Source organism: Schistocerca piceifrons, chromosome 4, assembly GCF_021461385.2.
Source record: "Schistocerca piceifrons isolate TAMUIC-IGC-003096 chromosome 4, iqSchPice1.1, whole genome shotgun sequence".
Classification (NCBI taxonomy): Eukaryota; Metazoa; Arthropoda; class Insecta; order Orthoptera; family Acrididae; genus Schistocerca; species Schistocerca piceifrons.
This window is the reverse complement of record NC_060141.1, coordinates 550,106,123-550,250,301: the sequence shown is the minus strand read 5'-3', so window position 1 is coordinate 550,250,301 and position 144,179 is coordinate 550,106,123. Positions and strand designations below refer to the sequence as shown.

The window sequence follows — 144,179 nt, the reverse complement described above, 5'->3', positions numbered from 1 at the left end:
CTCGCGGCCTTCTTTACTTGTGTTCGAAGATCATCTTGCACTTTTCTTTTTTCAAATGTTCAAATGTGTGTGAATTCCTAAGGTACCAAGCTGCTGAGGTCATCGGTCCCTAGACTTAAACACTACCTAAACTAACGTAAACCAACTTACTCTAAGAACAACACTTACACCCATGCCCGAGGGAGGACTCAAACCTTCGGCGGGAGGGGCAGCGCAATCCGTACATGGCGCCTTAAACCACGCGGTCACTCCGCGCGGCATTTGTGTTCCTAATCGATAATTTGGCATTTAGCTACAATAAAAATACACAAGTTATTGCATGCACGAAAGAAAGTAATTATGCTGAAGTTACGCACGTGAGTTATTAAGTGCATCTTTCCTTTCCCTTAAGTTTGTAAGTAGGCTGTTTAGGTTTTTATGTTGGTAGCGACACGTAGCGCTCTGTATGAAAATCACTGACTGTGCTGTGTGTAGTCTGTGGCTGGTTTCTATTGTTGGAATATTTGCTATTGTAGTGTTGGGCAGTTGGATGTGAACAGCGCGTAGCGTTGTGCAGTTGGAGGTGAGCCGCCAGCAGTGGTGGATGTGGGGAGAGAGATGGCAGAATTTTGAGAGCGGACGATCTGGACGTGTGTCCATCAGAAAGAGTAAATTTGTAATACTGAATATCATGAACTGAACATTATTAAGGAAAATACATTGTTTGTTCTCTATCAAAATCTTTCATTTGCTAACTATGCGTATCAGTAGTTAGTGCCTTCCGTAAGAATCTTTTATTTAGCTGGCAGTATTGGCGCTCGCTCTATTGCAGTAGTTCGAGTAACGAAGACTTTTGTGAGGTAAGTGATTCATGAAAGGTATAGGTTATTGTTAGTCAGGGCCATTCTTTTGTAGGGATTATTGAAAGTCAGACTGCGTTGCGCTAAAAATATTGTGTGTCAGTTTAGTGTTGATCAGAATAAGTAAAGAGAGAAATGTCTGAGTACGTTCAGTTTTGCTCAGCTGTTTGAAAATCAAATAACGTAGAGGTTCTCCAGCACTGTCATTTATAAAGTGTTTTCTAAGGGGACGTTACAAGTTCTTCATTCAGATCGGCGCAAATAACTGAAACTCAACGGACTGCAATTGACATATGCGTGTTGTATGAACAGTTCACGCAAAATCAGAATGGTTAAGCTCCTCTGTGGTATTCTTCCCAAGTTGTAAACGTACTTTTCTTCGGGCAGGGATCACAGTTATACAAACTTTCGGAAATGATATTACGTCCCCTAGCGACTGTAATCACAAGTGGAGTGAGGGAAAAATGACTCCACATGCTTTTGTAACAGCCCTGATCGCCTTACCCTGATTATGCAGCTCTTATACCATATGTACGTCGGTGGCAGTGGAATCGTTCTGCTTTCAGTTACAAAAGCGGGTCTCTAAACTTTCACAATAACGTTTCGGGATCAGAATGTCTTCCTCCCTCCAGGAATTGCCATATTCCAATTTGAGTTCCAGGAGCATTTCAGAATTCCACTCATGTTGATAGAACCTACCTGTTACAAATCTAGCAGAACAAATCTGAATCGCTTCGATCCTTCCTTTAATCCGATCTGGTAGAGATCTAAAACACTCAAGCGGTATTCAAAAATGGGTATCACAGATGCTCAGTACACGATCTCGTCTAAAAATGAGCTACACTTTCATAGAATTGTCCCAGTAAACCGAAGTCGACCTTCCCTACAATTGTTCTTACATGCTCGTTTCTCTACATATCGCTTAGCAACGTTATGCCTAGATATGGTACTTAATAGACGTGACTGTTTGAAGTAGCTGACCACAGATACCGTATAAATTCTGTCCAAGTTATCATGTACCCTCCTACAACCAATCAACAACGACACTCTTCTGAACGTTGCAGCATTGTCAGTAAATAGTCGTAGATTGCTGCTCACACCATTCGCCAGATCGTTTATGTACGAGGTCTGTTGGAAAAATTCCGGAATATTACTAATTTCGCGCCAATGGCGTGTTGGGGCGAAGTACGGTTGTCATCCTCGTACACGCCTGTGTTTAATGTATAGCTGCCGGAGTTTCATTGTTGGATGTCTGTTCATTATTTGTTCAGTGCTTTATTGAGTAGAACGTGGTATCGCACACTTTGTGAATTTCGAGATGGTAGAGTTGGAAGGCCGGCCGCTGTGGCCGAGCCGTTCTATGCGCTTCAGTCCGGAACAGTGCTGCTGCTACGGTTGCAGGTTAGAATGCTGCCTCGGCCATGGATGTGTGTGATGTCCTTAGGTTAGTTAGGTGTAAGTAGTTCTACGTTCTAGGGGACTGATGACCTCAAAAGTTAAGTCCCATAGTGCTCAGAGCCATTGGAACCATTTGTAGAAGATATCTCTTGCTCTTCATCCAATGTTCGCAAGATACCGTACGAGAAGGGAGCACGATGAGTTTCCCACGAGCTATGCTTTCTGTATCCGTGCTGGTATGTGGACAGAAGTATAGAAGTTTTTCTGTCTCAAGGATATGCATTATATTTGAATGCTCGATAAGCATTAAGGATATAAGTCGGCAATATTGCGAGTTAGTTCTTTTATCCGTCTTACCTGCGTTCCCTTTTCACAGTCGTTGGACTAGACCTACAGCTTCGCGACAAATGCAGGTTAGGCAACGACCTAATGTCAAAGTAAAGCCGCACTGGGGTTCCATCCGGATCTTGGGATTGTTTGTTTTCAGCTCTCAGTAGCTACTCAATACCAGGGATCATATTTTTATGTCGTTCGTATGGCAGTTTCTCGGGTGGTCAAACCATTATACTCATATACATGTGCGGTTCCGGAAAAGAAGAGAATCGAAGTGTTTGAGAACTGGTGCGGGGATGCTGATAATTTGTCGCACTGATGAGTAATGAGTAGGTTCTTTGCAGAATAGGTGAAGAAAGGAACATTTGGGAAACGTTGACAAGAAGAAGATAGGGACCAAACTCAAGTGGCAGACTCTGAAAGAGAGGCGCTCTGCATCGCGTTGTAGCTTGCTCTCCAGGTTTCGAGAGGGTGCGTTTCTGGATGAGGTATCGAATATATTGCTTCCCCTACTTATACCTCCTGAGGAGATCACGAATGCAAAATTAGAGAGATTCGAACGCGCACTGAGGCTTTCAGACAGTCGTTCTTCCCGCGAACCACACCGTTGGGTGGCTTGCGGAGTATAAATGTAGATGTAGATGTAGGATGGTAGGCATGAGGGAATAACCTTCATGGTACTACAGGGAGCTGTAGAGGATAAAAATTGTAAGGAAAAAAAAAAAAAAGAAATTGGAGTATATCCAATAAATAATTTGAGGAGATAGTGTGCAAGTGCTACTCTACAATAAAGGTGTTGTGACAAGAGAGGAATTCGAGGTAGGCCGTATCAAACTAGACACAAAGCTAATGATTTCAAAAAATAATAAAAAATTCTGTTCTCCCCCGTGAATAATGTTGTGGGCGTGAAATTTAAAATTTCAGCTTGTATTTTGCTGTCGTCTATTTCCACACAAAACAGGTCGACTAGAGACTGAACAAAAAGCCTTCAGACCGCTTAGCTATTCTTGAGTACGGTCATAATTTTCTCAGGGTCTGGGCAACACCTTTCTGCAACGTATGGCAATGGAATTAGTTCTATAATTCGCGCGTCAATCTCTTTTTTTATGAAAACATGAATTTCTAATTACTTTTGCCATGCGACGTTCCTGCGTTGTTTTTTGGACCGAGAATGCAAGAATATCTGTTCTGTCAGTATTTTCTGAATTTTGTTGTTAAAACATGATGGACATTTTCCGTCCTTAATTAACTTACTCGGCGCATACTTCTCCAGAACGCAGTTTACGATCGGTTTAAATATTGTTCGTAATTTCTCTACGTTCATTGTATCTACATTACAAGGTGGCTAAAACAATCATCCGGTCATTCGGGCCCATTTGTAGGGCGACCATCTGACAGCTTCCAAGGGCAACAAAAATTTCATTTTCAGTATTTAATACAGTTTGTAGCAGTATTTAATACATTTTGTAGGCCTCTGACTTCCTTGTCACACATTCCACACTACACACACATACATTAAAGTCACAGACACTCAGCAGATACACCTGAAGCGTGACACTCACTCACTACGGTGAGAGTTGTGAGAGTTGTCATTGCTTGTTGGGTGAGAAAAGCCTTTCTGATTAGGAAGCTGAAGCGATCCTTTGGGGTCTAGCAGCCACTAGTGCCGTAGAACTATTTTTCCCATACAGTAGTCCAAACAGTTTCATTTTTCAGAGCTGTTCTCGGTTTTCTGAATTTGCATTACGAAAACATATCACTCAGAGTTCGCTCAGTTTAAAACTTCAACATGCTGTCATTATCTACTCGTTAAGAGGTATAATCTTACGTTAAATTCTTAACACAGTAGGTCAAGCATTAAAGTTAGAAACTGTTTGTACGGCTTGACGCAGAGTAACTCATTCATCCAGTACTTTAGAATGAGATGACTTACCTGCATCTAAGAAACATTATACGTAATTTGAAACCTTTTTTAAAAAATTTTTCGCTGACGCTGTCAGCAAAATGATTAATGAAAAAAGTTTATCTTTATCTACATTTCGTCGTTCGAGCAGTAAAACTTCAGCATCAGACATTACATTTTAATTTATTACTTCTTTGCTATTAACTCTAATTGCAACACAGCTTACAGACAGTATCCACATAGACCATTGAATGAAACTGCAAGAATATATCGTTGTACGACACATAGTTGCCGGCCGCTGTGACCGAGTAGTTCTAGGCGCTTCAGTCCGGTACCGCGCTGCTTCTATGGTCGCAGGTTCGAGTCCTGCCTCGGACATGGATGTGTGTGATGACCTTAGGTCAGCTAGGTTTAAGTAGTTCTAAGTCTAGGGGACTGATGACCTCAGATGTTAAGTCCCATAGTGCTCAGAGACATTTTTGACACACAGTTTGTGGCTGTGGTGGTCTAGCGGATAGAGCACTAGGCCGTCCTCGAGGAACCGGTTGGGTCGCAGGTAGGAGCGGGGATTTTCCTTCGTTCCAAGTCCACTGAGTCTGCAACCAGGTGGGTGCCGAGGATGTTTCCGAGGGCTAAAAGGCGACAGTGGCGATGGCCCCGCCACCTTCCGCTCCTCGTGCCACGGTGAAGAAAGGGCGCTCTTTACCGGCACTCAGGCCGGTAGCTCGGTTGCAGGTTTCCATCACAGACTTTACCTTCACGATACAAAGTTCAGGAGCCATGGTGTCATAGGAATTGAGAGACTTTAAAAAGTAGCTTTTCTTCAGACGGATGCCAATTACTCGTCCATGGGAGCTCGATTCTTTAAACAATCTGGCGTGGCTGGTTACAGGTTGGAAATAAATGATTTAGGTGAATTTTCTAAGTAGGATGTTAACGACAACGTATCTGCTGTTTCAACATAAAATCTCATCCTTCTTACTAAAGTTAGTAACCATCGTGGCTATGATGACATTGTGAACGCTAATCCTTATCTAGGTTCTGGTAAAGTCAGACCGGTTTCTGCCTATGAGATGTAAAATATTTCCATTAATTGTTGGTTGTTGAACTAGCTGCTCAAGACAGTTTTTGGAGAAGTGTTCAGAACTACATCGCAGGACTATATGTCCGTACCACCTACAGTGAATCCACAGGGCTCCCGGTCTAGTCTCCGTAGGATAAAGTCGCCTCCATCTAACATTGCATGATCGGGGTACCTCCGCGCTACTGAGCGTAGATTTTTTTTGAGTGACTCTGCAAGTGTTACATTGGAATAGAGATGCCAATAGAAACATCCGATGATTAATTTTATTTCACTTAGGCTGGTTATCGAGTCCAGATAACTTCACTGTCAAACTCAATACAAATAACTGCGTATTGACAGGTGACCGTTCATCACAAATATACTCCACTCTGTCAATCAAGTAGCTGCTGCCTCTGTCCATTGCATCCCTGCCCTATCAAGGGGAATCCTACCACAACGCTGATCTAGAAATTTGCAGCAGAAACGGTCCAGGAATAGCGGACACTCTGGTGGAGACTCTTGACTCGGCTCCAAACCGCGGAATCACACTCAGTTCTTGACATGATACTGCAAATCGTAAGCTCTGCTGACAATCCCCGATAAAGACCATCAGCCTTCCCACTTCTGCCCATTGCCTGTGTAAACTTGGGACGGTCTCAGAACCCAAGCGACACACGTCATTGGTGCCAACATGAGTCACAATTTGCAGATGACTCCACCCTGCACCTTGCACATTCCGGATGAGTCTCCCCAGCACACATACCGAGCGGTTATTGGACTTCTGGCGCTGTACGCAAGTTGCCTAAGAGGCTCCATAACAGCCCTAAAATTGCGTCTCTCGATAACCGCCAAATCTCTCTCTCCTTGCGCTTTTTCGTACCATGCCGAAGAAGCGGTCACTTGTCCAATCGTGGGGTGAATGACTGAGACCAGACAGCCAGTCCCACATTCAATTTCAGCTTCGAGCGACGCCAAAGCGTTACATCCTGCATATTATTCTGTTGAGTGTGATCCTACACGTATCGGGTATGCCGAAAGGTGCCTCGGCAGCTGAGCTCCTGGGCGAAACAAGCAACGATTGAGGTGCCCCCTGCGAAACGCCAGTTTCCCCACCGCTACTTCACCCCGAGGCTGCAGCGTGCAACCATGTCTACCTGTTGCTGCTGGCCCAGGCGGTAGTTTAGCGTTTCGTAAACACGTAGCTAGTACGCTTGCGGATTCTCTCTTCTTTAGATTAGTCTCAAGGTCAATTCCCATCACTTTAACCTGTTCTGGTTAATAGTTGGTCTTTGATCATGAAATGACGATCATCTCATCGTTGGATGCATTGATTATTTGACTGCATGGTCCATATGAAAGAGCTACGGGTTGCAGACAGCTAGAGCGTAGGTGAAAGTTTCATCCGCCGATGTTTCATTTCCTGAGATTCGTCACAAAAAATCGCACAAGCAGCTCGTTCTTAAAAGACCTTAAATGTACCATTATACCAAAATATAATTTTATAAACGGAAGCCACCAAATGCGACTCGTGAACAATACACAGATTTAAGCTAATGCGGAATTTAGTGGATATGTTTTTGTCTACTAATCGCAGCACGAAGTGTGTTTTATTTTCTAACGACCCTACGTCATTTCACATGATTAATGGGAGAATTCAATACGCCAACGTCAAAGGTCCCAGTCCCTGTTCGGCACACAAGTATAACCTGCCAGGAAGTTTCAAATCAATGCACACTCCTCTTTAGAGCCAAAATTCATTTGGAGTTTAATTCGCACTGCGTGATTCGTATTTATTCTAAAGTTATGTGCAGTATACTACATAGTAGTTCATGATGTAGTGCCAAAATAATTGTAACTGAGCTTTTGTTGATGAAGTCACATTTACTACTTCGGCAACTAACAACAAATCCATCACCTTGTATCTTTGAGTTTCACTACAAGGTGGTCCTTCACCATAAAAGTCCCTACAAAAAAATAGTGGACATGATATTGAAGGAAACAAACACTGTCAGTATTGTAGCGCCAGAAACATACCAACGTGACATCACTTGTCCTGCACTGTGATTAGCTGATACTTGTAAATCGAGCAAACGTCTTACCAAATTAAACATATCTGAAATTTAACTTCTATGTCTGGTAGTTTCCCTATTTAAACTTGGGAGCTACGAAAATATGCTGCTTTAATGTGACGTCCTTCAAACCCAGGAACGCTGCTGGCCAAAAGTGTAATAAGAATGTTTATGCAGACATATAAAGTAGCACTTAACCGGAGGAAAATGATATTCGCCACTTCATTAAAACAGTGACAAAAATCTGACTTAATCTGAGTATAGTTGTCTCTCTTTCATAGGTTCCATTCCTATCCACCTGCTACTGCGACATACTCTATTATCTCGCCTTCTCAGAGCCGCCCCTGACGAACAACACATAAATTTCGTCCAGCAATAACCACCTAGAAAGACAACTTCTTGTCTTATTATTCAGTGGAAGTGGATTTAACTCCCCCCCCCCCCCCCTTTCACAGTATCCCCTTATGCACTACAATAAGTGCCTTGTTTTCATTTTCTACAGTATCCCGGACACAACATAACAGTTATGGAAACCGTTGGACGCCTATTCGTAGTACACATTAAGCTCAAGCTGACACAGCAGTCAGACTCAAATCAAGCCACCAAATCAACTCGGTTCTGAGTTAAGTTGTGATACAGTGAAAGTGTGGGACGCAAATGTAACACGGATATCTGGGAAGTACCCTCTGTTTCCACGTGCATGGGTGTAGTGGGTGGACAGCGACAGTCACTGCACTGGAACATGTTGTAGGTCAGTGCGCTTAGAACTGCGCTAGCGAGTAAGCCGAACTCCTTCTGAAATGAGATAAAATCAATGCATTGACGAGCCCTGCTGTGTCGGGGCCACGAGAACACAATAGCCACCGTCTACATTCTCACACAGGCTGCCGCTGAACCAAAAACAGAACCTTGACACGCACTGCCTGCTAATGGACATCACTATAACACTCCATTCCACATTCTTACATTCTCGGGAAGCGTTTGACACGGTACCCCACTGCAGACTGTATCAATGTAGGTTCTCAGATATGTGAGTGGAACGAAAATTCTTAATAGACCCCAGTACGTTGAACTCGACGGCAAGGGTTCGTCAAGGACAAGGCTGTCGTCAGGAGTGCCCTGGGAATTAGGATAGGACCACTCTTATTCTCTGTTTACACAAATGATTTGACGGACAGGGTGAGCAGCAATCTGCCGCTGTTTGCAAATGATGCCGTGGTGTATGGTAAGGTGTCGTCGTTGACTGGCTATAGGATGATACAGGATTACTTAGAGAATATTTCTAGTTGGTGAGATGAATGGCAGCTTGCCATAAATGTAGAAAAATATAGATTAACTCAGGTGAATAGGAGAATCACTCCGTAAGGTGATATTAAATGGAACGAGCACTTAAATACGGTAATAGTGTAAGCGAATGGTCGACTTCGGTTTATTGGGAGAATTTTAGGAAAGTGTGGTTCATCTGTAAATGAGACCGCGGATATAAGTGACTCATTCTTGATTATTGCTAAAGTGTTTGGGATCCGTATCATCAAAGGAAGACGTAGAAGTAATTTAGAGGCGGTCTGGCAGATTTATTACCGTCAGGTTCCGTCAACACTTGAGTATTACGGAGGTGTTCATCTTCATATTTTCACCACGCAGTAATTGATCCATTAAATTTCGAGTGTGCAGCCACATAACTTCCACTGTTTCAAATATGCTTTTCGGCCATCGTCAGAGTGAGCCGAAAGTGAATGAGTGTCTGACTCAATCTGAAGATGGCCGAACGATATACGGCCGAAATGTTAGAAGTAGTGGAATTTATGCGTCCGAAAGCCCGAAGTTTAATGAGGTTTACGAAGATTCTTTGCGAATTCAAATGGAAATCCAAGGATGGAAAACGATGTTCTTTCTGCTGAACATTTCTGAGAGCCGGTATATGAAACTGACTGCAGAACGATTCTACTGCCGCCAATCCACGTTTCGTCTAAGGGCCAATAAGATAAGAGACAATAGGGCTCGTACGGAGGTATATAGACAGTCCTTTTTCTCTCGCTCTGTTTGCGAGCAGAACAGGAAAGAAAATGACCAGCGATGGTCCAACGCAAAGCATTACTTCCCATACACTATTATAAAATTAAGACCACTCTGAGGATAGCGGTAACTGTGCTTTAGTTCCGAGTACTAGCATTCAATACGACAACGGCACCTGTCTTACCTGGCGGCAGTAGGCACTGGATAAACTTTCTAATTATTGTAGATACTAATCTGAATACTGTGACTGTTTAAATTGCGAATCTTGCAATTTTTTTAGACTAATCGCGTCGGACTATTTTTCGTATTTCTCAAGTTCTTCAGTGGTAAGGATCCTTAAATGATTCCCTATAATAAGTACATTCACACTATCAGTCCTATTCATTTCACAGTTACATTACCCTAGAATGCATTCCGCATAAGTACGACCACAATGATAAGCTGAACCTTTAACATGAAATACTTCTGAATATCTATTCTACCGCCAGTGCTGAAGTGAAGTCTAAGCAAGATCTATGGCAGAAGTAGGGTTCATAAAACAGACATTACGTCTTTTATAATTTCTAATAGTCAGCGATTAGAACGAACGTAAGTACAGCGATGTTTGAACTTCGCGTGCAATCGCATCTGCCCGCATCTCGTGGTCGTGCGGTAGCGTTCTCGCTTCCAACGCCCGGGTTCCCGGGTTCGATTCCCGGCGGGATCAGGGATTTTCTCTGCCTCGTGATGGCTGGGTGTTGTGTGATGTCCTTAGGTTAGTTAGGTTTAAGTAGTTCTAAGTTCTAGGGGACTGATGACCATAGATGTTAAGTCCCATAGTGCTAAGAGCCAACCAAATGCATCTGGACTCTGGATCGGTCATCAGTCAGTGTTGTGGAAATCGCTAAAAAAATTAATAGAAATACAGTGATTTATTACAAAGGCACCTTCCTCCAGGCGGAGGGTTGCTAGTAATAGTAGAAAGGAGCTTTCACCTTTCAAAGTGTCCATAACTACACAATGAAAGAGTTGACACCGTTTATTAGTTTATCGATGTGGGTTGTCATGGAAAGACACCATAAGACAGGGACCACAGAATAGTGTCATGAGTTGTTAACTAGTTTAAAGCACAACAAAGAATTGCTGCTATCAGCGAATGCAGGTTTATCTGAACAAGTTCCGAGACAAGGGAACTGTGCGGAAAGGACATTTGGAGTTGCGTTCCTCGTGGAAGGCCATTTTGCATACTGGCACATAAAGTCGAACATATGTAATGGGGGAAATTACTGGATGTGGGGAGTAGCTGCGGGCAAGTAGTGTGATCTAATGAGTCACATGGTTGCCTCTTTTTATATAATGCAAGGCAACCACAGCACCGACTTCCCAATGACACGTTTAAAGCGCTACATGAGGAGGGTATAGTTCAAGACTGAGCTGGTTCTGTGATGTTTTGGAAGTGGTTCTCTTACGATGACGTGGACTGACTCACTTAGGTTACCGTGTACATGAACCACGAAGTTTATTTCAACATTCTCGGTAACCAAGTGGTCCCCTTCTTCTACATCTTCATAATGAGTTTACTGTGGACATTCCGATCTTCGAAAATAACAACAGACATGTTCGCAAGGATGCACACGGAAGTTCCTCGTTTAATGAAGAATCAGGCAACACACGATCTTAGCCCATAGAACATATCTAGGACTATGTGGAGTAGCGAATGGAACTTAAAAGCAAACATCCTCACAAATTGGTAACTCTAATGAATTTAATCGTCAATGAGAGGCTTTAACTCCAAACAACATAACTCACGAATTTTGTATTCTGTCTTCGTCACTGAACTGAGGCGGTTTTTTTAGGCTAGGTGCAGTGTTCCATCACATTAGTATGATTTTCCAAGGTAACTAATTTTTTGTCTAGTGTGCTTATTGTTTTCATTTCAATCTTTGTGTGTGATGGATGACTTGTTCCGTAGCTTCTTCTCTACAGCTCCAGTTGGCGGGAAGCCTTAGCATTGAATGGTTGTGTTGTTACAGTGTAAAGTATGGAATCCTGCGCAGACGGTCGGTCAATGCGATGTAAGCACCGTGCAGTCATTGAATTTTTGATACCAGAAGGTGTCACCCCAAAGGAGATCCATCAGAGAACGAAATCAGTTTATGGTGATTGTGTTGATGTGAGTACTGTGCGTCTCTGGGCGAGTACGTTTAAAGATGTTGAGGCGGGAACATCTGACCTGCGTGGCAAACAAAGAGTTGGACGTCCTATAAAAGCAACCACCGAGTTTCACAAGCAAAATGTTGGCGGATTGATTCAGGATGACTGTCGTGTCACTCAGAGAAATTGCAAGCACAATCAGCATTTCACAAGAATGTGTGGGTCACATTATCGCTTTGGTTGGCTATCGGAAGATCTGTGCATGATGGGTACCGCGGATGCTGACTCCTGAAATAAAAGCACACAGACTTGAAGTTTGCGTTACGGGAATGAAGGTGATGCCTTTCTCCACTCATTCATTCTCTGATAAATCTCCTTTGGGGTAACACCTTCTGGTGTCAAGAATTCAACGACTGCACGTTGCTTAAATCGCACTTACCGACCGTCTGCGCAGGGTTCCATACTTAACACTGTAACAACACGACTGTTCAATGCTAAGGCTTCCCGCCAACTGGAGCTGTAGAGAAAAGGCTACGGAACAAGCCAGTACCTGCCGCATACCAATGCTGCCAACTGTTGAAGAGTTACGAAGGGGGAGGCATTACTTTTCAGTCAGTCCTCGTAATTAATTCTGTAAAGTATTTTCTAAAGTACAACCAGAATCGATTTGGTGGTGAGTAATGGGACACTACTGGTTCCAGTGCACTATGCGTTGTTTCCACATTTCTATCAAAAATGTCGTTCCTCTCGGCCTCCCCCTCCAATTACCCACTCACACAAAGGTGTTTGACAATTGAGTGACTTGAAAATGGCAGAAAATGAATGGGGCGTTATCCTATTTGTTGAAGATGAGATGGTTAGTATGCTGGTGTAAGCTGTCGTCAGAACACCAGGCGGCAAAGATGAAGCACTAAGATCGATTAGTAGGCATTGGATCAAGCGCGACTGTCACAAGAGAGGACAGAGGCACATCCATAAGCAATACGCCGCCAACGCCCTCTGGACAGCACGTATTTAGGCCGCCGCCACTGGCCAGAGGGCCTCACTCAATCATCCAGTATGGCGTCTGTCAGTTTATCCAGAGAGCGGATTTAGATCCTCACAGGCTATGACAGTACATAGTGAACAGTTTAGTAAGTATAGCAGGACTAATTTACCTCTGCCAGAATTGTACTTTACTAGCAGTGAGAAACTAAAGTTGGTAATAGCAAGATTACCGATATTGACATTACATCAGTCTGCAAGCGGACTATTGCTGATGAGCTTGTACCACAGAACATGGACTGTATTCAAGTTAAGCAAATGTTTCCAGTTCATGTAATTAAAGAACCGTATTAATCCACGTGTGCATTTGTACTGTAGAAGAGGATGCTGGCCACCCATCACAACGTCCTCTCCCTTGCTTCCTTGCAGTAAAAGACTCTACAGTGGCGAACGAGGATAATTCAGTGATGAGGATATTAATTGGCCGAAGATTTTGATGGCTTCTCTTGTGTTTTAGCTTTGCTCGTGTTCAAATGTTCTATTCGCTAATTTGTTGTCGCGTTCTTGCATGTATTCCAGGACGAGAGCCGCAGAACTAGTCAAATTCCTCTTTTCAGAGGCTTTGCTTGTTTTTTTGATGTAACATATTTGTGCAAACCATGAATTCCTTGCCTCCTTCCCCCCCTCCCCCCTCCCTGCCACCGCCCCTCAGCCGCAGACGGCCAATGTGATGGATTTAACACAAGTTTTTCAGTTTCAGAACCAACAAATCGCTACCTTACTGACGACCGTCCAACAACTACTGGCAGTACAAGCTGTGTCGATCGCACAACTACAACCGACGAAACAACCAGGCCAACAAATGATGCCGACCATTACACCAACGTTCCAGCAGTTTAAAAAAACAGAGGAGGAACTGACTGAATACCTGACTCAGTTCCGAGCACACTGTCAAGTTCATCGAGTTCAAGGTACTGTAAAGTACAATACTTCCTTTCCATTGCGGGGTCCGCAGTGTTCAGGTTAATACAAAAACTATTCCCAACCGCGTCTCCTGACAAACTCGCCTATGGCAAAGCATTAACTCAATACTAGTCTAAGTAGCTGCAGTTAGATATCAATTCTTTCACTTGCAGAAAAAGCTGGAACAGATGTACCTCCAGTGGTACACAAAAGTAATGGGAATGACTAGGAAGTATAAATTTAGGTGTAGTTGTGCCAACTTTTATAGTGATTTAATGATATGTGATAGAATAATATTCAGGCCGGCCGATGTGGCCAAGCGGTTGTAGGCGTTTCAGTCTGGAACCGCTACGGTCGCAGGTTCGAATCCTGCCTCGGGCATGGATGTGTGTGATGTCCTTAGGTTAGTTAGGTTTAAGTAGTTGTAAGGTCTAGAGGACTGATGACCTAGAACTTAAGTGCCATAGTGCTCAGAGCCATTTGAACCATTTTTTGAACTTTCAGTTGGACACATGTGTCTCAGTAACTTTGCTTAATCGTGCCATGTACGAACAGTTAGGCTCACCATGCCTTTCTAAATCTAGCAAGCGCCTCAATGCTTACAACGGACGGGAAATTCCAGTGCTTGGACACCGCAGTTTGCCTGCCACTTACAAATCTCACACTAGGACAGTGAATTTTACTGTGCTGAAATCAAGTGACATTGAGAACATATTCGATTTAAGTGCCTTTGATTTTTTTGGACTTAGCATCTAAGATAATGTAATTTCAGTGTCTGCTTTTGCCGCGTGGAGTGGCCTCGCAGTTACAGGCGCCACGTCACGGACTGCGCGGCCCCTCTCGCTGGAGGTTCGAGTCCTCCCTCCGGCATGGGTGTCTGTGTTGCTCTTAGCATTAGTTAGTTTAAGTAGTGTGTAAGTCTAGGGACCGATGACCTAAGCAGTTTGGTCCCTTAAGAACTCATATACATTTTTGTCTGCTCTTGAACCAAAAGACAGTGTAGTTAGCTTGCTTTAAGAATTCCGTGAACTATTTTCAGAAGGAATGGGAAAAGCTAATAACTTTGTAGCGCATGTTACATCGAAATACAATACACAGCCTAATATTTTTCTGGCCCACCCCATTCCAATTGCTTTAAGAGTAGCCGGTGTGAAAGAATTGGAAGATAATGGCGTAATTGCTCCCATTCAAGCTAGTCAATGGACAAGTCCTATCGTTTTGTTGCCTAAGCGTTCTGGTCGCATTCGTCATGTAACAAGTGCTCCGTTTCACTTCTAGTCCAATGGAGAAGCAGAACCCTTCGTGTGCGCTTTGAAACAATCAGATGGCCTAGTTTAGCATGACCCACACACGGGAAAAGGCGTTGCATCTCTTTCTCGCCTCCTATCGTTCCCACCCAATCGACGGACCATCACCGCTGCTACATTTGCTACACCCACTGCAGCATCTAGCGCCGGCAATGGTCCGCCACTATCGCTTTGCCGCGCGATATTGTTCTCTTCAAGGTTTATGCCAACCGTGGGCGCTGGGAAACAGGCGAGATACAGGAAGGCACTGGCACATTTATGTAACTAATAGCAAGTCCCGATGGTTTGCAGCGCCGTCACCGGAATCAAATTCGCATTTGTAATTTGCCCTTTGGTTCTGCTGCTTTTCCCCCCCAGATGTACAGGCGCGATGGATTGTGCGGCCTTCGCGGTACCCGCTGGTGCCACCAGAACACCCCAGAAAGAGCGGATGGACGATGCGCCCTCGCCATCCCCGCTCGCCGACCCTATGGACGTGGACCTTTCGTCGCCGTCGCCGTCGCTGTCATCGCCCCAGGACACGAATTCAGGCCTGGATTTCTGCACCGACAGCAGTTTTTCGGAGGAAGTTCCTGTTGTCTCACAAACCAAATGGCGGCTCATCTCTATGTCCATCATCCTGCCTGAATAGTGTTCGTGTCTGGACAGTCTGGTGGGCAGCGGAAGTGTTTAAACTCAGAAGAGTGTTCCTGGGGACACTCTGTAGTAATTCTGGTTGTGTGGGGTATCGAATTGTCCTGCTGGAATTGTCGGTATGTACAATGGACACGAATGGATGCAGGTGACTAGACGGGACGCTTGCGTACGTGTTACCTGTCATAATCGTATCTAGACGTATCAGGGGTCCCACATCACTGCAACTGCATGTGCCCCACACCATTGCAGAGCCTTCACAATCTTGAACAGTCCCTTGCTGATATCCAGGGTCCATTGATTTATGTGGTTGTCTCTATACCCATACACGTCCATCCGCTCGATACAATTTGAAACGAGACTCGTCTGACCAGGCAACATGTTTCCAGTCATCAACAGTCCAATGTCGGTGTCGACAGGCCCAGGCGAGGCATAAAGGTTTGTGTTGTGAAGTCATTAAGGGTTCACGAGTGGACCTTCACCTCCGAAATCCCATATCGATGATGTTTCGTTGAATAGTTCGCACGCTGACACTTGTTGATGGCCCAGCATTGAAATCTGCAGCAATTTTTGGAGGAGTTTCACTTCTGTTACGTTGACTGAGTCTCTTCAGGTTCATAGGTCCCGTTCTTGCAGAATCTTTTTCCGGCCACTGAGATGTCGGAGATTTGATGTTTTAGCGAATTACTGATATTCATGGTACACTCTTGAAATGGTTGTGAGTGAAAATTCCCACTTCATTACTACCTCGGAGATACTGTGTCCCGTCGCTCGTGCGCCGATTATAACACCACGTTGAAACTGACTTAAATCGTGATAACCTGTAGCAGCAGTAGCTAATAACTGCGGCAGACACTTGTGTTATAAGGGTGTTGCCGATGGCAGCGCCGTATTCCGCCTGTTTACATATTTCTGTATTTAAATATTCATGCCTATACCAGTTTCTTTGGCGCTTAAGTGTATATTGCATCCTTGTGTGTTAAAGTGATGCAACCGGCAAAACCCTGTCAATATCCACCGCCTTTGATGACTGATAAAATTCTCCCATTACAGAATGAGTGATGTGTGGAGTTCTAGACTACTGATCCATGTTCAGACTAAGAATAAAATTTTAAAAGAAGATTTCTGTAGGATAGCGTTTCCTTACAAAAATCACAGTAAGGCACCTGATATTGTTATTTGCAGATCATTGCCAACTGACAGTGTTTATTTGTTTATAGAAGGAGTTCTACTGTCACTTCTGTATTTAGCTTTTGACTTTTTCCTGCGGCTAGACTTATGAGTACACCCAGGAAATTAAAAATGTTAGCCCTCACCATCTCTGCAGCCAACATATACACACTGGCCTGTCTGGTTTCAACTTGTGCACCCCCACCCCACCACTCTGCACCGACAAGGTTGAGGAAGTTCTATCTTAAGCACTGGTTTCAAATTGGTTGCTCTCCACCACTCCAGACTTACATGGGCGATCATGAATGGTGGACAGCAATTGGAGTTAGGATTGCCTGCATGTGTGTATAAACCTATCAGTTCACCTAGTCATCAATGCAATGTTCCTGTTCATAAGTACGTTTTATCTGACCTGTTGCAGATCGAGTATGTGGAAAGCACTGATAGGGAGAAGGGACAAGACGATAGGACATTTCTTAAGACATGAGGGAATGACTTCCGTGGTACTAGATGGAGCTGTAGAGGGCAAAAACTGTAGAGGAGGAAGACAAAGACTGGAATAAATCCAGCAAATAATTGAAGACGTAGGTTACAAGTGCATCAAACCAGTCAGACGACTGATGACAAAAAAATGATCGAAACACATCAATGAATCAATGATGAATGGAATAGCGCCAGACCTCAAGTTTGCTATCTTAGCTGAACTAGAGAGTGTACAACAACATAGAAATGTTCAGTTCAATCAAATAGAGTGGAGGCACTTGTCTGAAAATCTGTCATAAATCGAAACTCAATTCACCACAGAATACAGGCCACACAAGAAGTGCACATTAACGTGCTATCCAACAGAGATGTCAACACCAGCAGCAGCAGTAGTCAAATTACTTTCTTCATAGCAACAGGGTTTTGTTGTACCACTGAAACTACATTACCATGAGATAACACATAGTGTGGTATCATGTATCGATACCACCTCATAGGTGTTGTTACATTGGCAATGTAATTGCAAGCTGCCGTTTCATGCTCACAGTGGTCGTGCAGGATCTGGCGTACCCAATGAAGTATGTATGCTGAGACCACACCTCCAGTAGCTGTGCCTTTTGAGCCCTTTGCAGCCTCAATACAGGACAGCCGGTGGCAGCCATCCAGCCCACTTGTGCCTGGGGCCACTATGCTACGACACCTTTGTTTGTCCATAAGACAGCTAGTTACGTCCTAGGTGCTAGTGATGAGCTGTACTCTATTTGTTGGTGAATTATTTGCAATGTTTCGTTAAGTAAGTCGTCTGTTTGTTGTGTTAACTTGGTCGCTAGTCATTTCTGCTCCTGTCCAGTTTTCCTACAACACCACCCTGTAGCTCCCCTTTCCTTACCATCATGTATGGAGTCATACAGAATACATAGTATATGTTTAAAAAAATCGAAGTGTTTCAGACACAAAAGTGTATATGATGCAGTGTCTTTCACCATAGAGAGAATAGACCACTTAATCTAGATTGTAAAAACTGTACAATAATGTGGTGGAATGTGTAATATGACAAAGTTTGTGTGCATGTTGAATAGGATGATTACATAGCTACATGTGAATGTGATTATCTGTATACAGAATTTAATGAGTACAAAAACAATTATTTGAGAATATTGCCATATACGAAATTGTTGTGATCGAAGAACATTAATCATGTATTAATAAGTTTTGTATATATGAGAGTTGTAAAAAACCTAAAATTTTTTTAACATTTCAATAGATATTTAATTTCCAATAATGCTTATGACTACATTTCCATGCATTACCTTATTACCTTTATACATGAGATGCAGCTCCACATAATAATAATTATTATCGCTATTTGGTATGCACTACTGGTGTAAGGTTGTCTGGGAGTGGAAGGACGGGGTCAAGTAAGGATTGAACATCATTCATATAATTTTATAAACATTTCTCAGCAATATATATTTATCCATTGGGCCAACAGGACCACGACAAATTAAGACAGAACTGCTGAATCAGATAAAGTTATTTAAGAACAATTACTGCTAATCGATCAACAGTGTTATCAATTATTTCACTGAGATCAAATAACTAAATGTCACTCATGGGAACATGAAGCACGAAAATTTAAGTTTACAACAAATGGCTAAGGCAACCACCCCCACTTACACCTGATAGTAAAGAAGTTCAGCAGCCAACGGAGATTCAGCTTCAAATAACGCCACAAGGCAGAAATAGTAAGTACTAAACCATCTCACGAGATGGAAAACATAGGCAGAAGGAAGACGAAAAGGGTTGGCTGGTGAATCTGGTCTATGTAAACACAAGCTCGTCTTAGAGGTACAAGTATAAGAAGTATTAGAAGCATACGCATAACAATATTTGCCCCAGTGAGGTGCATATGTTTGCAGGCAAGTTGTATCAGTAGTGTCAATATGTGAACCATGTGTACTGTATTTGTTTTTACCATCATAGAACACTTCAGTTACAACAGTAGTGCTACATGCATTTTTTATGTTCGGTATCTTCCATATTTGTATAAATAATAGACAACTTTCATTTTTGGAATTGAAATTTTTCGTTTGAATCAATGATCTGTAGTCCTACTTACCTCTTACAAAAAGCAACATGTTTTTTAACGCGAAGTGTTACTCTACATGCCAAAACATCTACCTGTGGAGGAAATTGCAGCACACAGCCGCATCACATTGCTATTTATAGTTAATGCTATTTTGTATTCCCCTGCAACATTTAAATTTCTCCATACACTGCGTTTAAAGTAATTTGTAGGCGTTGATTTCACATCTGCAGTGGCTTCCTCCTTTTCCAGTAGCAGTTTATATTCCTCCACTGCAGCAATTATTTTTGTCATATAATTGAGTTTTCATTTTTTCAACATTGTTCTATTCCATTTCCACCTTTGTTTTGCTCACTCAGAACATAATCATATCTTTTTTTTTTTACTTTTGTTTTTTATTTGGATCATCAGTCTACTGACTGGTTTGATGCGGCCCGCCACGAATTCCTTTCCTGTGCTAACCTCTCTTCATCTCAGAGTAGCACTTGCAACCTACGTCCTCAATTATTTGCTTGACGTATTCCAATCTCTGTCTTCCCCTACAGTTTTTGCCCTCTACAGCTCCCTCTAGTACCATGGAAGTCATTCCCTCATGTCGTAGCAGATGTCCTATCATCCTGTCCCTTCTCCTTATCATTGTTTTCCACATATTCCTTTCCTCTCCGATTCTGCGTAGAACCTCCTCATTCCTTACCTTATCAGTCCACTTAATTTTCAACATTCGTTTATAGCACCACATCTCAAATGCTTCGATTCTCTTCTGTTCTGGTTTTCCCACAGTCTATGTTTCACTACCATACAATGCTGTACTCCAGACATACATCCTCAAAAATTTCTTCCTCAAATTAAGGCCGGTATTTGATATTAGTAGACGTCTCTTGGCCAGAAATGACTTTTTTGCCATAGCGAGTCTGCTTTTGATGTCCTCCTTGCTCCGTCCGTCATTGGTTATTTTACTGCCTAGGTAGCAGAATTCCTTAACTTCATTGACTTCGTGACCATCAACCCTGATGTTAAGTTTCTCGCTGTTCTCATTTCTACTACTTCTCATTACCTTCGTCTTTCTCCGAATTACTCTCAAACCATACTGTGTACTCATTAGACTGTTCATTCAATTCAGCAGATCATTTAGCTCTTCTTCACTTTCACTCACGATAGCAATGTCATCAGCGAATCGTATCATTGATATCCTTTCACCTTGTATTTTAATTCCACTCCTGAACCTTTCTTTTATTTCCATCATTGTTTCCTCGATGTACGAATTGAAGAGTAGGGGCGAAAGGCTACAGCCTTGTCTTACACCCTTCTTAATACGAGCACTTCGTTCTTGATCGTCCACTCTTATTATTCCCTCTTGGTTGTTGTACATATTGTGTATGACCCGTCTCTACCTATAGCTTACCCCTACTTTTTTCAGAATCTCGAACAGCTTGCACCATTTTATATTGTCGAACGCTTTTTCCAGGTTGACAAATCCTATGAAAGTGTCTTAATTTTTCTTTAGCCTTGCTTCCATTATTAGCCGTAACGTCAGAATTGCCTCTCTCGTCCCTTTACTTTTCCTAAAGCCAAACTGATCGTCACCTAGCGCATTCTCAATTTTCTTTTCCATTCTTCTGTGCAATTCTTGTAAGCAGCTTCGATGCATTAGCTGTTAAGCTGATTGTGCGATAATTCTCGCACTTGTTAGCTCTTGCCGTCTTCAGAATTGTGTGGATGATGCTTTTCCGAAAGTCAGATGGTATATCGCGAGACTCATATATTCTACACACCAACGTGAATAGTCGTTTTGTTGCCACTTCCCCCAATGATTTTAGAAATTCTGATGGAATGTTATCGATCCCTTCTGCCTTATTTGACCGTAAGTCCTCCAAAGCTCTTTTAAATTCCGATTCTAATACTGGATCCCCTATCTCTTCTAAATCGAGTCCTGTTTCTTCTTCTATCACATCAGACAAATCTTCACCCTCATAGAGGCTTTAAATGTATTCTTTCCACCTATCTGCTCTCTCCTCTGCATTTAACAGTGGAATTCCCGTTGCACTCTTAGTGTTACCACCGTTGCTTTTAATGTCAACAAAGGTTGTTTTGACTTTCCTGTATGCTGAGTCTGTCCTTCCGACAATCATTTCTTTTTCGATGTCTTCACATTTTTCCTGCAGCCATTTCGTCGTAGCTTCCCTGCACTTCCTATTTATTTCATTCCTCAGCGACTTGTATTTCTGTATTCCTGATTTTCGCGGAACATGTTTGTACTTCCTCCTTTCATCAATAAACTGAAGTATTTCTTCTGTTACCCATGGTTTCTTCGCAGCTACCTTCTTTATACCTATGTTTCCCTTTCCAACTTCTGTGATGGCCCTTTTTAGAGATGTCCATTCCTCTTCAACTGTACTGTCTATTGCGCTATTCCTTATTGCTGTATCTATAGCGCTAGAGAACTTCAAACGTATCTCGTCATTCCTTAGTACTTCCGTATCCCACTTCTTTGCGTATTGATTCTTCCTGACTAATGTCATGAACTTCAGCCTGCTCTTCATCACTACTATAATGTGATCTGAGTCTATATCTGCTCCTGCGTACTCCTTACAATCCAGTATCTGATTTCGGAATCTCTGTCTGACCATGATGTAATCTAATTGAAATCTTCCCGTATCTCCCGGCCTTTTCCAAGTATACATCCTCCTCTTGTGATTCTTGAACATGGTATTCGCTATTACTAGCTGAAACTTGTTACAGATCTCAATTAGTCTTTCTCCTCTTTCATTCCTTGTCCCAAGCCCATATTCTTCTGTAACCTTTTCTTCTACTCCTTCCCCTACAACTGCATTCCAGTCGCCCATGACTATTAGATTTTAGTCCCCCTTTACATACTGCATTACCCTTTCAATATCCTCATACACTTTCTCTATCTGTTCATCTTCAGCTTGCAACGTCGGCATGTATACCTGTACTATCGTTGTCGATGTTGGTCTGCTGTCGATTCTGATTAGAACAACCCGGTCACTGAACTGTTCGCAGTAACACACCCTCTGCCCTACCTTCCTATTTATAGTGAATCCTACACCTGTTATACCATTTTCTGCTGCTGTTGATATTACCCGATACTCATCTGACCAGAAATCCTTGTCTTCCTTCCACTTCACTTCACTGACCCTTACTATATCTAGATTGAGCCTTTGCATTTCCCTTTTCAGATTTTCTAGTTTCCCTACCGCGTTCAAGCTTCTGACATTCCACGCCCCGACTCGTAGAACGTTATCCTTTCGTTGATTATTCAATCTTTTTCTCATGGTAACCTCCCCCTTGGCAGTCCCCTCCCGGAGATCCGAATGGGGGACTATTCCGGAATCTTTTGCCAATGGAGAGATCATCATGACACTTCTTCAATTACAGGCCACATGTCCTGTGGATACACGTTACGTGTCTTTAATGCAGTGGTTTCCATTGCCTTCTGCATCCTCATGTCGTTGATCATTGCTGATTCTTCCGCCTTTAGGGGCAATTTCCCACCCCTAGGACAAGAGAGTGCCCTGAACCTCTATCTGCTCCTCCGCCCTCTTTGACAAGGCCGTTGGCAGAATGAGGCTGACTTCTTATGCCGGAAGTCTTCGGCCGCCAGTGCTCATTATTTATCAAAATTTGGGCAGTGGCTGGGATCGAACCTGGGACCGAAGACGTTTTGATTATGAATCAAAGACGCTACCCCTACAGCACGGGTTTTACTTCTAGTGTGATTTAAAAGTTTATAAAGATGTGAAGCCATTGAATTTTAGCCAGTAAGGTAATTGCAAAGGCTTCTACAAAAGAGCAGCCTCATTACTGCCACAATGCCAACTGGTTAAGTGATAATGACATTGCTGTCGAAAACTATTCTCCTCAACTGTGGCACTCCTGAGGTCACCCAGTGTGTGAGGTGGTTTCCTGTGACGACACAATGCAAGTTGCAAAATTCATTCCAAGTGTGCTGAATTGGTTTCTTACTAGATGAAGATGTTCATGAGATTGATAAGGTGTGTTCGTTGTTTCATCATCTTGACAGACGAATCTACCAGTGGAATGAAGGCTGTATGCTGAAAAATACTACATACAGCACAAAGTACCCATGACAGTGATTCCAGGCATTCATCCATACACGATACCAGCCCAGAGCATCACACGTCCACTTCCCTGCTCTATTCATTACAGTGTACTCCTGTACACTGTTTAACGACGATCATCAGTATTCGACAAATAATGCTGCACTCGTTAGTGAAGAGAACCTAACACTAGTGAGCCATCCAGGTGTTCCTTTGTCCAACAACTTTGCGAACCATTTTGCTGTGGGGGGAGGGAGTTAAATACTGTTGTTTGCATTTTGAATATAGACGCCAAACTGATTGTGTAGAGACAGTTGAATACTGTCTCAGTCAACACAGTCCACTCAGTTCTTCTTTTCGAGGTACCCAAAGGCCATAAACTGTAAGTGGGCGTCATCATCAGATGTTGTTCAATGCAGGTAACAACAGTGAGGCACATGTCCGATATTTTGTGTTTCATGACAGCAGGTGAATGTTTGAAAGATGTGTCTGCAGCCACTACCACAGCTGCACCAAATATGCTAGTATGTCTTCCTCCGTGATAAAAATTCCAGCTCACACTTCAGCTCATTGCCATTCCCAGTGTGGCACAATGGCTAGCGCATCTGTCTAGTACGCAGGATACGTGCGTTCGAATCCCAGTGCTGGTACAAATCTTAATTTATTGTTTCAGCCTACATCATTACCACAGATTAAAAAATCAAATGTGTGTGAAATCTTAAGGGACTTAACTACTAAGGTCATCAGTCCCTAATCTTACACACTACTTAACCTAAATTATCCTAAGGACAAACACACACACACATGCTCGAGGGAGGACTCGAACCTCCGCCGGGACCAGCCGCCCCTACGCCCAAGGTATGGGCAGGATTAACCCCATTTCACTCATTGCTACGATGCTATTTCGATACTGCAAAGTCTTGGCAATACTGCTGCGAATTCAGAAGGGGAACAGCAATGGGCTGGAGTGTGAGTTGGAATTTATGTCGGGGCTGGAGATGTACTAAGTTATTCTGTGCAACTATGGTAGTCCCAGTGACAATGTGGCAGCAGGGCTAGCGAATTTGCCTGTTATGCTACAGTCCGACTTTCACAGCTATGCAGTACAAAATGTGCTGCTTTTTCTCTGCCTAAGGAGTGCACGTGCTCGCCGTTGTTTACTTTTAGAGGCTTTTACTTATGTGTCACTTATGAATACAAGAGCCACGGTCAACAGTTTTCTAAAAACCATACCATGATTCACCTTTTGTTATGATTACATCGAACCAAAGCCTCTGGAAGTGGAGTGCTTCCTATGTGATGAAGGTAAGATCCCGGCTTTAGACTTCCGTTTTGTAAGCAGCATGCTGTACTTCAAAGTAGTCAGTGACACAGCATGTAAACGAATTCTTTCTGACACCAAACATGGATTACCTTTTGCCACGCTGACAGTAATGTCAGCATAGTCATTGTCGAACAGCCTGGCTTCTGCATGTTCAACATATGAGCCCTTGAACTACGATTCGAGCTCCCAGCAGAAGACACTGTCGCGGCTTTTCACCCCTATGGTACTGTACATGATCATACCGTCAAATGCAAGCCACAGTTCCAGACATAACCCATTCTTAACGGTGTACAACAAATCACCATCAGTCTCTTTACAACGTGCCATCTTATTTACCAATCAGCAGGTGCCGCACAGTCATTATATACAGTGGCAACCCAAGACCGGTTCCAGATGCAGGTCTGAGGATCTTCAGCGGCACATCAGCCAATAGCAGACCACTGTTGTGGCGCCTCCAACTTTGATGACAGTTTTACTGAACAGTTATGTATCAGCACTCTCTTCCCCACCCACTGACCATCTTCAGCCAGAACACATACCCTTCGAGCTGCCACAGATAACGTCAGGGTCGACACATTACCTTACAACCTGATGCGAATTCAGGGACACTACCAACAGCAATGACTGGCAATCCCCTCCGAGCCGATGTTATGGAGGCCACATCGCTCATCATCCCTGTATGGCCTTCATCCTAGGCTGCCAAGACTTGCTCCCATCTTCCAACACAGAGGGATGGACGTCTAAATAATGTTCAGCTGAACGGCGCAAGAAGAGGCATTGTATGCTCGCAGAACACGACTATTAGCTCAACTTACCTGATGTTTCTAAGGCTGTCTGACTCGATGAGGCTACAGAGAAGCTGCAAGACGACCGATGACAATATCTTCACACTGGATCTGTTGCGTTGGCACCTACTCCTCTGGCTAGCGAAAGGAATGGCGATCACTTCATATCGTCAGCATTTATATGTCAGGCTACACCTGCAGGCACTATAGAGTACGCCTCTGCTGTGACCATTATATTCTTGGGACTAATTTTAATTGTGTCCAGCATCCTAAGATTCAAATGCCTCACTACAAAACCTGTTAAGAACTGTGCCTTATCGTCCACTATCTGTTGCTCAGTGACACTTGATGTTCAGCATGGGAATGTACCTGGACATGCTTACCAAACAGGTCACTCCACGAGACAATAAATTTCCTGAAGTGTTGACGATGGACAATGCTATACTGCCACCTTTGTCAAGGGAATTATGGAATTATTATACCTATCCACAAACTGATGCTAGAAGCAACAGCAACATGCTACAGCCTCACAATTCAATTTAACGTATGTTATAAGATTTTTGCACATCTCCTGGTGATGCATTGCTGTAAGACATTCTCTTGCGCACCATCCCCAGAACAGGTGTCCCAGTCAATACATAAATTGCCACAGGGGAATGTCGTGATGTAATTACACTGGCAGCAGCATGCAGACTCTGTCACAGTGGTTGCCATTGATTTAGCAGTGCATTTGACAAGATATAGCATCATGTTCTATTCTCCGTCATTGGCCAAATGAGTTACTACCACCCTTCTTTGCCATCAACCGGCGCCTATACAGCAGCACAAAATCACTGATTCAGGCCAATGGTTATTATGGTTGGTCCAGTCACCATACGCCTCTCTGTAAGGCAAGGTTGCTCTCTTTCAACACTACTATGTGCCCTTACCCTGCATCTGCTCATCAGGAACCTGATAACCCAACTTTCTGGTCTCACGTCACAACCGCACTTTTTTTTTTTGTGATGCAGATGGGCTCCTGCTCTCAGTTCACACATGGACCAAAGGACACATGGTACTTGGATTAATCTCAGTGTCTGGAACTTCAGTTGGGAGTACCATGTATGTGGCTAAATCCTCAGAGATGCCCACTGGTCACGCCCTCTCACATGACAACTTAGCACCCCTCCTGAGTATACAGAACCTTTGATGCATTGCGATCATTTTCACATCTATGGTGCATCGAGATGCTGCCATCAATTTTGGTGTACCCACATGGCAGTGCGACCAAGACACCTTCACCAACTCGATTTGTCATATGCTGAATACCTCAATCAACATGTGGCATCAAGATGGTCCACATCACACAAGTGCTCCAACTCCCATCAACTATTGGACACAGCCTACAGGCCATGTTCAGATACTACCTTACGGCCAGTATGTTCTTTAAGGTCCGTTGCATAGTGCCAACGCTCCCCCCATGAATGTTGGGGATTTGGCTTCGCTATTCGACTCTGAGCAGCGTCTTTGCGCATGGATATCATGCCCAAACAGTGGATCAAAGACGCCTCCCTTACACACAGCTCATAGACATTTTTACGCCCATGTCTATATTTCCACTGGAGCCTGTAGGCCACATAAAACCCCATCTGGCACACATTTCTGAACTTATCGTAGACTTCAGTTACAAAGTCCATACTCAACATGCATCTACCTTGAACCAACGGTAAAAGAGCATACTGGCCATAAGAAAGTATCTGAACATGGCCTGGAGGCTGTGTGCAATAGTTCATAGCGCCTTGTTTCATACAGAAATTCAGATCAAAGCCTTCATGCAATCAGATTGTCAGACGCTCTGGTTTTATAATTTTCCATCTCATGGACAATGATGTCCACCACTTGGATCCATTAGACTTTTATCCATTCTAAGGACACTCATTTCCCCACCACCAAAATTCATGCTGTTGTATGGATCAAGACACTGCTAACCACTTACTCATATAGTCACGCCTTGACTTCTGGCAGTAGTTACAAACCACCCACTGTGAAATTAAGCAAGCTACTGCACCTTCTTCGCTAATTACCTCAGCTGGATGGTGCCACATGTGGTCAGCAATACCACCCCCTTGCTGCCATTTGAGACAGCCTGTGCTACATTTCTCTATTGTACCACACAGTGGGGGTAGATGCATGGACACGCATGTTTAATATCAGGCCAAGCCAGGCATTCCCCCAAGTCTACTGTACCCCTCCTTGGTTTCCCCGCTCGTATGCACTTCTGCCCAATAGTGGTGCCAGGGACAATGTGGTCCAGTCTCACATGTTGACCCTTGCCCACTCTGCCCCCACAACCTATCCACCAAGCAGGAGGTTGCTTGCAAGTCTTACCACATCTGTGCCCCTTCTCCCCTCTTTGTCTACAATCTCACACCTTTTAGCTTGATTTTACTTTTCTTTGTTTCCAGATGATTATTGTCCACACACATCATTAGTAAAGAGTATTATGTGCATTGTTCCTGAAAGTTAGAGAACTTCCTTTTGAGGGGTAAAGGTCCCACGTAATAAACATATTAAAAATGGCTAGGAAACACAAAAATGTAAGCAAGAGTCCCAGGTTCGAATACTGGTACTGGCACAAATTTTAATTCGTTGCGACAGCTTACATCATTATTGTAGATATTTTGGCAGATTACACTATATGATCAAAAGTATCTGACCACCTATTAGTGGACATCAATATGGGCTATCTCAAACCTTTACCGTAACGACTACTGGAACTCTGCTGGGGATCATTGAAAGTGTCTGAATGTCCATGGAGGAATGGCAGTCCGTTCCTCTTCATGAGATACTGATATTTGACACTGGGGTCTGGAGCGAAGTCGACGTTGTAACTCATCTGAAACGTGTTTCATTGTATTCGGGTCAGGATTCTTGGCGTACCAGTCAATTTCAGATATGTCACTGTCCACATACCACATACCACTGCCTCGCTGGTTATCCTTCGTGAGAGGGTGAGCTGTCACACTGTTACAGTCATCGTCTCCTAACACTTTCTTGACTCTACACAGTAAGCAATGCCGCAAAGTTTGTTCATGTCTTTTTGTATTTAGCGTTTTTCTAAGCGCAATAAGGCTACCATATGCTAACCATGAAAAACACCCGCACACTGTAACATCATCTCCTCTGCACTCCAGTGTTGGCATTACTAATGATAACAGATAACGTTCTACAGGGATTCACGAAATCTAAACCCTTCCATCGCAATGGCACAGGTTATAGTGTGAGTTACCATTCCAAATCATTTGTCTCCATTCATCCTCGGTCCGGCAGCGTCACACTGGACACTGCCTCAGGAGACACTTAGTCGCTTAGCATTGTATACAGGAGTATGTGTAACACAAGGAGCTCATCGAACGTTGTAACTCACACCTTTTAACATGCAACACACAGCCACTGTGCTAGCTGGACTTTAGAACTCAAGAGTTATTCCTTCTGCCTATTTGATGGGATTTATTACAATTGCTCTCTACAATGCCAAATGGTCCCATCTATCAGTACATAAGGTCTGTCTGGTCTTGATTTAGCTGTCGTTATTCCTTCACGTTTTCACTCCACAGTCACATCAGCAAGACTTGACTTGGGCAGATTTAGAAGGTTTGAAACGTCTCTGACCAATTTGTTACTCAGATCACGTTCAATGACTAGAGCACATTCGAAGTCACTGAGTTTTTCTGACTGACCCATTCTGTTGTTACTGCTTCTCTAATGATAATATTTTTTTAGCATGTTTAAATCCTCTCCCCTTATGGAAGAGGAGCAGGCTATTCCAGACCAAGTTATTTGCTATTTACGAGCAAATGAGTTATACATAACAGTATAGCAAAGCCGGTATGAGCACAGTTTTAATTTATCGAATTCCCCGAGTTGTTAATGTGGCATCGTCACACTTTCGATATCAAATTAACTGATTAAATTGATTAATTAGTAACCCCTCCTTCTCCCACATGGAAAAATGGCGGGAAATTCAAAATCGGTGGAAAATTCAAAGTATCCTGGAAAATTCGAATTATCGTGAGAAACACATATGGTAATTAAATTTCATTGCAAAGGGCATAATGATGCAGTCTATGACAATCAAGGTTGACTACTGGAACAGTCAAATTTCTTACTCCTATTGGTAGGAAATCCTAAAATTGTTGGGGAATTCAAAAATCGATAGAAAAATTCAAATTTTTTCCTGTGGTTGTGAAGCATGATAGTTGGGGAGGGATAGTTGCCAATGATCGAATGCAAGGGAGTAACTATAGCCAATCTCATCAATAACTGCCGGATCTAGAGAGGATATTTTCGCTGTTAGTCTAGCACTAGAGAATTGCTCCAGCTAGGGAAGGATGGGTAATAATAATACGACAGCGAACTATCACTGAAGCGCAGGGGAGTAGCCATCCGCAATCTGCAGGTGAATAGCTGCTGAAAGGAACATAAGAATGGGAAACAATATTACACTGTCCTAGTGATGATATAAACCCATCCTCCTTCTCACGGCTAGCAGCAACGTTGGGAAATGAAACACATTTATATCTACTTACGAGTCACAAGTCGTGTCCTAGCCAACAGAAACGTGGGAAATAAATTGTACGATATTTTTATGAGTGTAGTGCTCAATACCTTACTTGAAAAAGGTATCTGAAGAAACAAAACTCGCCAGTCACCTGCCATCTAGTCCAGTGCCATCTGCGGGGTGTATTGTGCACCTGAAGCCAACCGAGTAGAGCCTTTCTTTGTACCTGCCCAGTCGTGACATGCTAAGCCATGGCTTCCACTTGGCCGAGTCCTCATGGGCATGTCTGCCGCAGACTACTGACCGGCGTCGCTAACTCCTAGCAGATTGCAAGACAAACAGGTGCAGTTTGGATGTAGAGCTATAACTGCAATTTCACCCATGACATAGACTCCCTAGTTTAAAAAAATACAGTTTGCTTAATCCGAGACAGGGATGTTGTTGACCATACACCTCGAATTTCTCACGTGAAATTTAGATTCCTCCTATTTATTAGTGTTATTTTCGAAGGCAGAAGAAATGAGCATACTCACGTTTTCACATCGCTAAAGTATCGTTACTTGTTGATTCTTAATGTGAAAGTCCTGTATGGCATGTATGGCATATGTTACTTTTCCTCTAAAGCATTTTCTCACGTGCTAAGAAAATCCGGTCTTATCAGCTTTATATCTGTTGTGTCTTGCATCGGAGGGCTAGGGTATCAAACTCATTTTTAACTCTTGACGAAGACCTAAGAGCATGGTCTACCTCTGTCTCAGGACACTTTCGAACTCTCTTAACGTTGTCAAACGTCTCATCACCTACGAAGTCACTTAAAGCAGCCAAATAACAGCACAAAGGAGTTATAAATGTCAGCGTAACATTACATTTCACTTCGTACATTCGCTAACACATATGACTTCATTACGATGGCTATCTCTCCTTATGTAGGTGTAAGATTGAAATTTCATTATAGAGCGCCCTCTCAACGAAAAAAACGCCTGATTACCACTTCAACTCTTGAATCATGTATACGGCACTCTCGCCCTCGCTTCCAACCGCCCTGTGGCACAAAACTGATTGATTAATTAATTAAATTTATCATGATAGTCCCTTTGCATGCTGAGTAATTTTTTCCTGCAGTCAGATTATACTCCCGAGATAACCGTTACAGACCCTTCAAAAATGGTTCAACTGGCTCTGAGCACTATGGGACTTAACATCTGAGGTCATCAGTCCCCTAGAACTTACAACTACTTAAACCTAACCAACCTAAGGACATCACACACATCCATGCCCGAGGCAGGATTCGAACCTGCGACCGTAGCGGTCGCACGGTTCCACACTGAAGCACCTAGAACCGCTCGGCCACACCAGCCGGCTACAGACCCTTCTATGACGTCTCTGTTGGCTTCCCACAGGCAAGGTAGTCATGTCCTCCGTTACCAAAACAGGTGGTAACCATCATCAGATTGCTGAAGACATCCAAGGCTAATTATGTTCTGTCAATTGACCTGTCACTTAGCATTCTCGTACAGTGCTCCCGAACGAATCGTGCTGAGGCCTGTTGGTCTACGGGGGCCCTCCAATCAGCACAGGATTTTGACGGTTTAATGCGTCAGTTGGACAGAAATTGGCACGATATCATTTAGGGATACATACGACATCTCTATCAATCAATACTGAGGCGAATAATTGTTTGCATAAGGGCCAGGATGGATCAACACATTATTTTGTGGAGCTTTTTCTTTTGAATAAATCATTCACTTTTTTTTAGATTCTAATCATTTGTTTGTCTATCTAAACATGTATATCACATCCAATGGATAATTCTTTTGTGATCCGTCTTTTTTTTGTATGATACACATTTACAGGATGAACAACAGTTAGTTTAGGTAGTTCATAGGGATTAGGTAGCATCTGGTGTGAAGTATAACTTAAACTAGATACAAGGGATGTGTTAGTAAGGAAAAGTAAAACAATAACAAAAGAGTAAAGCAATGGAACGTGTTAAAACAATAGGAAAAAGTGAAATAAATAAAATAGAAATATTGATAAAATATCGTTTTATGGTGAGCAGTTTGGTTTAATTACTTGGGTCGGTTTTTAAGTAATGAATGAGAATAAAGTGAGGTAAGGATGTGGCTACCGTCGAAGGGTACAAGCTACAGATGAAATTTTAGCTTGTAATATTTCGTATAGACTGCTTCGTGGAATGTTGTGTTAAGGTTTGGTAAAATGTTGTCTGTTGGCCAATGGCTCTGTTGTCTGGCCTTGTTTCTGCAGTGCGTGTGTGTGTGTGTGTGTGTGTGTGTGTGTGTGTGTGTGTATGTGTGTGTGTGTGTGTGTGTGTGTGTGTGAGAGAGAGAGAGAGAGAGAGAGAGAGAGAGAGAATGTCTGGCGCCTACGTGGGATGTGGTGGGGTGGGGTAGGTGGGGTGGGATGGAGTGGGAGCACTATTGGTCACATCCATTGTGGGCGCAATATCGGGAAATACTTTGGAAGTGCCAGGAACGTTTTGGCCGTCTGTTTTCCTTACTCTAGATGTCAAAATGTCTTCCACGTCTGGTCATTTGGTTACAATGTTTCTTCCGCAATTGGCGTGTACTTTTCTTAGTCTTGTCTGTAGTGGTTCAATGTCAGTGACGTCGCAGACGTCATTGCTGGGTGTAATGTTGGGAGATTAGCTAAGCTATGAAGGTGTCTTCAATGTCACAGAGTGATGTACTTCTGGCAAGTGAGAGACTGTTTGTGTACTCTTAGGACAGTGTATCTTTGACATGTTGTATTGTATGTTCTGTGACTACGAAATAAGGTGTTGTTAGACTGCTGATCGCTGCTCTAAGAGTTTGGTGCCGAAACCCGGGAGAAAATTTCCACGATTGCCGTTGTGAACCACGAATTCTGGACGCACGTCACGCGGCAATACTACGAGGGGGCTTACTGCAGCGATTTATCACACCACACAACAAGCTCTTCGACGACAACCGTCTGCATACATGGACGACTTTGTTATCTCAGTAGAAGGTGATAATTTGGTGATAACTATATACTATGAACTTGTAACCCTAATCAAATTGATCAGTCTCCCCTTATCAAAACTGGCTACCAACTGTGAACGACTCGAAACTATCTGGAGGACAGAAGGGCGATAACTCCACACCCAGACTCAAGTTTTAGGCGTAGACTGGAACACCGCAGGTGACTACTTCTGTATCGATCCTAGCGAAATCATCAGAAGGTCGTCAGAAGAGCCAGCCACCAAACGACTCCTTTTACAACGTACAGCTAAATTCTATGACCCACTCGGACTGTTTCCCTTGTTTCTCTTGTTGGGAAATTGCTGTTCCAGGACACATGGTGCCGAGGAAATGGCTGGGATGAACTTATACCCTGGGACTTAGGGGCACGATGGCGCACGTGGATATCTAGCTTACCTTCATTGTCACACATACGTGTCCCTAGATGGATAGCTACAGCTCACGGAAGAGACTCTCAGCTGCACGTATTCTGTGATGCCTCCGAAAAGGCATATGGAGCAGCTTTGTACATTCGTACTGTCTTAGATGAGGACGTCGTTTAGCCTGTAGCAAGAACAGACTTGCTCCTATTAAGAAGGTGACATTGCCTCGACTCGAACTTTTTGCGGTAGTAGAAGTTGGACTGATACGTCTAGGAGGTCAACTGCAGTACACTAGCCTAAATAGGGAACAAAAACATCCTGTATTCCTTGACCACTTCACACAACTGGTTATTCGAGAGAAACACATCCGCCTCCATCACTTTGGTGTTCGTTCTGTACTATCCGAACTGCGAACCGAATTTTAGATCCTTAGAGCTCGTCAGGCCATCAAAAGAATCCTACACTCATGCCTCGCATGAAAGATCTTGAAGAATCCACGAGGGCAACAGATTGAAGCACCGCTGCCACCTGAACGAGTTTCCCCTGCCAAACCATTTGCTGTAACCGGAATAGACTTTGCTGGCCCACTATTCATCAAAGTGGGGAAGGAAACGCACAAGTCATATATCACTCTTTTCACATGTGCTACCACACGAGCTGTAGACCTCGAACTCTGTACAGACTTGTCAACGGCAAGTTTCTTATGGCACTTCAGCGATTCGCCGGAAGACGCGGACTACCCACACGTTATATACAGATAACGCGAAAACATTCCACGCCACGAATATGGAACTAGCCCAACTTTGGAAGGTATCAACCACCACAAAAACTTATCAGTTCCTCGCCCACCACGGTATTACTTGAAAATTCATTGTCTCCCGGGCGGCTTGCTAGGGAGGATGGTGGGATAGAATGGTGGGCACTATAAAGCGTTGCCTACGGAAGGTATTGGGAGTCGCAAAGCTCACTGAGCAACAACTGAACACCACCTTGATCAGTATTGAAGCCGCTGTGAACTCCAGGCCCATCACACCAGGACATGATTCTGATGCACTCACATCTTCCCATTTTCTGACGGGAGAAAACTTACGACTATTCCGACGGGACCAGAGCCTTCAGCGAACAGGAATTTAACAAAGGAATTCCGACTGAGGCAGCAACTCTGTGACAGTTTTTGGGACCGTTGGATTAAAGAATACCTATTGGAGCTCCGGAACTACCATGAAGTTAAATTCCCATCGGGACGAGTCATCCCCTTTCGCCCTGGCGACATCGTGCTGATACAAGAGGACCTTCGTCCGCGACATATGTGGAAGAAGGCCAGGATAGGAAAGGTACTACCAGAAAGAGACGGCAGGGTAAGGACGATAATACTATAGATAGCAGAAGGTCACACCATTAGTCGTCCTGTGCGGCTGGCCGTACCTTTGGAGGTCGACCTGTGGGGGAGGATGTCACAGAGTGATGTACTTCTGGCAAGTGAGAAACTGTTTGTTTACTTTTAGGACAGTGTATCTTTGACATGTTGTATTGTATGTTCTATGACTATGAAATAGAGTGTTTTTAGACTGCTAATCGCGGCTCTACTGCGATTCACGACATCGTTCTGTTATGTATAGTCTTTCTGCATTGGGCTTTGTCAGTTCTGCTGGGGTTTTGTAACTTTGGATGACTGTCGGCAACCCTGCAGGCGCAGAAGCTTCCATGTATTTGTTTTGCTAACTTTTGTCTTTTTCCAGTCTTGTCTGAAAGGCAAGTGATTGTGTGTCTGACAGTTCATATGTTTGTCTAGGAATACGTCTAGATACCTAGCAGGGTTGGTGTTATGAAATGGTTCAAATGGCTCTGAGCACTATGGGACTTAACATCTGAGGTCGTCAGTCCCCTAGAACTACTTAAACCTAACTAACCTAAGGACATCACACACATCCATGCCCAAGGCAGAATTCGAACCTGCGACAGTAGCGGTAGCGCGGTTCCACACTGAAGCGCCTAGAACCACTCGGCCACATCGGCCGGCAGTTGGTGTTAGAGGCGTGATCCGTACAGTGAACTGTAAATTTATTTTTTCTTTTCCTCGTCAGGTGTTGGTGTTGGAAGAGTATTGCCTGATTTTTTTCTTTTTTCTCCTTTTTTTGGGGGGAAAGGCGCGGGGGGGGGGGGGGGGTTCGGTCTATACCCCCATTTGATTATCCATTCCTCTAATTTTATAGGTAACATGCTGTCTTTCTTTGTATGGTCGTCGTGTTTGTAGCAGTGCACCAATGTTTAATGTTATCTGCATATTGTGCAACTGTCTCGTCAGTGCCGTCCGCCGTGGCCGAGCTGTTCTAGGCGCTACAGTCTGGAACTGCGTGACCACTACGGTCGCAGTTTCGAATACTGCCTCGGGGATAGATGTGTCTGATATCATTAGGTTTATTTGGGTTTAAGTAACTAAGCCCAAAGATGTAATTCAGCCACTGGCCATCTAAACTGTCTTGGCCTTGTATTTTTGTTTGTATTTTTCGCCACCTAAAATACGTAGAAAAATAATGTTTGTGGAAATTTAAAAGGCAAATGTTTTTTAAGGTCCTCGTCTAAAGCGTGAATGATGTATCGCAAATTTTAGGAATAACTGTATAGTACTGCGTTTTAAAAAAGCCAGTGGTATTCTGTACTAATTGTGGCCGTTTGTCGTTCAACTAAAACGGCGTTCTTAAAATAACAGTTACAATTGCACTTACGAAACTTGATCCAGGTGAAATCGACAGCAAGTGACCTTACTTATTGTAAAGGAACCTTGATACTCTAATGGATGGGTGTTCGAAGTCAGTTACCACTGTTTTTGGGTTAAAAGATCTTTGCCTCTTCCTGCATTCATCTTGAACACGCTTTATAATTTTCAAACGTCTTTTCTTCTTTTTATCCATCATAAGGCTGAACAATAACAACATGTAAGAACCTCCATAGTAACTGTGGATCGTGAATAACCGTAGAAAGTGTTTCTCTGAATACTGAAAAATGACAGCCATCAATAAAGATCCCTGCTGACGTAGATATTGTAGATTGGAGTCTGTTGAAAAAAATAACAGTACAATTTTCCTTATTATTGTTGGGATCAAAGGCTTCGCCTTTTGTAGTTGTCACCTCCATCAGCGATAAGACAACACTAATTACCATCGGGGATTTCGGCAGTTTCGGCATGCTCTCCAAACGAGCACGAGTAGTACTGTTGCGAATGTACGATATTTTACATCCTCCGTCGCTAACTACACTCCTGGAAATTGAAATAAGAACACCGTGAATTCATTGTCCCAGGAAGGGGAAACTTTATTGACACATTCCTGGGGTCAGATACATCACATGATCACACTGACAGAACCACAGGCACATAGACACAGGCAACAGAGCGTGCACAATGTCGGCACTAGTACAGTGTATATCCACCTTTCGCAGCAATGCAGGCTGCTATTCTCCCATGGAGACGATCGTAGAGATGCTGGATGTAGTCCTGTGGAACGGCTTGCCATGCCATTTCCACCTGGCGCCTCAGTTGGACCAGCGTTCGTGCTGGACGTGCAGACCGCGTGAGACGACGCTTCATCCAGTCCCAAACATGCTCAATGGGGGACAGATCCGGAGATCTTGCTGGCCAGGGTAGTTGACTTACACCTTCTAGAGCACGTTGGGTGGCACGGGATACATGCGGACGTGCATTGTCCTGTTGGAACAGCAAGTTCCCTTGCCGGTCTAGGAATGGTAGAACGATGGGTTCGATGACGGTTTGGATGTACCGTGCACTATTCAGTGTCCCCTTGACGATCACCAGTGGTGTGCGGCCAGTGTAGGAGATCGCTCCCCACACCATGATGCCGGGTGTTGGCCCTGTGTGCCTCGGTCGTATGCAGTCCTGATTGTGGCGCTCACCTGCACGGCGCCAAACACGCATACGACCATCATTGGCACCAAGGCAGAAGCGACTCTCATCGCTGAAGACGACACGTCTCCATTCGTCCCTCCATTCACGCATGTCGCGACACCACTGGAGGCGGGCTGCACGATGTTGGGGCGTGAGCGGAAAACGGCCTAACGGTGTGCGGGATCGTAGCCCAGCTTCATGGAGACGGTTGCGAATGGTCCTCGCCGATACCCCAGGAGCAACAGTGTCCCTAATTTTCTGGGAAGTGGCGGTGCGGTCCCCTACGGCACTGCGTAGGATCCTACGGTCTTGGCGTGCATCCGTGAGTCGCTGCGGTCCGGTCCCAGGTCGACGGGCACGTGCACCTTCCGCCGACCACTGGCGACAACATCGATGTACTGTGGAGACCTCACGCCCCACGTGTTGAGCAATTCGGCGGTACGTCCGCCCGGCCTCCCGCATGCCCACTATACGCCCTCGCTCAAAGTCCTTCAACTGCACATACGGTTCACGTCCACGCTGTCGCGGCATGCTACCAGTGTTAAAGACTGCGATGGAGCTCCGTATGCCACGGCAAACTGGCTGACACTGACGGCGGCGGTGCACAAATGCTGCGCAGCTAGCGCCATTCGACGGCCAACACCGCGGTTCCTGGCGTGTCCGCTGTGCTGTGCGTGTGATCATTGGTTGTACAGCCCTCTCGCAGTGTCCGGAGCAAGTATGGTGGGTCTGACACACCGGTGTCAATGTGTTCTTTTTTCCATTTCCAGGAGTATAGTTTACGGTTGTCGATTTGTCACCTGCTTCTTTGCATATAAGCTTTGAGATCTCTCATCCGAAGCTTCACTATTTGTTTTAACAGAATTCAGCAACGTTCTCCTGTTTAATACATGTTTCGGAGCTTATGTGAGGTCATGAGTGCCTTACAAACGCGAAAATAAGTTTTCGCCGCCTACTGTAAATAATTGTGATGTCCTTAGGTTAGTTAGGTTTAACTAGTTCTAAGTTCTAGGGGACTAATGACCTCAGCAGTTTAGTCCCATAGTGCTCAGAGCCATTTGAAACATTTTTCAGTTTCTAGGTTTGAATTTATAACCATCGCAGGTTAAATATTACCTCAGTCACTAAAAATAGGATGCAAATCTTGCTTTTCGCTTCCATGACTAACTTGAACTACACAATGCAACACTATATGATTCTGCACAAATGTTAGAGATTTGCTGTCGTTCACGGCACTGACAAGCTCGGTGATGGCCTGGGACACCATTCCCGTGGACACATCTCTAGGGTCGGGTCGTCCTGCTACCTGCGTATAAAGTTGCCGAATTTGAGTGTGGGATTAACTCACCCTTTCACTCTACCCTTCCTCTGGTCATTAAACGTTTCCGATTTCGTGTCTGCTCCATTTGGTGAGCGAATGCGTCTGAACCCAGCTTGACTCATGGGGAGGAGTCTGTTGTTCTCTGCAAAGTGTTTGAGTCAATCAGTTACGATTCTGTCGAAGGTCGTTCCTACTACGTCTAACAGACAAATGGTCTGTATGGTCGGGGGTATGTTCCTGGTTTGTCCGACTTTATTGTCAGCAGCGTCTTACTTACCTTCCAGTTCGTTGGTATGGTTTCGTGGGCGATGCAGAAGCTGAAAAGTATAGAGAGGATGGGGATGATGTGTCTTGGGGCTCTTTGGACGTGTAGTCCTCTACTGCGCGTGTGCTCAGATGCGCGTGAAATATTATGGGACTTAACGCTAAGGTCATCAGTCCCTAAGCTTACACACTACTTAAGCTAAATTATTCTAAGGACAAACACACACACCCATGCCCGAGGGAGGACTCGAACCTCCGCCGGGACCAGCCGTACAGTCCAGGACTGCAGTGCCTGAGACGGCTCGGCTAATCCCGTGCGGCTTCTCTACTGCCATTTCGTTTTAGAATGGTATGTCGTCGTGGGTGGATAGCATCACTGATTTCGGTATGTGATTTCATTAATCAGAATGTGCTCGTCTTAAATCTCCGCTGCTGTCATTGTCAGCATAATTGTTAACCCTCTGAGTATCAGTAGCTTCTCTGAAACCACTATTTAATTTCTTTTTAAGTCCCAGTGCCTCCAGCAACAATCGATGCTATTGAAAGAGACAGATATTTAGTGATAAGGTACTTCTACGAATGTAGTGCACTGTAGCAATCACTTAAAGCGCTCAAAGTAATAGTCGGCGAGGAGACTGTGCTACGTGATTGTAGGAGACTATGACTATATGTTTTTATAATAGTAATCATATTGAGGAGATAATTGACAGTGAAAGGAAGTACATCTAAACCCATTGTAACGTAAATTTGAGTCAATACTACTGCTGTTATGAGTGGTTTCGACATGAAACCACTATAACAGTTTATATATTTGATATATATATTTATTAAATTTTAGGCCCATATTTGCTTTTAATTTAACTATGGTTCGTTTTAAGCATCATGAGTTCATGGAAGTTTCGAGATTTGGGATCTTGTCTAGGAAAAACGAGAAATTGTTTTAAAATATGTCTCATGAAATGACAGGTGGTTCAAAACTGTATGTCCCAGTGGTTCCAAAGAGAAACCACGACTTTAAAACAACTGATTGTTTACTTCTTGTCATTTTTTTCTTGTATTCGTTGCCTACCATGACAATAAAGATTAATTCTTCCAAAGTGAAATCACCTCTTTAAAATAATTGTTTAGTTTTTGCCAGTCTCTTCTTGTATTCGTTAATATGATGGTGGAAGTCAATTATATATATTGTTGGGACTCAAAGGGTTAACTGATGCTCTAAATTACGTTTGAGGATTTGGCTGGAAAGATTGTGTTGCAGGAATGAGAATATTTCCTGCACAATACTCCTTGCCACTTTTTATACTGAGGAGCCCATCTCAAGTGAAAGTATTCGTCAACTCCGAATTACACATAAAAGTGTCCTTATACTTCTGATCAGACATCGTATATTAATGGCGTCTGACGTGAAAATGAGATACCCGACGAAGTATGTACTTGCCGACAATTTCTGAAGAGTGTTCATGGTCTGAGATAAAACCCAGCAAAAATTATGGAGCTTTTGTGACTGTGGACTGGTAGGAGATGTTGATAATGTCACACTCCAAGGAATCACAATTGATTCAAAAAATGGCTCCAAGCACTATGGGACTCAACTTCTGAGGTCATCAGTCCCCTAGAACTTAGAACTACTTAAACCTAACTAACCTAAGGACATCACACACAACCATGCCGAGGCAGGATTCCAACCTGCGACCGTAGCAGCAGTGCAGTTCCGGACAGAAGACTAGAAGTGCTCGGTCACAGCAGCCGGCGAATCACAATTGACAATAAGCTGATGTGGACCACACACACACTGTGCATGCGTATTCTAAGCTCCACAGGAAGCTCAGATGTGTATGTGTGATAACTCAAATGTGTAAAAACAAATCAGTACTTAATCACAATATATTATACACTGTTGCACAGCCGCATCACATTTGGATTTCTGCTGTGGAGACTCTCTACTCCAAGTAAAAACCTATTGCTCCTACAAAAGTAAGCTATGAGAATATCTTCCATCACTGTAGACCCATTTTCAAGTAGTTGAAAATAATGACAGTATTTACCCAGTATGCTTTCAACTCTCGGTTGTCTACATAAAAGGAAAGCAAGGATCCTTCTGCAAGAGGCAAGAGATTCACAACACACGAAATAAGAACGAAATTGATATTTCAAGCTGTCGCCTAAGTAGCACGCTGGACAGTTTTCCCACATCAGCCCTGAAACCAACCACCACCAGATGTTCGAACATTGTCTCTGATGATGAACTCTTCTCGGGTTATCAGCCGAGTTGTGGCGTCGTCTCGTCGCAACGTTTCAATGAGTTTCGTACCCATCATCTTCTGGCGAAGAGCGGTTCTAGGAGCTACTGTCTGGAACTGCGCGACCACTCCGGTCGCAGGTTCGAATCCTGCCTCGGGCATGGATGTGTGTGATGTTCTTAGGTTAGTTAATTTTAAGTCGTTCTAAGTTCTAGGGGACTGATGACCTCAGAAGTTAAGTCCCGTAGTGCTCAGAGCCATTTGAACCATTTTTTGAGGCCGGCCGGAATGGTCGTGCGGTTCTAGGCGCTACAGTCCGGAACCGAGCGACCGCTACGGTCGCAGGTTCGAATCCTGCCTCGGGCATGGATGTGTGTGATGTCCTTAGGTTAGTTAGGTTTAAGTAGTTCTAAGTTCTAGGCGACTGATGACCTCAGAAGTTAGGTCGCATCGGAATTGAAAAACAACTGCTATCACTTAGTAGCGGAAAAGCATCCGGACCAGACGAGATACCCTTAAGATTCTACAGTGATTATGCTAAAGAACTTGCCCCCTTTCTATCAGCAATTTATCGTAGATCGCTGGAAGAACGTAAAGTACCTAGCGACTGGAAGAAAGCGCAGGTCGTTCCCATTTTCAAGAAGGGTCATAAATCAGATGCGAATAATTATAGGCCTATTTCGCTTACGTCAATCTGTTGTAGAATAATGGAACATGTTTTGTGTTCTCGTATTATGACGTTCTTAGATAATACAAATCTCCTTCATCATAACCAACATGGATTCCGCAAACAGAGATCATGTGAAAGTCAGCTCGCCCTATTTGCCCAAGAAATTCACAGTGCCGTAGACACTGGCGAGCAGATTGATGCCGTATTCCTGGACTTCAGGAAGGCATTTGATACGGTTCCGCACTTACCACGTTTAGTGAAAAAAATACGAGCTTACGGAATATCGGACCAGGTTTGTGATTGGATTCAGGATTTCCTAGAAGAAAGAACACAACATGTCATTCTTAACGGTTCAAAATCTGCAGATGTAGAGGTAATTTCGGGAGTACCGCAGGGAAGCGTGATAGGACCTTTATTGTTTACAATATACATAAATGACTTAGTTGACAACATCGGTAGCTCCGTGAGGCTATTTGCAGATGACACGGTTGTCTACAAGAAAGTAGCAACATCAGAAGACTCGTACGTACTCCAGGACCTGCAGAGGATTAATGCATGGTGCGACAGCTGGCAGCTTTCCCTAAACGTAGATAAATGTAATATAATGCGCATACATAGGGGCAGAAATCCATTCCAGTACGATTATGCCATAGGTGGTAAATCATTGGAAGCGGTAACGACCGTAAAATACTTAGGAGTTACTATCCGGAGCGATCTGAAGTGGAATGATCACATAAAACAAATAGTGGGAAAAGCAGGCGCCAGGTTGAGATTCATAGGAAGAATTCTAAGAAAATGTGACTCATCGACGAAAGAAGTAGCTTACAAAACGCTTGTTCGTCCGATTCTTGAGTATTGCTCATCAGTATGGGACCCTTACCAGGTTGGATTAATAGAAGAGATAGACATGATCCAGCGAAAAGCAGCGCGATTCGTCATGGGGACATTTAGTCAGCGCGAGAGCGTTACGGAGATGCTGAACAAGCTCCAGTGGCGGATACTTCAAGAAAGGCGTTACGCAATACGGAGAGGTTTATTATCGAAATTACGAGAGAGCACATTCCGGGAAGAGATGGGCAACATATTACTACCGCCCACATATATCTCGCGTAATGATCACAACGAAAAGATCCGAGAAATTAGAGCAAATACGGAGACTTACAAGCAGTCGTTCTTCCCACGCACAATTCGTGAATGGAACAGGGAAGGGGGGATCAGATAGTGGTACAATAAGTACCCTCCGCCACACACCGTAAGGTGGCTCGCGGAGTATAGATGTAGATGTACATGTAGATAGTGCTCAGAGCCATTTGAACCATTTTTTTAACTAGTCTGATAACCCGAGAAGAATTTATCAGTGGAATACACCGATAAAGACTGGAATCGATATTGTCTCTGATGACTTTAACAGGTAAACCGACACGTCTACCGAGCGAGGTGGCGCAGTGGTTAGCACACTGGACTCGCGTTTGGGGGGACGACGGTTCAAACCCGCGTCCGGCCATCCTGATTTAGGTTTTTCGTGATTTCCCTAGATCACTCCAGGCAAATGCCGGGATGGTTCCTTTGAAAGGGCACAGCCGATTTCTCTCCCTCTCCTTCCCTGATCCGAGCTTGTGCTTCGCCTCTAATGACCTCGTTGTCGACGAGACGTTTACCATTAATCTCCTTCTCCTCTCCTCCACTGACACGTGTGCTCAAGCAATAGCCACTGCATTGTGTAAATGCATTCTTCTCTACAAGTGGAACCCTAGACCGGTCAACAAGATACCATCACATGTGAAGCCACAAGCTGGAAACATTTAAGAGCTGCAAATTGTTTTTTATAACCATTGTTTGTAACATCAGTGTTGTATAATGCTTCTTGTTAATTGCCTTAGTTTTAGTGATTATTTTAATATATAATCGAAAGATGTGACGCAGCCTGACCAGAAATCAGACAGTAAATGATGTTGACTTCGTAATAGTAATATGTTCTAATATGTCTGTAATTCCCTTTTTTCCTTAATTCATAATGGGTGCTAAATTAAACAGACACCACATATGTATAATTAAGGCGAAGACAACCAATGATCTCTTCAGTACAGATGCACACCAGGCTCGGACTCTTACGGGAATCGGCGAAATGCCGCGAGTGACGAGGGGCTCTTCATTCGTAGTGTGTGGATAAGCTGAGAGTTTGGGTCTGACGGGGGGCATGCTAGGGTAGCCTGTGCAGATGCGATGACCACTGTGTTCGGGTGGCTTAGTGGTTATAGACGAGAAGCCGAGATAGACATCGGTCACCCTTAGTTAATTTCGAGAAGACGACACAGTCTTACACCAACGTCTGGAGAACGAGTCGATAGATGGCTCTCTTGCTCTATCGAACGTCGGGTCGTGAGCAGGTGTCGCCCCCGACACGAATTTCATTTCATTGCTACAGGAGCATGTTTGTTTTGTATTTGTACTATCCGTGATGTCTTCATGTCTTTTTCATTTGGACGTTTTCAGTTTTATTCATTTCCTTACTTAATTAATTTTCTAATTAGCCACTATTTGTCAACATTTGGACATTGTAGACACTATTTATGCGGTAGTACAACAAAATGTAGGTCATCAAAGGTTGTAAGCCTGACGTTGAAAAAAATAAAAATAAAAAGGTAAAAATAAATAAAAAAGAGGAGTTTTTTGAAGTCTCAGTCTGAGCATCAAACCACCTTCACCCAATTTTTTCCTATTTTAATACATTAAAATTTTTTTAAAAAAAGTGGTCAGAGCATCTGCCTAGTAAACAGGAGACCCGGTTTCGAATCTCGGTCCAGCACAAATTTTGAACTTTTCTCATTGATTTAAATCAATGCCCACTCGCAGCCAATGTCTAATTCCTTTGTTCTTGATGTCTGTCTAGCTACGACTAGTGAATGACAAAGGATTGCTAATAAAGGTATTATTTTCTGTAGAAAAGATGGTTTCCCAAGTATGAAAATTCAGAATTTATTCCCATGTCAAGTAAAGTAATGTAGCAGGTTCACTCCACCGCTCAGAACGATCCGCAAATTTCCCTGGTATTTAAGGTAAACGCTCTCTGTTCATATGGAGAAAGTGCAATGGTCTTCAGCAATATGTCGACAGTCGGCCAGATGTGCAGCAGCAGTAGGGTTGCTCAGGTGTTTCCGGCCTCTGGAGGGGGGTATAGCACCAGTTGGAGCGGCACGTCCGCCTTGTCCAGCGGCAGGTGGGGCAGGACCTGCTGGCGGAAGGCCAGCCCCACGGTGAAGGGCTGGGGCCTCGAGTAGCCCGCCTCAGGCCGGAGCCTGCCCAGGTACACGTCGTAGTAGCCGCCGCCGCGACCCAGCCGCCCTCCGTCGGCGGTGAAGGCGCGCCCGGGCACCACGATCAGGTCCAGGCCTCCTGCACAGCCACACACACGGCAACCCAGCTCAGTTACAGTCACTCGGGCACATTGGGACACTCAGTCCTTCCGGTCTATGTTGTTTTCTCAACTTATGGCCAATACGACTTGCAAAAAGCGTTCGACGATGTAATATGGCGCAAGATGTTCGACAGTCTGAGAAAAACAGGGGTAAATTATAGGGGAAGACTAGTAATATACGAGAACCAAGAGGAAACAATAAGAGTGTGAGGCCAATAACAAAGCGCTCGCATCAAAAAGCATGTGAGACAGGAATGTAGTCTTCCGCCCCGACTTTTCACTCTGCACATCGAAGAACCAAGGTTCAAGATGAAACGCCCCCTTAGAAAAATTTATGAATTACTGTGCTAATACACTTCTTACGTTACTTGGTTTTCAAATAGCTGAGCAGAACTGACGTACTGCGACATTTCTCTCTTTACTTATTCTGATCAACACTAAACTGACACACAATATTTTTAGCGCAACGCAATCTGACTTTCAAAAAAAAATGGTTCAAATGGCTCTGAGCACTATGCGACTCAACTTCTGAGGTCATCAGTCGCCTAGAACTTAGAACTAATTAAACCTAACTAACCTAAGGACATCACACACATCCATGCCCGAGGCAGGATTCGAACCTGCGACCGTAGCGGTCACGCGGTTCCAGACTGAAGCGCCTTTAACCGCACGGCCACACCGGCCGGCAATCTGACTTTCAATAATCCCTACAAAAGAATGGCCCTGACTAACAATAACCTATACCTCTCATGAATCACTTACCTCACAAAAATCTTCGTTACTCTAACTACTGCAATACATCGAGCGCCAATACTGCCAGCTAAATAAAAGATTCTAGCTACTGAAGGCACTACTACTGATAGGCATAGTTAGCAAATGAAAGATTTTGATAGAGAACAAACAATGTATTTTCCTTAATAATGTTCAGTTCATGATATTCAGTATTACAAATTTACTCTTTCTGATGGACACACGTCCAGATCGTCCGCTCTCAAAATTCTGCCATCTCTCTCCCCACATCCACCACTGCTGGCGGCTCACCTCTAACTGGGCAACGCTACGCGCTTTTCACATCCAACTGCCCAACACTACAATGGCAAATATTCCAACAATGCAAACCAGCCACAGACTGCACACAGTACAGTCAGTGATTTTCACGCAGAGCGCTATGTGGCGTCACAGACATAAAAACCTAAACAGCCTACTTACAAAGAGCGGGAATAAACTTCAAGGCATAAGGACAGCAGTGATAAGATTCGATTCTCTGTGAAAACGAAGAAGAATTACAGGATCTATTGATAGGAGTGATCGGCCTGATGAGCAGAGAATATGGATTAAGATCAAGTCGCAGAAAGACGAAAGAAATGAGAGTTAAGCAAAAATGAGAATTGTTGGATAATTATCGTAATTGGAGATCACGAAGTATATAAAGTCAAGCAATTCTCCTACCTATGCAGTAACATAACTCACGATGGACGGAGCAAGGAGCACATAAAAAGCATATCAGCACTGGCAAAAACGGGACTCCTGATCAAAAGAAGTCTACTAGCATCACACATTTCCGAGAATGTACGTTTGAAGCACGGCATTATGTGGTAAAGAAACATGGGCTATGGGAAAACCGGAACACTAGAAAAGTAGGTGCACTTATTAGGTAAGGAATGAGGTTCTGCCGAGAATTGGCGAGGAAAGGAAAATGATCGTATTTCATAGCTCAAGCAATACTGACCATATTCAGCCCAGTTGTCAGACGTGTGATTATTGCCAAATGTTTCGGGGCAACGTTACCCCATTTCCAAGTGCTTTGTTTTTAAGCTGTGAAAAGGCATAATGGCATAAAAAAATTTTTAGCACTTGAAAATGGGATAAGAATGTCGTGAAACATGTTGTGGCAATAATCACACGGTTGACAACTGGACTGAATATTCTCAATATTGCATGTATAACAGTTGTATGGTGGCTTCACATCAGTTAGCATGGCACTGACGGCTGGTAGCCCCCACCCGCGAAGTTCGGCCGCCTATCTGCAAATCTTCTTAGCTGTTGCCACATTGGGTGACTTCGTGTTGATGATGATGAAACACAACGCCCAGTCCCCGAGGTCGGAAGTCCTGGCCGGCAGCATCAAAACAGTCAGGAGAATTACGACAGAAAGAAAGAAAAAAAACAGTTGAACAATTCTCGTTGAAATCAAAACGTTTTTATTTCTTTAATTACGTGACAATGTATCAGTGTAAAAAGGCTTGCAAAATAAAAGTTTCATTTGCCAAATTCACGGTTGATATATATTCTGATTACTAGTTTCAGCAAAGTTATATTGCCATTTTGAGATCATTTGATGCATAAATTTTAAAGGCTCTACCTGTGGCACATTGCCATCTGGCCATTGAGAACATGGAGGTAGCCTCACAGAAAAGACACTCCCATGACAAACTAAGTACTACTAAAATAAAATCTATAATTGTATTAGCAAGTCACAGAGCTGTCAAATTCATTAGATAGAGCACATCCACTACTGTCAAGTGTGTGTGAGTGTGTGTGTGCGCGCGCGCGCGCGTGTGTGTGTGTGTGTGTGTGTGTGTGTGTGTGTGTGTGTGTGTGTGTGTGTTTGGGTTTGTGTGTGGATAATTGGCTCCGTACTGGCAGTACGGAATCACCCGCTGATACACATACGGTTTTTATTTCAGTGTACTTGGTGTTGCCTGGAAGTGTCTTCTCTGTGATGTTTTGAGTGTCTAGGTGGCAATGTCCCGTACGTGGCGGCTTTATAATTCCCGTATCCGATGATCTGAAGATGGCAAATATAACTTTGCTGAAACTAGTAATCAGTATGCATCATCTGCTATCTGGGCAATAAAATTTATGTTCTGGAAGCTTTGTACGTTTTTATTTATTTTGTCTTGATGAATCTTCTGCAATAATATGCCAGATTGAGATGCAGGACAGTTATTTTGTGTGCTACACTTTTGGTTAATATAGGTGCAACGTGAAAATCAGGCAGAAACATAGCGCTGATGCAAATGACTTTTTTTACACTGGTACATGGTGCTTGCCGCTTTGATCAGTTCGGGTGCAAGACGGTACAAGTGGCACAGATGTAACTGTATTAACGGTTTTAATTCTGGTACATGATGCACAATAATTAGGCGCCAACCAGACCAACAGGAGTTGAAGACGAAAAGCTGTCATAGACAGAGAATTGTACCGACGATTTTTTGTTTTGTTGTATGAGGCACAGTAATGCAAGTACTAGCTCGATCTGAGTTATATTTATGGTTATATGGCTCTTTTAAGCTATAGTATTGTGCATGTCCCCTTCAAGCGGATAAACTGGATTGCTGTGATCTCCTAGGTTTGTTTGTTTCGATTTGTTTATCATCTACAGAAATTCACCCAAGTTTATGGGGATTTGTAATGGAATTAAGCCTTGTTTTGAAAATGGTTGATGTAAAGCACGTCGCAAAAGTGCTACCATACTGAGATACCTGCAGAGTCAATGGAGCGTAATGGCCGTCTTTTGATGTGGTATGGAGCTTGTTCATTAGTCCACAAATGTAACAAAGTTCTCAGGGACTAATCAAGGTAGATGTAGACTTAAAATTCACACACACACACACACACACACACACACACACACACACACACACACACACAGACACGCAAAAATGAAGCTCTCAAAAATATGTGGACAGTTTCAAAAAAGAACGAATAATAATGAAGAGGTCCATGACACTAAAAGCACATAAAATATCGTTCATCAACAGTACGAGTGGGAACTTCAGGGATGTCTTCCCATAACGGAGCGATCCTTCCTATCAGGACGATATATCAGGTACGGAGTTGGCACTTGGCCACAGACCGATACACGCAGGTGGATGGTTGTCCCACAGGGGAGCGTCTACCATGTTACCCATAAAACGCTCAGTGGCCTTAGTCAGCACCCCTGTCTGATGCTGTCCCTTCGTGAACGATTCTACAGTCTTTTGTTCGTCTATTGGTCTCGAGAGGACTGGTCGAAAACTGCGACTGACGTTAAGAAACTCTAATTATCGGCTAAAACTACAGGCTTCAATTCGACCCTAGATTAATGCGTGTGTCTCAGATTCAGTCGTGTGTGTAGTCGTTAATCGACCCGGTCTACCACTGGGGGACATCACTTTTACTTTTAAAGAGTTAGTAAGGTTTTGAGCTTCATCTTCGATGAAGAACTCAACAGATTGGCACACATGGAGCATCTGAAAGGAAGAGACTTAAATGATCTGAATATCAATATCTATGGCAGGGCACGTACTGAGTGGCATTCCTGTATTCCTGATGTACACTTAGAGGAGCTTCTTTCTCAGATTGTAAATCTGAGACTTTTCCACGATGTATTACAAACATGTGGAGAGGTCTCAGCGAAAGTGTCGTCCTGACCTTACCATGGAAGAACACGTAATTACTCGTTTACTAACATTTGCAATCACGCATTAATTCAGGAGCCAAAATTACGAATCAAATAATCGCGGTGAAGGGCCGATTGGACGAACATTTCAAAAGGTAGAAAACTGTTACGCAAATTTCTATTAAAATAATTTTTCTCTGTATCAGGACCTGCCACTGTGTTAGCTGTGTATGTGACATCAGATGATGGGGGAAAATCAATCGAGGTCGCAATCTGCTTTGTCGATATGAGCTCTCGAAAACAATTACGCTGTTATCCCTAAGAGGTAACATACAGTTTAACAAAGTCTAAAGATGGCGTGAATCGTTAAAAAATGGAGCCCTTGCGCTCAGACTGGAGACGCAGTCACGTTATAGTGGAGATGTATTTTATTTTATTTTTTTTATTTTTTATTTATTTATTTATTTTTTTTTTTTTTTTTACATGGAGTCGCCCTCCTGGTAACAGAGCAGAATGACCAGCCTAAGGACTAGGGAGTCAGCGAAAAAGCTGCGGAAACGGTGAGCGTTTCCGCAACCCCCCCCCCCCCCTTTCCGACTATAAATTTGGCTACAGAAACCAATATTTCTCCGGAATAGGCACTTCACAATGTCTCCTTCGAGGCAATCAAACCATCGAGACCTGCTCTTGCAGCTCATAATTAGCAGACTCTTGATGGAGCCCATTCAGCTGCAGCTATGGGACTGTGCAGTAGCTGCCACCACCTTTAATTAAAATGTACTAGCCTCCATTGCCTTGGAGCCAGTCATGTGTAGAACTACGTCGGTAGGATTCCGGTCACGCTGCGAAGACATGCATGCATCTACTGCACTCGCTTGTGTTTTACACGTAAATGCAGCTTTCTCTGTGGACTGACCGATGCTAGTGGGTAGGTTTTGCCCCCAATGTCAGCCTTTGTACTCAAATCACCCACTGTCAGCAAAAATTGAGCCACTTTTTGTTCAGATGGTTTCCAACTTTTTACTAATTAGGTCTCTCTAGGAGCTGGACGAATATTACTTCTTGTTTCATCATTTTTCTCTTAAAATTTGTGATTCACATGGATCACTGACTACCTCACTTCGTGTTATGATTGATACGGTCAATATTATTTCACTGACCTACTGCTTTTCTGTCATGTGTTTCCAGGCTTCCGCCTGTCCCGTGTTCTGTATCATCATATGGCTGAAACAGCTGCTGCAGTTTTGACTTGCGATGCTGCCACGGTTCAACGGTTCAGGAGGCAGGAGATTTTCAAGTAAAACCGTTTTATCTGTTGATAGGGAACTGGTAACAGAATTATAGAAGCAAGATTACGCAAGGAGACTGTGGTGTGTGAAGAACAGTTTGGGTTCATGCCTGGAAGAGGAACGACTGATGCAATACATGCTTTAAGGCGGATAGTGGACAGACACTGGGAGCTACAGGCCGATCTACATATGGCTTTCATTGATTTGGAGAAAGCATATGACAGAGTCCCAAGGGACGAAATATGGAGAAGCATGAGAGAGCAGTGCGTGCCAGAGAAGCATGTGAGGTTAGTGAAGGAAATGTACAGAGGAGCAATGACACAGGTGAGAAGTAGTGTGGGCATGACAGAGGAGTTTCCAGTAAAAGTAGGGTTACATCAAGGGTCTGCACTTAGTCCTTACCTCTTTGACCTGATTATGGATGTGCTGGTGAAAGATGTGAAGAAGGAAGCGCCGTGGAATATGATGTTTGCGGATGATGTGGTTCTTTGTGAGCAGAGCATCGACAGACTTGAGGAAAAGCTGGAGGATTGGAGGAAGGCACTAGAAGAACGACGGATGAAAATTAGTAGGACAAAGTCAGATTATTTAGCACTGAAGGATGTGCAGATGAGGTCTTGCAAGATCCAGGATGATGAGCTGAAATCGGTCTGCAAATTTAAATACCTGGGGTCGTACATACAGAGGGACGGAGGACTGGAAACCGAGATACAACACCGAATAAATGGCGGTTGGAACAAGTGGAGGAAAATAAGTGGAGTGTTGTGTGACAAGAAGGTGAGTATTGGGTTGAAAAGGAAAGTGTACAAGGCGGTGGTAAGGCCTGCTATGATATACGGGGCAGAGACATGGCCAGTCACAGTAGCCCAGGAAAGGAAGATGGAAGTGGCGGAAATGAGGATGCTGAGGTGGATGTATGGGGTAACAAGGAAGGACAGAATTAGAAATGAATTTTTTAGAGGAGCTGTGAAAGTGGGACCCATGGGGAAAAACATACAAGAGAGCAGACTAAGGTGGTACGGACACTTACTGAGAAAAGGGGAAGAGTATATCGGAAACAGAGTTGAAGATATAAAGATTGAAGGAGCGAGAAGGAAAGGAAGACCGAAGATGAGGTGGAAGGATAAGATATCCGGGGACCTGAGGGAGAAAGGATGGAAGAAGGAAGAGGCAATGGATAGAGTATTACGGAGGAGAAGGATCCAGAAGAGCAACGCCGACCCTACGTGACGTGGGACAAGGCGACGATAAAGAAGAAGAAGAAGAAGAAAAAGAAGAAGAAGAGGGAACTGGTAACAGATAGGACAACAATTTTAATCGGTTCTTCTTATTTACTTCGAATGAGACTCCATCGCACAAACGTTTGATCGTTTTCGATAACAATCCACTTCTAACAGCCGTGTACCGTAAGTCTCTAGAGGAGCGGAAGGTTCCAAATGATTGGAAAAGAGCGCAGGTAGTCCCAGTCTACAAGAAGGGTCGTCGAGCAGAAGCGCAAAACTATAGACCTATATCTCTGACGTCGATCTGTTGTAGAATTTTAGAACATATTTTTTGCTCGCGTATCATGTCGTTTCTGGAAACCCAGAATCTACTCTGTAGGAATCAACATGGATTCCGGAAACAGCGATCGTGTATGACCCAACTCGCTTTATTTGTTCATGAGACCCAGAAAATATTAGATACAGGGTCCCAGGTAGATGCCATTTTCCTTGACTTCCGGAAGGCGTTCGATACAGTTCCGCACTGTCGCCTGATAAACAAAGTAAGAGCCTACGGAATATCAGACCAGCTGTGTGGCTGGATTGAAGAGTTTTTAGCAAACAGAACACAGCATGTTGTTCTCAATGGAGAGACGTCTACAGACGTTAAGGTATCCTCTAGCGTGCCACAGGGGAGTGTTATGGGACCATTGCTTTTCACAATATATATAAATGACCTAGTAGACAGTGTCGGAAGATCCATGCGGCTTTTCGCGGGTGATGCTGTAGTATACAGAGAAGTTGCAGCATTAGAAAATTGCAGCGAAATGCACTGGTAGCAGTTACTTCTGTAAAATATCTGGGAGTATGCGTGCGGAACGATTTGAAGTGGAATGATCATATAAAATTAATTGTTGGTAAGGCGGGTACCAGGTTGAGATTCATTGGGAGAGTCCTTAGAAAATGTGGTCCATCAACAAAGGACGTGGCTTGCAAAACACTCGTTCGACCTATACTTGAGTATTGCTCATCAGTGTGGGATCCGTACCAGGTCGGGTTGATGGAGGAGATAGAGACGATCCAAAGAAGAGTGGCGCGTTTTGTCACAGGGTTATTTGGTAAGTGTGATAGCGTTACGGAGATGTTTAGCAAACTCAAGTGGCAGACTCTGCAAGAGAGGCGCTCTGCATCTCGGTGTAGCTTGCTGTCCGGGTTTCGAGAGGGTGCGTTTCTGGATGAGGTATCGAATATATTGCTTCCCCCCACTTATACCTTTCGAGGAATCACGAATGTAAAATTAGAGAGATTCAAGCGCGCACAGAGGCTTTCGGGCAGTCTTTCTTCCCGCGAACCATACGCGACTGGAACAGAAAGGGGTGGTAATGACAGTGGCATGTAAAGTGCCCTCCGCCACACAACGTTGGGTGGTTTGCGGAGTATAAATGTAGATGTAGATGTAGACAGCCACAAGCTGATGCCAGTATAACTCTTTTAGTGCCGAAGTCCTTCTTTTCCAGTGCTAAATTAATTCTGATATCTTCTGTACTTCGGCTATCCTGTGTAATCTTACTCCCTCTGCTTGCTTCTTCCACTACTACATCGTTTCCAATTTTTATTTCAAGCAAGTCATTACTCTCCTCTCTTCTACTTAACACCTTCGTTATTGCCTTTTTATCCTTAAGCCGTAACGTGTGCCAACTATGCTGTCCAATCCTTTAAACAGTTCCTCTTGGCCGTCCTTACGCCCACGCAGATAACCAACTTTGCGTTTCACCCTGTATCATTAGGATAACTGGGTAACAACTTGTAGGTGGCTATCTGGTTTCAGGATATTAACGGCCCCTCAGAAACCCCCACAGTGTGCGCGCTTCACTCTGGAAACGGGAGAACGCCTTGCTGTCCAGGTGCGACCTGCCAGCCTCGGTGTTTCCGAGTGGCGTGTTTCGCCAGCCATCATTCAGCTGCCACGCCACGCGTTATCTCCCGGCGTGAGTGCTGCCGGCAGGTAGCAGGTGGTGGACCCCTCTGATGGATGGGCCGTGCGTCGCAGCAGGCCGCTGCAACCGCGCGCTGGCTGCCTCTGTTCCGCTCTCTTATCTGCACGCGGCTCCAGTCGCTAAGCGCCCTCGTTACGCAAGCCTTAAGCGCTCGAGTTTGCCCGGCTATACGCATAACAGCTCCGTCTACTTTCGCGCAAAACGGCGCAACCAGGTTTTCTTTCCCCTTAGAAAATTACGGCCACTTCTTCGAAAGAGGTCGCAATACCGCGGTACTGCACGGCTGCGCTGCAATGGAATATCTCGCCAGATTTCTGATGACGGAAAACATTCAAGCCTTGTGACGTCTGACTTAAAACTCGATCTTTCCTTTAACAGTCGAGTGCCAAGATCGATGTGTCTTATATAGTTGCTAGCCGTCCTGTACAGGAATTTGTGACAGTTAAGCTGAGCGACACTTGTGCGGAGATGGAATGTGTTGATAGTTCTGCGGTGACCAAGACATTTCAGATAGCTTTTATTTTCTTACTTTCCACTGGCAGTGTCCCTGCAACCAACATACTGTACGTCTGTCGATCCATTAAGGACGCGGGACAGTGACTGGTCAAATACACACATAAAAAATGTTTTGCATCACCACGGTTTCCAAAACTCCTGAAGAAGACGTTGACTATGGATATTGTATCACAGACGCAGTCCCTTTGACTGTTCAGAGATGTCACTAAACCCGCTCAAAGATGTAAACAACCATGCATGAGCAGCGCCTATTAGACGGAGGGGGTCCGAAAGCTGATCAGTTCCAGTCATTCCACCAGGAAGGAGGTACACAGTTCGTTTGTCTGCAGTTCAACCATGCCTAGACGGTCTATACCGTGGTTCGATCGCGTCGGCATTTTTACTTAGTGCCAGGAAGGGCTCTCAAAAAGTGAAGCGTCCAGGTGCCTCGGAGTGAACCAAAGCGATGTTGTTCGGACATGGAGGAGATACAGAGCGACAAGAACTGTTTATGACTGCTTCGCTCAGGCCGTCCAAGGGCTACTGCTGCAGTGGATGAACGCTGCCTCCGGATTATGGCTTGGAAGAACGCTGACAGCAACGCCGCTATGTTGAATAATGCTTTTTGTGTAGCCACAAGACGTCGTGTTACGACTCAAACTATGCGCAATAGGCTGCAATATGCGCAATTTCACTCCGCAACGCGGTAGAGATGGGACCAACAACATGCCGAATGGACTGCGCAGGATTGGCATCACGTTCTCTTCACCGGTGAGTTTCGCATATGCTTTCAACCAGACAATCGTCGGAAACAAGTTTGGAGGCAACCCAGTCAGGCTGAACGCCTTGGACACACTGTTCAGCGGGTGCAGCAAGGTGGAGGTTCCCTGCTGTTTCGGGGTGGCATTATGTGGGGCCGACGTACGCCGCTGGGGTCATAGAAGGCGCCGTAACGGCTGTACGATACGTGAATGCCATCCTCCGACCGATAGTGCAAAGATATCTGCAGCATGTTGACGAAGCTTTCGTCGTCATGGGCGACAATTCTTGTCCCCGTTGTGCACACCTTGTGAATGATTTCCTTCAGGATAACGACATCTCTCGACTAGATTTGCCAGCATGTTCGCAGATATGATACGCTATGGAACATGCCCACAGGCGCCGACTCCATGGGGCCTGAGGGGGCCAAAGCCCCTTCAAAAATTCGTTTTTTTTTTGGAGGGGGGCCGGGGACGAAGCACCCCCAATAATTTAAGAAAATTATTACTTATATTATGCATTGTAAAATCAAAAAATTATGTTGGAATTTTTTATTTCCTTTGTTTTACCATAGTTACCTTTCAAAATAAATTCAGTAATAAGTTAGAACAAATGATTATAACGTTAGTAAGTAGGTTAACTGAAAACGAGTGGCGTGAATCATGATAGTGTTACAGTGCTGTGCTCACACTTAGAATTTCTCCCGGTCCACGAACCTTTGGGTAAAGTCTGGCGCCGGCTGGCCAGCGCTGCGGCCGCGGCGACATCAAAAGGACTGGAGCATAAGCGCCTGAAACCCTCCGCCTCGCGTCGCCTTGACGCTTCGAGACATTACGATGCCAAGGCTATATAAAGCCCACTCTGGTGTCGCAGTCATTCAGTGGGGATAGTTTCGTTCAGCGCATGCTGCTGAGGTGTTTAGTGTTCCGTCTTTAGTGTCTAGTGGACTATTTGATATTACTATATTTTAATCGTTTACTTTAGTCTCTTAGTGTATTGTGAATTAAGTTTCCAATGGATAGATTTATTACCAAAAGGCGCGCTTGGAAGGTGATGATACTGCATGTCAACCTCCAACAATTATTGTGTCAATTGCTTCGTCGTTTTCAGGCGAGAACCATTCACAGCCGAAACCTGGACAATCCAGCAAGAGAAGCTTGTTTCAGAAATCTTGGTTGATAAAATATGGCTAAAATATGAAGCATCTACCGAAAAAGTTTTTTGCAAAACCTGCGAAGAGGCGGATGCTAAAAGTCTATTACAATTTTCTTCAAAAGAAGAAGATGCATTTACTTCTGTACGGTTTTCTAACTGGGAAAAGGCTTTGGAAAAATTCCGTCTTCATGAAAATACCTTTACACATAAGGAAGGTGTTCTGAAACTAAATTCTATCACTAACCGAAGAGTGGCCTCCCAATTGAATGAACAGTTGGATAGTGATATGAAGAAAGGCCGTTTAGTTCTTGAGACAATTTTTAGTACCGTTCAATTTCTATGCCGACAAGGACTAGCAATTAGAGGGCACGAGGATATAAACTAAAATGTTTTTCAATTGTTGGAACTCCGAACGAATGACATACCCGAGTTTAAAGATTGGTTAGGGCGTTCGGGGTATAAGTGGACGTCCCACGATATTCAAAACGAGATCATTGATCTACTAGGAAAGTCTGTGTTGAGAAAGGTATTGGCTTCAATCAAGAAGACTGAACATTTTTCTGTTATGGTTGACGAAACAAGTGAATCTTTGATTCAAGAACAAGTGTCATTTTGTATTCGCACTGTCGATGATTCCTTAATCATTAACGAAGACTTTATTGGCTTATACGAGACACCCTACACTGAATCACAAACTCTGTTTAGTATTTTAGAAGACGTTTTTGCTCGTCTTGATTTGTCAATGTATAACTTAAGAGGACAGTGCTATGATGGTGCCTCGAATATGAGAGGTAAGTTCAAAGGATATACAACCAAAAGCACGTTATGTGCACTGCACTGCCCACAGTTTAGATTTGGCGTTTGTAGACACTCTCCGCCATTTTACGTGTATGAGGGGTATTATGGCTATAGCCAAGGACTTAATAAACACCGTAAGGGAATCCAACAAAAGGATGGGACTTTTCAGAATCATACGCTGTGAGAGCGCCAACGACCAAGCTGGTCTACGACCCCTTTGCCCGACTCGATGGATTATGTGACTTCTAGTATCTTGAGAATGTTGAAAATCTTTGAAGAAGTTCTAGAGTTTTTTAAACATTTTCTGCAGAGGACAAAACAAATGTGCAGGCCACCTTGAGACAATGTTACAATTCAAGACTTACTTCTTTTTGCATCTTTATTGCCCTGTAAAGAACCCAGTAGAGGATGTCAATGAAAAATTCAATGCCCTCATCTAAGTGTTGCTGATCTGGAAAAATTGTATGAGGGCTTGATTTGTATATCAAATGGATGGCGTGATAGTTCTGAACACTTTTGGGAATTGTGTTTAAAAGAAAACACTTCGCAAGTTGATATTCCTTCGCTTCCTCGGAATCGAAGTATTCCACAGAAGCATGAAAACAACGAAGCCGGCTCACCGCACACTTTCAAAACCCTGAAGGAGTACTACAAAGCTATTTACATTGAAGTTGTGAAACGGTGCAATCTTGCATTACTGAGCGGTTTGCTTCGACTGGACTCACACATGTCACTGCAGTTGAGCAAGAGTGCTTGCTTTTAGTAAACAGTAATTTGGAAAAATCAACTGAGTTTTTCAAAAATGACCTATACATTGAGAGAATGCGCTTACGCTTGAATATGTTAGCCGATATCGCTAACAAAAAACAACTGGTCTTAAAAAACATGCGTGGTGTAAGAAAGCACATTACACAAGGGCCTGCAGTTGGAGAAACGTTATGTAAAGTACTGAAGTGCATTAAGCTTCAATCTGGACCAACAGTACCTTGATTAACTTGTGGATAGTATGCCACGACGAATACACGTATGCATCAATGCAATAGGACGTGCTACTGGGTATTAGAGATACCAGTGTGTACAGCAGTCTGGACGACCACCTCTGTAGGTCTCGCTGTATGGTGGTACAAATGCAATGTGTGGTTTTCATGAGCAATAAAAAGGGCGGAAATGATGTCTATTCCATTTTTCGCTTTGTGATAGATGGCGCTGTAATAGTCACAAACGTGTAAGTACGTGGTATCACGTAATATTCCGCCAGTGCTGACGGTATCTGCTTCGTGATACATTACCCGTGTTAAAATGGACCGTTTACCAATTGCGGAAGAGGTCGATATCGAGCTGATGTATGGCTATTGTGATCAAAATGCCCAACCGGGGTATTCTATGTATGTTGCTCGGTATCTTGGAAGACATCATCCAAGTGTCCGGACCGTTCCCCGGATAATTACGTAATTTAAAGAAACAGGAAGTGTTCAGCCACATGTGACACGTCAACCACGACCTGCAAAAAATGATGATGCCCAAGTAGGTGTTTTAGCTGATGTCGCGGCTAATCCGCACATCAGTAGCAGACAAATTGCGAGAGAATCGGGAATCTCAAAAACGTCGGTGTTGAGAATGCTACATCAACATCGACTGCACCCGTACCATATTTGTATGCACCAGGAATTGCATGGCGATGACTTTGAACGTCGTGTCCAGTTTTGCCACTAGGCACAAGAGAAATTACGGGACGATCACGGATTTTTTTGCACGCGTTCTATTTAGCGACGAAGCGTCACTTACCAAAAGCGGTAACGTAAGCCGGCATAATATGCACTATTGGGCAACGGAAAATCCACGATGACTGCGACAAGAGGAACATCAGCGACCTTGGCGGGTTAATGTATGGTGCGGCATTATGGGAGGAGGATAATTGGCCCCCATTTTATCGATGGCAATCTAAATGGTGCAATGTATGCTCATTTCCTACTTAATGTTTTACTGATGTTATCACAAGATGTTTCACTGCATGAAAGAATGGCGATGTGCTTCCAACATGATGGATTCCGTCACATAGCTCGCGTGCGGTTGAAGCGGTATTGAATAGGATATTTCATGACAGGTGGATTGGTCGTCGAAGCACCATACCTTGGCCCGCACGTTCAGCGGATCTGACGTCCCCGGATTTGTTTCTGTGGGGAAAGTTGAATGATATTTGCTATCGTGATCCACCGACAACGCCTGACAATATGCGTCAGCGCATTGTCAATGCATGTGCGAACATTACTGAAGGCGAACTACTCGCTGTTGAGAGGAATGTCGTTACACGTATTGCCAAATACATTGAGGTTGACGGACATCATTTTGAGCATTTATTGCATTAATGTGGTATTTACACGTAATCACGTTGTAACAGCATGCGTTCTCAGAAATTATAAGTTCACAAGGGTACATGTATCATATTGGATCAACCGAAATAAAATGTTCAAACGTACCTACGTTCTGTATTTTCATTTAAAAAACCTACCTGTTACCAACTGTTCGTCTAATATTGTGAGCCATATGTTTGTGACTATTACAACGCCATCTATCACAAAGCGAAAAAAGTGGTCCAACTAAAACATTCATATTTCTTTACGTACTACACGAATATGTAATAAAAAATGGGGGTTCCTATTTAAAAAAAACGCAGTTGATATCGGTTTGACCTGTGGCAGCGCCATGTAGCGGGCCAACCATAGCGTAATCTGGTTTCCCACTTCAAGCAAGACAAGTTTCGTTCTTTGTAGTTTTTACGTTTGATGCTTATTTCGTGAGATATTTGGCCCGGTTACGATCAATGGACCACAGCTTTCACATTTTGAAACCTGGACAGTCGATAACAACTAATACATCGACGGTAAAAAAATCGCAACAGCAAAGAGGAGTTGTGCGACATAAACGAAGATTAGTAGGTGTGTTTCTACGTCTGAAACATGATGTATATTCAACATTTCGCAACAGTTGCGTAAGAGCGGCGCTAGTAGCGCCACGATGAGGATGCGAATCAGGTTTGCTTTAAATACACGATGTAACCTTTGACTCTGGACTTGGTGACTTAATGTTAGTCAAGGATGCCTTTCAGACGACAAAGGCGCCATTAAAGATGCCATTATCAACGCCTTACTTAGTTTGAACGACGTCGTCTAATAGAACTAGAAGAAGCTGAATCTTCCTTCTGCGATGTTGCAGAAAGATTTGGCAGGGTGTAGCCACTGTACATGATTGCTGGCAGCGGCGGTCACAAGAAAGCACGGTCGCTAGAAGACCAGGCTCCGGACGGCCATAAGATGAACGGGTTCTGAAGGGCCACGTGGCACCACAGAGGGGGGAAGAGCATCGTGTTCAGCGCATGGCTAAGGAGAATCGTACTACACTGCAGCAGCAATCTGAGCAGCTGACACCACAGTGACACAGCGAAGTCTTACAAATCGGCTAATTCAAGGGCAGTTTCGAGCCAGACGCCCTGCAGCTTGCGTTCCACTGATCTCAGAACACCGCCATTTGCGACTTCGGCGGCGTGAAGTGAGAGCTCATTGGACGGCGGGTTGGCGGTCGGTTGTGTTTTTGCCTGGAGGAAATTAGTTCTGCCTCGGTGCCAATGACAGCCGTGAGTTGATTTGGAGAGCAGTTGAGGGCCTGCAACCAATCTGTCTGCGTGGTAAACACACTGGTCCTGCACCTGGAGTTATGGCCAGGGATGCGATTTCGTATGGGAGCAGGATGACTCTGTGAATTCTCCACGCACCCTGGCTGCAAAATTGTACGTCAGACTGGTGATTTGACCTGTTGTGCTGCCATTCATCAACATCATTGCGGGTGATGTTTTCCAACAGGATAATGCTAGCCCACATACTGCTCCTTTTGTAATCCAACATGCCCTACAGAGTGTCGACATGTTGCCTCAGACTGCTAGATGAGCAGATCTGACCCCTATCGAGCACATATAAGGCGTAATCTAAAACCTCTAGCATCATCCACAAATAAAATTAACCGAACTTGTGTTGAAAGACCAAGTGAAAAGGCATGGAACTCTGTCCTACATAGTGACATCCAACACGTGTATAACACAATGCATGCACATCTGCATACTTACACTCAACATTATACCGGTTATTAATATCCCAGCATTTCACATTTGCAATGGCTTATCTCAAGCTTACATTAACTTGTGATCATGCAATGTTAATTGCTTAAATATGTTACCTAAACAATGTATTCCTAAAATTTAATTTCTCTACATCAATTACATTAGTTATTTTTGTGGTGTGGCGATTTTTTCAGTCAGTGTAGATATGTGAGAAAGGTCAGTTCACATATGCTCCTTCATAAAGGAAACACAAGAGTGAAATATCCACTTCGCTATCTGTTACAGGCTCCGATCAATGTCTTTCTGTTCATCGCAGACTACCCATTGTCTTGGACCGGGTTTTAGGTAGATATCGACTCCTAAGTTTAAATAAAACGTGTACCATCTTTCATTAAATAAAGGCATACAACTTTCAGGAAAGTCTTCTGCAGACATTAAATTACTGTAGTAGTTAGGTGGAAAAAGGGATTGCCATCAATACAAAATCATATTTAACGACTCCCCTTTTAATTAACTGAAAATTCAATGATTTTATTTGCTTATATTGTAACACAGTGGTGTGTGATCTAACAGTGAGATGAAAACTTGAGACATTAAGAAAGAGCATTTCCCCATATGCTCCATTATTGCAGTGTTACATTCGGGCTCTTCGTTATGGTTGCAATATGGAAAACACTGATTGCGTTGTTATCTGTTTTGAACCAACAGGTTCATCATTAGATGGCTGATCAGCTGTTCTCTACTCTATTGGCACACTTCCCGTCATTCTTTTACTTCACCTAGTTGGTGTTTTCTGCTTATTTATTTCCTAAACGATTTTGCGGAGAGCTGTCTAGTTGCTTATAATACTGAATCGGTCCATTTAACTTTCAGCAGCATTCTGCATCATCGCGTTCTCTTCTTTTACGGTTTTCTCCACAATCTGTGATTCACTCTCACACAATGCTGTACTCCAGAGGTTCATTCTCAGAAATTTCCTTCTCAAATAGAGCCCGGTTTGGTACTAGCCTTCTTTTGTTGATGAATGCTGCATTTTCCTGTGTTGATCTACTTCTTACATCATTCTTGATTTGCATGGTATGCACTATTTTGCTTCCAAGGGAGCTGAACTGCTTCATTTGGAACTGTAGCATAGCAACTGTATTCGGTCAAAAAGTACATCGGAGTGGAAGTGAGTTGCAGCAGAGCCAACCGCAGGCAGGCAAGAGCATTATGCATTGCCAAGCAAAACATGGGTGACAGGCGTTGCAAAGCAGACCCAGCTGGGTGTGGTAGAGCAACAGCCGACGATGCAATACGCTAGTGAAAGGAGGGAAGCCTTTCCTCACTTGCCTTTATAGTGCGTGCCTTAATTCTCAAACGAACATAGTCTGGAGTGTATAAGTACTCAGCCTATTACGTACTAAAATATTCTCATTTCAGTATTACAGCCTACAGCTCGACCCAGCGACACCCAGAGCGACATACTGGAATGCAGTAAGGGGTTCGCTGTTTTACCAAGTACAGGGCAGCCTGCCCTGAGGCATGAAAGCAGCCGCCGCCAGAGCAGAGAGCCTCCCGCTCGCTGGAGGGAGTTCATGTCCCGCCCCCTCCCCCCATTGAACTGTCAGCTGTGCTGTAGCACTGTCACCATGATCACATCTGGAGATGTAGCTGGTAGCAGCTTCGAGTGATGCCACACTTGGCCCTTCTCTTTGCACTGTCAGCAATGCCGAACATCTATTGTTTCGCGTGAGAGGCAACTAGAAGCCTCCATCTAGCTGTTCCTGATGTACTACAGTCGAGGACCGGAATAAAGAAGTCAATTAAACAAATCAACCGTCGTCCTCGAGTCTCATTTCACTCTCCATGGATCACCTAACAGTATACTGGCAAGCTTGTAAGTTCTGTTTTTATTTTTTATTTTTTCTGCAAACCTCATTTCTGTTGCTCCACAGTACTTCAGTATTCTTTGGTTTATTTCAAATCCATATTCTCTGTTCGGCAAATTTTTTATTCCCTTTAACATGTCATGTAATTGTTCCCTACTTTCACAGAGTACAGCAACATCAATGATAACCTTTCAAACTGAATTTTAATTCTATATCTGAAACATTTTTTATTCCTTCACTGCTTCTTTGATGTACAGGTCTATAGTTTCAGCTGTAGAGGAGAAAGAGTGCATCCCGTTTTAATCACACTGTGAGTGACAAAGTAACTGAAAATGTATCCTTGGAGCTATTAAAACAGTAGTAACAACCCGTAGATGGTGTTGTGCAGTGTAGTATCGTATTATGTTACATGGTATCTGTAATCCAGTCTTTTCCCTGCGTTTAAATTGGAACACAGAAATGACTCAGATACCTGACTGTCAGCGGTGCAGACAGCTCCTTTTGTTTGTTTATCAGTCACCAAAATAAGGTTTTGGAAAGAGAATAATCCTATTTGAGACTGATGGTGCCAAGGACTCCTTCTCTTCACAACTGACGTCCATAGGGGCAATGAACTTGTGCATGTACCATGACACCAAGTGCATTGAGAAACAAAAGACTCATTCATTCATACATTGCGTTCTGTAAATGCCAGAAGAGCCTTCAGGGATATGGAACAAGTCAAATTATACATTGACATGTAGAAGCAGCCACCACAGGATACTTCTGTTGAGTACACTATCTGATCAAAGGCATCTGGACATTTGTTAGCGCTCATTAATATGTGGTGTGCCCACCCTCCGCCTTTACGACGGCTTGAACTCTGCTGGGGACGCCTCTACTGATATGTCTAAAAGTCTGTAGAGGAGTCTTCCTCAAGAGACGAAACCAGAGAAGGTACTGCTGTTGGACGCGAAGTCAGCGTTCTAACTCATCCTAAGGTATTCCACTGGCTTCAGATTAGGACTCTGGACAGGTAAGACCTTTCCAGGAATATTGTTTTCCACACATTATTGTCTCACAGACGCTGCTTTATGACAGGGTGCATTATCACGTAGACACAAAGAAACATCTCTGAACTGTTACCCTATTGTTCGCGGTTAACAATGCTGTAAATGTCTTTGCATCCTTGCACATTTAGCGTTTTCTTAAGTGCAATATGCAACCTATACCACAACCACGAAAAACACCCTATACAGTATCATTGAATCCTCAAATCATAATTGTTGGCACAAGAACAGACGGCGAGTAATGTTCCTCAGGCATTCGCCAAACCCAAACCCTTTCACCAGACTGCCACAGGGTACAGCGCGATTGATCACTCCAGATTACTCATTTACAGTCATCTACAGTTTAGTGGCGTCGCTCTTAACACTACCTCCAGCGTCGCTTAACACTGACTGCAGAAATCTGTGGCTTATGAGGAGCTCCTCGCCCATTGTTCCATGTTGTTTGTAACTCCCTACGCACAACCACTGTTCTAGCTAGACTACTGCTAGCACTTTGGAACTCACGAATGATTCCTTCCGACTATTTCAGGCGATTTTATTAAACTATTCAAACTTCTCCCTGCAATGTTCGATGGTCCTTGTCCGTCAGTACATAAGGTCCGCTTAACCTTGGTTTAGCTGTGGTCGTTCTTTCATGTTTCGACTTCAGTGTCACACCACCAACAGTCGCATTGGGCAGCTTTATAAGGTTTAAAATGTCCCTGATGAGTTTGTTACTCAGGTGATATCCAACGACCAGTCAACGTTCGAAGTCACTGATCTGTTCCTATCTGCTTCTCTAATGACAACACAAAGTTCCTCGCCTCGTTTTATACTGGTGAGTGCTCCTCTCGTAGCATCTAGTGGTTAGTTCCGCATTCCATAGGGGTGCCCGGATACTTTTGATCAGATAGTGTGTACTGGTAATAAAGACCCTACTGTGGTGGATACATCAGAAGGCAGGCACCTCAGAGCGGAATAGTTTGTTACCTGCTGAAAGTTACTGGGAGAGGCTCCCGTACCTGTGAGTAGCGCGTTCTCCCTGGAGTCAGCGTCCTCGCCGCTGGGCTGGGAGATGCCCCAGGCCGTGCTGGGCAGCGCCGACAGCTCCTCCACCGAACGCAGCCGCAGCATCTCCATACGTGACTCGCGCTCCCAGTACCTGCCGGACGAAACATTGTACCACTGTCCTGAAACCGGTTTTAACAGGCACGAATTACTTACACGTGCATGCCACTACCATCATTCACGTAAGCCTAAGTACAAACACCCTTCTTGAATTCTGTAACGCCAACTTACGTGTAAGCTACGAAAGTTAAAGGGAGTTTCACTTTTTTGCGCGAAGTCACTTCTCCCATCATCGCCTACAACCTAGGTGTACCTGCTCTCATTCTGATCTCGTTTGTTCGACAGAACAGATCTTGAATGGTTTCTTTTGTGAATAGTTAGTGCCATGGCAAAATAGTGGACTTAGTTTTCAACCATGTAAATAAATAATTTATGAAGTGGCAAAATGATCTCGAACAGTGAAAATGGAATCTCACTCCACAATAATAATGTAATACAGCATCGTTTAAGGTCATGAAATGGAAACGAAAATTATTGTAAAAGGGAGAGTGGCCTACCTGAGGTTCATATTACTGCAGAATAGTCGACAGTATAAAGTTACTATTTATTTCAGTATAATAATTTTATGCTTTGGTCATCGGCTGTATAATCCCTCTTTCACTTGAAATAAAAGATGAAACAGGAAGTGGAGTTATCTTAACGACGTTCGCCAGGAAACAAATCGGTGTAGTGAGTGGTTGCTGATTCGCTGCTTGTGAATTGGAATGTCAGTGCCTGTATGACCTTTCTAATGTTATCATTCCTTGTAAGAAATCTGAATTCGTACAATAAATTTAGAATACGTGGAGGGTGTATTAATGACCATGCGATATGCATTTAAGGCTGTTGTAATGGTGGCCCGTAAATGGAATCACCGTATTATGACCGTCCAGTTTAAATAGCCGCTGACCGTCAAAACAGGTGAAAAATATTTAAAAATCAATGTCAGGACAAGGAAAAAATATTGTCTCTCTCAAGATTTTATTATTAGTCTAGCAAATACGAGACTATAATGTCATCATCTTATACTGAGATTTGTGACAGGAGGCGCGGAAAGACGAGCGATACAGGAAGCTGAACCTGATCCCTCAGTTAACTGTTTTCAAACAAAATCCAAACGATTAACCAGAGTTTATATACGTTACAAGTGTTTATAATATTACCAATGCGTTTATATGGATCCAATATGTTGTTGTTGTAGTCTTCAGTCCTGAGACTGGTTTGATGCAGCTCTCCATGCTACTCTATCTTGCGCAAGCTTCTTCATCTCCCAGTATCTACTGCAACCTACATCCTTCTGAATCTGCTTAGTGTATTCATCTCTTGGCCTCCCTCTACGATTTTTACCCTCCACGCTGCCCTCCAATGCTAAATTTGTGATCCCTCGATGCCTCAAAACATGTCCTACCAACCGATCCCTTCTCTAGTCAAGTTGTGCCACAAACTTCTCTTCTCCCCAATCCTATTCAATACCTCCTCATTAGTTACGTGATCTACCCATCTAATCTTCAGCATTCTTCTGTAGCACCAAATTTCGAAAGCTTCTATTCTCTTCTTGTCCAAACTAGTTATCGTCCATGTTTCACTTCCATACATGGCTACACTCCATACAAATACTTTCAGAAACGACTTCCTGACACTTAAATCTATACTCGATGTTAACAAATTTCTCTTCTTGAGAAACGCTTTCCTTGCCATTGCCAGTCTACATTTTATATCCTCTCTACTTCGACCATCATCGGTTATTTTACTCCCTAAATAGCAAAACTCCTTTACTACTTTAAGTGTCTCATTTCCTAATGTAATTCCCTCAGCATCACCCGACTTAATTTGACTACATTCAATTATCCTCGTTTTGCTTTTGTTGATGTTCATCTTATATCCTCCTTTCAAGACACTGTCCATTCCGTTCAACTGCTCTTCCAAGTCCTTTGCTGTCTCTGACAGAATTACAATGTCATCGGCGAACCTCAAAGTTTTTACTTCTTCTCCATGAATTTTAATACCTACTCCGAATTTTTCTTTTGTTTCCTTTACTGCTTGCTCAATATACAGATTGAATAACAACGCGGGAAAGGCTACAACCCTGTCTCACTCCTTTCCCAACCACTGCTTCCCTTTCATGCCCCTCGACTCTTATAACTGCCATCTGGTTCCTGTACAAATTGTAAATAGCCTTTCGCTCCCTGTATTTTACCCCTGCCACCTTCAGAATTTGAAAGAGAGTATTCCAGTTAACATTGTCAAAAGCTTTCTCTAAGTCTACAAATGCTAGAAACGTAGGTTTGCCTTTTCTTAATCTTTCTTCTAAGATAAGTCGTAAGGTCAGTATTGCCTCACGTGTTCCAAGATTTCTACGGAATCCAAACTGATCTTCCCCGAGGTCGGCTTCTACCAGTTTTTCCATTCGTCTGTAAAGAATTCGCGTTAATATTTTGCAGCTGTGACTTATTAAACTGATAGTTCGGTAATTTTCACATTTGTCAACACCTGCTTTGTTTGGGATTGGAGGATCCAATATACGTACATATATTGTTCGACTGTAAGAGTAAATATTACGGTAAAGTAGAAATACAAAATTTATTTTCACATTTACAGATTTAATGCTACTTTTGACAGTAATTAAAATCCTACGTAAATACAATTGTGTTTGTATTAGTGCAGTTACTAATTATTCACTGTTTTGCACAGTACTACAGGGTTTTGTTATATACTGACGAGAAAAAGAAACTCACCTGTCTAATATCGTTAGGACCCCCGCGAGCACGCAGAGGTGGCGCAACACGATGTGGCATGGATTTGACTAATCTTTGAAGTAGTGCTGGAGGGAACTGACACGATGACTCCTGCAGAGCTGTCCATAAATCCGTAAGAGTACAAGGGGGTGGAGATCTCTTCTGAAGAGCACGTTGCAAGGCATCGCAGATATGCTTAATAATTTTCATGTCTGCGGAGTTTGGTGGCCAGCGGAATGGTTTAAACTCAGAAGAGCGTTCCTGGAGCCACTTTGAAGCAATTCTGGACGTGTGGCTGTAATTTCTCAAGTCCGTCGGAATGCACAATGGACATGAATGGATACAGGTGATCAGACAATATGCTTACGTACGTGCCACCTCTCATAGTCGTATCTAGATGTATCAGGGGCCCCATATCACTCCAGCTGCACACGCCACTACCGTTACTGATCCTCCATCTGCTTGAACAGACCCCTGCTGACATGCAGAGTCCATGGATTCATGAGTTTGTCTCCATACCAGTACGCGTCCATTCGCTCGATACAAATTGAAACGAGACTCGTCCGACCAGGCAACATGTTTCCAGTCGTTAACAGTTCAATGTCGGTGTTGACGGGCCCAGGCGAGGCGTAAAGCTTTGCGTCGTCCAGTCACCAAGGGTGCACGAGTAGGCCTCCGGCTCTGAAAGCCCATATCGATGATATTTCGTTGAATGGTTCGCACCCAACACTTGTTGATGCCCCAGCATTCAAATCTGCAGCAATATGCGAAAGGGTTGCACTTCTGTCACGTTGAACGATTCTCTTCAGTCGTAGTTGGTCCCGTTCTTGCAGGATCTTTTTCCGGCCGCAGAGATGTCAGAGATTTGATATTTTACCAGATTCCAGATATTCAGGCTACAGTCGTGAAATTGTCGCACGAGAAAATCCTCACTTCATCGCTACTTCGGAGATGCTGTGTCCCATCGCTCGTGCGCCGTCTATAACATCACGTTCAAACTCACTTAAATATTGATAACATGCCATTGTAGCAGCAGTAACCGACCTAACAACTGCGCCAGGCACTGGTTGTCTTGCCGAGCACATCGCCGTATTCTGCCTGTTTACCTGTCTGTGTATTTGAATATGAGGCCTATACCAGTTTCTTCGGCTATTCAGTTTAAAATTAAATACTGGACTAGTAAAGTAAATGTTATATTTGCTGTATCTGTTGTGACCTATCAGAATATTGACTAACTCCAAGAGCAAAAACAAGTCAGACATGTTGAGTAAAAAACTCTGCTTTCCGATGCACCAGCAGTATATTGTAGGTAGGATCCAGTACTTCACATAATTTTCTTTCTCAATACTCTCTCGGAATCTAGGTGAGACGGCTTTACATTAATGAAAGTAGCAATTGTTCTCACATTTGAATCCGATTGTTCTGACAAGAGTAAATGATCGCAACTGAGGATGAGACAGAAACGTGAATCATGCTGCCCTGTTCTCTTTTGTGGAGTGGGTCACATCGCATATTGTATCACATATCGTGTCAACCCAGTGGGAACATGAGTATCACACCTTTATTGTAACTTGTCGTATGACATATCGTATCACTTCATGCTCTCTCTCTCTCTCTCTTAGTATCTTTCTTACAACCATTGTTCTAACATGGCTGCGAGTGGTACAACATTTCTTCTAGACATATAGGACTGTCCACGTTGATAGATCAGTTAATTGGGCAGCTTCACTCATGGTGTGTGCATGGAGACGTCCAAGCACGATAGCTCATTTTAACATTCTGAAGCGTGTGCCATGTCGACCTATCTTACTGCGCTCATTCTGTACAACCGCCCCCCCCCCCCCCCCCAACCCACACAGACACACTCACCACTCCACTGCATTGACTTATCGCCTGTTAGCAGTTCTAAACAATGTACAGCGCTCCAAAGGTATGAGTGTGCTCTTGTAAGTGGGAGACTAACATTCTGTCTGGTGAGCATATTTTGAATGTTGAAGAATGCGGAGGGACCACAACATTTCCACAGGTTATCATATTCACAATACAATTGGATAACAAACTGAAGTAAAAACATGTAATCCTTTCATAATGGAAATAGCGTCACCTGTTGACAGTAGCTAATTTTTGTCACAAAACAAACGTAATGTATGTGTTAGTAACTTTAGCATAGAGAAACAGTGCAAAGAAACACTGCGGAGCAGATGTTGTGAAACTTTTCAGATAAAAAAGAGCTCCGTGCATGTTTTGAAAAGTTTGTCGTGAATAATATAGTCGCTGGCCAGTTTACATTTGGCGGGTTTTAATTCGTAAGTTCGTGCATACGAAATATAGATAACATATGGAAATCGCTTTTAACAGTAGAAGGAGTGCGATACCTCGTCCTATCCTCCAGAAAATGCTTCAGCTATATTGGAGATTGTCCGCGACGAGGTACGCCCACCCGCCAGCGCCACGCTATTGCCGCCTGCTTTGGCGTGATATGCGGAGTGCGGAGCTGCCCCGTATTTCTCTTTTCCGTACGCTGCCGATACGAGCCGAGGCAGGAAATGAAAAACTTACTGAAATGAAAAGATACCGGGAGTCCAGCTGGTGATGCTGATTGGATCTTTCTCCATCTATGTTCCCTGATTTTAAGAAGCTTTGTGACAGGCGTAAAAGAGAAGTGAAAACAAAATTCATGTTACTTCTGAGCGAGCAGCTGGACGAAGCCAAGGATGACACATCGGAATGTTCCTTATCATGGGCTTCTTCCATTTCTTCGAAATATAGTCTACTCCTTCACAGAATTCACCACCCGCTGCTTTGCCACTGATGGTAACTGATCACACTTAAAATCCAAGAACGTTTCTTCTGAATACTCCACAAACTGAATCACATACTACTCCGTAGACCCTAACAGTTGTAGCAATGCTGTCCTAACTTCATCAGTCTGCAACAAATATTTGTGTATCTACCACACGGAACGAGCGTTGTGTCTTGCTTTGACCGTGTAGCTGATAGTAGTTGCTCGAAAAAGTGGAAACTACCTGGCTTCATTCAGTGAAATTCATGGAATTTGTGTTCGTGTTGGGAGAGATCATCACAAACCACGGCTGAAAAATGTTTGATATCTAAAGCATCGTATGTGTGCACCAAGTACTGTCGGTTCTTTTTCATTTTCTTTAATTTTAAATAATAATAAGACACATGAACGTCCCCCAGAAGAGCTAATGATCGCGACTGAGAATGAGACAGGAAAGTGAATCATGCTGCCTTGTTCTCTTTTGTGTGGTGAGTCACATCGCATATTGTATCACATATCGTGTCATCCCAGAGGGACGGGGGTGTCCGCAGCTCGTAGTCTCGCGGTCGCGTTCTCGCTTCCCGAGCACGGGGTCCTGGGTTCGATTCCCGGCGGGGCGAGGGGCTTTTACCTGCCTCGAGATGACTGGGTGTTTGTGTTGTCCTCATCATTTCATCATCATTCATGAAAGTGGCGAGACTGCGCTGAGCAAAGGTTGGGAATTTTCACGGGCGTTGATAACCGCGTAGTTGAGCGCCCCACAAACCAAACATCATCATCACATCCCAGTGGGAACACGAGTAACACATCGTCAAGAGTCGCGTCGCGCGACCTTCATTGCAATTTGTCGTATGACACATCGTATCACTTCAGTGTGAACCGGGTTTTAGGTCATCAGCAGCATCAGGGCTTAGGCCTACAGGCTTGTTTTAGAACCTTGCTAGCATCATATTTTAGATTTAGGCATGTGCTGCAAGCGATGCTGTCAGTTCTTCCTGTACGAGTAGATCATTACTGTATCAATAATGCTCTGAAGCATCAGCTCATTATCGCGTGTCCTCATTCATTTTGTGGTCAAATAGCGAACTTTCTCCAGCGTTTCAACATAAGAATCACACAGCCAACAGGTTACAAATAACTGTTTGGTACACTGACCTAGAATTCGACACCCCTAAGGATGTCTTCATCAGAATGAAATTTTAAGAAACCGTAAAGTTACACTGAGAGAAGGCGAGGGTCTAAGTCTAGAACAGAAATACTCAACGCGAAAATTAAAATTAAGCGCGTTCCAGCCTTTGGCACATATGCCTTCCTAAGAAAATCAGTCCTATGATGTTTCTAGGAAGGCATACGTGCCAAAGCTAGAACGTATTTAATTTTAATTTTTTGGCTTGAGCATTTCAGCTCTAGACTTAGTCCATTGTCTTGACGGTTGCTTAAAATTTCATTCTGATGAAGACAGGTTTCGAAACCAAACACTTAATTGCAACCGGTTGGCTGTGTGATTCCTATGTTGAAACTTACATACGGTTGCTTAGAAACAGCCATGTTTAAAATTGTGTCATTTCCACTAATCGTTACACTTTCCCCGAAGTGCACCTTTCACTCCCACGCAGCAAAAATTGTACTGCATTTACCTTACGTAACGTCCTACCTATGGTTCCTTAATTCACTCATTCATGCACATACCGTGATAAACAAATCGCAACGTGTACGGCAACCTTGATGGATGTGGAACGAGTTAATTGGTACAGAGTGTTAATGGTACAAGTGCAGGTATTTTTATTGGTGATTGAGTTAAGTGCAATGAACAACAGTACATCAGTATGTACTTCATTTGCAGAATAATAATCATAGCTATTACGGGTGCTATGTTTTTAGGTTGGTTAATGCCTCCAAGTACATGTCGAAAGAGCAAGCGTTAATGCATATTTTCCCCTGGGCACCAGGTCAGCTGCTGAAGTGTAGGTACGTGATGCAGAACTGTTAATCTACAGGGTGTTACAAAAAGGTACGGCCAAACTTTCAGGAAACATTCCTCACACACAAATAAAGAAAAGATGTAATGTGGACATGTGTCCGGAAACGCTTAATTTCCATGTTATAGCTCATTTTACTTTCATCAGTATGTATTGTACTTCCTCGATTCACCGCCAGTTGGCCCAATTGAAGGAAAGTAATGTTGACTTCGGTGCGTGTGTTGACATGCGACTCATTGCTCTACAGTACGAGCTAGCATCAAGCACATCAGTACGTAGCATCAACAGGTTACTGTTCATCACGAACATGGTTTTGCAGTCAGTGCAATGTTTACAAATGCGGAGTTGGCAGATGCCCATTTGATGTATGGATTAGCACGGGGCAATAGCCGTGGCGCGGTACGTTTGTATCGAGACAGATTTCCAGAACGAAGGTATCCCGACAGGAAGACGTTCGAAGCAATTGATCGGCGTCTTAGGGAGCACGGAACATTCCAGCCTATGAATCGCGACTGGGGAAGACCTAGAACGACGAGAACACCTGCAATGGACGAGGCAATTCTTCGTGCAGTTGACGATAACCCACATGTCAGCGTCAGAGAAGTTGCTGCTGTACAAGGTAACGTTGACCACATCGCTATATGGAGAGTGCTACGGGAGAACCAGTTGTTTCCGTACCATGTACAGCGTGTGCAGGCACTATCAGCAGCTGATCGACCTCCACGGCTACACTTCTGCGAATGGTTCATCCAACAATGTGTGAATCCTTATTTCAGTGCAAAGGATCTCTTTACGGATGACGCTTCATTCCAACGTGATCAAATTGTAAATTTTCACAGTCAACATGTGTGGGCTGACGAGAATCCGCACGCAATTGTGCAATCACGTCATCAACACAGATTTTCTGTGAACGTTTGGCCAGGTATTGCTGGAGATGTCTTGATTGGGCCCCATGTTCTTCCACCTACGCTCAATGGAGCACGTTATCATGATTTCATACGGGATACTCTACCTGTGCTGCTAGAACATGTGCCTTTACGACACAACATGTGGTTCATGCACGATGGAGCTCCTGCACATTTCAGTCGAAGTGTTCGTACGCTTCTTAACAACAGATTCGGTGACCGATGGGTTGGTAGAGGCGGACCAATTCCGTGGCCTCCATGCTCTCCTGACCTCAACCCTCTTGACTTTCATTTATGGGGGCATTTGAAAGCTCTTGTCTACGCAACCCCGGTACCAAATGTAGAGACTCTTCGTGCTCGTATTGTGGACGGCTGTGATACAATACGCCATTCTCCAGGGCTGCACCAGCGCATCAGGGATTCCATGCGACGGAGGGTGGTTGCATGTATCCTCGCTAACGGACATTTTGAACATTTCCTGTAACAAAGTGTTTGAAGTCACCCTGGTACGTTCTGTTGCTGTGTGTTTCCATTCCATGATTAATGTGATTTGAAGAGAAGTAATAAAATGAGCTCTAACATGGAAAGTAAGCGTTTCCGGACACATATCCACATAACATATTTTCTTTCTTTGTGTGTGAGGAATGTTTCCTGAAAGTTTGGCCGTACCTTTTTGTAACACCCTGTATACTGAAAAGTGTAATCCACTTAGTGGTGCAGTTACGACCGTGCGGAAAACACTAGGTAGTAAATTATGGGACATGTTTGCAGTAAGAAAAATGTTCAAAAGTGTGTGAAATCTTACGGGACTTAACTGCTAAGGTCATCAGTCCCTAAGCTTACACATTACTTAACCTAAATTATCTTAAGGACAAACACACACACCCATGCCCGAGGGATGACTCGAACCTCCGCAGGGATCAGCCGCACAGTCCCGCGCGGCTTGGCAGTAAGACTGTTCGACGCAGAGGAAGAAACAACTAACGCACTGAAGTGAGTTCATGTTAACGTACCACTGATCACAATACCTGCACTAGCACCCCTAACCCCACTTACGAAGTTACAGCAGTCACTTTACGCTACTTCCCTAGACAATACTAGTAACGAATTATGGTTAGCGCTAATCTACTCATACGGATAACGACGGGAATTACTTATAAATTACTTCATAAACGTCTTTGTAAAGTTAAAAAGAAAAGTTCCAGGTTCTAGCCTTGACAGGCCAATCGCGCCCGAGTGGCCACTATGCCATTCTCTGTCAACGGCATCACTGGATCAGCCGCGTTGACCACTCAGCTACATAGGTGGACATATGTTTATGTATGTTAGGAAAACAACGAACTAATTCAAAAAATACAGCCACTGTACCTCTTCCTATACCACTCACTAGCTTTTTTGCCTATACTTCAAAAAAGCATTTACATAACTTCGCAAAGACTACTATAGGAAAAGTCAAAAACGGTTTAATACAAATATTACAGTTGTGCAACATATCAATACCAGAGTCTGTCTAATCTGATAAATTGTAAATGTAATGCCTTATGCTGTATTCTTTTTCACTCATGTTCAGAAAAAAAGCGAACACCTTGAACGACTAAAGATACCCTTAGTATATTCTGCAGAAATGATTAGTATTTCAACCATGTCGGCCCATGGGTTCAAGGTCAACATCGATATCGTGACGCAACACCACCCACCGCTGAAATGTGTCTGTGGCTTTTGTTGTTTCTATAAACCGAAGTAATGGATCAGTGTGACTTGAGCAGAAGTGCTGGATGCCATGCAGACGTATGTGCGAACCGTACCGTAAGATCAGTAAGTTTGAAAGATGGCGCATTATTGGCATGAGAGAATGTGATGCATCCATCCGGGAAATTGCCGCTCATCTGAGATGAAGTGTTCCGGCAGTGCTACGGCTGTGTGCAGAATTGTTCACGGAAGGCAGTAGAAGACACTCCACAGACGACCCCCCGAGAAATGTGGACGCCTCATCCGAATGGTTTTGCAGCCCAGACCTCCCTCCTCCTCGGCTCTGGCGCAACAGTGGAACAGTGTAACACATCGTACGATATCAGGAGCGCCGTTGCCGTTTATTACGGCATGGTTTACGTGCGCATCCTCCACTTCTCCGCCTACCTTTGACGTTTGTGCATAAACATGTTAGACGGCAATGGTGTATGGAACGACGTCACTGGGGACAGGAATGGCATCAGCTAGTGTTTTCTGATGAATTCAGGTTCAGTTTGTTTAGAAATGATGGCCGCAGTTTGGTTTTCCACAGACCGGGAGGGGTGGGGGGCGGGTTGGGGGGAGGGGTTGCGGTATCACAGTGGCTGCATTCTCACGAGACATACAGCGCCACCTTAAGGTCTTATGTTGTAAGCTGCTATTGGGTACAACGACAAATCACAGAATCACAGTTGACGCGTGTCCAGCGCATTGCGATCAGTGTGACCTACGTGGAAGACATCCTGCCACCTGTAGCCATACCCTTTCAGCACAACACCCAGACGCCATCTTTTAGCATGCCAATGCACGACCACTTGTTGCTGCACAAACACGTGCCTTCGTGGTGTCAATGGATATCAGCCTTTTGCCCTGTCACGCCAGATCACCAGACTTGTCGTAATCGAAAATGTGTGGGATGTGGTGAAACGGCGGGCGCAGCGCTGATCCATTGCCAACGGCCACAGATGAACTTTGGAACCAGGTGAATGCATCACGGACGGCTATACTTCAGGACGCCATTCGCACCTTATATGCGTCGACGTCATCAAGTATGGAACAAGTCATCAGGGCCCATGGCGGACCCTGTGGCTACTAGGCAACAGGATACTTGCTGAACCGAGCTAACTGAAATGCTAATAATTTGGGGAGAACATTCTAACGTACATGACCTGTCAATATGAATGACCTGACTCTTGTCGTTTTAGGTGTTCTGTTTTTTTCTGAACTTTGGTTTCGAATTACCGGACATTTTCAGTATGCTGTCCGGTAACATGTTATAGACCTTCATACCAAAATATGAAATAAAATTCCGAACCCTGTAGAGGGATGGGTTGTCTAGATTGTACATTATTATTACTCCTAGTACTGTGATTGTGACTATGATCGTCATTCGTGTAGTTCACCCTAAATTATCTCTTGCTGTTAACTGCAATTAACATTATAGAGTATATTTATTGCCATGTAGATATGACTACATCCCTGAACAGGTTTCTGCAAGATGTTCGGTTTACACCACATTCTTACTGCACACTTGTGTAGACTAAATACTTTATTGCCTTTGGCTGCGTTACCATGGCAATTCATTGGAGGTCTGCAAGGTATACTAACAATATCTCCAGCAGGTCAACACAATGAGAAATATTTTTAAGTGGAAACTCAATTTAGGAATATACAGTTTGGGGGCACCCTGTATAAGTGGTGGTCACAATGTTGTGACTGAAATAAGTGTACATTGGCATAGAGGGGTTCGACAGAAATATGGAAGCACAGCGAAAAATGCATTTTTGAACATAAATGCAGATGCTAACTAAGCTTACAGGTTGCGCTGTTGTACTTGACAACGAACGGCAGCTGTGTAATGTCCTCAATACGTTATAAGTGTTAGTCGTGGGTAGAGTAGAGTTCTGTGTAGCTGTGAGCGCATTATGTCGGAGATAAGTGAATTCGAGTGTGGGCCAACTGTTTGTGCTCCTATGGTGGGTGCTTCTATAAACAAGGTAGCCGGCGTGTTCGGTGCAGATTTATACCGCATATGGGGAAAGTGGGAAAACATCATTTGCCACGTCATAATGCGGACGAAAGTCTATGTTGAGTGATCGCGACGGACGGTCATTGTAGAGGACTTTGACGAAAAATAAGACGACGGCAGCTGTAAAAGTCACTGCAGAACTGAGTGTCGCACTCGCCAATCCCGTCAGCACCAAAACCAAACGGAGGGAGCTCCAGAAGCTGGGAACTGCAGAGCGATACGGAATTCCAAAACCACTCATCAGTGGAGCAAAAGCTCATGACAGAAATAAGTGGTGTCGAAGCCCTAAAACCTGGTCTATGGAGCAATGGAACAAATTCATCTGTTCGGATAACTCTTACTTAACGCAGTTTCCACCTTCTGGCCAGTTGTCGCGCCAAGACTGAAACATTTTGGGGATTCGGTGATATTTGGGCAGTCCTTACCTGGAATTCCATGGGCCCCATTGTTACTCTGGAGGGTAGGATTAACGATGAGGGTTATGTGGTCATTTTGACTGATCGAGTCCATCCTATAGTACAGCGTTTGTTGCCCAGAGATTACGCTGTGTTCCAAGAGGACAGGAGCCCTATTGACACATTTCGCATCTTTCAGGATTGGTTTGTGAGCATGAGGATGAAGTGTTATATTGCTCCTGGCCACCAGTCACCAGATCTCAATGTCATTCAGCCTTTGTGGTCTACTTTGGATAGAAGAGCGTGCCATCGCTATCCACCCGTACCATTGCTATCTAAATGGTTCAAATGGCTCTGAGCACTATGGGACTTAACTTCTGAGGTCATCAGTCCCCTACAACTTAGAACTACGTAAACCTAATTAACCTAAGAACATCACACACATCCATGCCCGAGGCAGGATTCAAACCTGCGACCGTAGCGGTCGCGCGGTTCCAGACTGTAGCGCCTAGAACCACTCGGCCACCCCGGTCGGCTGCTATCTAAACTTCCCATTATTTTGCAGGAAGAATGGAACAAGATTCCCTTAAAAACCGTACAGACCTGTGTTTATCCATTTCTGGACGACTGAAAGCTGTGTCCCCTACACAGTATTACACATTGTAATGTATTTTTGATGTTTTCATATTTTTGTCCAACCCCGGTGTGCTACATAAACATGAAGTATAGGAATATAGCGCAATAAAATTTCTGCATCCGTATCATTGTGGTTCAGCAAAAGACGCCCATGACGAACGGCATCTCGGACACAGCGTCTGCAACGGGCAAGGACGGAGGGCTTTTTGTTGAGTTTTAGAAATTCAATGAACACCATAAACTCCACAGCAGCCGTTTCGACGTCATGTTACTGGATTTTACGATCTTTCCTAAGTGCGACGTGACGGTAGTAACAGTACCCGATCGGCGTATTGTACCGAGTACGTAACGTAACTTACCATTAATTTCTGCACACGGCGACACCGCGCTAAGACTCACCTGCAAAACTGATATAATCAGAATTCCTGAACCTTAATGATGCATCACGTACAGCGTCATTCTGGTAACGCTGTGAGTGTGCCTCGCGTCTGTAGTTTCGGGTCTCAACTATGTTATTGAAACTTCCTGGAAGATTAAAATTGGTTGCCAATCGACGACACCAACTCGTAAGTTTACCACTTGCGGACAACTGTCGTACGAGCTAAGTTATCCAGGCACGACAAACAGCCCGTCCTAACAGCTTCACTTCTTCTATAAAATCTCTCCAGTTATTCAAATTGCACAGAAGCTCTATTGCATACTTGATGTAGTAATGCCTCAAAGGAACGATACAGCAGAGAAGTGACTTAGCCATAGCCTAGGAAATTGTTCCCAGCACGAACCTTTCAGTCTATTTTGTACTGTGCGCTGTTTTGGAATTTTCTAGAAAAAACCTGTCCTTATCTGCCATAGATTTTTAACCTGCATGAACATTCAAAACAGGTAACTTCACTCCAGAGAGAAAGCTTCGTTCTGGGAACTATATTATCACTAACCAGTGCATATCTATAGAAAAACAGAAAGAGCTTCTTATTTTTAATATCGCAAACTATATCCACGCTATAATCCTGGACTGGCATTCAGTATAGTTTCTCGTCAACTTTCAGCTAACTGAATATTTCACTAAACAAATAAATAAGTGCCATGTGGCTACAAGCTTCGGCAGCTTATTTTCATCAAGCGACATTCATTAGGCCTCACAATGAAGAGTAGAGCACCTTCGATATTTTCCGACAGCAGAAAAATTTGAAATGATCGTCGGGCTTCGAACCCTGGGTCTACACATGGGTAGCCAGCGACACTAAACTCTTTCTCTTCCTTCTGAAAATACTGAATTTATTCAACAGCAGATAATACGAAATTCCTTACATTGGCCTGGAAAGCAGTATAATATATACTATGATTTCGTTCAGAAACTGCATAATGCACGTGGTGTATACACACGTATTAGATACTTTAGCGATTTGTTTCCGTCATCAAAACTTTACACAAAGCTCATCTGAACATGGGTCAGAAACCCTTCGTCATGGATGTGTGAAAGAAATTACCCTAATGACTCCTGGTAATGTAATTAACCTCAAACGTCCATTTTTACTCACATTCTTGTTTGCAGTTGGCCATGGTATTTATTTAGCTTTGTCTCGTTCATTCTGTTCTAAAGGAACTCCTATCGCTACATATCACAACGATTTATTTTGTGTCTGAAACGACGGATATGTGAGTACACTATACGTGCGGCTTAGCAGGTGGAATGTGGGCGCAGAAATTCACTGTCATGCTGATCGTTACCCTGGGAGACAACCTTGTGCAAGAACATTTGCACAACTCCACCAACTCTTGCAAGCGAGAGACTCATTTGAGAAGAGAGTTATTGATGCTGGGAGACAATGTAATGAACGAACGACTAAGCTCGAAGAACGGGTTCTTCGCACTGTGCCCGAAACTCATGGCAATGGAAGCATTAATCAAATGACGATCTGGAATATTCTGCATTAAAATCTTCGACAGGTGCAAGGATTATGTATGGCGGACTTTCAGCCGAGAATAATTTTCTGTCAACGCACATTAGGGCAGTGTCATGTGTTTCTGCAGTTTTTAACGTGTACCTTATTCACAGACGAGGCTTATTTGTAAAGTGATGGGATCTCCAATTGTCTTAACAATCACGAATGGGCTTACGAAAACTTCCATGAAGTGCCACAAGACGGATATCAGCAGAGGTTCAGCCTCAACGTGTGGGGTGGAATCATTCGTGTCCACATCATCGACTCCTATGTCTTTCTACAACGCCTGACTGGACAATCGTAGATGCAGCTTGTCAGACATGAGTTGCTTCCTTTACCTCATAAAACACCACTAGACGTCATCCAACGAGTGAGGTTTATGCACGATGGTTCTCCATCTGACTTTGCACGGGTAGTTTGATAGTATTTGGACAAACACTGAACAGGCGGATTGATCACGAAGATCTATTGCAAGGCCTGCCCAATCTCCCAATTTGAATCCAATAATTTTTTTCCTTTGGTGACATTTTAAATCTTTTCAGCTCTCATACCGAATGTCTGTGTATTGAGGGAGCGTATCCAAAATTGATTTGACCAAAAAGGGACAACGCCAGGAGTTTGCTATAACGTATAGCGAAGTAAAGAACACAGGCTCAGGGGATTCATGGAAGCAGGAGGTGATTACTTCGAGCAGTTTCTGTAAACGTAAATGTGTTTGGTGTCACTTCTGTGCCATGAATAATACTTTCACACATTACCAACGAAGAATTTTCGGTCCCATGTTCATATGAACCTTTTGCAAAGTTTCGCTGTCAAGAATAAATCCCTAAAGTTTCTCACACATCTTCATACACCCTTTACATTCAAGTCAACTTCATATAAGTGGAAGTCCGTTCTTTTGGAAGTTGGCCTATCTTTCCTTGCAGTTTTTAGTTTGTTTTGACTTATGGTGCTGCGATTTAATGTTGCGCCAGAAATCTTCTTTACTCTTAATTTCTTCTGTGAAGATATAACAGACTGCATTAACACAGAAAATCTGTAACACAAGTAATCTGGCTCATTAACACAAATATAATAACGAGACAAAAATAACACTGAACTCATACAGCATACGACACTGAAACCAGAAACAATAATACATAAATAAAGTATAATAGAAATGTATTAAGAGATTAAGTTGCATGAATCACGGCTAGTTATTATACCACGTGCCATATTAACTTGTAATTAGACTACATTAACGTAGAAAAACTTTTACACAAGTAATCTAGCTAATCAACACGCATAGAAACACAAACAAAACCTAGATATTAGAACACTTCTGCGAGAGATGAATCAAATCGTGACATCGGAGACGTGAATTATCTCGTGTAATAAAGTAATAATGGGACGCGCTGGCCAGAGACGTCGAGTTCGGTGACACATTCCGAGACCAGCTCCCTGAATAGCGCCGGCGAAGGGACAACTGTCTCCTGCATTAGTCTTCCCTATCTTCTTCTTTCACTTCTTGTAAAGTAATATTTTATAATTTTCCATTTTATAATTTAATGTATCATAATTTCACTAAGTAATCAGAGCTGTATCTCAAGGAAAAAGGAGAGAAGACCTCCACAACGGTGCCCGCGGCCTCAGCCGTGGGGCCTTGGGTACCGGCTGAGTGGACCGATTGGAGCACTACGACCCGCACGAAATTTATCAGATGGCGGGCCCTAGTTGTTTAAGTGCAGCCTTGTACACTAGAGCAAAAACTGTGGTCGCACAGCGCTCCAGAGGGATGCGACCAGGTCCACTGACGTTGCTGGCCAACGATGACCTTAGACAAGGGTTGAATCGTTCGAGGAGTGTCTGCAGTGACAAATGTTGTTAAGACTAGTTTTAAACATGGTTGTCTCTCAGCAACCGTACACATGTTTCAACGGAGAAATACCGGTTGCAAATAATTTTTATTACATTCACCTAGGTTTCGACACCTCTGATGTCTTCATCAGAATGAAATTTTAACAACCATTAAGTTACACTGTGAGCAGGCAATGGTCAAAATTACGAGCAGACATGCTCAAGTCGAAGACTAAAAATTAAAAATATTGTCAAGATCATCATCCTGTTGCACATCATGCTGCGAACTGTTGTCTTTCACCGCGAAATGTGTGGGAATAAATGCCACAAGAAAAGGGGAGATTTTGATGACACCCTTTATGCTATTCCGTAAGGCCTTTTCGTGTAGATTCTGAGCGGCAGTGTTTCTCAAATACTTTCTCGGTCACCCACAAGAAAACCGTGTGATTTCGACGCTGGCCGGGCGAACCTCGCCTCCGTCGCAGAGGCGTCAAAAGAAGGGGTGACATGCAAGAGAGGCTTTGACTGTTTTCTCCAGTGTGACACGTCACTGTGGCATTCGGTAGAATTGTGGTAAATTTTGATACCAATATTACATCAATAACCCACGTTGTACCTCACATGAACTTCTGAGCTCTGGTCGTTTATTCCCATTTTTAACACCTTGCTGTTTCAAGCGTCACCGAACCCGAGGGTGACTAGGACGCCACGCTTTTGCGCCATTACAGCGGAATGTTGGAGATACCTTCGAGTCAAATTTAAAACTTCTACGTCGAAATGGTGGACAATTACGGCATTTCGAAAAAGTGCTCGTTAAATTGTGTTGCGCTGGGTACCACCCATCCTGAAAGTAAAAAATCAAAAAAATGCACCTGTATTCGAAATGGTATTTCCAAACTCGGGTATTTTAACGCAAAACTCTATCGACTGTACTAACTAGATGGCACAACCAGACAATATTGAATAAAGACACTTAACATATAAACGAAATTAGAATTATATTAATACCTTCAGCTGTTGACGGGCGTTGATATATAACAACGGGGAAAGGTCAAAATGTTTGACCCGACTGGGACTCGAACCCGGGATCTCCTGCTTACATGGCAGACGCTTTATCCATTTTTATTTTTTTAAAATCTCATTTTGTTCGTTCTCCTTCGTTGTATCCGCTCTGGGCGGTCGTTGAAAGACACCCGTTTCAGTTCGTTGTTGATCCATTAATTCAGTTTTTTTTCATTACAGAGTGCAGCTAGCCCTCTGACCGAACACGCTGAGCTACCGTGCCGGCGTTCAATTTGTTCGTGGCGGACGTCCGATGACACTCGTTCAGGTTGTTCGTTCATCCGTTCACTCATTTCTTTTATTACAGAGGGTAACCAAACCCTCTGACCGAACACGCTGAGCTACTGAGCCGGCAGTTCGTTGCGTTTGGTCTCGGCGGACGTCACGAGACATCCGTTCAAGTTGATCGTTGATTCCTTGACTCAGTTGTTTTTATTACAGAGAGCACGCAGCTCTCTGACCGAACACGCTGAGCTACCGTGCCGGCTATCTCGAGCACGCCTCCCGCGAGACCTACATTCTCACCTTCTATGTCCACAAACTACATATCCGGATATGTCCGAAAGAACAGACACCATATCCATATAAATATATCGTTCTGGCAATACCGACCATGACCTCCTTCTGTGCGGATGCGCACATATTCCCCGAACTCTTACGAGACTTGATAAGAATGTCTTCCACGAGTAATGACTCTGTTGGGGTGGGACACTACGAATGTAGTGTGCGGACATACAAGGTGAGAATGTAGGTCTCGCGGGAGGCGTGCTCGAGATAGTCCCTGCATTGGTACTATCCTCTGTGTTCTCAGTGGCTCAGATGGATAGAGCGTCTACGATGTAAGCAGGAGATCCCGGGTTCAAGTCCCGGTCGGGGCACACATTTTCACCTGTCCCCGTTGATGTATACCAACGCCCGTCAACAGCTGAAGGTTTCAATATAATTCTAATTTCGTTGCAGACAGCTGTAGGTCATCAATGGTGTCTGTTGTTTCTGGCATGTCCGAAAGAACAGACACCATATCCATATAAGTATACTTACCATATACAGGGTGTTTCAAAAATGACCGGTATATTTGAAACGGCAATAAAAACTAAACGAGCAGCGATAGAAATACACCGTTTGTTGCAATATGCTTGGGACAACAGTACATTTTCAGGCAGACAAACTTTCGAAATTACAGTAGTTACAATTTTCAACAACAGATGGCGCTGCGGTCTGGGAAACTCTATAGTACGATATTTTCCACATATCCACCATGCGTAGCAATAATATGGTGTAGTCTCTGAATGAAATTACCCGAAACCTTTGACAACGTGTCTGGCGGAATGGCTTCACATGCAGATGAGATGTACTGCTTCAGCTGTTCAATTGTTTCTGGATTCTGGCGGTACACCTGGTCTTTCAAGTGTCCCCACAGAAAGAAGTCACAGGGGTTCATGTCTGGCGAATAGGGAGGCCAATCCACGCCGCCTCCTGTATGTTTCGGATAGCCCAAAGCAATCACACGATCATCGAAATATTCATTCAGGAAATTAAAGACGTCGGCCGTGCGATGTGGCCAGGCACCATCTTGCATAAACCACGAGGTGTTCGCAGTGTCGTCTAAGGCAGTTTGTACCGCCACAAATTCACGAAGAATGTCCAGATAGCTTGATGCAGTAATCGTTTCGGATCTGAAAAATGGGCCAATGATTCCTTTGGAAGAAATGGCGGCCCAGACCAGTACTTTTTGAGGATGCAGGGACGATGGGACTGCAACATGGGGCTTTTCGGTTCCCCATATGCGCCAGTTCTGTTTATTGACGAAGCCATCCAGGTAAAAATAAGCTTCGTCAGTAAACCAAATGCTGCCCACATGCATATCGCCGTCATCAATCCTGTGCACTATATTGTTAGCGAATGTCTCTCGTGCAGCAATGGTAGAGGCGCTGAGGGGTTGCCGCGTTTGAATTTTGTATGGATAGGGGTGTAAACTCTGGCGCATGAGACGATACGTGGACGTTGGCGTCATTTGGACCGCAGTTGCAACACGGCGAACGGAAACCCGAGGCCGCTGTTGGATCACCTGCTGCACTAGCTGCGCGTTGCCCTCTGTGGTTGCCGTACGCGGTCGCCCTACCTTTCCAGCACGTTCATCCGTCACGTTCCCAGTCCGTTGAAATTTTTCAAACAGATCCTTTATTGTATCGCTTTTCGGTCCTTTGGTTACATTAAACCTCCGTTGAAAACTTCGTCTTGTTGCAACAACACTGTGTTCTAGGCGGTGGAATTCCAATACCAGAAAAATCCTCTGTTCTAAGGAATAAACCATGTTGTCTACAGCATACTTGCACGTTGTGAACAGCACACGCTTACAGCAGAAAGACGACGTTCAGAATGGCGCACCCACAGACTGCGTTGTCTTCTATATCTTCTACATCACTTGCAGCGCCATCTGTTGTTGAAAATTGTAACTACTGTAATTTCGAAAGTTTGTCCGCCTGAAAATGTACTGTTGTCCCAAGCATATTGCAACAAACGGTGTATTTCTATCGCTGCTCGTTTAGTTTTTATTGCCGTTTCAAATATACCGGTCATTTTTTAAACACCCTGTATGTGATTGCAGTGCTGCAAGATTTCCTTTCTTTGACGCCAATTTTGTACCGAATATACGCAAGGTACGAAATTTTGTTAGAGACATCTCTGTAGCGCAGGTGTGCAAGGAGTCGCGTTGTGGCGTCCGAGTGCACGATTTTTGGTCCACCCTGTATAATGCTGCTTCTTTATAATGACATCCGTGACGTTCATAACTCCTCTATTGGTTGAAAGTGATCACGTGTCTTATTTCACTTTGAATGTGCTGCATCTCTCTGATTAATAAAAACGCCTGTGGCTTCTCTTGTCCTATTCGCATTTTCATGCGACATTGGTGAAAATCTGTGCTTAGATAGAAGGCAGATATTTGTCTGACGTCTGAGAACCATATAATTCACTCCTAGGAAGCACACGCGCCCTGTCTACCAAGCGTACGTACCTGGGTATGAAGCACGCCCGTCCAGACTCGATGATGCACCGTATGAGCTGCTCGGTGCCGACCTCATCCGCCTTGCTGACGTACGCCGCGACGCGTCGGCTGCGTTCGTATTCGGGACGCTGCAGGAGCTGCTGGCCACAAAATGAGCTCCAGAGTTACAGCACAATGAAATTCACATTGCTGAAAACATATCACTAACGTTTCTAATAAGTGCCATCTATCATAATCAGTACAAAGTAACTTGTAGTTCGGTCTACAAACTGTGTGTGACATTTATGCGTGTCTGCAACAAAATGAACGATTCTTACTTACAAGGGAACCTCCCAATCGCAACCCCATCAGATTTAGTTATAATTTGGCACAGTGGATAGGCCTTGAAAAACTGAACACAGATCAGTCGAGAAAACAGGAACAAGTTGTGTGGAACTATGAAAAAATAAGCAAAATATACAAACTGAGTAGTCCATGGGCAACATAGGCAACATATAGGATAATGTGGGCACAGGAGCACCGTGGTCCCGTGGTTAGAGTGAGCAGCTGCGGAGCGAGAGGTCCCTGGTTCAAGTCTACCCTCGAGCGAAAAGTTTATTGACTTTATTTTTGCAAAGTTATGATCTGTCCGTTCGTTCGTTGACGTCTCTGTTCACTGTAATAAGTTTAGTGTCCGTGTTTTGTGACCGCGCCGCAAAACCGTGCGATTAGTAGACGAAAGGACGTGCCTCTTCAATGGGAACTGAAAACATTTGATCCAGGAAAGCACGTCTGATATATTCTATACGGCACTGGTGATGGCATGTGCGTCACATGACAGGAATATATTGTCGACCCACCTAACTCGCATACTTGGCGAATGGGTAAAAAGATTCTTCTACCTTGCCCGATTTAGGTTTCCTTGTGGATGTGATAATCACTCCCAAAAAAGTGATGAAAACATAAGAGTGTGTCACATAAACTGCAAAAAATGAATGCAACAGTTTCACAGTCGCACAGTTTTCTCTGTGCTCTGTCAAATCATACGTTTTTAACGTTTTCAAATTTTTCCGTGGTAGACCGTCAAATCCTGCATATGTCCAAGCAAATCTGAACGTGTCCTGGGATTTTGGAGAGCGAAATCGGTTATGTGTGGGTGCCTGAACTATCAATTGTCTGAAAATAAAAGTTAAAACTTTTCGCTCGAGGGAAGACTTGAACCAAGGACCTCTCGTTTCGCAGCTGCTCACGCTAACCACGGGACCACGGCGTTCCTGAGCCCACTTAATCCTTGATGTTGCCTAAGTGGACTATTCAGTTTGTATATTTTGCTTATTTTTTCATAGTTCCACACAACTTCTTCCTGTTTTCTCGATTGATCTGTGTTTAGTTTTTCAAGGCCTATCCACTGTGCCAAATTATAACTAAATCTGAGGGGGGTGCGATGGGGAGGTTCCCTTGTTAGTATTTTTCGTTTAAACCTGAGACACTCTCTGCGTAATACTCGTTATCAAGCGACCACTGAGGTATTTTTTCACGAAGCTATTTTTCACTGAACATAAATAGATCAAGAAGAAATATTTTATTATCTTTTATAGCTAGTAGTGTAGGGAAGCAGCCTACTCACGCTGTAGTAAATTCACATCAGTTTCCATTGTGTGCCAGCCAGTCTGCTGTAACTAGCTCTGACGTCATAAATGTTGCGCAATACCTTAATAATCAAGCAAATGACCTAAAACTTTTCTAGCATGTCAGGAATAATACTAAATTAATGTGTGTTAAATATCAGTTCGATAACTTCAGCCATTTTCGAAATTTGGACGTTTTTCTGAAAAAATCATTGGCGCAACAGAAAAGAGCTAGAGACTTCAAAATTTATATTTAGATTCATCTTTCATAATGATTTAATAAAAACAGTACTTTGGTTTTCACAAATTAAGATTTTAGTGGAAATTCATGATTTTCTGGTTTTCATCTCAAAACTGAAGGAAGCAAGATAGATTAAGTAGGCTAATAAATAAGGCTAGGATGTTTAGATTTAAATAGGTTGGAGGTCCGCTATGACTATGAAGATGTGAAAAGTTTCTTTTGGATACCTATAAAATTATAGCGATAGCGGATCTCAAAAGGGCCAGTTCAGAGCTCATCTACTGCGCGCAGTGCAATTTAATTAATTCTCTCGCCCAAAATATTTAACTTAGCCACGTCAAAATTTTATTATCAATACTTACCTGCGTGCTGAATGCACGTTTAAATTAAGAGCTTCATCGGCCATCAGCAAAAGAAGCTATAAATTATTATGTAACTTGAAGTGGTGCGTTACTAGCCCAGCGGCTAGTCGGGAGAGCCGATTTGATCAGGCGTTCCCTTAGCCGTCCGCACCGCGGCTTTATATATAAGAACGCTGCGCGAGGAAGGGAGGCCCCAGTTCTCTCCAGACGCTGAATGACACGCCATCTGTGTCGGGAGTCGCGTCGCATCGGTATCACTGCTACAAACAGCCTCGGATGCCGTATTAAGTTACTAGAGATACGCGGAACCATGAAATCATTTCAAGTGAAGGGTTAATTCTGGGATGATTTTCATTATCTAGCTTCAGTTTGCGTATTGTCGAATTTTCACGTGCCGTCGCGGGACAGACATTCTACCAAATATTTAGCGTGGCGTTTGATGAAATACTCTCATCAAATTATGGCGAGCATTCATTTTAAGCCGGCCGAAGTGGCCGTGCGGTTAAAGGCGCTGCAGTCTGGAACCGCAAGACCGCTACGGTCGCCGGTTCGAATCCTGCCTCGGGCATGGATGTTTGTGATGTCCTTAGGTTAGTTAGGTTTAACTAGTTCTAAGTTCTAGGGGACTAATGACCTCAGCAGTTGAGTCCCATAGTGCTCAGAGCCATTTGAACCATTTGAACCATTCATTTTAACATTTAATTCGGACATTTATAGTTGCATCAGCGCATTAGACTCTGAACTGCTCTGTTAGTTAGGTTGGGGATACTTGTGTTTTTTATCAGTGAATTTCAGAATATACTCAACTATTTTGGAAAATCGTTTTTGATTAGAAATCCCGGACAATCTCCTAATTCCTCAGAGCTATAAGCTGCAGCTATAATGGTATTCTCAGATGAAGTGGACACTAGGAACTCTATTTGCAGGCTTCACGTTTTGTTAAATCACTTTCTGGGTGCTAAAAAAGTAAATAGAGAGCCAGTGTTGAGAACGGCGAAAGACAGCATTAACAACATTCTAAAAGCCTGAAACGGATTCAACATGCAAGCATTTATACAGCAATTAGATTTTTTACAAATTATTCGCCGGCCCACAGTAGCTAAACCACGCACTCTTTTAGCACCGAATTCATATTCGACCTCGGTTATTTCTCTATCATGTACCGTTTTGACACCGAGGCCCACGAGAAAGACTGGCTGGGGCATGTACTTCACGAGACTAGGCTCGTGCTCGCTCGCTAAGCTCATCAGACGAACTGCGTTTCTACACCTGCTAAATAGCAATTCGGTATTTGCGATTGCATGTTTAGGTACAAACGGGAAATGCATCTTCTGCAGGAATCCGCTGTTATGGAGCCGTACTGATTATTAGTCCTACAACGGTTGGAATTCTGCAAGGCAACTAACAATTTGTTAGGTCTCTACTGGGTACAAAAAAGTTAAAATCATGCCAAAATAGCCATCTATTGCATGAGACACTACATCTTGCATGAAATGAGGACTGTTAAGTAGAAGAAACGGAATGCTATAAACATACCGTTATACCATTTATATCGAACACGGATCTAAAATTACAGCATACCGCAAAGTTATGTATTTCGTTGTTGGCCGCGCGGTATTAGCCGAGCGGTCTAGGGCGCTGCAGTCATGGACTGTGCGGCTGGTCCCGGCGGGGGTTCGAGTCCTCCCTCGAGCATGGGTGTGTGTGTTTGTCCTTAGGATAATTTAAGTAGTGTGTAAGCTTAGTGACTGATGACCTTAGCAGCTAAGTCCCATAAGATTTCACACACATTTGAACATTTTTTCGTAGTTGTACTTGTAATCGATAAGCCTCCGTAATAGCAGATTCCAGTAGAAGATGTTATTCTCGTTTGTACATAAATACGCGATCACGAGTTACCACGTGCAGAAACGCAGTTCATCTGCCGAGCTGAGCGAGCGAGCTCGGGCCTCCTCTCATGACGTATGCACTGTGGCTTGTCTTTCTCGTGGACCTCGTTTGCCGCACTGTGACGTTATCGTAAGCTAGAATATTAGCAAAACACATGTAATCAGAGGGAAATAAAATTAATTTTTTTCAATATCAAGGGTCGTCTTATTTGAGTGCAACCACTAACATTCCTCTTTATTACGTAGGAAACATATGGCAGTTGGATTATACACTGCTTGGAGATAAGAAGTTAATTACCAAGAAGACATGGTAGACATCTGTGTAACTTGTACACGCACACGCTATCGGCGGGTGTGTAAATGCTTTAGAGTTGCAATTCTCTATGACAGACATAACGGCCACCACAGTCCATTAATGTTGTTACCAAGACTTGTAGGCTATATAAGGGTAAAAAGCGTCAGGTGTTGAGTGAACACTGAAAGACACAGAGATACCGCACATTCGTATTAGACAATGTTATCAGCACCTGACAGTGTGGGACTCCATTTACGCGTTCGGTCGAATCGTGCAATATCTCGATTTTTGGTGCATCTGGAAGTGACAGTGGCTTGAGGTTTGACGGAACGTGAACTTGAGGGCAGACATACTTGTCATTCAGTTTCCGGTCGCCGACGTCTGACCATCACAAGGTTCAAATGGCTCTCAGCACTATGGGACTCAACTGCTGAGGTCATTAGTCCCCTAGAACTTAGAACTAGTTAAACCTAACTAACCTAAGGACATCACAAACATCCATGCCCGAGGCAGGATTCGAAACTGCGACCGTAGCGGTCTTGCGGTTCCAGACTGCAGCGCCTTTAACCGCACGGCCACCTTGGCCGGCCCATCACAAGGGAGGATCCTCATACTGTGCACCAAGTACATCATAACCCCTTCACATCAGCGCCTGCCATACGAGAACAAGTAATGGACCCGTTGATCCAGTCTGTGACATCCCGCACCATTAGTGGGAGACTAGCAGACGGCAACGTTTGCAGAGGGAAGCATGGACTGCTGATAAGCGGATTCTCACTGTGTTGAGCGATGAAGCGTGATTCTCTCTTACCCCGGATGTCCATTGTCGGGCGATTCTCGCGGCGAACTGGGGACAAGTCCCATTCTTAAGGTGTGGGGAGCTATCAGCTAAGACTTCCCGTCTCTGTGAACTGTGCAGCTTAAAAAGACATTACTAAAATTACGATATAGTTTTTGTCAACCTGTGCGGGAATCACGAATTATGCGAGCATAAGAGTTGTGATGAAGTGATATATGAAAGTTTGGATCGGCCGCGAGGCGTGCTCGGATAGCCGATTTGATTAGGCAACCGCTCACGATAAAAGGAAAATCCGTATATGAATCTCTGTCCGGCACAAATTTTCATGTGTCGCAAATATCTGACGTCAAAGCACCGTCACAGAACGCAAATCTATTTCGTAATGTTTACCACTGCTGTAATCGTCAAAGACAGTGTCTGTTCCCTTAAACATGCAAGCGTGTGAAGGACATTGAACCGTGCAGGTATAGAAGCTGCATAAACAAAGGCATTGTAAACACCAATAAAAAAATGAATTTTTGATTTTTGATCGAAAATCCGGAATACTCGAAATTATGATCGCAAACAATAAAAAATATTAAGAGCTGTTCGCGATAACTAATATGTTTTTCAATTACACTGATCAGTCGGAACATTATGAACACCTACCTAATAGCCCGTATGTCCACCTTTGGCACAGATAATAGCGGCGACGCGTCGTGGTATGGAAGCAATGAGGCCTTGGTAGGTCTCTTCTAACAATACCACCACTTGCAAAGTAGGTTAGAAATCAAATTAATAATGTTGTTCACGCATCATATATTCGCTTTATCGAGCAACAACAAAGTTATTGACTGTGGATAGTATCGTCAGAATGGAAATAATGAAGTCACTGTAAAAAAGTCATTAATTTTGGCACTTATCTTGAATGGATTCCCACGGAGATTTCGTCTAAGTTGTTATGGCTCATCTTGTTGATTCTAGGGTGACTCCACTTTGACTGCTAGAATGTCCAGATCTGTATTTTAGCAATATTTGAAGACCTAACGAATGCGTTTTTCAGGAAATTCTTAATGATCAAACAATCCCAGATCAGAACAATGGTATTGTAGAAATAATTTTTGACTTGGTGTTCACGATCCACATTTTTATTAAACTTCTTGTAAATTCACATATACTTCTTAACCGTCACATCATCAAGAAAACAGTTTTGTATCAATCTTCATGTATTTAATTTCCACTTTAACCAAACACAAGACTTGACTGTTCTTTTACAAAGCGAAATAACAACTTAACTTCTGCAAAATGAAACCAAGACTACTCTGTGCGTATTCACGCCAAAACGGTTAGAAGTAAGTCAAAGATTTTGACAATCTCACAGAAATAAATGCACACAAGAACCATATCACTGTAATATATCGATACATCGGAGTACCTATACATTAATAAAACCAAAAGTGAATATCGTCACAAAAATATGTCTTACTTCGCAGAAAAGTAGTACTATGTGCGGTAACGGTCACGTAAATAAAGAACCATTACACTCTGGAGGGAGTTGGCACCACGTCTGGACACGCAAGTCATCTAATTCCCATAAATTCCGGGGAGGAGGGCATTTAGGGGACAGCACATCAATTGGAACTCGACACTGTGGTCCTTGAATCATTCCACCACACTCACGGCCTTGTGACATGGCGCATTATCTTGTTGAAAAATGCCATTGGCTTCGGGAAACATGATCGTAATTGAGGGTTGTACGTGGTATACAACCAACGTACGATACTTCTCATGGTGCCTTGCACGAGGATCACTGGACCCATGGATGGACATGAACGTTTCCCAGAGCATAATGGAGCCGTCACCAGCTTCTCTCTTTCCCGCAGTACTTGTGTCAATGTCTTGTTCCCCTGGAAAAGACGGATTCACGCCCTCCCAACGGCATGATGAAAACTACACTCCTGGAAATGGAAAAAAGAACACATTGACACCGGTGTGTCAGACCCACCATACTTGCTCCGGACACTGCGAGAGGGCTGTACAAGCAATGATCACACGCACGGCACAGCGGACACACCAGGAACCGCGGTTTTGGCCGTCGAATGGCGCTAGCTGCGCAGCATTTGTGCACCGCCGCCGTCAGTGTCAGCCAGTTTGCCGTGGCATACGGAGCTCCATCGCAGTCTTTAACACTGGTAGCATGCCGCGACAGCGTGGACGTGAACCGTATGTGCAGTTGACGGACTTTGAGCGAGGGCGTATAGTGGGCATGCGGGAGGCCGGGTGGACGTACTGCCGAATTACTTAACACGTGGGGCGTGAGGTCTCCACAGTACATCGATGTTGTTGCCAGTGGTCGGCGGAAGGTGCACGTGCCCGTCGACCTGGGATCGGACCGCAGCGACGCACGGATGCACGCCAAGACCGTAGGATCCTACGCAGTGCCATAGGGGACCGCACCGCCACTTCCCAGCAAATTAGGGACACTGTTGCTCCTGGGGTATCGGCGAGGACCATTCGCAACCGTCTCCATGAAGTTGGGCTACGGTCCCGCACACCGTCTTCAGCGATGAGAGTCGCTTCTGCCTTGGTGCCAATGATGGTTGTATGCGTGTTTGGCGCCGTGCAGGTGAGCGCCACAATCAGGACTGCATACGACCGAGGCACACTGGGCCAACACCCGGCATCATGGTGTGGGGAGCGATCTCCTACACTGGCCGTACACCACTGGTGATCGTCGAGGGGACACTGAATAGTGTGCTGTACATCCAAACCGTCATCGAACCCATCGTTCTACCATTCCTAGACCGGCAAGGGAACTTGCTGTTCCAACAGGACAATGCACGTCCGCATGTATCCCGTGCCACCCAACGTGCTCTAGAAGGTGTAAGTCAACTACCCTGGCCAGCAAGATCTCCGGATCTGTCCCCCATTGAGCATGTTTGGGACTGGATGAAGCGTCGTCTCATGCGGTCTGCACGTCCAGCACGAACGCTGGTCCAACTGAGGCGCCAGGTGGAAATGGCACGGCAAGCCGTTCCACAGGACTACATCCAGCATCTCTACGATCGTCTCCATGGGAGAATAGCAGCCTGCATTGCTGCGAAAGGTGGATATACACTGTACTAGTGCCGACATTGTGCATGCTCTGTTGCCTGTGTCTATGTGCCTGTGGTTCTGTCAGTGTGATCATGTGATGTATCTGACCCCAGGAATTTGTCAATAAAGTTTCCCCTTCCTGGGACAATGAATTCACGGTGTTCTTATTTCAATTTCCAGGAGTGTATATCGAGATTCATCACACCATACAACGCGCTGCAAGGCGCCAGCGCCCAATGCCGATGGTAACGTGATCATGTCAGGCGTAGCTGCCGACGCAGTGTTAACATTGCCACGTGTATGGGTCGTCGGTTGCGGTGGCCCACCGTTAGGGATGTTCGGTGCACCGTGTGTTGAGACACACTTGTACTCTGCCCAGTATTTAAGTTTGATGTTAGTTGCGTCACAGTTCACCCCCTGTCCTATTGTACCAGCCTGCCGAGCCTACAACGATCGACATCTGTAATGAGGGGTAGTCGACAGACCTTCGCGACGTCTGGACATGATTTCCCTTGGTTTCGCCACGTGTTGAAGGCACTCACCACAGCACTTCTCAAACAGTCTACAAGATGATGATGATGTTTGGTTTGTGGGGCGCTCAACTGTGCTGTCATCAGCGCCCGTACAAAGTCCCAATTTTTACTCCGTCCATTTGTTTTCACAATCCAATCTAGTCACTGGCACAAATGATGATGATGAAATGCTGAGGACAACACAGACACCCAGTCCCCAGGCATAGAAAATCCCCGGGACCCCGTGATCCAGACGCACCAACGCTAGCCACTAGACCACCAGCTGTGGACAACAGTCCACAAGTCATCCAGTTTCCGGGCCATAGCAGTCTGTTCTCAGTTAAACTCAGATAGATCATGCGCCTTCCCCGTTCTACACATGGACAGCACGCTCACTGATACTACATGAACAGTGTGTGTGTGTGTGTGTGTGTGTGTGTGTGTGTGTGTGTGTGTGTGTGTGCGTGTGTGTGACCAGTAGTCTTTCCTCGCCAGGTGACGCTACTATCGCCTGGACGGGTTTATATCGATAGAAGGTCTGTGGTCATAATGTTCTGGCTGATCTGTGTACAGGACAGTTGTGAACCCATCTCACATCAGATTACAGTCCATTTTGAATTTCACATTGTTTTTGCGTTCTGGAAACGATTGAGTTCTCATTGTTATCGTAAGATTTTGTATATTGCATGAACTTAATCCGTACAGTCTCGTCAGGTGTTTCCTCATTTATATGTAGCATTCACAAATGTGTCTGTCTTAGTTCCTGATACCTATGTACATTTCAGAAGAGTGCGTTAACGTATATCACAACTGCAACATTTGTGACGACAGGATTCCAAGCTGTTTCCCAACAGCGACCCCTGAACAGTCAGGCTTCAAATTAATACATCAGCTCAATGGAAAACAAGAGCAGTTAGCGAAACATGCTGTTGTACATCTCGATCAGAATATAAGTCACGAACAAGTTGGGGCATTCAAGACAATATGAAGTGGCACATGAACTGTTACGACTGAACGCACTGTATTAAAGAAACTGTGCATTGCTGTAACGAGACACTGGTCGCCGGCTGGCAATTCACTTCGGCTGCTGCTAAGAGCTGGTTCATCGTTCTCTGTCAAATATGTTAATACCACTGACGTTTAATCAATGGCGTCATCCACAAGAAAACAATGCGTGATACTTGACAGATGTCACCTTTTAGGAGAAAGAATCATGCCTCTACACGGTCATGACGAGTTCTTTGCATTATACTTACAGAACTCTCGTACACCCAACATCCAGTCGCACACTGTCCCATTCACCTCATTGGCTCTACCGCTCATTGATGGCAGGCCTTATGCTGACAGACGTAACGTTATTCCTGAAATGTTGCGCTCTCGCGGTAACGTTGCAAGGAGTAGCCACACCTACAGCACCTGATAAAAGGCATCCGTACACCGTCTTGTAATGTAGAATTGATCACTATACAGGAGGAGGAGCCACCAGTATAAAACAATGTGGTGAGCATTATACTGTCAGCAGTGAAGAAGTAACATCAGAATGGGCCGGGCAGGAGACAGCTTAGTGACTTGTGACTTCGAACATGGAGCAGTCGTTGGATGTCAGCTGAGAGACAGAACCAACAGGGACATTTCAAACTTCCTAAAGCTGCTTAAGTCGACTGTTGGGGATGAGACTGTGAAGTGAAAACGCGAAGGTAGACCTACAGCTAAACCAAGACGACTTGGAGTTTATGAACTGACGGACAGGGATCGTCGACCGTTGAGGAGGGTGGTTGTAAAAATCCGCCTGAAATCAGCTGAATGTATCACGAGTGAGTTCCAAAGTGCTACCAGCAGTAGAGATAGCACAATGACTGTGCGTAGCGAGCTAAAAAGGAAGGAGTACAACAGCCACACATTTCTGTGGTCATTGCTAATCGATTCTTCAGGTGGGGTGAAGAACGACGCTAACGGACACTGGATGACTGGAAACGAGTGATTAGGAGCGATGAATGACGCTATACGCTGTAGCAACCCAACGGAATTGTTTAGGTCTGGTGAATGTCTGGAGAACACTACCTGCCATCATGTGCAGTGCCAACAGCGAAGAATGGAGGAGGTGGGGTTACAGTATGAGGGTGTTTGTCGTGGTTAGTGAGTCATCACTTTCACTGTGCTTAAGAAAACATTAAATACGGAAAGATATGAACACATATTACAGAACTGTGTACTACGTGTAATAGAGGAACAGTTCGGAGACGGTGATTGTGTCAGCAGGATAATACAGCCTGTCATAAAGCAGCATATTAGAGGCAATGATTTGTGGACAACTTCATTTCTGAAATTGACTGGTCTGCCGAGAGTCCCGAACTGAACCCACTGAAATACCCTTGGGATGCTTTATAACATCGACTTCGCTCTAGACTGGAGCGTCAAACATCACTATCTACTCTGGTTTCGACTTTTGATCAAGGCTGGGCTGCAGTTTCTCTTGTGACATTCAGAGAACTCATTGAAAGTGCCCCTAACAAAGTTCAAGTCGACAAAGGCAAAAGGTCTTCGCACAACATACTAATAATTTTCAGAGATAGGTGTACGGATACCTTTGATCATTATTATATGCATGTTTTAGCCAATTGCGATTCCATCTTACACAGTGAAGCGCATACAATGCTATCTGAAATCGGTAACACGTTGTACACTTTATTTCGTTTCACTGTGTAGTTAATTACGAATGCAATGGTGTAGGTTGTAAGATATGGTTCAAATGGTTCTAAGCATTACGGGACTTAACATCTGACGTCATCAGTCCCCTAGACGTAGAACAAATTAAGCCTAACCAACCTAAGGACATCACACACATCCATGCCCGAGGCAGGATTCGAACCTGCGACAGTAGCAGCAGCGCGATTCCGGACTCAAGCGCCTAGAACCGCTTGGCCACAGTGGGCGGCAGGTTTAAGATATAACACAAGAATTTCTTGAACTGACCGTCTTCTGCAGATGGGTTTCCGTGAACAGTAGCAACGCCTTGGAACAATTATAAATATGTCAGTAAGTAAGAACAACTTGAGGAGCCATGGCAAAACCACGGACAGACGCCTCGCTGGTGGTAACCACAATAACGTGAACAAGAGCGCTAGAAGGCGAGACAGAAAATGAAAAAGCTATGTGACCGACGAAGAAATAAAAGAATAAGACAAAGATGATGCTGGCTTAGAAGTCACGGCATGGCGTAGCTGATTGGCTGCAGCGACGGCCTCTCGCGGAATATCGAAGAGCTGTAGTTCCAGGGACACAGAGTGGTCACGGCAGGTGCGATAGCAAGACATTTTCAGGAGCGCTACGGGCAGGAGTTCGCATACGTGGTTAGCTAAAGAATATTAGTCCGTCTTCGGACTGCTCTGTGTCTCCTGGTTGCAATTTAATGCGCTGCAGATGATCATTAACTGTATGGTTTCGTAAAACTGTGTAAAAAATAAGGACTGAAAAACGTGTATAACAAAAAATGCGACGGAAAGTAGTCGTTTAATGTAACAGTAGTATTGTAAGACGTATGCATTGCCGGCGATGGGCGAGGCATGGCAGAGTCTCTGACCAGAGAGCAATATGTCGTTAGTTGTTGCTTGTCGCGAGTCGGCGTCAGTCGGCAGTAGTAGTCAGTCGGCAGTAGTCTTCAGTCCGTGCTAGTAAGCTGTAGTATGCAGTAGTCGGCGCGTGCCCGTGCGTGTCGGCAGTCTGCTCTGGTCGGGACTCTGGAGGATGAGTATTATTGTAGAAGGTAAAGAAGCAGCCTTGCGCATATCTTGTAATGTATATTAACTGTTATAAACTTCTTTCAAAAATGCCGCAATAATAATTTTCATAATATAAAGTAATTTTTTAAAGAAAAGCATTCATTTCAATTTAAAGAATATTTCCAATGCATGATCATTCCTTCCAAGAATCAGAAAAAAAATATATACGCCAGCATTGCACGAAGCTGTGCCAAAAAAATGTCTACATAAGAGCAGATATATTTGCAGTTTTTATTGAGGTAAGAACTTTTCCTTTTTCAGTCAGAATACAGGGCCAAGGCACAGCGTTGCTGTCGTCATAAAATTTACCAGGTTATTGAATTTTCTTTATTAATTCCGGGTTTAGGAATTGAATTTTGTGGTTACATTAAATGTGAATGCATTTCTGCACAGAGATTATAAATGGGAGCCAATTTTGTTCAGAGGTTACAATATAAAAAAAAATTCATTTTTAATCATTATTTTTGTGGGGAGTTTACGCTTGGCTCATTTTCATTTTTTTTTTTTTTTTTTATATTTCGTATGGGGAGGTTACAGTATCGATAAATTATTTTCACTTAATTTTCTTCTTTAACTGCTTAATAATTAAATATTTTCCTTATAAGCACTAATATTACACTGATAAGCCGAAACATTCTGACCGTTGCCCACCGCGGGATTCAGTGCCGTCTGACGACGTTGACGTTGACGTTGACGATGCGACCACGTCAATCGGTAAGGAAAGAGCGAGGGCGGTCAATAAGTAATGGAACACATTTTATTTTTCTCTGGAATCATGTTGATTTCATTCAGGATTCCACTACACGATATTATTCCTCAATTTGTGGGCTAAAAAATCCTATTTTTCAACATAATGCGACGGCGTTGCGCCACCTTACTGGGAAGGTCTGTATGCCTTCCTGGTAGCACTCTACTGGTCGACGTCGGAGCCAGCGTCTTGCTGCATCAACAACCTCCCCTTAAAACACTTACTGCTTCCTGCGAACTGCATCCTTCATTAGGCCAGATGGACGTCGGAAGGCGTGAGATCCGCGATGTATGGTAGACGATGAAAAACAGTTCAATGACGTTTTGTGAGCTCGTCCCGGGTGTGCAGACTTCTGTAAGGGCTTGAGTTGCCACGGTGAAGAACAAGTTCGTTTGCATTTTAGCGGCGACGAAAACGCTGAAGTCGATTCTTTAGTTTCCTTAAGGTAGCACAACACACTTCCCGTTGATCGTTGCACAATGAGGAAGGGCATCAATGAGAATAACCCTTCACAGTCCGAGAAGATCGTCGTCATAACTCTACCGGCTGAGGGTGCGGAATTGAACTTTTTCTTCGGAGGAGAGGTGGTGTGGAGCTACTTCTAGTTCGAAGTGAGGAACCCATGTTTCATCGCCTGCGACAATGATTGACAAAAAACTGTCACGATCAGCTTCGTAACGCGCAAGCAGTTCCGTACAGATGGTCCTTCGTTGCTCTTTATGGTCTTCTGTTCGGCGGCGAGGAACCATGTGACACACATCTTTGAGCAGCACAACTGGTGGCGAGTGCGTCAGCACGACCAACAGAGATGTCCAGTTGCACAAGGTGTTTGACTGTGATCCGTTGGTCAGGTCGAAAGACAGTGTCTGCACGTTCCAACACTGTAGGAGTCAGAGCTGTGCGCGGCTGGCTTGCACGCGGGATATCGGACAGGTGTGTGTCATCTTGTTACGATGATGACAGACGCCTCCCCCAACGGCTCGCCGTGCTTTTGTTCACTGCCAGCTCTCTGTACGCGTTGTGCAAGGACTGCAAATATCTGACACGTCTGGTTTTCTGCCAAAAGAAACTCAGTGGCAGCTCTCTGCACATGCGTTACAGACGCTGTTTGAACGCTATCTATAGCGCCACCACCCATCGGGACTTCATGACTATAGGCGCTTAAGCGGGAATAGTCCAATATGTCCCACAACAAACTGCGCGTTTTTCAACCGAAACTGGCCGAGAGAAAAAATTTTGGCATAGCGTATTGAACGCCCGTGGTATATAAGGGAAGCAGAGACGACTGTGGAATCATTCAACGGACAATACGGATTGCAAGTGGGTAAATCTACTGACTTACGCGACTTTGATAAACGGCAGATTGTCATTAGCTGGCGGCTGCGAACGAGCATCTCGGAGACGGCGAACCTGGTCGGCTGTTCGCGTGCTGCCGTTGTTATTATCTCCGTAAAGTGGCTGAAGGACTGTGAAACCACGATTAAGCGATTAGGCGTTGGACATCCGCGTCTCATCACAGAACATGCAGGTTGGAAGCTTTCCTACAGTATAGAAGGAGATCTGTGACAGATGTGGCGACAAAGTACAGTGCTGGTGCAAGCACAAGTGTTTGGGAGCCCATCGTTTGGCATACACTGTCGAACATGGAACCCCAAAGCAAACGACCGCTACGGTTTGCAATGTTGATCCTGTGAGATCGTCAATTACGACTGTATTGCGTACGGCATCATCTAAACTGAATCGTGAATAAATGGAAAATTATCGCCTGGTCGTATAAATCTTTTTTATTTATTTATTTATTTTTGCAACAGTTTTATAGTATTGTTCGAAGACGCCGCCACCCAGGCGAACAACTACTCGAAACTTTCATTGTGGCACGGACGCAGGCCGTTGGGGTCAGTATTGTAATATGGGGGGGGGGGGGGGGGAGGGGGGAGGGAATATACCTGGGCTTTAATCGGCCCTGTAGTGGTAATCCAAGGCGCCATGATAATTGTGGAATATGTGTGAAGATTATTGCAGGTCACCCGCATCCTGTCACGCTTGATGTTTATCCCGACAGAGGAGGCATCTTCCAGAAGGGTAACTGTTCGTTAACAAGACCAGGCTCGTACTATAGTGGATTTCTGAGCATGATAGTGAATTCACGTTCATGTCTTAGCCACCACACTTGCATGACCACCGACTCGTAATTTACCATGACCAGTGCGTTGACATAAGGTGCCACATACTCCCGAAAACGGATCAAGAACTAGTCGAATCGCAACAGTATTGCGTTCCAAAGCCGAAAAAACATACTATTAAGCAAGCTGTCACAAAGTTTTGGCTTACCAGTGTATGTAAATTGCATATTAAGTAACAGAAATTTAAAAGGGCTGAGTTTGAGCTATATTAAATCTGGAGGGTTGCATTCTGAGAATCCGATGGAAAGTGTTCTGGATAGTCAGAGACACTTACGTAGTAAAACACAGTAGGATCACCTTTTTTTAAACTTAAATTACTTGTTTAAAAATGTACGTTCTGCAACAACATCAAGATTGCAGACTACCATTAAATTACGTAAAATACGAAAAATTTTATAAATAGTAAACAAAATCTTTCTTTCTTGTCTTTCACCCACATATGTCTCAGATGATTTTTATCTGACATTCTAGACAAGTGAATTAGTGGCCAAATGCCGCAGTCCACCTGCATTAAATAATTGTTCATTCCCAATAAAACAGTCTGATAATCTGCGAGTCTCCGACCAATGTAAAATGTCATCAAGTCAGTGAAATGCCACTAATTAAGCTAGTCACCAGCATGCTCATATTTTTTTCTGTTTCTGAATTAGCGATCCCACTTTTACGCAAGATGTCTCGATAGTGGACCTAACTAACTTCTTCAGGTGCTTTGAAACGTGGTCCTATGAGCACTTATTGCTTGAATGCCAGCATGACTGCGACTGTTTTGTCCTTACGTTCATATAATTTTCACTATCAAATAAAAAGTTCAATTTGTGATCTTGTGCTTTCCATCGTAGCTCACCTACCAATGGGAATTTTAGTTCACATTTACATTTAAGCTTTCGCTATGCAACAGCTGGACATGTACTTTTTTTTGTGTCATCAGTCTTCTGACTGGTTTGATAAGGCCCGCCACGAATTCCTCTTCTGTGCCAAGCTCTTCATCTCAGAGTAGCACTTACGACCTACGTCCTCAATAATTTGCTAGATGTATTCATCTCTGTCTTTCTCTACAGATTTTGCCCTTTACAGCTCCCCTTAGTACCATGAAAGTCATTCCCTGATGTGTTATTATCCTGACCCATCTCCTTGTCAGTGTGTTTCACATATTCCTTTCCTCTCCGATTCTGTGCAGAACCTCCTCATTCCCTATCTTATTAGTCCACCTAATTTTCAACATTCGTCTGTAGCACCACATCTCAAATGCTTCGAATCTCTTCTGTTCCGGTTTTCCCACAGTCCGTGTTTCACTATCGTATAATGCTGTGATGCAAACGTATAATCTCAGAAATTTCTTCCTCAAATTAAGGCATATGTTTGATATTAGTAGACTTCTCTCGGCCAGAATTGCCCTTTTTGCCAGTGCTAGAGTTCTTTTGATGTCCTCCATGGTCTGTCCGTTTTTGGTTATTTTACAGACTAGATAATAGAATTCCTTAAATTCATGTACTTCGTGACCATCACTCCTCATGTTAAATTTTTCTCTGTTCTCATTTCTGCTACTTCTCATTTCTTTCGTCTTTCTTCTATTTACTCCACTCCATATTCTGTATCCATTAGATTGTTCATTCCATTCAGAAGATCATTTAATTCTTCATCACTTTCACTTAGGATAGCAATGTCATCGGCGTATTGTATCATTGATATCCGTTCCCCTTTAATTTTAATTCCACTCCTAAAACTTTCTTTTATTTCCATCATTGGTTCTTCGATGTACAGATTGAACAGTAGGGGTGAAAGACTACATTCCTGCCTTACACCCTTTTTATCCGAGCACTTCGCTCTTGGTCGTCCACCCTTATTATTCCCTCTCCGTTCTTGTACGTATTGTATATTACCCGTCTCTCCCTAGAGGTTATCCTTATTTTCCTCAGAATTTCGAACATCTTACACCACTTCACTTTGTCAAACGTTTACTTAGTCGACAAATCCTATGAACATGTCAGGATTTTTCTTTAATTTTGCTTCCATTGTCAACCGTAACGTCAGAATTGACTCTCTTGTGTCTTTACTTTTCCTAAAGCCAAACTGATCTTCATGTAAGACATACTCAATTTTCTTTGTCATTCTTGTGTATATTATTCTTGTAAGCAACTTGAATGTATAAAATGTTAAGTTGTTTATGCAACAGTTATCGCACTTGTCGGCTCTTGCAGTCTGCGGAATGATTTTTTTCCGAAAAAACTGATGGTATGTCCCCAGACCCATACATTCTACACACCAACCTGAGCAGCCGTTTTATTGCCACTTCCCCTAAATGATTTTAGAAATTCCGATGGAATGTTATCAATCCATTCTGCCTTATTTGATCTTAAGTCCTTCAAAGGTGTCTTAAATTCTGATTCTTCTAAATCGACTCTTGTTTCTTCTTCTTCTAGCACATCAGACAAATCTTCCCCCTCATACAGGCCTCCGATGTCGTCTTTCCACCTGTCCGCTCTCTCCTCTGCATTTATCAGTGGGATTCCCGATGCATTCTCAATGTTAACACCCTTACCTTTAATTTCACTGAAGGTTGTTTTGACTTTCCTATATGCTGAGTCATCCATTCCGACACTCATTGATTTTTCGATTTCTTCACATTTTTCGTGGAGCAATTTTGTCTTGGCTTCCGTGCACTTCCTGTTTATTTCATTCCTCATGTACTGCTCGCTGGAAGTGGAGACTTTGCGAAGCTGGCGCCCCAGAGTAGGTCAGACCGCGGTGTTGATCTTGGCAGGCGGCCAGCTCCGCCCTGGAGCAGTTCTCGCGAGATTCAGACGCAGCAAAACGTGGCGACCTCGGCACACCATTCGGCGCAATTGTGCTCCGGTGCACCTGATATACGATCTTCCAACGACCGCTGCAGGAAGCGCCAACCCAACCCAACCCGCAGACCACGGCGACGATGCGCTCAGCGAACGAGCAGAGTTCTGTCGGGACAACCAGTTCATTCCCACCGCAGCAGATGAATGCAGTTCCTTAATGGATGCATCTGTTTCCGGCAATGTCCTTTGCCATTTAATGGAACATTCATGCGGAGTACATAGAGGCCATCATACTTCTCTTACTACAGCGTGTCTCACGAAAAATGATCAATATATGGCAGGAATGATGATGTGAATCAAAATACTTCATATGAACATAAGTCCTGTTTCGAATGGCTTCCGAGAAAGAACACATTTAATGTGAATTGTTATTTATGTTCTGTATAATCCAATATACTCTCAGGTTTTCACATGTACGACTTTTAGTAACCACTATAACATGCATTCTACAAAATATTAATTGAACAAATATGTATTTTTAACAAATTCACCTCTAACCATCATCGTACACGCCACATTATAGCCGTTGTAACGTCCACAATTATGTTCGAATATCCCACTGTCAACTTCATTGCATTTCTGCACTCTTGGGAGAACACGCTGTGCTGCCTGTCTGAGTGACTCAGCACGTTCCCTAATGAAGGGCCGGCCGGAGTAGCCGAGCGGTTCTAGGCGCTACAGTCTGGAAACGCGCGACAGCTACGGTCGCAGGTTCGAATCCTGCCTCTGGCATGGATGTGTGTGATGTCCTTAGGTTAGTTAGGTTTAAGTAGTTCTAAGGTCTAGGGGACTGATGACCTCAGAAGTTAAGTCCCATAGTGCTTAGAGCCATTTGAACCTAATGAAGGAAGCAGCGTCCATGATGCGACCAAGCACTTCATCTCGCGTATTCACCATCGTTTGTACACACCAGACTTTGTCCAACACCATAAACAAAAATGTAATGGCGTAAGGTCAGGCGGTGTTGGTGGTTAATTAATTATACTACTGCAACCAAACCGACCATTAGGGTAAGTGCGGCTGAGGTGTTCCCTCACACGACTGATAATATGAGGAGGGGCTCCGTCGTGCTGGAAGTACATTGCACACTGTACAGCACGATTCAGATGTTCCCACATACGTCTGGTAAATTGTTGAGGGGCTCCTTGATGCTGGAAATACATTGCAGTCCCCGTAGCCAAACGAATGTCATCAACGTTTTCAAGAAATGAATTTTTCAAAAAATGCAGGTAATTCTGTCCCGTCATTGCTCTTCTAAAATGACTGGAGCTGCCAACACGTTACCTACAATGTCACGCCAAACATTAATCGAAACTTGGAAATAGATTTCAACTGCATCATCTGGGTTTTCCAGCGATCATTGATGATTATTACGTGTGTTGTTGATTCCATTCCGTGTAAATATTGTTTCATCAGTGAACAGTATTAACGGAAGCAAACGACGATTATTATTTAACCAATGACAAAATTCAAGCCCTGCAGGGTTGTCAATGTGAAGATTGTGGATACGCTCTATCTGGAAGGCTACAAGTTTTCCGCATGGTTTTCATGGGTCACTGATATTGTTAGGACGTAACAAATGTTTTGATTTCGTTTTTCAAAAAAATGAGAAGGTTCATAAGGTTGTTTGGTCAGCAATTCACAATTAAGCTATTTAAAAAATTTTAGGGTCCTTGTCCAGGTGATGCTAAAGGGCGTGAAGATCCCTGTCAAAGAACTGGTGTTTATTAAAGGTCAAAGAGAAAAATTTGGGCGAGTTGGATGGTGTCACATTGGGTTAACAGATCTACCTGAGCACGGAAGGCAAATTAAAAAACAAAAGAGGCAAGAAAATTAATTAAGAAGAATTTCTGAATATAAGCTCAAAATGAAGAATTAACATTACAGTCAAATGAAATTCTTTTCTCCGAAAAAGATGAAGAGGCAGTGATGTTGAAGTTTGTGAAGATTCTTTGCAGATATCATGTGATGACTTGATGTACCCTCTACCTGAAATACAAGTTAGTATAATACACTACAATTGCGCAATGTTGCATTACGAAGTATTATGTGTCGTGTCACTCTTTGTGCTACAGGTGCCATTACAACAGCGAAATACTGGATGCTGGATTAATTACCAGAGGAGAGAGCACACTCACTGTATATCTCAATAAAATAAAAAGGGCCCAAAAGAAAGTCACGAATCACTTGATTATGAATTTCATGGTCGATGCAGGATTGGCAAGATGGCATCTATCTTCTTTAATGGACACCAAGGTTCCACTGAAGTTGTGTTACAGCCAGATAACTCAAGTTATCCGTTTCCAAGTATTGTGAAAGAAGAGCGTTACATTGTTTGCAGTCAGCCAGGTGGAAGGTACGAGGGTGAGTCAATTATTATCCCCGAAGCAGTTAAAAAATTGTATTATAATCAAATAGGAAACTTACACGAATATCATTTTTCGACATACCCTCCTTGCGCTTCAGCGCACTTGGTCCATCGTTGTACAAGCTTCCTGATGCGCTCATAAGAGAAGGTTCTGCGAGCAAACAAGTGATAGTCAGACGGGGCAAGATCGAGACTATATGGAGGATGATCCAGTACTTCAAATTGGAGTTTCTGGAGTGATTCAGCAGTATGCGGACGGGCATTATCGTGCAACAACACAACACGTTTTGACGGTAATTTTCGGCGTTTGCTTCCAATAGCAGGCTGGCAGTATGCATCTCAATGTAACGTACACTGTTTATTGTTGTGCCCCTTTATGTTCCAGTACTGGACCGTAAGCATCAGTTTTCCTACAGACGGTCGGGTCTCGAACATTTTCTTGGCCGGCGAATTTGGATGTTTCCATTTCATACTCTGCCGTTTACTCTCCGGCTCGTAATGATGGATCCATGTTTCGTCACCAGTAACGATACTGTGTAAAAAGTTGTCCCCTTCGTTACCATAGCGATCCAAAAGTTTTTTTTCAGATGTTCAAGAGCGTTTGTTTATGCAACTGTGTGAGTTTATGAAACCTAAGTCAATTGTGGATGGTTTCGTCGGCAGAACCGTGACTATTTTGCAGAGGATGTGCCACTTCGTCAATAGTTCATCTTCTGTCCAAGAGAATCATTTCACGTGAACGCTCAATGGTTTCTTCATTTGTGGTGGTAAACGGTCGTCCGGCTCCTCCATCGTGCGTAACACTTGCACGACCATTTCAGAATTTTTCAATCCATTCGTAGACACTCCGTTGTGGCAAAACACTGTTCCCCAACTGTACCGAAAGTTTTCGATGAATTTCGGCCCCTGATACGCCTCCCGATCACAAAAAACGGATCACTGAACGTTGCTCTTCTTTGGTGCAACTAGGCAGCGGAGCAGCCATGATTAACAGCACGGCAGCCATAACGAAACTAACCTAACAGCTTGAAAATTGCAAAGCATGTGTCATCAACGTAAAACGACAGTACTACCAAAATAAACAAACATATAACTCAATTGCGGGTAATAATTGACTTACCCTCGTACTAGTACATGCTTGGAGTAGTACAGTCTATAAACAGCTTAGGAGGGTGAACGCCGTGTGTTCGGTCCTAGGTCGTCTTCGTTATACAAAAGGCTCCAACAATTTGGTAAACACTCTACGATCAGGAATTCGACGCGATGGAAAGCACCATTGTTATTCTTCGATAGCAGCACTAGTGCTATCATCCCAGAAGCCTTAGACGTATGCTATGCTTGTATGTTCTTCGTTAGAGTTGATGTATGTCATTTTACCCAGCGTGTGTATAACCGATACTTCTCTCTGACACACTCTCAGCCCCTTCTACTACTTTACTCGCAACGCGCCATGGACGACTGCGCGTGGTAAGGGGGCAGCGGGGGGGGGGGGGGGGGGGAGGGGGGGGAGGGGGGTTGCAAGGCACACACGTTTTTGCTTGTAGCTCAAAAGCAAATGTACATTAATTTGTTCTACCCCGTAAAGAATTCGGAATAGGCCATACGGCAGCATGAAGGTTTTAGTTACAGATGAGCTTTCACGTCATATCCCTGAATGTTTGACGCCACGAATTTAACATTTCGGGGGAGGTACCGATGTCTGGCGCAAGTGGGCGTTGAAATAATTCAGTGACGAAAGTTGAAAACTTGTACCGGACCGGGACTCGAACCCGGATTTCCCGTTTTAAGGGAGCGGTCACCTTAACCGCGTCGGCTGTCTGGACGCACTTTGCGTCAGACCCAAATTCTCAACTTACCGCACCGCACGCTACGAAGCAGGTTCAACTGTCCACTACCTCATTTGCTCGCAGCGTTTCTTTTAGTCTCACAAGAGGTACGGACGCTATTGTACATCCGCGTTGAGCAGGCAAGTGAAAATTTGTTGACTTCTCTGATATCCGCAATTCGGATGCACACTGGGATCCGTGCCAGACGTGGATTACAGGGCACGCAGCGAGCAATGACGAAAATGGGCAGTGCACGCTACTTCCTAGCGTGCGGTAAGTTGACAATTGGGGTCGGACACAAAGCATGCTCGGATAGCCGAAGTGGTTAACGGGACCGCTGTAGAAAAGCGGGAACTTCGGGTTCGAGTCCCGGACCAGCACAAATTTTCAACTTTCGCCATTCAATTATTCCATCGCCCATATGTGGCTGACATCGGTACCTCCTTTGAAATGTTGATATTTACACTCGATGTATAAAAAAAATGGTGCCGTTTGGGACGGACATGTTTATTACAGATGAACTTTCATGTCATATCCCTGAACGTTTGACGCCACGAATTTAACATTTCAAGGGAGGTACCGATGTCAGCCACAAATGGGCGATGGGATAATTCAATGGCGAAAGTTGAAAATTTGTGCCGGTCCGGGACTCGAGCCTGAAGTTCCCGCTTTTCTACAGCGGTCCCGTTAGCCGCTTCGGTTATCCGAGCACGCTTTGCGTTCGACCCAAATGTTTACATTCATCTTCTATGTCCTACCTGAACTTCCCAAATCAAAACATTTTTACCTAAACAACGGTAAAACTAGCACTTGCAACCTACGTCCTCAATTATTTGCTTGACCTATTCCAATCTCTGTCTTCCTCTACAGTTTTTGCCCTCTACAGCTCCCTCTAATACCATGGAAGTCATTCCCTCATGTCTTAGCAGACGTCCTATCATCCTGTCCCTTCTCCTTATCAGTGTTTTCCACATATTCCTTTCCTCTCCGATTCTGCGTAGAACCTCCTCATTCCTTACCTTATCAGTCCACCTAATTTTCAACATTCGTCTATAGCACCACATCTCAAATGCTTCGATTCTCTTCTGTTCCGGTTTTCCCACAGTCCATGTTTCACTACCATACAATGCTGTACTCCAGACGCACATCCTCAGAAATTTCTTCCTCAAATTAAGGCCGGCATCTGATATTAGTAGACTTCTCTTGGCCAGAAATGCCTTTTTTGCCATAGCGAGTCTGCTTTTGATGTCCTCCTTGGTCCGTCCGTCATTGGTTATTTTACTGCCTAGGTAGCAGAATTCCTTAACTTCATTGACTTCGTGACCATCAATCCTGATGTTAAGTTTCTCGCTGTTCTCATTTCTACTACTTCTCATTACCTTCGTCTTTCTCCGATATACTCTCAAACCATACTGTGTACTCATTAGACTGTTCATTCCGTTCAGCAGATCATTTAATTCTTCTTCACTTTCACTCGGGATAGCAATGTCACCAGCGAATCGTGTCATTGATATCCTTTCACCTTGTATTTTAATTCCACTCCTGAACCTTTCTTTTATTTCCATCATTGCTTCCTCGATGTACAGATTGAAGAGTAGGGGCGAAAGGCTACAGCCTTGTCTTACACCCTTCTTAATACGAGCACTTCGTTCTTGATCGTCCACTCTTATTATTCCCTCTTGGTTGTTGTACATATTGTATATGACCCGTCTCTCCCTACAGCTTACCCCTACTTTTCTCAGAATCTCGAACAGCTTGCACCATTTTATATTGTCGAACGCTTTTTCCAGGTCGACAAATCCTATGAAAGTGTCTTGATTTTTCTTTAGCCTTGCTTGCATTATTAGCCGTAACGTCAGAATTGCCTCTCTCGTCCCTTTACTTTTCCTAAAGCCAAACTGATCGTCACCTAGCGCATTCTCAATTTTCTTTTCCATTCTTCTGTATATTATTCTTGTAAGCAGCTTCGGTGCATGAGCTGTTAAGCTGATTGTGCGATAATTCTCGCACTTGTCAGCTCTTGCCGCCTTCGGAATTGTGTGGATGATGCTTTTCCGAAAGTCAGATGGTATATAGCCAGACTCATATATTCTACACACCAACGTGAATAGTCGTTTTGTTGCAACTTCCCCCAATGATTTTAGAAATTCTGATGGAATGTTATCTATCCTTTCTGCCTTATTTGACCGTAAGTCCTCCAAAGCTCTTTTAAATTCCGATTCTAATACTTGATCCCCTATCTCTTCTAAACCGACTCCTGTTTCTTCTTCTATCACATCAGACAAATCTTCACCCTCATAGAGGCTTTCAGTGTATTCTTTCCACCTATCTGCTCTCTCTCCTCTGCATTTAACAGTGGAATTCCCGTTGCACTCTTAATGTTACCACCGTTGCTTTTAATGTCACCGAAGGTTGTTTTGACTTTCCTGTATGCTGAGTCTGTCCTTCCGACAATCATATCTTTTTCGATGTCTTCACATTTTTCCTGCAGCCATTTCGTCTTAGCTTCCCTGCACTTCCTATTTATTTCATTCCTCGGCGACTTGTATTTCTGTGTTCATGATTTTCCCGGAACATGTTTTTACTTCCTTCTTTCATCAATCAACTGAAGTATTTCTTCTGTTGCCCATGGTTTCTTCGCAGCTACCTTCTTTGTACCTATGTTTTCCTTCCCAACTTCTGTGATGGCCCTTTTTAGAGATGTCCATTCCTCTTCAACTGTACTGCCTACTGCGCTATTTTTTATTGCTGTATCTATAGCGTTAGAGAACTTCAAACGTATCTCGTCATTCCTTAGTACTTCCGTATCCCACTTCTTTGCGTATTGATTCTTCCTGACTAATGTCTTCAACTTCAGCCTACTCTTCATCACTACTATATTGTGATCTGAGTCTATATCTGCTCCTGGGTACGCCTTACAATCCAGTATCTGATTTCGGAATCTCTGTCTGACCATGATGTAATCTAATTGAAATCTTTCCGTATCTCCCAGCCTTTTCCAAGTATACCTCCTCCTCTTGTGATTCTTGAACAGGGTATTCGCTATTACTAGCTGAAACTTGTTACAGAACTCAATTAGTCTTTCTCCTCTTTCATTCCTTGTCCCAAGCCCATATTCTCCTGTAACCTTTTCTTCTACTCCTTCCCCTACAACTGCATTCCAGTCGCCCATGACTATTAGATTTTCGTCCCCCTTTACATACTGCATTACCCTTTCAATATTCTCATACACTTTCTCTATCTGTTCATCTTCAGTTTGCGACGTCGGCATGTATACCTGTACTATCGTTGTCGGTGTTGGTCTGCTGTCGATTCTGATTAGAACAACCCGGTCACTGAACTGTTCACAGTAACACACCCTCTGCCCTACCTTCCTATTCATAACGAATCCTACACCTGTTATACCATTTTCTGCTGCTGTTGATATTACCCGATACTCATCTGGCCAGAAATCCTTGTCTTCCTTCCACTTCACTTCACTGACCCCTACTATATCTAGATTGAGCCTTTGCATTTCCCTTTTCAGATTTTCTAGTTTCCCTACCACGTTCAAGCTTCTGACATTCCACGCCCCGACTCGTAGAACGTTATCCTTTCGTTGATTATTCAATCTTTTTCTCATGGTAACCCCCCCCTTGGCAGTCCCCTCCCAGAGATCCGAATGGGGGACTATTCCGGAATCTTTTGCCAATGGAGAGATCATCATGACACTTCTTCAAATACAGGCCACATGTCCTGTGGATACACGTTACGTGTCTTTAATGCAGTGGTTTCCATTGCCTTCTGCATCCACATGTCGTTGATCATTGCTGATTCTTCCGCCTTTAGGGGCAATTTCCCACCCCCTCCTCCGCCCTCTTTGACAAGGCCGTTGGCAGAATGAGGCTGACTTCTTATGCCGGAAGTCTTCGGCCGCCAATGCTGATTATTTATCAAAATCTTAGGCAGTGGCGGGGATCGAACCCGGGACCTAAGACGTTTTGATTATGAATCAAAGACGCTACCCCTAGACCACGGGTACGTTAGATCTACAGTAAAGTAAAGTTTTAATGTTGAACGGCATTACCTTTTTAGTAACGGATTAACGATAAGCGAAGTTAACTTTGTGACTAACGTTGCGGCACACAGATATGATACAGAACCGCATCACCCCTAGCCAATGGGATAAATACCTGCCGGAATGTACGACGTTAATGCAGGATGGCAGCAGACCGTATTACTCGTTTCCGACCTCTTGATAAGTATGGAGGTGTGATTACACATGTCAATCACATCGCGATTACGGGCAGCATGGGGTTCACGCCTGAGCCTCAGGACGTGCGCTAGCAGCGCATGTCGGGTGTTTCAAGCGTTAACCTCGCGTCTCAATATCTCGGGATGTAATGGGAATATTGCGATGCAATCAACGCCATTGTGTATGTGCTTTGTCATGCTATGGATTGCTGAAGAAAAATTATAGGAGGTCCATTTACAAAAACATAAGTTTGTGTTAAAAAATACATATGCTTTCATTTTAGAATGTTTCCAAATATGCACATTCATGGGCCCTAGCCCTACGTTGATACCGGTGAACGGTGAAAGTCGTTTTCCAATAGCTGTTATTGTTCCAGAGATATTTTGGATGGACAAGATAGCTGGGACACCCTGTATGTGTCGCATTCGGGAGGACGACGGTTCAATCCCGCGTCCGGCCATCCTGATTTAGGTTTTCCGTGATTTCCCTAAATCACTCCAGGCAAATGCTGGGATGGTTCCTTTGAAAGGGCACGGCCGACTTCCTTCCCCATCCTTCCCTATTCCGATGAGACCGATGACCTCGCTGTTTTGTCTCTTCCCCCAAAACAACCAACCAACCCTGTATGTGTGTAATATATATATATATATATATATATATATATATATATATATATATATTACTCTGAATCTAGTTTACGGTTTGTGCCGAAAGACCCCTACCCCACCAACCACTCCGGTAGCTTCAATTGTGTAACACAAACAATAGTCCATCTACGATAAAATATGAATTTGTATTCCGAAAGCCATCATATCACTAGCACGAAGGACACAAAGTGTAACAAAATCTTTACCTCAGACATACTTTCTCGTTGCACTCGAGCTTGGTACCCGGCAATATTATTGACACACGTATGTACACGCCCGAAATATCTAACTTTATCCTCGTGGACATTACGTTTCGGAGGAAGTAATAACTTTCTGAATTCGACTGGAACGTACAATCACACTAATCCGAGGGTCGTGGGGTCTAATTCCTAACTTTCTTCTGTTTTCAGGTTTTTCGTTCCTTACACTGCAAATAAACCAAAAGAATGCTGAGTGTTTTGTATTTATTAATGTTTGCATAAAAGGCATGGTAAACAAAGACAAAGAAAAATTTTGGATTGTAAATAAACTTGCAGGAGGGGATCATAAGGCGTACATGAGAACTTCGTATGTAAAATTAAACACTTTTATCATGTTACAGTTGATTTTTATATGCCCTGGGTGATATTCATCGTAAAAACAGGAGAAGTAGTAATTTTCTCGGGTTCTTGCACACGTTATAAAGGCAGCATTTTAAAAATTACATGGTTGTCTTAATGTTTATATAGGAAAATAGAATTGGTTTACATTCATAAAAGACTGTCTCTCATAGCATTGTTTAGTAGGAAACCAAGGGTAACGTATCATTGGAAATTGGAAATTTGTGGTAAGATCTTATGGGACCAAACTGTAGAGGTCATCGGTCGCTAAGCCTACACACTATTACATCTAACTTATACTAACTTACGCTAAGGACAACACACACACCCATGTCCGAGGGAGGACTCGAACCTCCGACGGGGGAAGTCGCACGGACCGTGACAAGGCTCCCAAGACAGCGCGGCTACCCCGCGCGGCCAACGTATCATTTCGACAAATATTGGCGAGATAAGCTGATGATGTACAGTGGAATGTATTTTGTTGCAGTCTTCTCGGAAAGTGATTTGTTTTTCTCTCTCGAAAAGATCCGTTTTGAAGCTTATTGGTTAAATTCTTTTCCTAACGGTAAAAACAGATATCGGAGGTTTCCATTAGCAGCAGTGGACTGCTCAAAGATCAAAAGAAACTAGTAGGATATGAAATCCTGTATTCCCTAATTACAATCCATTCTTCGAAAGTTATTTACAGTGCCCTGGAGGACATTGTCAGTCTTCTCTCAGAAATTTAACAGCGTTCCTAAATTTTGCTTTGCCTTTTCTTTTCATACCTTTTGTAAAAACATATTAATAAACACAATATATTAAGCATTATTTTGTTTTTTTTTTCAGTGCAATTAACGAAAAAATTTAAAGTAAAACAGTGTTTCCGCATAGGGACTCGAGCCAACGACCCCCGTATTACCGTTCTGTACTCCTTCCGTTGTGTCAGCCCCTGCCTGGAAACAACGCTAACATAAATGATTGATGCCTCGCCCTACCCTCGCCAAAAATGCTACTTTCTTTCTAAACCCTTCAAACCCTTCGCATCTGGAGCTCGACCTTCTGTCACTTTCGTTTCTGGCCAAGCCCTGCATGTAGCTGAAATTTGGACGAAATCGGCGATGGAGAGTAGGCGCAGTTTCTTTCTTAGTAAGATCCCCAGACCGACGAACAATTGTCAAAAACTGGACAAGATATTCGTAAGTGACGTCTCTGGTAGAAAAATTACACATCCTTAGGATTCCTTCGATATCTCTGACTGGCGTGTCTTCCCCACCGCTAGAGTTTCTTGTTCGTTCACAAAAAATCAGACCAGACAAATACTTAACGGATGTGACTGGTTACCGCTTGTGTACTCAAATGCCATCGAATCTGAGAATTTAGACGCATTACATTTCTTTTCTTTGTTTTGGGTCAACCACCACTATTTCCATTAGAGCTGCAGTCCGCAACTGTATCCAAACGACTTTATCTCAATATATACTACGCGTCATATGAGAACAGCTCATCCAGTAACAGACATCTGCTTAGCCACGAATAGGCTTACCCGCCCTATAATAGAGGACCACAAGTACCTCACCCTGTTGTACAATGGAGGCTAGGCGGCGATCTTCAATGATTTAAGCAGCATGATAATGAACCCACCTTGAGGTTTTAGCTGTTAATTCGGCTGATTTTTACCCGATGAGAAACATATGGGTTGTTACCGCGCTCCATTCCCGTGTTCACCATCGGCCTTGACCTCAGGTGCCACGTACTCCGGAAACCCACCAAAGACTTGTCGAATCCTTGACAAGCAGAATTTCCACTGTATTGGGTTCCAAAGGTGAAGTCTTCCAATGACCTTCAAACTCGCACTTCCATGTCTTAGGGAGTGGAAATGTCTGCTGGCGTGATCTCATCGTATCATGTCAGCAGACAGTTCCTCTGGCTTGTGCAAAATCTCACTGTCAGCGAATAGTTCCTCTGCCTCGTTCAAGATCTCACAGCATTATTTCTGTTCTTTCCTTTGCGTCTAACAATTGGAGTCTCAACAATGACGACTTATTTTGCATTTTATTTGCACTGCAGACGCCTTTCTTTTTAAATTTCCTTACGTTTTTACTACAGACATTTCACTATAGCTTCCTTGAACTTCCTACTGATTTTATTTCTACGTGACTTCTATTGCTGGATTCTCTTCTTTCTGTTCCTGTTCCTTTCTGTATTTCCTTCTTTCGTCGATCAGTCGGAATATTTCTTGTGTTGCTCAGTTTGCTCGAAATACCGTCTCATTTTTATCTCTCCAACTACTGAGATGCGCTTTCCTTGTCAACTAAGTAACTTACTGTGGCATTCATTATCTCCATATCTACAGCCCAGGGACTCCAAACGCACGTAACCATTCCTGAGTGCTGTAGTATCTCACTTATTTGGACACTGATGCTTCTTAATAATTGTCTTAAACTTCAACCAAATCTTCATCAGTAAATTGTGATCTGAGTCTGTATCTCTTCCTGGGTATGTCTTAAAATCCAGTATCATATTTCGATACTTGTCTACCCATGATCAATGCAGTTGGTGCCCTTCTGTATACCCAGACTGTCCTCACAGTGGCCGGCCGCTAGTAGCCGAGCGGTTCTAGGCGCTTCAGTCTGGAACCGCGCGACCGCTACGGTCGCAGGTTCGAATCCTGCCTCGGGCATGGATGTGTGTGATGTCCTTAGGTGAGTTAGGTTTAAGTAGTTCTAAGTTCTAGGGGACTGATGACCTCAGATGTTAAGTCCCATAGTGCACAGAGCCATTTGAACCATTTGAGCCATTCCTCACAGTGGGCGTAAATAGGGACTGGTGTTAAATTGCTGTTATAAATGCGAGATGATGCTCCAGAGCCGTAACAATTTCAATGAACACAAGTTTGTGTTCACCATCAGTTCCTGCATAAGCTTTACTGAGTTGTGCTATTGATTTCCGTCCATATGGGCCATATTCTGTCACTGGACAACAAGCCATTATTATAGGATTTTGATTTCTCGGCTGTCAAACATAGTTTCCTTAAAAATGACATAAACAGCCAAACGTGAGAATTTTGTTGCACAGCACTTAAACTCTTTTGACAACTGGACACATCTGTACTCGCACTGGGAACGTGACGTATACTCTTCTTAAAAGACCTGGCCAAGTTACTCTTATTACATTAAAGCGCAACCAAGCGAAAATTCCGTTCTGAAAAACCTTAGCCTACAGGCAAACGGAATATGTTTTTCATCAATGTAGTTACAAAATCTCTGCGATGGTTACGACGTGAGGGTATTGAGAGTGACTTCGCCAGGTCTTGCAAGAAGTGTATATACGCCTTTTCAGCAGGAGTGCAAATGTGACCAGTTACCAGAAGTGTGTTACTGACGCGTAACATAAATACAAAGCTTCAAATATGACGTTATGATTGCCTTGATCACATGTAGGTGTGCTGGATTACTAGCAATATGTACCATGTATTCATCTCAGACACATGCGCCGCTTCTTGATGTTGCCATGAGAAGAAAGTTATGCTTTTTAACGTTTTACTTTTTTTTCGTTATGAGATAATGTAATCTTAGGCGTATATTGGAATTTGTATATGTATTGCAATAACTACTGCAAAGGTAATCTCATTTTTTATTTCAAATTCACAGTCCGATACGATGGCACATAAACAAACGTGCGGTTTATCGCACAGCATGATTTCACAACCTGTACACTGATGGTGTGTCAAAAAGAAATGTAAAATCGTTAATTTACGATTGCAGCTACAGCAGTGTAATATTTTTGTAATGCTTGCGGATCTGAAGATGGAAGCTTAACCCTGCCGAAATTAGTAATCCACTGCGATCAAGACAATAAAAACTTCATATCTGAAGCTTTCTATGTACTATATAGATGGTAGCCCTCCAGGTGACAATGTCAGGTATCTATAAATACTCATGTTCGACCATTTAAGCCATTATTAAGGAAAGTATTTTCATACATCAGAAACCAAATTGCTGTAACGAATTATTGGCCAGTGCTAGAAAGTAGCCCACATAAGCGGAAACTACTAGTATCACATTTTAATAAGGTTTATGCAGCAGCTGATGCTGTACATAAACAAAGCTTTCACTGAAACCATAATGCCCTTCTCTCTCTCTCTCTCTCTCTCTCTCTCTCTCTCTCTCTCTCTCTCTCTGTGTGTGTGTGTGTGTGTGTGTGTGTGTGTGTGTGTGTGTGTGTGTGTGTGTGTATGTATGTGTGTATCTATCTCTTGCACAGTCACACACGTTAAATCTAAACCCACCATGTTGGTGACGATCTGTGACTGGCGCAGCTTCTCTTCCGTAGTCAGCGCGCCAATAACGCTCTTCATCTGCCTCCGGACGGCGTTCTTCGACGCCTTGAGGGTGGCTGTCATCTGCAAAGCAAAGAATTCGTAATTTACAGTCGACAACATTTTATCGTTCCTCTTCGCAAATTGCGGTAGAAACTGAATATGAAATTTAAATATAAGACAGCGTAAATTATTTAGGTCTACACTGATGATCCACACACACTTACGCGAATGCATTGAAGAGGACCTGGAGCACATAATCTGTTCAGAATGAACTTTACCACAGAGAATTTTGCATTTTTACAAAACGTTACGGCCGTATGTTGACGGGGACAGCACCCCGGCAACTGCCTGTAATTGCGCGACGTCCCACATTGTTGGATTTTCGTTAATATTGGGGGGATTTTGTAGTTACTATTTGCACTTATGATTTTTGCTGACATTAACCAAATACTTTGTATCACTGTATTTTTAAGTTTTTATGGAGGTGGCGAGTGGCCCCAACTCATCATGACATTAACAGAATATTTGTGGCCAAGGCAAATATAAAAAAAAAGTTATACAGGATATCTCAGGAGGAACAGTAAATATTTTGGGAGGTGGAAGTATATATTAACTCTAATAAAAGATGTGTTCAATTTTTATTGTGTATACAGAGATAAATATTTATCGATTGTCATTTTAGTTTGAAGTCCACATTGTGAATTTGAATTTGAATTTACATTGATTCAGTTTTTTAAATGTGACTGTGGCCTTTTGGACTATAGACTGTTTAATTTAAACATCTTCTTAGAGGGCTCTGTTGTCTAGACTATTTAAAACGAGCTTTCCGCATTGGCTACAAGAATGAGTACGTTCTTCCAACAAAACGGGGCCTCGCATATTCTACTCGTCAAGTTTCACATCATCGAAACTTAACGTTGCCGGGGCCTTACCCTTTCAATATTGCCCGTGGGCATGACTAAAAGGCAATATTTACAAACAAAAATTAAACACAAGAGACGAATTGATCGTTCTGATTATGAAAAGTGGTGCCCTCATAAAAGAAAGACAAAAACGACATTGGAGGAGCTATAAACTGTGTTGTTATGAGAATTCCAAAGAGCACTGAATTCGAATTTATGAAATCAGCTGTGAGATTAATTATTTGCATCTGCTTAGCATCTTCCGTGAGTATTTGTTTGGGATGCATTCTAACTGTTGTATCTCTGTAGCCAGTAATAATTGAACGCGTGCTATATGGATTGTTTTATTCGAATTAGTCTCTTCGAATATTTACTGTGCCTCTTGGGACACTGTACAAATGCAGCTATGATCACGGCATCTTTCGTTGCTTTCACACAATACGTGTTTTCAATTTTCTACTCTGTCAGCGGTAGCAAAAATACTATTACATTTTGCACTAAGATGTTTATTTCCCCTGACCATATGATGAATTGTTAGAGAAAATGCACTGACGGAAAACAAAATCTAAATGGAACTCTCAAGTACATACAGTCTGCAGAACAGTCTGTTAGTGATTACTATTTCCTTCACAAAACACTGAAGTTGTAAAGTAATTGCCCGTTCGGACTTCTGAGTGGGCAATCCTGGGTGGGGATTTAGCAAGAGGAGGACGGAATATGAGTTGGATCGTGAAATATTACAGTCTGAATGCTGTAGGTGAACTGAAAAGAGAAATTACCATGTTAAAATTATGCTTGCAAAGTGGTAGTTAATTGAAGACGTTGTGAACCACACTCCAGCTGAGGTGACAGAAGTCATTGGATAGCGATATGTGGTATGCAGATAGGATAGCTAATTCGCAGGATAAAATTAAAACCATATGGTCAGTTGTGAAGGAAGTGTCTCGTCAGCAGCACAAGTTCGACGATATAAAATAAGTTCGCAGCAAAAATATTTATGTTACTGATAAATCAGATATATGTACAGTACCTAACAACCATTTTCTGAGCATTGCTGCGGAATTAAATAAAAATTTAGTTTCTACAGGGAATCATATAACTTTCTTGGCAAATGCCTTTCCGAGATTGAGTTTGAAATACTCCTCTGTGATACAGCCAAGAGGGAAGAGCGAGATTGAGTCAATAATTAAATCATTTAAGACTAAGGACTCTCATGGTTATGATGGAGTGTCTAGCAGAATATAAAGTACTGTGCTCCACATGCTAGCCCTGTATTTAGCTATATTTTTAATTTTTCCTTTAGGAATGGTGGGTTTCCAGAACGATTAAAGTACTCAGTAGTAAAGCCGCTTTATACAAAGGGAGAAAGGGATAATGTAGATAATTTTAGACCTATTTCTGTGCCATGAGTGTTTGCAAAAGTTATTGAAAAAGCTGTGTATGTAAGAATAATGAGCTGGTGCGTTTTTGGCGCCAGTTTCCATCGATCGTCATTTTGATCTTTGAGTCGACTTATTTGCTTATGTGTCTAATGCTGATCTTTGGCGGCGCGGATTTAACGGCAGCGCGTGCGATCTGCTGGGGAGGTGTGTCAGGATCGGCGGTGAGCGAGAGTCACGTGGGACTGTGTACGTAGGCAGGGCGGCGAGAGGACGAGTCGGACAACGAAGGAGCGGGGCCAGCGGCTACAGCGTGTTGAGTCGTGAGGGCAGATCCACCGCCCATGGTGATTTGGTTTTCCTAGAGGTCGGAAGGACAAGCTCCTTCGAGTCTGTTATAAGCTACTCCGGCCGATTGAATTGGAGTCGCCGAGTTGCTTCGGTGGGTTGCGTGCGGCTTAATTGAATATGCCAGTGTACTAAAAATCCTTTGAAACTGTTTTAGTTGTTTATCACTTACCTCGGTGTCGTGACTAACTATCTTGACGGCGGTTGAGGAAGTGTGGCTACGCCCAACCAACCCTCCGCCACACACCGTTGGGTGGCTTGCGGAGTATCAATGTAGATGTAGATGTAGACATGAGGCGTGGTTAAAGACGTAGCTGGAAGTGCAACGAGTAGTGAGTAAGTCCGGCTCTGGCGTTTCAAGACACGCCGAGATACGTCCTCTATTCTACCTTGTAGTTCATTTGGTAGTTTGGCGTGTAAATGTGCGCCGAGATAATTATTGTCACCTTAACTTCAGGGCATGATTTTTTAGCGAACTTATTAATCAAAGTTTAAGGGCTGGCACTCGCCAAGTAACTCACGGATGCTAATTTGTTTTTATTCGGTTGTATTGATCACCTGTTCTCTAGATAAGATTGTGTAGTTTATGTCTCAGAATATTGTCTACTGTTGATATGTGTTGTGTTACAGATAATTGGCAGCGGTCGACGCGAGCATACTGGGTGCAGAGCACCACGGGGGGAGAGAGATATTTAAGGTCCTGTCCTCTCCTTTACATCTTGGGTTATGTTGTCACTGCTGCGTGATTCCATCTTTCCGGTGGGGAATTATAGCATCCGAAGTTCAATTGCAGTGCAAAGTTGAGTACATTGCTATGTCATTTCCTGTCTCGTGGCTCTTTCGTATTGATTTGAATCCTTGGACTGCTCGCGTCTTTCTCTAATTCACACGCAATATTGAAGCAACCTCATTTTAGGGGTATTGTCATATGGTCATGTTCTAGTTGTAATCATTCTAAGAATATTGTTGATTAATCAACTGAGTAAGTAAATTTGAAGATTCGTTTGGTCAAACTTAAAGCACCTCCTTAATTGTTTTAGTCATTTGTATATAGTTTTGTTTCGGAAAGTTGGCTAGCCAAACCTTAAAAGATATGTCTTCTTACCCTTAATCTGTTCCTCAGCTGATGGGAAGTAATGAGAGTTCTGATGGGAATTGTATGGACATTTGTACTATTTAAGTAAAGCTTTACCTGGGTATATTTACCTAGTCATATTTAAATTTCAAATTTTATGGGCCTTGCTTCGGTTAAAGAAATTTATTTGTTATTTGTCCAAGTGATCTAGCCTTGTAAGGCAGTTTCCTTTATTATTGTGATTGTGATTTTATAATGCTTTTGATTGTAATAAAATATGTAGCAACTACAACGGATTGCTATTGTGATTTTGGTGTGTCACTATCATTATACATTTCAGATAATTGACCATTTTATGTCACACGATTTGCTGTGATGTGTGCAGTTCGGCTTTAGAAGTCGTTTAACAATTGCAAATGCTATATTCTCTTTTCTCTGTGAGGTACTGGGTGGGTAAAATAAAGGGTAAAGGATGTTGTGTGCAACGTTGGCTCGGTTTCAAGTAGTGCAGTTCATGACAATAAGTTCATGTGTTGTAGAAAACAGTCAGCCTCAGTTTTTACAGTTTCTAACACACAATCCAAAAAAAAAAAAAAACCCGAAGCTTTAATTTCACAGAATGGGCATATGGTTAGTGAAACTGAACAGTTCAGATTTCTAGGTGTTCAGATAGACAGTAAACTGTCGTGGAAAGCCCACATTCAGCTTCATGTTCAAGGACTTAACGCTGCCATTTTCACTATTCGAGCGGTATCTGCAGTAGGTGATTGTTCAACACGAAAATTAGTTTACTTTGCTTATTTTCATTCGTTTATGTCGTATGGTATTGTATTTTGGAGTAACTTTTCCCATGCTAAGCGGAGAAACGGGCGGTTCAGACAATAAGAGGTGAATATTAGCTTATTCCAGAGTAAGCAGCTTTCACCCGGTTAATACTCGGCAGAAATCAAACCTGCATTTGGATCGGACTTCCTTAACTCTTGTGCAGAAAAGTGTGCAGTATACTGCTGCATCCATTTTCAATAAGCTACTACTCGAATTCAAAAATCTTACCAGTAATCCACACGCTTTCAAACCGGAACTGAAGAGTTTCTTCGTCGGTCACTCCTTTTATTCTGTTGAGGAGTTCCTTGAAAAATTAAGCTCATTCGTATTGTATTGTTGATTGCGTTTACTTAAACTTATGGCTTGACATTTTTCGGGTTCATAAACATTTATTTTTATCTGTTATTACTTTTATGTTGTAATTTCATGTACTGACAAGTTCCAAGACCTTGGAGATTTGCTTCTTAATTTGGACCTACGGAACTCTACGTGTAAATAAAATAAAATACATATAAAGATGGCAGTAGTATCGCGTACACAAGATATAAAAGGACAGGGCATTGCCGGAGCTGACGTGTGTATTCAGACGATTCACGTGAAACGGTTTCCCATGTGATTGCGGCCGTATGACGGGAATGAACACGCTTTCAACGCAGAATGGTAGGTGGAGCTAGACGCATGGGACATTCCATTTCGAAAGTCGTTAGGGTATTCAATATCCCGAGATCCACCGTGTCAGGAGTGTGTGGTGCAAACCAAATTTCAGGCACTGCCTCTCACCACGGACAATGCAGTTCATTCAAGGACCGAGAGTTGCGGCGTTTGCGTAGAGCTATGGATGCTAACAAACAAGCGACTCTGCAAGAAATAACCACAGCAATCAATTTTGGACATACGATGAACGCAGTCGTCAGGATAGTGAGGCGAAATTTGGATTTAATAGGCTATGGTAGCAGGCGACCGACACGAGTGCTTTTGCCAACAGCACGACGTCTCCTGGGCTTCTGACCGTATCTGTTGGACCCTAGACGTCTGGAAAACCTTGGGCCGGTCGAATGATTCTCGATTCCTGTGGGTAAGAGCTGATAGTAGGGTTCGGGTGTGGTGAATACCCCACGAAACCTTGGACCCAGGTTGTCAACAAAGCACAGTGCAAGCTGGTGATGGGTCCGTACTGGTATGGGTTGTGTTTATATGGACTGAACTGGATCATCAGTTATGTTTCGCTACTTGATTTCGCTCTTGATTTCAAACAACGACGGAGTTTATAAGGACGACACTGCACAATGTCACTTGGCCACAATTGTTAGCGATTGGTTTGAAGAACATTCTAGACAGTTCGAATGACCACCCAGTCGCTTGACGCGAATCCAATCGAACATTTATGGGACATAATCGAGTAGTCAATCAGTGCCAAAATACAGCACCAGTAACATTTCCGCAATTATGAAAGGTTATAAATGCAGCATGGTTCAATATCTCTGCAGGGGACTTCCAACGACTTGTTGAGTCCATTCCACGTCGAGTTGCTGTACAACCCAAGGCAAAAGGACTTCCCACTCGGTATTAAAAGGCACCACATGACCCTTGTCAAAGCAGTGTAATAGCCTTTGTCCGTTCGAATGTTCTTTGAGTAAATATAAAACTATGACGTAAATCGGTCAAGGATTTCTAGAGAAGTTTTGTATTAGCGGATGACCTTTAGATGATACATATTGATTTATATATTTTATACATTAAAAACATAGGTATTTAAAAACACGCGCTTATTCGAATGCAACGTTATGTGAAAATTTCAAAGCAATTGGCGATCAACTTTTGAACAAACGAACATTTACATGTAAATATTCGTTTGCTCGACACCTTAAATCTACGTAAGTTCTTTACCAATTGCTCCGAAATTTTGCGTAACGTTTCATTCGAATACACGTGTGTTTTTACGTACCTACAGCAGCACCGTACGGTATCTACAGATATAAAAGGAGATATGTCGAGGTGAGCAGTGGTCATAATGTTTTGGTTTATCAGTGTATAAAACAAGGTTCCTCTGAAAAGCGCGGCGAATGCTCTCACAAAAGTAACAATACATGAGTTAGTAAGCTAAAATCTTACTCCTTACACAGCTCGTACTTATCTTCAACTCTTCTCATTCTGAAAGACAGTTACCAGTCACCCGCAAGAATCCGTCGCACTCGTGTCATTGCAAAATGTAACGACGTTTTGCTTCAAATTATGGCAAAACGGCGACGAAAACTCATGGAACGTCAGTGCAAGTGTACGTTGTTGAAGCAGTGAGTAAAAAGTGAGCGTTCGGATGGATTAAATGCTGTAGAGACGGAAAGGACGCTGTCGAGAATGAGCTGCGTTCGGGTCGACGCCCACAATTCCAGACAATATTGAACGAGTGCGACGGGTTCTTGCGTATGATCAGCGGGTGCCTGTGACAATGGGAGCTGAAGAGTTGAAAATACGTACGAGCAGTGTAAGGACATTCGCAGTCGTTGCGTGACCACGGTGCTTCGAACGATTCTACACTACTGGCCATTAAAATTGCTACACCAAGAAGAAATCCAGATGATAAACGGGTATTCATTGGACAAATATATTATACTAGAACTGACATGTGATTATATTTTCATGCAATTTGGGTGGATAGATCCTGAGAAATCAGTACCCAGAACAACCACCTCTGGCCGTAATAACGGCCTGGGCATTGAGTCAAAAAGAGCTTGGATGGCGTGCACATGTACAGCTGTCCATGCAGCTTCAACACGATACCACAGTTCATCAAGAGTAGTGACGCGTATTGTGACGAACCAGTTGCTCGGGCATCATTGACCAGACGTTTTCAATTGGTGAGAGATCTGGAGAATGTGCTGGCCAGGGCAGCAGTCGAACATTTTCTGTGTCCAGAAAAGCCCGTACAGGACTTGCAACAAGCGGTCGTGCATTATCCTGCTGAAAAGTAGGGTTTCGCAGGGATCAAATGAAGGACAGAGCCACGGGTCGTAACACATCTGAAATGTAACGTCCACTGTTCAAAGTGCCGTCAATGCGAACAAGAGGTGACCGAAACGTGTAACCAATGGCACCCCATAGCATCACGCCGGGTGATACCCCAGTATGGCGATGACGAATACACGTTTCCAATGTGCGTTCACCGCGATGTCCCCAAACACGGATGCGACCATCATGATGCTGTAAACAGAACCTGGATTCATCCGAAAAAATGACTTTTTGCCATTCGTGCACGCAGGTTTGTCGTTGAGTACACCATCGCAGGCGCTCCTGTCTGAGATACAGCGTCAAGGGTAACCACAGCCATGGCCTCCGAGCTGATAGTCCGTGCTGCTGCAAACGTCGTCGAACTGTTCGTGCAGATAGTTGTTGCCTTGCAAACGTCCCCATCTGTTGACTCAGGGATCGAGACGTGGCTGCACGGTCCGTTACACCATGTGGTTAAGATGCCTGTCATCTCGACTGCTAGTGATACGAGGCCGTTGGGATGCAGCACGGCGTTCCATATTACCCTCCTGAACCCACCGGTTCCATACCTGCAAACTGTCACCGGATCTCGACCAACGCGAACAGTAATGTCGCGATACGATAAACCGCAATCGCGATAGGCTACAATTCGACCTTTGTCACAGTCGCAAACGTGATGGTACGCATTTCTCCTCCTTACACGAGGCATCACAGCAAAGTTTCACCAGGCAACGCCGGTCAACTGCTGTTTGTCTAAGAGAAATCGGTTGGAAACTTTCCTCATGTCAGCACGTTATAGGTGTCGCCACCGGCGCCAACCTTGTGTGAATGCTCTGAAAAGCTAATCATTTGCATATCACAGCATCTTCTTCCTGTCGGTTTAATTTCGCGTCTGTAGCACGACATCTTGGTGGTGTAGCAATTTTAATGGCCAGTAGTGTGGAAGGAGCGTTTGCTGGCAGTTTCCAACAGCTTAAGATGCGGTGAAAGCTGCATTGTAGCTAGTGATGATTACTTTAAAGGCCAGTAAAGGTTTTTGGTTTATATCTCATGTATTGTTAGTTTTGTGAGAGCATTCGCCGCGATTTTCAGACGAACCTTGTATTATACACTGAAAAACCAAAACGTTATGACCACTGACCACCGCGACATTGACCTGGTGGCGTTGGGGGCACGTGACGCGGTAACGAAAGTATGTAAGCGGAGCAGACACGGACGGGGGGATGACCCCTCCCAAACGGAGAAGTTGATCGAATGTTCACTTGCTACTGCCGCGAGCATCTACGGAAAGAGGTAGAACCACAGTGAAACTACCACTAGGCGCTAAATGGTTGGACGTCCACGACTCTTCACAGGACGTGGGACCTGGAGGCTTTATCTGTGGCATTTCTGCTGAAAGAGAACAATGCTGGTGCATCTTCAAGTGTTCGGAGCATACCGCTCATCGTACATTGTTGAACGTGGAACTCCGCAGCAGACGTGTTCACATGTTGACCCAACGACATCGTCAATTACGGCTGCAGTGGCCACGGCACCATCAGAATTCGATTGTCGATAAATGGGAACGTGTACGCTTTACAGCTGAATCACGTTTGTGCTACACTATGTCTATGGTCGTCTCCACAAACGCTGTCATCGAGATGAACGGCGGCTCGAAACGTGCAGCGTACCGCGGACGGGGGGAGATATTCTCCTGCGCTTTCAAGAGACACGTTGACAGTTGCGAACCACCTGCATCCCTTCATGCTCGATGTCTTCCCCGATGGTGATGTCATCATTCAGGAGTATAATTATCCGTGTCTTGGAGCCATAACAGCGCTAAAATGGTTTGAGGAGCAGATAGTGAAGTCGTGTTGATATCTCAGTGACCAAATTTGGATGTTTTAAATCTTATGGAATCCATCTGGTTCTCTGTCGGGGGCAGTCACGGCGTACGCAAATGAGTGGGCCATTATTTACACGAATTACGTGACTTGTTTGTAGACATCTAATGCCACATACCTCCACAAACCTACCAATGAGCTATTGGAAGCCTGATCAGCAGAATCAGTTATGTATTTTGTTCAAAGGACAGACAAACAAGCTATTAAGCAGTGTGTCATAGCGTTTTGGCTCATCAGTGTATTCAGTTTACGTATCACAATGTTGACAACTTGGAGTCATAGCCAACAGTCATTCAATAAAGGAGATGAAGAGGATTTTACGAAACGTCTATTAGGAATTTTCTTCCTTCTTGAACACTAGTGCATCCGCAAATATACACTTCACACCGGCTAATGTGGACTGTGTTGATGTGGTTTGTATGCCTAGCGATGAGTATCACAAATTTCTATTAATGCTTCCATCAGCTGTGATATTCAGGTGCGCTAGGTAACAGCAAGAAGTGTTACGATTTTATTATGTGTCGTCGAGTCGCGGTAGTGGGTTCTTAGATTTTAAAAGAAGTCAGATTGTTACAGTTGATTAGTAATGATACAGTGGTGAATTTTTAACCCTGACTACCGGGTCAACGCGAAAATGGTGATCCTTCAACTGAAACTATTTCATTTACGTGGCAGCACAGGGGGTTGATTTGGGTCGCTGATTAATCATTCCTTCGCAGGAAATAACGCAGTTTCGGCGGATAGCAGAATCGCTAACGCCTGGCGCAGGTGCAGTGCATCTTCACACAACTCCAAAGAGAGGATGTCCCTCAAAAATGGGAACTTCATTAAAACTTTGTGGTATTACGTCGGTTGTGGGGACTGTGGGAGGCAGTGGAGTATCACAACAACCGAGCTTCGTCAACACTATCTGCGGACGCTTATCCCCTGGAGAGAAGGGCTGGAGATGTGCCACTCGTGTGTCCTTCCGAACAACTAGCAATCGACTATTTGTGTTTGTTCATATTCCAGCAGCTGCATGAACATGGTCCTACGAGCTCTTGAAAGGTGTACATATCATGAGAAATATCAATTTGTTTCGTACGTTTCTCGTTATAAGCGCATTTGCGTGGCTGAACACATGAGTACAGAGGTTATGGTATTTATCTCCCACGGGAATATAGCTGATGATAAGCTATAATAACACACAGGTAATCAAAAACAAGTGTTTATTATGATCACAATAGGAAGATTTAAAAAAGGAAAATCTCTTCTCGATAAAAATAATAATTCTCAGGCACTGACAGCCATACATCTGGAACACACAGTAAATAAACGTAGTGGGAGGTGAAGACTAAGTCACCAATAATCCCTAACGAAAGGAGGTTGAGCGTTCGCCAGAGTTCGCCGACAGATACGTATCAGGATATCGCTGGAAAGTCGTAGGTCCTGTTGCGGTGGGTTCCGACGGGGCTCTGACATGGGCGGCTAAGTGCTGGCGCATGAATTGGCCCAGAGCTTCGTTGGAGCGAACAGACGACGTGTCGGTTTGCAACCCCTAAAGAGCCGGGGCGCGGAGGGATTCGTGCTGATCCAGTCGCACACACGTGACTCGGCAGAGGTACCCTCCGCCACGCACCGTATGGTGGATTGCGGAGTATGTATGTAGATGTAGATGTAAGAAATGGGTCCCTGGTAAGGAGGACCTCTGGAGGTGCTCGTCCAGACTTCTATCGTCGTTTTGATCGAAGCAGTCCGGGGAGCCAATGCGTTGTTTATATACATCCCAGTGATGCTCCAGTGTCTGTGGCGTTGCCGATCCCTCAAGGCGAACGTCGGGTACATGGCAGTATTACTGAGTAGAGCTCGGGTGGGCGAAGGAATGGTAAGTAGTTCTCGGTCAGAGAGGGAGGAGGGTGGGAGGGGGGGAGGGAGGGAGGGAGGGAGGGAGGGAGGGAGGGAGGGAGGGAGAGAGAGAGAGAGAGAGAGAGAGAGAGAGAGAGAGAAGAACTGCTTCGATGATCGAGGCAGACAATTGAGGTGCTCCCTGATGTGACAGAGGATAAAACATGATTTCAAGAGGATTTTGTAGAGAGACAGTACATTTGGAAAAAAAAAAATAGTTTTCATTAATTTTGTTGAAAGCGGTATCCGAGCAATTATTGGAGCGTAAAGAGTGTATTGTGTCTAACAGTATCAACGTATTGGTATCCAGGACGAATTATCAGTCACTTGTGCAGTACTCTAATTAGCTTTCTCCCTCCATTGTTGGTCAAAATATTTCATTAAGAAAGGGAAAGAGTAAATCTCATACAATTTAAAGACTGTTTGCAAAACTAATTCTTATGGTGTGTGACTATGATAAAGGAAAGGTCACTGTTCATTGTTCCTTTTTGTTGCATTGAAAGGACTCAATATAACTTCAAAATATTTTCCTATTCGTTTATAATTATTTCATGAAGCTTATCCCCAATATTTAGTGAAAGATAGTTTTGGCAAAACCTACACTTTCATGCATTGCGCTACTGCGTGGTCAGTGACCTGTATTTTCAGAAAAGGAACAAAAATGTTATTTGTTAATGGAGCCGTATTAATAGAATAAAAAAGGATAAGACAGTCTGACACGCATTGATTTATTACAGGTACATGCAGTTCGGCACTTTACATTCTCGCAGTTTGCAGATAGAGTAGAGCAAATTTATTCGCTATTGTAAAACCTAAATGAACCTATTGAGAGAAAATTAGGAATACAATTCATTAGGAAAATTTCATATAAATTTAGCTGACGTATTTTTTCAATGGGGTATTTCTTTTGTTACGCAACAGTTAGCCATTGCGTGTGAATGTTTCACGAGAAAACCACTCTGCTATTAGTGACAACCATTCTTCAACTCATTATACAAATACTCAGATACAGTTTACAGTAGTTAATATCATACACATGGCTGGCTCTGAGCACTATGGGACAAAACTTCTGTGGTCATCAGTCCCCTAGAACTTAGAACTACTTAAACCTAACTAACCTACGGACATCACACACATCCATGCCCGAGGCAGGATTCGAACCTGCGACCGTAGCGCCGTCCGCGGTGGTCTCGCGGTTCTAGGCGCGCAGTCCGGGACCGCGCGACTGCTACGGTCGCAGGTTCGAATCCTGCCTCGGGCATGGATGTGTGAGATGTCCTTAGGTTAGTTAGGTTTAAGTAGTTCTAAGTTCTAGGGGACTGATGACCACAGCTGTTAAGTCCCATAGTGCTCAGAGCCATTTTTGCGACCGTAGCAGTCGCGCGGTTCCGGACTGAGCGCCTAAACCGCGAGACCACCGCGGCCCCATACACATCAAAAGTAATTTGCACAGTTAAGTTCTGTTTAAGAGTCGGGTAGCGAAGGCGATTCTAGATGAGACACTGTAATCGGAATTTAAAAGTACTCGTACTTGCTTTCACAGTACTAGCGATGGGGTTTTAACACACACAGTTTTCACACAACGAGTTTCAATTTTTATAAGTTTCGCTCTTCATTTCTTTATGTCACTTCCTTTCTGTGTCCACATTTCGGAACAAATGAGTTAAGGCCGGAAAGAAACAGATGTGGTGTGACAGAAAGATTCTGAAACTTGAGTGGTCTGGTAGAGGACTAATGAGGTGGTTTTTTACAGAACCGGCTAGGAAAAGTACATGTGGGTAACACAAGAAAAAGGGACATGATGGGAGACGTGTGTTACATAAGGGAGTAATTTCCATGTTGACTAGTAGAGGTGTCCCAACCCTACCTGGGCACATTAGAAGAAGACGAGTATGATTTCCAAATTGAAATGGCAAATATTAAATTTATCATCACTTTCCATAATAGAAATTTTATGGACTTTTTTTACCGATTGTGTAACAGATGTTCACTTCTTCAGCCGCACTGCTCCTTGCTTTGGGCCGCATGGAACCCGCGTGCCGTGAGTTGGACCCCATGGTCTAGAGAGAGACGTAGATGGCAAAAAATGTGCTCTGATATACATCCAACAAATAATTGAGGACATTGGGTGGGAGTGTTACTAGGAATTTAAAAGGTTGGCACAGGAAGTCAGGGTGACTCATCATACCAGTCAGCAGACAGACTCGCAAAGAACGTTATTTGCTTCTGGCTATACTCACAGCTTTATCTCCGGGATATTTTTCAAGTGCTGTGATTTGGTGTACGAGCTCCGTCTTATTTCCCATTATTAATTTAGGAAATTCTCTCTCGCTCTGCAATCTTTATCAATAACGCTGTTCACCAAATTACAGTTGAATCTACTAGTAACCGACGAGTCATGGGATCACAACCAAATGCCACATCATAGCAGACAAGTTTGCAGTCCACACAAGGGGAGTCTAAAAAACGTGTTCCTCCCGGTGAAATATTCACTGTAGGACTATTCTTAGAAGTCGTAAATATAACCTGTAACCTCATTCAAAGAAACGTTTTTGTCGATGTAATCGTGCATCCTGTTTAACTAGTTCTTCACACAAGTCAACATACGAGGTGCATTCAAGTTCTAAGGCCTCCGATTTCTTTTCTCTGGACTGGAAAGAGATAGAAACATGCGCATTGTTTTAAAATGAGGCCGCGTTCATTGTCAATACGTCCCAGAGATGGCAGCACCGTACGGCAGATGGAATTTTTCCGCCAGTGGCGAGAATGAGAACTGTTTTAAATACTTAAAATGGCAACGTTTTCCTTAGTTGAACAGCGTTCAATCATTCGTTTTCTGAATTTGCGTGGTGTGAAACCAATTGAAATTCATCGACAGTTGAAGGAGACAAGTGGTGATGGAGTTATGGATGTGTCGAAAGTGCGTTTATGGGTGCGACAGTTTAATGAAGGCAGAACATCGTGTGACAACAAACCGAAACGAACTCGGACTCGCACAAGCCGGTCTCACGACATGATCGAGAAAGTGGAGAGAATTGTTTTGGGGGATCGCCGAATGACTGTTGAACAGATCGCCTCCAGAGTTGGCATTTCTGTGGGTTCTGTGTACACAATCCTGCATGACGACCTGAAAATGCGAAAAGTGTCATCCAGGTGGTTGCCACGAATGCTGACGGACGACCACATGGCTGCCCGTGTGGCATAATGACAAGCAATGTTGACGCGCAATGACAGCATGAATGGGACTTTCTTATCGTCGGTTGTGACAATGGATGAGACGTGGATGCCATTTTTCAATCCAGAAACAAAGCTCCAGTCAGCTCAATGGAAGCACACAGATCCAAAGCCACCAAAAAAATTTCGGGTAACCGCCAGTGCTGAAAAAATAATGGTGTCCATGTTCTGGGACAGCGAGGGCGTAATCCTTACCCATTGCGTTCCAGAGGGCACTACGGTAACAGGTGCATCCTACGAAAATGTTTTGAAGAACAAATTCCTTCCTGCACTGCAACAAAAACGTCCAGGAAGGGCTGCGCGTGTGCTGTTTCACCAAGACAACGCACCCGCACATCGAGCTAACGTTACGCAACAGTTTCTTCGTGATAACAACTTTGAAGTGATTCCTCATGCTCCCTACTCACCTGACCTGGCTCCTAGTGACTTTTGGCTTTTTCCAACAATGAAAGACACTCTCCGTGGCCGCACATTCACCAGCCGTGCTGCTATTGCCTCAGCGATTTTCCAGTGGTCAAAACAGACTCCTAAAGAAGCCTTCGCCGCTGCCATGGAATCATGGCGTCAGCTTTGTGAAAAATGTGTGCGTCCGCAGGGCGATTACGTCGAGAAGTAACGCCAGTTTCATCGATTTCGGGTGAGTAGTTAATTAGAAAAAAAATCGGAGGCCTTAGAACTTTAATGCATCGCGTAAAGGTAGATTGCAACTGAGAAAAAATAAGTAAGGTTTTACGTCGGCGATAAAATAATTAGAGATAGAGCACAAATTCGGAGAGGACAAAGATGAGGACGAAAATTGATCACATCAATTAAAGAACGTGACCATGAGTACGTGGCAAGTCCATGTAAATGATTCTATGTTTTGTAGTTGTCTCAATTCTCAAGTTAGTCAAGTATTTGAAGTGTCTATCCCATTCACAATTTTGCCCTTGCTATCAAGGATGGAACTGAACGGCAAATTGTTTTAGAATAAAGAAGTTCATTCAAAGACATATTACATTTACGGGAAGCGGCACAAAGGAATCTGAATTCTTAAAACTTGTGCACACTTGTATGTTAACCGGAGGCCTAGAAATTACGGAGAGGCTCCGTTCCCGCCGCAGCCGCAGTGGTCCACAACCCCACGACGACTACCGCAGTACACTTCGCCCTCGCTGCCCCACACCGAACCCCTCTTTCAGGGTTATTGTGCGGTTCGATCCCCCGTGCCCCCCCCCCCCCCCCAAGGGAACGTCTCACACCAGACGAGTGTAACCCCTATGTTTGAGTGGTAGAGTAATGGCGGTGTACGCATACGTGGAGAACTTGTTTGCGCAGCAATCGCCAACATAATGTAGCTGAGGCATAATACGGGAACCAGCCCGCATTCGCCGAGGCAGATGGAAAACCGCCTAAAAACCATCCACAGACTGGCCGCCTGCCGGCCGGTGTGGTCGTGCGGTTAAAGGCGCTGCAGTCTGGAACCGCGTGACCGCTACGGTCGCAGGTTCGAATCCTGCCTCGGGCATGGATGTGTGTGATGTCCTTAGGTTAGTTAGGTTTAATTAGTTCTAAGTTCTAGGCGACTGATGACCTCAGAAGTTAAGTCGCATAGTGCTACGAGCCATTTGAACCATTTTTTGAACTGGCCGCCTCACCGTACCTCGACACAAGTCCGCCGGGCGGATTCGTGCCGGGGACCAGGCGCTCGTTACCAAACCGAACGGCTAACCGGGCGGGCGTTGTTTACACTTACTTGGGGTGAACGTTGTGTAACTGAAACGCGGAACGTTTTTCACTTCAGAGGGATTTTTGTAGTAAAAATCTGAGCAGCTGTCTCTCGTTTTATCCGAAGCTATTTTGTCGTTGTACTGTTAGTTTCAATTCTGCAACGTATTTTCCGTTCTATTTCTTAGTTAATTACTCTCTGAGCCCTCTCCTGTTGCTGTCGTATATTCAGCTGAACTGGTCCTCTCACCGCTCTGTATTCCTGTTGCTCTCAAGTTTGCATTGGAATTATGACTTTAAAAAAAATGTATGCGCTGCGTTAACCTGTCACAGGCGATTTAATTTGACAGATTTATAAGTTCATCATTATTCCAGTCTACATAGTTTTAGCTACATATATAACCTGGCATACGCAAAATTTGTGGTTTTACACATAAAAAAATATTCATTTTTTCTGAATTTTTCGATAATAACCAGTTTTTTGTTTATTTGTTAGTTAAAGGGCATCGATTTCACAGACATTGGAAACAGATCACCGACTCCACTGAAATGTCGTCAGTGAAGGAATCAAATCAAAATTGTTTGAAACATCGTAGAGAAGGTAACGTGCTCCAACAGTGCAGCTACTTGGTGCTGTTAGAGGCACAGTGAGAATAATTTACTATTAGTTATCTTTTCTCATGTTTGCTAACTGTGAAATTTGTTATGCAGAACTGACAAGGACCTAATTAAAAACTGGCAGTTGGAGACTGACGCGAGTTATTTGAGCAAGCTCGTTACTTTTTATCGGGCGGTTTTAGTTTCCTGGTTACATGAATATTAATTAGTTTCACAACTTCTGCTTTAAATGCAGGCGCCATTTGCAGAAAACGTGCCATGAATTTTTCAAAATACACAGACAGGTAGTACGCTTTATTCGCATGAGAAAAAGAGAAGTCCACGTTTCTCAAACAGGACAGTCACGTACATTGTACAGGGTTTTAGGACTGGCAGTGCAGTAGGAATTTATCTCCTAGTTTTCAAGCTTACACAGCTTTACGGACAGAATCCAACATTTTCCAGTCTCGTTTTATATGGTCGTCATTATTTCATGGACGTCCACAATGGAGACGGAAAATATAATGCAAGCAAAATATAATCTGATACTGACCAGTACAGTATTGTCCAATATAAATCAGTACTTAAATACTTCCGTGCACGGTGAGCTGTATGAAAACCGTGTAATGACGATGTCTGTATGGTGGGAAGGTGATCTTGGACCGCAAGATTCTTATGTAGCGGCGGTTTGCAATAGGCATACGAACTCAACTACGAGTACCACAGCGGCAAGAACACTTATGGTGCACTGCGCGGTCTAAGTTCATTGAATGAGGGTGCCTAATGGTCCCAGAAAACAGAGGTCATCAGATTTTGGTAGTTATTTTAAAATCAGTGGAATTTGTGGCTAATGATTGCCACATAGCACCGTCATTTGTCAGCCGTCTCTGCTGAGAAGATTGCTCCGTTGTAGGTCATAGTAAGCCTATGTTTTTTTTTTCTCTGTGTCTCTGAAGACTACATCGTTTGCGGTATTCTTTTAGCTCTAGCAGTAAGCACCTCAAATGCTCTGAACTACTATATCGGTAGCTCTACAGCACATCGATGACCGAATGAATTGGCGCAATTGTTAATACAGTGTAATTGGGCTGAGCGATTTCAAACCCCCGTCCAGTCATCCTAATTGAGGTTATCCGTGTTTTCTTTCAATAACTCAAATACCGGGGTGACTTCTTCAAGAGCGACGGTTTAGTCCTTGCTCCATCCTAGTCCAGTGCGAAGTGTCTCGATGTCGACCAACAATTGTAACTTTCCTCACACCATGCAGTAAAATATATATGACAAACTGTAACAATACATATTATCGTATTTACATGAGATTGTCTGTCTTGACTTTTCACTCTTTTCTACGGAAGGAAGATCCACCGAACACCCACAACGTTTTCCCCCTTGAACGGTATTCACTATGAAATAAGTTTTCTGAGCATCGTGCTGCATAACAATGTAAAAAACTATGTTGCAGAAACCACGGCTACAGTGGCTCTCTTCTGGATCTACCGATGATCATCATTAGACCCAGAATAACGTCACTGTGACCCCGCAACGTTGGTTTCTCCAGTATAGTTTTTTACGTTATGACAAGGTGGTCCCCTGGGTCTACTGGTCATCAGTAGACCCAGGTATGTCAGCTGATCCTGGCCGCGGAAGCCTACGCGATTGTATTTTCATTACGATGATTTCTCAACCAAGTTTCGTGGATACCATAGACTTCTTTTCGTCCCTGTACCTCATTCATGTTCCCCGAAATCCTCGTCTAATGGGAGGCTTTATTTCTTTTGTTTTGGTCATCATCCGTAAGGTTGATTGATTCAGTTCTCCAGTCCGTTTCAGTACACCCGCTGCATTTCTCATCATCAGGCATGCCTTGCTATTCTTTTATCCGTTCAGCTACTGTCGTTAGCAATGAGTTTTACGTAATATGGGGCCATCCATTCTCTTCGTTTTATTACTTTCTTCATTGGGTATTTTTTTCTTCTTGACGTTTTCCAGGGCATTTCCTTCCTCATTCGATCTAGCCAACTGATTTTGTTCAGTCACTGGTAACCAACATTACAATATGTCCATTGCCTAGAATAACAGAGGTCTTCAGTCACGCCTTGATTAACGGTCTGAAAACAGGAACTGAAGCACTACCCGAAAAGGACATGGCAATAGCACCGTCCGATTACCGTCCTATTTGCATTCTTCCGATACTCTCCAGTCCACGACCAAGTCACCGATTACTTAACAGTAGACAACCTAATAGTCGATTATTATAACAGATGACCTGCAGCTTTCCTCGTAGAGAACGGAGGTGACTAATGTTCTTCTGAGACTTTAGCACAGCTTTTGACTCTGTCGATTTCGATGTTTTATTTTCCAAACATTGCAGCCTAAATTCCTCTCCGAGTACTGGTTTCGCTCGTATCTGACATTACGTCAAAAACGCGTCATGTGCGGCACCATAAAGTCGCAATGGAGACATATTGCATTAGGCGTCCTCCAAGAATTCTGTATTAGGTCCTACTCTCTTGGCAGTGCTTGTCTGTGACATCATCTCGTACTACTGTAAATACCACATGTATGCTGACAACTTCCAGTCATAGATGAGTGCAAAAATCAATAAACATGAAGACAGCTATTTATGTGCATTATCAAAATAGACATGAAACACAGAGTTAAAGGTCAGTTCAGCAAAATCCAAGACGTCGTAGTTGGTCATGCAAGGTTCATTAGCCCGAAATATTTGGAATACCCATCATTTTTAACCCTGAATTTAACAAATAACTATTTCTCCTTCTCAGCAAGGAGTCCACAAGTAATCACTGACGAAAACTTAAACTGTGCTGAGCATCTAGCTGTCCCTTTTGTTCTGAAAAGGGAAGTGGTATAAATGCTCGCACTGCCAGTTGTTGATTACAGTGATGTTATCTCGTAAGGTTTTTTGCATGAAAACTCACGGACTCTGGAAGGAGATGACCACCTGCACCACATATATCTGTGACGTTCGATGTCTTTAATCCTATATCGCCATCTCATTCAAAACTACACAGCCTTTGTGCAGACGACCCCAGACATTGTCATACACACTGTCTCCTCTGCCGACTTATCAGCGTAAACAGCCCTTCGTATCTCTCCTCGACCTTAAAGCTCTTGTCTGAACAACAGAGCACAAACACTCGTTCCCATCAGAGAAAAATACTTTCTGCTCTACCCCATCATTCAGCCGCTTTCTAAAAATCCCTTTCAGTAGCAGAGATCCACTGTGTAATGAACTCCTTGGTTATATAGGTTGTGACAAATCTACTTAAGCAACAGTAATGTCTGACTTTGTTCCTGTACGCACTCGTTAACTAATTACAGCTAAGTATGCCCATTTTCAACCGGATGTTACCTATTTCCAGAAGATCTTAGCTAGTGCAGTACGCTCAAATTTCTCTCCCTCAGAACTTGCTGTCTCAGAAATTATTATATATATTCATTTTTAATTCTATTAATACCATTTTATTAGCATCATTCACATTAAAATTATTATCATTACTTCAATAACTACGTTGTCAAAAAATACTGAGTGAGTAAAACCTTGGTCCATGTAAGAGAGGGCTTGAAAGCCCTAATTTAATCAAGTTAAAGAAATAAATATAAATACATAAATTATCCACATTTCGTGCTACGAAGAGTCGCACTCAAAACTTAGATTATTCTTCCCATCGTCTTAAGGTTTATATTTTTTGGATTTCAGCAGCTGTTTCTTTTTATAGGCAAAAATCGTCTTTCTTTATCTATTCTACCTGCAGGATAATAAAATTCATCCAACTCGTCAAGGAACCACTCTTGAAGAAATGTTTTCTTGTATCCACATACTCCATCACGAAGCGCAAAACATTTACCTTTGCATGGATGCAACCTCACTCGCTAAAAACGAAACCCTTTTAAGACTACTTTGCTTTAAGACTGTCTGTCTGTCTGTCTCTCTGTCTGTCTATTACGACCTTTTTGTCTCAGGATCGGTTTGAGGTACCACGTTGAAATCTATGTCCAATACTAAGGCAAAATAAAAATTTTTATCTTATGAGTGAATGCAATCAAAAGATAGCCACTTATGTCACATATTTTGATACTCGAAAGCTCAGTCATCAAAACTTTACATGCCTATATACACAATTAAGTTCGACCGGACGCTGAGAGCGCGACTGCTATTCTCACTTGTCCGTTTTTCTTCTTTGTCTAATCTGAAATGTCGACGTTAGTTATAAACGGAGGGCAACCTTCGAATTTTGTAAGGAAGCATAGATTGTATAAATGTAAGAGCCACTTCCCGACACGAGAGAAGTTTCATTAAAGAAAAAGAGCCATACACTAAAGAAAGTGGATAACAGATAATCTTTTGTGATTCGAAGAGGTGCGGATGCAAGAGCTGGTCTTGGGGATCACTACAATCACCACCTCAACCAAAACTACGGCCGCTTATCTTACCAGTCTTTATTCTTTTTAAGCTAGAGATCAGGGTCGATATGATCTAGCTTTCCTGCGTAATTAGTGACGTTTTGAAAAAGGGAAATGCAGAATTCGTCCTCCCCTCTTCAACGTCGAATCGATATGATGAGCTCAACTTTTCAAAAGAAACATGATGGCATTTATGTTGACCGGTTTCGAGAAATATTTAAAAGGAGAAAAAAAAAGAAAAAAACGTAGGTCCGGTTAATCGATATGGGAAAGAACTATGCTCCTCCGGAACAGGAAGAATGTGGCATATGATGAAACAAGCAGTTGAACACTGACTAGAAAACTTCTGCAATTATCTCGCAACTGTCACAATATTCCTTCCATACCTACTAAAATTTACTGAAATTAATTTAATCAGTCATCATCTGGCAGTCTGGCAGTCTTAAGGACCGGAGGAAGCGGCTGTTAAGGTAATCGTTATAAATATTCTAGCTTAGAAGCACTAATATTAAGAAAACAGCTACAGCAATCGGGACTCAAACTACAGTTATCTGTATGTCTTAAGTTAATACCGAGCGAGGTGGCGCAGTGGTTAGCACACTGGACTCGCATTCGGGAGGACGACGGTTCAATCCCGTCTCCAGCTATCCTGATTTAGGTTTTCCGTGATTTCCCTAAATCGTTTCAGGCAACTGCCGGGATGGTTCCTTTGAAAGGGCACGGCCGATTTCCTTCCCAATCCCTCCCTAACCCGAGCTTGCGCTCCGTCTCTAATGACCTCGCTGTCGACGGGACGTTAAACACTAACCACCACCACCATCTTAAGTTAATCGCATATAAAAGGAACTTCAAAAGCATTCAAGGTCAAAGTAGAAAATGTGAACCACTTGACACACATAACCATAGTTATGGTGTCTCTCCTTGCCCTTTTTAACATCTAGGGAATGTTACGGAAAGGCTGATGGCTCAGTGCAAGCTATCAGAGCTTTATAAATTTTTTACTAACTATGGGTGCACGAAGAGGCAGCTAATGTGATCGGTGTTTACCGCCTTCAGGAAGCAACGCGTTTGTGGATGCGCGGTAACATGGGTAAGCGGGAGAGACAATCTAGTGTTGCTGTTTTTAAACTAAGGCGAGGACTTCGTATCTGAATAACTCTGTGGTTCATATGGCTCTGAGCACTGTGTGACTTAACTTCTGAGGTCATCAGTCGCCTAGAACTTAGAACTAATTAAACCTAACTAACCTAAGGACATCACACATATCCATGCCCGAGGAAGGTTCGAACCTGGGACCGTAGCGGTCGCTCGGTTCCAGAGTGTAGCACCTAGAACCGCACGGCCACTCCGGTCGGCAATAATTCTGTGCTTTAATTTCTGATTTCAAAAGTGAAGTGCATTTAATGCAGGATTAACTTTTACAGCTAGATGATAATAAGTGGCTAAAATACCTATAACGAGAAATAATTTCCCTAAACCTAGATTTACGGAAAAACAAAGCAATTCGTCCATTGGTGAAGGCACTAGACTCCCTTTCCGGAGGAGTATGGTCCACATCCCCATCCATCCAACTGCATTTAGGCTTTTTGTATTTCCCTAAACCTACACAAAACGAAGAAGTAATATTCTAAGACTATAACATCAGTCAGTCACAGAAGGAATTGGTTAACTCATAGAAATTCCCGGGTGTAACATCTGTAGGGGCATGAACTGGAACGTTCACATAGGCTCATTCATCCGAAAGGCAGGTAGCAGACTTCGATATAGCGGTAAAATAGTTGGGAAATGTAATCAGCCTAGAATACTGCTCACGTGTGTGGGCCTCCGTACCAGACAGGACTAACAGGAGATACTGAAAAGTTTGTTTCACCCACGGGGGAGTGTCGCAAAGATGATGAAAGAACTGAACCAGCAGAGTCTTGAAGAAGACCGAAACCATCCCCAGAAAGACTACTTACAAAGTTTGAAGAACCGTCTTAAAATACTGATTTTAGAATTATACCACAATCCCCTACACGTCACTCCCATAGGAACCGTGAGGACAAGATTAGATTAATTACATCGTGCATAGATGCACTTACAGATTCCTCCCGTGTTCCGTACGTAAATGTAGCGGTGAAAAGCTCTAGTTAACTGGCGAAATGGGACGTATCCTCTGCAAAACACTTGACAGTGGTTTGTGCAGCATGTACATAGAGATTTTGAAAGTGGTAAATCTTTCAATGGTTTGCAGGGAATGGACATAGAGAGGTTGAAGTGGTAAATCTTTCAAGGAAAATGCTAAGATGTTTTCTTTGGAAAGGCCGATTTCCGTTCCCCATCCATGATCTACACCAGCTTGTGCGTCGTTTAAAATGACATCGTTGTAGACGTGACGTTATACCTCGAGCTTCCGTAATTCCTAAAGAATAAAACGAGTTCAGTTGATCTGGCGCCCGCAAATTATCTCCGTCGCCCTAGAAACTGTACAGCCCGCGCTATCTAGCGGAGGAAGGTCGCACTGACTGCTCGCTTGACACGGCTCAGCTGGGCAGCTGCAGACATAACCTTCCAAACACATTCATGTTTGCTTAGAATATAAGTTACAGAAACGAGGTTAGTACACAGTACCCGGTGCACATAGCAGGAAATTACTTTTTATAACACGCTCTTTGTGCTGTTAGTAGGAAGAAAAGTCTATCATTTGCTACTTACATTACTGTGCACACTCTTCCGACCGCCAATGCTCCTCAGCACAGTAACCGGCAAGCTTCTATCGAAGCTTCGATACTTATCGCTTTGAACGTAAGAGTATCGATACTTTAGCAGCAAGTTGTTGGAAGAAGTTCGCTGCTAGAGAAATGAGGAGAAGTGCTATCTGAAGATATTTCGGTCTGGTATATACAACAACGGAAGAATAATAATTCTGAAAGTGAGAAAGGTATTTTATCAATTGGTGAAGGCATGGTGAGATATTGTCAAACTGTGCCAGGTATTTAACTGAAATAAGTAATAAAAGCGACGTTAGGCCTATATGTTAAATGCGTATTACGGGGTATAATCGTCAGTACTATGTACTTTCTTTTAGCAGAATTTTATTGAACATAAGCACATTTTATTTAACATTTAACATAAGCACATCACACACCAGAACGTGAAAGTAAACAAAGCTTGTATCATAAACAGCTGGAACAGTAATCAAAAACCTACCTTGCAGTCATTTCATCGATATAAAACCAGCACATTTAACAAACACAGGTTGGTATAACATAAATCAGGAATTGCTGCGGTCAGTCTAGAACCCCACCCCCATTATCCAGTTAATAAATTCACTATCCGTTATGATGACTCCAGTCAATGAATATGCGCAATTTATTTCACGCCGTCCACGCGTGATATCCTACACTCTGGGAAAGAAATAACTAGGGGATTCAGTATTTCTAAATGTGGGAACGCACACCAGCACCTACCACAGAGTGGTACAGTCATACGTTACTCTAGCGTGACGTGCAATGTTGTAAAAAACTGGTTCAAATGGCTATGAGCACTATGGGACTTAACATCTGAGGTCATCAGTCCCCTAGAACTTAGAACTACTTAAACCTAACTGTGGTAAGGACATCACACACATCCATTTCCGAGGCAGGATTCGAATCTGCGATCATGTCGGTCGCGCGGTTCCAGACTGAAGCTCCAAGAACCGCTCGGCCACAGCGGCCGGCTGCAATCCTGCACATTAGCCTCGACGGTATATGAACAAATGAATCCGTAGTAATAAGAGAAATCAATGGTGAATTCGTAATGGTTTGTAACGTTGGTGAAAGAAGCGAAATATGACCGTTATACATTAATTACTTGGCGAACGGTATCAGTCACTACGTGATATTTAGGTGCGCTTATTTGCTAGAGACCGAGCACTTCACGTAACGTAAATAATTATTAGCATTTAATTGCAGAATTATGTTATCTAATATACTCAGGAATAAGAACGCATCACAATATGAAATTAGAATGATCATGCAGCTTCATTGGTGGGGTGTGGGGGTGAGGGGGGTGCAAGTAGTAACAGGTTCGTGTTCGTATTTGGCGTACTGGGACACTGTTTT

General features: G+C 43.5%; 1 protein-coding gene across 1 annotated transcript; it reads right to left on the bottom strand.

Annotated features, from left to right (window-relative positions):
- Positions 1–44,837: 44,837 nt before the first annotated feature.
- Positions 44,838–142,847, bottom strand: LOC124795468 (5-formyltetrahydrofolate cyclo-ligase-like). Its single transcript, XM_047259501.1, has 5 exons — positions 142,789–142,847; positions 118,818–118,931; positions 86,544–86,671; positions 65,413–65,552; positions 44,838–45,279 (listed from the first exon to the last, which is right to left on the bottom strand). Exons 2-5 carry the CDS (start codon positions 118,929–118,931, stop codon positions 45,032–45,034), a joined length of 630 nt encoding a protein of 209 aa, XP_047115457.1. The 5' UTR covers positions 142,789–142,847; the 3' UTR covers positions 44,838–45,031.
- Positions 142,848–144,179: the final 1,332 nt, after the last annotated feature.

Excerpts from the sequence above, each read along its gene's own strand:
- LOC124795468 (XM_047259501.1), bottom strand. The coding sequence starts at position 118,931 with ATGACAGCCACCCTCAAGGCGTCGAAGAACGCCGTCCGGAGGCAGATG. Across the intron at positions 86,672-118,817 it reads CACAGATCGTCACCAACATG|CTCCTGCAGCGTCCCGAATA; the intron begins GTGGGTTTAGAT and ends TGTGGCCAGCAG. Across the intron at positions 65,553-86,543 it reads CGGGCGTGCTTCATACCCAG|GTACTGGGAGCGCGAGTCAC; the intron begins GTACGTACGCTT and ends TTCGTCCGGCAG.